The sequence below is a fragment of the Lampris incognitus genome, chromosome 5 (assembly GCF_029633865.1).
Source record: "Lampris incognitus isolate fLamInc1 chromosome 5, fLamInc1.hap2, whole genome shotgun sequence".
Classification (NCBI taxonomy): domain Eukaryota; kingdom Metazoa; phylum Chordata; class Actinopteri; order Lampriformes; family Lampridae; genus Lampris; species Lampris incognitus.
Window position 1 is genome coordinate 28,003,686 of NC_079215.1, and position 121,896 is coordinate 28,125,581.

General features: G+C 43.7%; 2 protein-coding genes across 2 annotated transcripts; one reads left to right on the top strand and one right to left on the bottom strand.

The window, feature by feature from the left end:
* Positions 1–55,192: 55,192 nt before the first annotated feature.
* ccdc85al (coiled-coil domain containing 85A, like) lies at positions 55,193–83,521 on the bottom strand. The gene is given in 5 exon segments (XM_056280667.1): positions 55,193–55,405; positions 57,464–57,521; positions 80,040–81,138; positions 82,802–82,866; positions 82,869–83,521. Coding segments are annotated over 5 exon segments (1,497 nt in total). The 5' UTR covers positions 83,125–83,521; the 3' UTR covers positions 55,193–55,386.
* Positions 83,522–88,120: 4,599 nt separating this feature from the next.
* sec23b (SEC23 homolog B, coat complex II component) lies at positions 88,121–106,338 on the top strand. Its single transcript, XM_056279842.1, has 19 exons — positions 88,121–88,256; positions 89,474–89,701; positions 90,134–90,191; positions 91,045–91,131; positions 92,106–92,342; positions 93,442–93,524; positions 93,664–93,808; positions 97,021–97,179; positions 97,500–97,615; positions 97,770–97,893; positions 98,130–98,210; positions 98,327–98,416; positions 98,850–98,956; positions 99,373–99,526; positions 99,751–99,828; positions 101,537–101,698; positions 101,805–101,891; positions 103,217–103,438; positions 105,681–106,338. Exons 2-19 carry the CDS (start codon positions 89,481–89,483, stop codon positions 105,768–105,770), a joined length of 2,301 nt encoding a protein of 766 aa, XP_056135817.1. The 5' UTR covers positions 88,121–88,256; positions 89,474–89,480; the 3' UTR covers positions 105,771–106,338.
* The last annotated feature ends 15,558 nt before the right edge of the window (positions 106,339–121,896 follow it).

The window sequence follows — 121,896 nt, forward strand, 5'->3', positions numbered from 1 at the left end:
GGAAGGTGAATATGGCGCGCTGTATAGCTAATAGGGAGCCATTTCGGACACAGCTAAGGTTGCCAGAGTCAGTTGTCACAGGCCTGATGGCAGGAGACAGGCTATCCAGATACACCTCAACCCAACCTCATTGCTGAGTGGCCGGGATTTGGCTGAAGAGCTGCTGGGATTTTTTTGCCGGCCTCCTCTAGCAGCCTCCTCTAGCTGTCACCAGGAGGGTATTATCCTCCTCAATAACCAAACATCCCAGAGGAGACACAGGGGAGAAGAGAGGAAGAGAAGAGAGCCAAGTTAGCAGGAGAGAGAGCGAGAGAAAGAAGAGTTGGAGGTGGTTAATAATGAAAGACAATAGCCTTACATAGTATCTTCAATGCTAACACAAAAGAGGAACAGCAACTGAGACGGCAAGAAAATGTTAGACGGGGGACAAAGAGAATTAAAGAGGACAGAGGCGAGAACAGAAACAACAGCACATTTGTGGAGTAACAGAACAAATCCTCAGAGAGGGACCAAGTAATGGGCTAGATAAATATTTTTCCCTTTTCTCATATATGTTGCCAATTTTCTTACAAATTAGGATTGTAATGTTAATTCAGAAAACAACGCAAAATTTTGAGCATCTTACTGCAGCATATATCTTTACATGCATTTACTCACAAACCTTCCTTCAACACAGATACTGCAGCTAAATGTGAGGTTAAAGCTGAAATCGCTCCCTACATATTGCACTACATATTCACCCTCCTCCAATTTGTTGGTCTGAATTCTAACTGTGAAACGTATTCAATATTCAGCACCCTCAAAAAATTCCCAAAATGTAACTGAAAATGACGAATCCAACACGCGTACGCTACTTTAGGCTAAAAACGCCACAATCTAATGATTCGTCACTCCTCCGCACTGCGCGTGCGGTCTTTTCACTGTCAAATATCTCATGACGGGACAAGAAGCCACAAAATGATCATTCTGCAGTGGTTGAAATCAACATGGTTGCATCCGAAATCACATACTTATTTCATATACAACATATGTGTACTATTAGTATTAGTATGTGACAATAATACATCCATGAGCGAGGACTAGGATTGTTGGAGCAGCGCCATGTTGCTCGCATTGTGATTTTGTACAAGAGAATAAATGAAACACGGAATTGTCCATCTCTACTTTCTTGCAGTTTCCACACTACTATAGAATAAAAAAAATTGAGAAACAGAAACCAAATGTACAGTTGCATTCAGCAACTATGTACACAGATAAATAGCTCTAACAAAGCAGAAGTTTCTGTAGTAATGGACTCGTTTGTGCAACTCTACTACTACTACTACTGCTGCTGCTACTACTACCACTACTGCTACTAACAAGAGGGACAAGAATAGTACAGTACCCAAGTACATTGGTGCCTACTAGACTACAGGATTTACACATCCATGGTATACGAGTACAAAGTATGAACAGCCATTCGGGCATAAAGCGACGTCACGTCCTTTTGCGAGCTAATGACAACACGCCATGGATGTAGAACTGGATGTAGAACTGGATACGGTGCCGCCGCTCAGCCTTGCAGCCATTTTTTCCAGTGGTCACTCGCGATATTGCAGCGAAAAATCCCCCTGCGGCCCAAAAAGCATAGACCACCGCTGTCTGTGAATATTCTCATTCATCCAGGTCATGATTGTCCAAAGGAATTGAATCAAGTGCGACTGGACTTGGTATATATCCGTGAAGACGTTTCGCCTCTTATCCAAGAGGCTTCATCAGTTCGTGCCTTTCTGACTAGACCAAGCTACATAGACCACCGTTGTAAAAGGGACGCCGGTAAAACTGTTGACAGGACACCTGAAGCTATAATCATGGTCAATTATTACTCTTTGTATTGTATATTTTTAAGCCATTGCATTTTAATCTTTTCAAAAAATTTCCAAAGCCAGAAAAATCTTTTAATTTTTTTTCTTCTGCATGACATCACGGCTGTTTACTAGCATTCTCCATGTTGTGGTCTCGGGAACAAGGATCGCTGCTAGGTTAAACAAACGCTGTTCGGATGAACAGCCTTCAGGCTCTGGTTATCTCCCGGCTGGACTACGGCAACTCCTTCCTTGCTGGCACCCCGGCGTCGGCCATCAGACCTCTGGAGCTTGTTCAGAAAGCTGCAGCTTGTCTAGTGTTCAACCACCCTAAGTTCTCCCACAAAACTCCCCTTCTCATGTCCCTACACTGGCTCCCAGTAGCTGCTCGCTTCCGGTTTAAGACTCTGGTGCTAGCTTACAGGGCAGTGAAAGGAACAGCTCCTTCCTATCTCCAGGCCATGGTCAAGCCTTACACCCCCGCCCGACCACTTCGCTCTGCTGCCTCGGGACGCCTGGCTGCCCCGTCGCTCAGAGGCCCCTGCTACCGATCGACCCGGTCACAGCTCTTTTCTGTCCTGGCCCCACAGTGGTGGAATGAACTCCCCACTAATGTCAGTCGCTGCCCATCTTTCGGCGCAGGCTGAAAACTCACCTCTTCAATAACTACTACCCTGTTACTTGTTCTTAGCACTTATTGTATTCACTCATTAAAAAAAAAATTCTTTCTTGCACTTTTACTTTAGCACTGGTTTTGCTCTTAGATGCTCGTTTAGATGCACTTATGACCTCTGATGACTAGTAGTTCTCCTGATTGCCTACGTTAAATGCACTTATTGTAAGTCGCTTTGGATAAAAGCGTTGGCTAAATTAATGTAATGTAATGTAATGAACAAAAATCAAAGGCAAAGGTGAATAAATGACACAAAGCTGAGCTTTCTCTTTCACACATCAAGATATTTTGAGTTTATGGTTTTGCTTCGCATTTATTGGTCACTAGCATAGCATTCATGAACGCGCAGCGCTGGATCGTGAACGCGGTTTGCTCGTTCTCATAGCCTAGCGGCAGTGTTGGGAAGTAACGGAATACATATAACGGCGTTACCTATTTAGAATACACAATATGAGTAACTGTATTCAAATACAGTTACAATTTAAATTTATGGTATTCAGAATACAGTTACATTCTTAAAATTATTGTATTACTTAATTCTTTTTTCTTTGGTGCCATTCTTATTTTAAGAGGATTACGACACAAAATGCAGTGAAAGTGATACCTAAATGTTAGTTCAACAGTAAATTCAATAAAACAGTATGCTATATTTTCATCTTTATTTGAAGTTTTTCATTCTAACAGCTATGGAAATAAAGAAAAGGATATGGAAAAGTTCTCTTCTTTCTTTTTCTTTTTTTTTACCAGATAAAAAAATAATAGATCTTTTGTTTACATACTCTTCTAGCCTTTGTTAATATATATTTAAGGTGACTCAAATGCATTCAGCCAGTTGATACAATACAAGAAACAGAATAGTTTACTCAAGTAAGTAGTATTGTGTGAATGCTACATATAGTGTTACACAAAATGTAAGAAAATATTAAAAGTAATCCAAAGTATTTAGAATACGTTACTCACATTTAGTAATCTAACGGAATACGTTACAAATTACATTTCATGACATGTATTCTGTAATCTGTAGTGGAATACATTTTAAAAGTAACCCTCCAACACTGCCTAGAGGCATGATGGGAGAAACACTACTGTGCATATTCAGTGGGCCCCATGTACCCGGAAGTAACCCTGAAGCCAGAAACTTTTCGGCGTCTGCGGGTTGTGGCTAAATGGGGTACAGCCACGGACGGAAGTGACGCAAAATCTCGCCGGGCGTATTTTGTTGCTGTGGCGCTAGCTAGCCTAGCTAACCTCCATGGCGACAGGGTGTATTTCGCTGTTATGGCGCTAGCTACCCTAGCTAACTTCCTGAGAAACATGGCGGCAACGAAATACTCCCGGCGAGATTTTGCGTCACTTCCGTCCATGGCTGTATCCCATCTAGCAGCAACCGGCGTATGCACCAGGCGAGCAATTGTCATATGAATGAACAGGCGCCATTTTTAGATCCGGTATCCAGTTCTACTATAATACATCCATGCAACACACGCAAACTTCTACCGGCTTGGTGGCTCACATCTTTTCTTTTTTTTTAACGTAAAAATAAACAAGGTTTCTGCTTAGTTTCTTTACTTTACTTTACTTTGCTTTCTTTACTTTACTACCATTACTTTCTGCTTAGCATGTGAAAAGTTCGTAACACTTAAACTTGAACCGTTCGGCCGTTGAGCCGGTTGGATCGCCACTGGTTGCGTTAGCGTGTGAATGAGTCAGAAGCCACATTCATAAACAACGGATGTAAAAAGGGCTAAGTATTTACCTAGTGAGTAGTAATTTGGCCTATCTTTAAAATGTGAGTGGGCAGAGACAGCCAAAAACAAGTGTTTACTCACTGATACAGCTGTTACACAATTGTTGTTTATTTATATAATTTTCCATACACTTTATACTAAAAGTCACCCACATTTCGACAATGATGAAAAAGAAGGGGTGTAGATAAAGAGGACAGCGGTGGTGTGTGTGTGTGTGTGTGTGTGTGTGTGTGTGTGTGTGTATATATACCAGGTCCCCATTAGATAGGAAACCATTAGAATAGAAAACCCAAACCTTGTGCAAATTTGTGATATTGGGCTACCGCTATACAAACGTGACTTGTGGGGACATTTTATGGGTCCACATGAGGAAAAGGGTCTATTTTAGGGTTAGGGCTTGGTTTTAAGGTTAAGGGTAGAATTAAGATTAGGTTAAGATTAGGGTAAGAGTTAAGGTTACACATGTTGTTATGATGGTTAAGGTTAGGGTTAAGGGCTGGGAATGAATGTAGTCAGTCCCCACAAGTATAGGGTATAGGGTGACATTGTGTGTGTGTGTGTGTGTGTGTGTGTGTGTGTGTGTGTGTGTGTGTGTGTGTGTGTGTGTGTGTGTGTGTGTGTGTGTGTGTGTGTGTGTGTGAAGGTGGTAGTGCTGTACCAGAACAACACGCCCCACCTTCTCACATGTATACCAAGACAGTTTAGTTGGCTGATGCCAGCGTGTCGCCTTTCTACTCTGAGTCATATTTTATTGATTATATTTTATAGATCTGTGAGCATATCCATGTTCACATTCTTCTAAAAATGTGTCAAATAAAATCAACCCCCCCCCTCCCCTCACAAAATCGCATCTGACAGTTCCATTTCATTTGGATTTACAACGAATCGCACAGGTTTGCGATGCTCCAAATGTCCCTTTATGGGAGACTGTGACAGGGTTTTGGGGGGCCGAGCTGTATACCTGTCAAATAATCGTGCTCCAAATGTCACTTCATATCATTTAAATATCATTTAAATCGTATATCAATATAAAATTATTTTTCTTCAGACTATTCTTAGCTGGTCTCCTCACTCCAGGACTTGTCCTTGAAACTTAAAGTCCCCGTCAGCCAGTCAGCTGTACCACCATAAACCAGCCCTTATGAATGCAGCCATAAAACCTAAGGTTATATGTAAATGATGACATTATAAGTGGGGCGCCCATAGGTTTTGGCTGTGGACGAGAAACCCCAATAATTGTTTTTTTCCGGTGGGAATATCTAGCAGCACTGTAATTTTTTAGGACAAAGTTTGGTTTACAAGTAATGTTTATAAATTGTATTTATTTGATATAAAAAACATATGTTACCGAATGCAGATTAACATAAAATGTATAAATATTGATTAAAATCCATGCATATATTGTTCAGATTATTCATCATTTCCGTGCGCTGTAAATTTATGAAACTCAAATTTTGGACTGAGCTGTAAGATGTTTCTCCAATAATACCTTTGTAGCTGTTCTCTCGACTGCCAACGTCCTCTCATTTTGAAATGCGATGAAATTCACTCTCAAATTCATGACAAGCGCAGACCCAGACTGCATATCATTTCAATAAATCTATCTGAGGAGGGTGAATCCGCAGCTCTGTGTCATGGCTTTGATGGATGAAAAAAGAAAAAGAAAAAGGGGGGGCAGTCAGAGGCCTGTCTGGAAACCCTGTAACTCATAGTTAAAGTATGGCACATATACAGACAAGTGAATAAACTTAAACACAAAGTATTTTTTTCACTTAGACATTCATGTATACACACACACACACACACACACACACACACAATGTCACCTTTTGCTTGTGGGGTCCCCTCAGACAACATTCGTTCCCTAGCCCCTTAACTCTAACCATCATCACTACATGTCTAACCTTAACCCTTACCCTAATCTTAATTCTAAACTTAACCCTAAAACCAAGTCCTAACCCTAAAATGGTCCCTTTCCCTCATTGGCACCCATAAAATGTCCCCACAAGGTAGGTGGTTTCTGGTCTTCTATCCTATTGGGACATTTGGTCCCCATTAGGATAGAAAAACCTGGTACACACACACACACACACACACACACACACACACACACACACACACACACACACACACACACACACACATGCGCACACACAGTAACAGAGCAAGCTTGGAGGCCGGGGTTTGATTGCAGCTGTTTGGATGACAAGGCGATTTGATCTGTGGGCGATCCCTCACTGCTGTCATCAGCTCAGGACAAGGGTGTGTGTGGGGGCAGGGAAGCTGACCGGGGTGGAGATGGCGGTCGTGTGTGAGTGAGAGTGTGCATTTTGGTGCAGGGCCATGCATATGATTCTTAAGTGTTAAGAAGTTTGCATCTGCTTAAGTGTGTCTTGTGTGTGTGTGTGTGTGTGTGTGTGTGTGTGTGTGTGTGTGTGTGTGTGTGTGTGTGTGTGTGTGTGGTGACAGCTGGGCATTGTGCCAGTGTGGAAGAGGAGCGCAACTGTTTTTAAGACATCAAAGACTGCAGCGATTCGTGTATTTTTTTTATATTGATCACAACAGTACACCTTGATATATCCCTCATCTTGCGACACAAGCCATTTCAACCATGTCAGCCATCGTCACTAATAAATGATTCACCAATAAGTACTTCCTGTTTGGACCCAGCTTTAGGGGCAAAGATATACCGAGAAAATTAAACCGAGTCCCGAAGGCATCTTTGCAAATGATAGGGTAATGGAAATCAATCACGGGCCTCTCATTAGAGCAATCATCAACTATGTCGGCCACCGTTACATTGATCAGAAATCAGTTTGATTGACAGTTTTGGAAAGCTCAGGGTCGGTCAGTGTGGAGTCATGGTGCGTGAAACTGTGGACGCTCCCTCAGTGTCACTTGTCATATTCTGCTTCCTCATTTTGATCCAGCGCGACACTGTGGGTCAAGGGTCATGACACTGTCTGTATGATCCACGAGATGATGACTAGACAGACGTACTCCTGCGTCACACTGTCCACTGTAAAATGGCGGAGGTCTGCAAATATTAAGAAAGTAAACTTTCTTAATGTGTAGACAAAGACTGTTTTAGAGGGTCACATCATGCCACTGTGCCTACAACTGCTGCTAGAAGGGAAACAACTGTTCCATTATGAAGCCAGGCCTGAAAAATGGTAATCATGGAGTTTTGCAAAGCAGCAGCAAATTGTCTGTGTAAAAAAAAAAAAAAAAAAGAGAGACTAATACAATATTGGAAATTGTTGGCAAAGAAGACAAGGTGCAGCAGATGGAGAAAAAAAGGACGCTATCGGAGGGAGAGGTGAATGATGCCAGACATGTCTGTCTCCAGCTTTGACTTATCTAACCCTATCTGGTATTGTGATACTGGCTCTGACGCTCATTTAACAGATGGTATCTCACAGCCATTTTTTCCCCCACCTTTTTCTCCCCAATTGTAACTGGCCAATTACCCCACTCTTCCGAGCCGTCCCGGTCGCTGCACCACCCCCTCTGCCAATCCGGGGAGGGCTGCAGACTACCACATGCCTCCTCCGATACATGTGGAGTCGCCAGCCACTTCTTTTCACCTGACAGTGAGGAATTTCGTCAGGAGGATGTAGCACGTGGGAGGATCACGCTATTCCCCCCCCTGTTCCCCCTCTCCCCCCTGAGCAGGCACCCCAACTGACCAGAGGAGGCGCTAGTGCAGCGACCAGGACACATACTCACATCCGGCTCCCCACCCGCAGACACGGCCAATTGTGTCTGTAGGGACGCCCGACCAAACCGGGGATTCGAACTGGTGAGCCGCATGTTGGTAGGCAACGGAATAGAACGCGACACTACCCGGACACCCCACATCCAATTTTTAATATAATTCAATTAATGGTTGAGACTGTCTATGCTTGAAACCTGTTATGGTAAAGCTGTCTGGGAGGACCTTTCAAAGAGGAGTGGAAGTTAACACATTTCACCGACAAAAATGGACTACTGTCACTCCACAACAAATACACTATGTGAACGCCTATGTGTTTTTGTCCTACAAAATGTTACACCCACGGCTATATCACTTTAATGCAAAGCTTATTCAATACTGGGTGCTTTGAAATTTGACGTAAATACAAGAATGTGTGTGTGTGCGGGCACATGCTGCATGACTGTGCAGGATCCTTGCATAGTTTATTGCCTATGTACTGCTACAATACACCTAAACAACAACGCGTTTGCTTCTGTTTCTCCCTGTTTTGTTTCTTTGCCTCTCCCTCCATCTGTCCAAGGCCTGAAAGACACGGTTGTTTTGAGGTTTTGCTCAGACAGTTGCTTCCAACCGCACAGAGAAAGTCCCTCTCTGGAAGTAAATTATTACACACTATTACCTCAAGTCATGACAATACTGGCTGATTGTTTGTGTGTATACGAGTCTAATTGCAAGTGCTAGTGCTTGTGTTTATGTGCGTGGGCATGTGCATGCGTGAGTTTTTATTTCACCATAAAAGCAAATAGCAAATGATGAAAATGTTTTACTTTTTTATGTGTGTGTGTGTGTGTGTGTGTGTGTGTGTGTGTGTGTGTGTGTGTGTGTGTGTGTGTGTGTGTGTGTTTTAGTGTGCTTGTTTGTTTGTGTCATTTTCCCTGTGGCCAGCTTCAGTGTCCCGTGGGCAAAGATGAAAAATGACGGGTTGAGATTGGAGGAGCAAAGGGAGATGAAAGCACAAACAGTGACTCAGGTGAGGTGCAGACATTGCAGGGAAGTAATCCAGACAAATGGCTTTCCACCGAATAACAGGGGAAATGCACGTGCCTAAAACTTAAAGTACCTGTGTCTAAAACATAAAGTACCTGCATGCACGATAATTACACTAATGATCAATTTCATTGATATTTCAAAAGTAAATTGGAAAAAAATCAAAGGATCCAGAGACAGAACCCTGTCTACAGTTGTTAAGTGCAGTTAATCTTCCTAATAAATACTTTTGTCTGACCAAATGTACACACACACACACACACACACACACACACACACCACTTAACATGTCTCCCTGCATATGCCAAGCTTGTCTTTGTAGTAAAACTCAGATTGGCAAAGGGAAGAGGTGCAACTTCCTGTTTCATCAGGCCCTAATTGGAAACAACTGAACAAGATATTGTGCTGTGCTAGCTTGTAGGCTTTGCTAGAGAACAGCCTAGCTCTCCACCCAGCCAAGTGAAACTGGGCTGCAGTCGTCTATTGATTTCTGATCTTGCGATGTGATTAACAACTCAGGGGCTGGTGTTATTGCAGTGTGAAAGTGTAAAGTAGGAGGGAAACTGTTTCCTTTTGAGTTGACAAACAAAGTACAGATTTTTTGTCCTTGACAGGATTTTAGCTGTATTCTGTCATCCTCTAACACTATTAGCTGGGGTTATTTATTGTGAAATATTTGGTGCAATGAATAATGCCCAAACAAATACATTTCCTTTTATGCTGATGAAGAATGATACTGCTCTGTCAGAACAAATGTATTTTCTGCTGCTTAAAATAATTGCAGTAGTGCATTTGTGTATGTGTGTGTGTGTGTGTTTGTGTGTGTGTGTGTGTGTGTTCATGTCTGGCTGTGAGGCATTCAGGTTTTTCCTTTAATTTGTCAGTTGTGTGTGTGTGTGTGTGTGTTTGTTTGCATTTGTGTGTGTGTGTGTGTGTGTGTGTGTGTGTTTGCATTAATATACACTAAGTATGTCTGCAGATGTGATTGCTAATCTTTGTGTCAGTGGATTTATGTGTGTCTTCTGCATCATAGCCAGTGAGCCATTATCCCAGGGGCCGAGTGTCGGCGCTCTGTGTCTGTCCTTACAGTTGCCTGTTTGAATATTCTCATTAAAAGGCTCTGTTGTGAATTCCCCAGGTCCCCGTGCAGGGGCAAGGCTTAGCAGGTTCTCAGCCAGACGGTTTTCCTTTGAGCTAGGTAGGGGGCTGGTTTGACAGATACTGTAGGGGGTAAGACAGTCAGCAGACTTGATTGCTAAGCCGTCGGCCACCCAGAAAGTCTGCAAGCAGGGGAGCTAGGCAGTCACGCGACGAAGAGGAAATTTAACTGAAATGAAAAAACCCTACAGTAGACAGCCAGACAGCATAACTATCCAGCCATCCAGGCAAATTAGGGGCTTAATCGTTAGCAAGCCGACTATCCAAGCTACCAAGGAAGCCAGGCAGAGAACCAAATCAAAAACGTGTGGAGGTAGATGGGGAGGAGCAGAAGGAGGGATATTAAGGCTAGACAGTGCCGTGTGTGTGTGTGTGTGTGTGTGTGTGTGTGTGTGTGTGTGTGTGTGTGTGTGTGTGTGTGTGTGTGTGTGTGTGTGTGTTGTTTTGCACAGGGTGATGTGATGCATCTGGTGCAGGAAAGATGCATGCTTGCTTACTGCCTGCTTTTCTAACCTCTCGCTTACAGCTTGCTGCCACTGGCTAGCCCTTTTGGGGAACAAGGAAGCAGCCCAGTGCGGAAGCATTCCCCTGCCAGTACATAGCCTCTCCTTCGCCAAGACCCCTGCCAGGCCTCCTCGTGGCTGTGCGGCCTGCTAACTCGACTGCCGAGTCGGCTATGTTGCTGTTGAGCCAAGTCTCCATAAACATCAGCAGACAGCAGTTTTCCAGTCTTTTCTGAGCGGGTAGCCTGAGTCTTATCTCGTGCATTTTGTTAGCTAATGATCGGACATTAGCCATGAAGATGCCGGGAAGGGAAACTTTGATAGGAGCGCTACTTAGCTTAGCATGTAGCCCACCTCGTTTCCCCCTCTTCTGTTTACGTTGCCGACGGGGGCAGCGTTTCCACTGTGAGACCAGTGAGCGGATCTATGGGGAAACTGTCCGTGATGGTGGAGGAAAGTGAGTAATCCGCTCTGAGGTTTAAAAGCTCCTGATGGCTGTAGAAGAGCGCATGACCTACACTTGTAAATAAACTTAAAACTAAATAACAAAGAACAAGAACTAAACAGCATTGAACAGGGAGCCGCAGTAGCCACTGCGTCCAGCACGCCGCCATCTTGATTAAACGCACACAGGTGGGATAGGAATGGCATATGGAGTGAAGTACTGGGTAGGCATGAGTTTGGTCAGGTTAATGCAAATGGTCCGAGGCTGCTAATACTCTGTGCAGAGCATGACCTCACCATTACGAACACACTGTTTCAGCAGATGGCCAAATACAAAACATCCTGGATGCACCCACAATATGAACACACTGGTACCTGATTGATTATATCATAACAAGATGTATTGACACCAGTGATGTCTTGCTGACCTGGGCCATTAGAGGTGCAGAATGCTGGGCGGATCAATGCCTGATCATGACCGAGCTCCACATCAAAGTGCGCCCCCCACAGTGTCTCAAGAAACCCATAAAAAACAACGGAACTGTGCTAAATTGAAGTCAGCCCCAGCACGGAATGAGTTCGGTCACTCTGTAGGCACGATGGCACTAGAGTTTGAGGCCATTCAGAGTTCTGACAATTCCGTGGGATCAGAAATGGACCTCCCTAACCTCACTGTTACATCAAGCTGCAATAGACTATAGGCTACAGAGCCAGAAAACATCAGGACTGGTTCGATGAGAACTCTGACACCATCACATCCCTGTTGGAAACCATGCGTAGGGCACACAGGGCTACTCTACAGCACGTAAGGAGGTACAAACAACCTTGCACACACTGCAAAATACATGGTGGATGAACAAAGCTCACAAGATTCAACCATATGCTGACAGAAATGATATGCACAACTTCGACAATTCTATAAAGACTATATATGGCCCTAGGAACTGTTCTATCACACCCTTAAAGTCAGCAGACAGACTGACAAACCCTGGAAGACCAAAAGCGGATCCTGGCAAGGTGGTTTGAACATTTTGAAGCCCTACTTAACCAGCACTCACCAACCAACCAATCCATCCTGGAAGAGCTGCAAAATCGTCCGCCCATCCCAGATCTTGACCACCCACCAACTTTTCAATAAGTACTCCCTCAAGAGCAATAAGTTCCCTGGCAATGATGGTATCTCAGCAGAACTTCTAAAACAAGGAGGATATCTGTGCACCAGAATGATATATCAGTACATCCTGCAGGTCTTGGACCAGGAGAGTTTCCTTCAACAATGGAGGGATGCTAACATTGTCACCCTGTAGAAAAACAGGGGTGACAAGTCCATCTGCGGCAACAGTCGTGGCATATCCCTACTAGCTGTTGCAGGCAAGGTCCTAGCAAAGGTCATGCTATGCAGGATGGTGAGGCACTTGACAGAATATCTGCTGCCAGAGTCACAGTTCAGTTTCAGGAAGAGCAGGAGGACTGTGGATATGATTTTCACAGTAAGACAGCTACAAGAAAAGTGCCACGAACAACATCAGGACCTTTTCATGGCTTTTATTGACATCTCCAAAGCTTTTGACATTGTGAATCGAGAACTACTTTGGAAAAGCTTGAGAAAGTTTGGCTGTCCAAGCAAATTTGTGAGCATCCTATCACAGTTCCATGATAGGATGGTGACACAGTTGGCCATAGGAGGACAGGACTCGGTGCCCTTTAACATGTGCACTGGTGTGAGGCAGGGGTGTGTGCTGGCACTGGTACTCTTCAACATTTTCCTCCTATGTGTCACAAAACTTTTTCACAAAGATCTGGAAGACAATAGCGGGATCACAATAGACTTTAGGCTAGATGGAAACCTCTTCAACATCCGAAGATTCCAGGCAACCACCAAGTTATCTGCAGTGCAGGTCCTTGAGCTGCAGTATGCTGATGACTGCGCTCTTGTAGCTCACACACCAGAAGAGCCGTAAACCATCCTTGCCGCAGTTGTGAATGCTTACAGCAGGCTGGGTCTATCAGTCAACACCACCAAGACTGAGGTGTTATGCCAATGAGGTCCAGCCCCCCATCTACTATGCCTGTCTTCACAATAGAACACCAGCCACTCTCCGTTGCCCCATCTTTCAAATACTTGGGCAGCATCCTTTCTGAGGGCTGCAACATTGATCATGCAATTCATAATAGAATCAAACAAGCCTCTGTAGCCTTCAGCAAATTCTGACATAAGGTCTTCCAAAACAAACATCTCCACCTGCACACCAAAATTGCCATTTACAAAGCCGTCTGTATCACAACTCTTCTATAGAGCTGTGAAGCCTGAGTCACATACAACTGCCACGTAAGGTTGCTGGAGCTGTTCCACATAAGTTGTCTGCAGCGAATCATAGAGATCACATGGCGTGACTGTTCCTCATACTGAGATTCTTGCTCGGACAAGCTGCAAGAACATAAAAGCCATGGTCACTGAACACCAACTGCGCTAGCTTGGGCATGTTATCAGGACGCCTCAAGAATGCCTGCCATGTCAAGTCCTGCCTGGACAGCTCCATCTGGGCCGCCGGTCCGCAGGTGGTCAAAAGAAGCGATACAAAGACCAGCTAAAAACATCACTGAAGAAGTTTTGTATCAATCCCTTGAAATTGGAGCAAGCTGCCATCAACCATTCAAACTGGCATCTGCCACAGAGGTATAGAACAGCTGGAATTGGAGAGAAGTGTGAAAAAAAAAAACAACAGAAAAGACTAAGGAGACACACAACCATGCCTGCCCCCACTAACTCAGACTTCATATGCCCAACCTGCAATAAAACTTGTGGCTCAAGAATTGGACTCTACAGTCATCAAAGAACACATTGTTAACGAGGAGGGATTTCATCATGGGACTCGATGGACTAACAGCAAGCAAGTTTGTGTGTTAGAATGTTGGAGATGTGCGTATGGTGTGTGTCAGCTCTGAATCTCGAAGATGACCACAAAGGGCTGGATCATGTTGTCTTACTATACATTGTATGTGTGCATGCAGTGCTATGTGGATGCAACAGTGTTTAGGGATGTGTCTGTGTGTGTTTGTATGTATGCATGTGTATATATGTGACTGTGTGTTTTTGCATGTGTGTGGGGTAGGGTGGATATGGTGGTGATTAACATGCAAGCACATGGTGGCATATTGACAGGCTTAGAGCATGGTTTAAAATAATCTTTGCATTCCGTGTGTTTGTGCCCATGCAAGTGTGTGAGTTCAGAGCAACTTGTTCAACGCAGATCAGGAGTTGAATGATTTGTTTTCTTTTTGTTTGTCTGTCTGTGGTCTGCTAATACCTTCCAATCTAAATCTCTCTTCTCACACATAAACATTTAAACAGACACAAATGCACACACACACACACACACCAGCATACATGCACACAGACACTCAAAGTTAAACAGACTATAGGCTTAAAACTTGCATTCTTATTCTATTTGTTGCCATATAGATATGCGGTGACACGGTGTAGTAATTCTCATCTCCATTTTTTTGTGAGACAAGCCTGTATTCCCAGAGGTCTTTATATAAATAAACTATCAGTCCATCAGTCTAATCTACCAAATTTAACCACCACGATTACCACCCTTGCAACCATCACTCCAATTCCATGAAGTCGGTCGAACCTCTCCCTTCTCCCTCAAAGCAATGCATCTATGATGATTACAATTACAATCAACTTAATGAGAATAAATGCACGGTAACCCTGTTTTGCTTACTTCCAGAGTAGATTGATATGAGGATTGACCTTTGAAAATAATTTGACTGTTATGGTACACTTGATGCCATCCATTATCCAAGGTGCTTATCCCAACTGGGGTCGCGGGATGCTCGAACCTATCCCAGCAGTCATTTGGCGGCAGGTGGGGAGACACCCTAGACAGGCCACCAGGCCATCACAGGGCGCACACACACACACACACACACACACACACACACACACACACACACACACACACACACACACACACACACACACACACACACACACACACACACACACCCCTAGGGAAGATTTAGTATGGCCGATTCACCTGACCTATATGTCTTTGGACTGTGGAAGGAAACCGGAGCCCCCGGAGGAAACCCAAGCAGACACGGAGAGAACATGCAAACTCCACACAGAGGACGACCTGGGATGACCCCCAAGGTTGCACAACTCTGGGATTTGAACCCCTGACCTTCTTGCTGTGAGGCGACCGTGCTAACCACTGTGCCACCGTGCTGCCCCACTGGATGCCAGATCTCTCTAAAATTCATGGGTACATTGCTTTTTCGAAGACTCGGCCTACAGTATTTCAGCTCTTCCCATACTTCTTGCTGTCACTACCTGATGAATAGCAGTGACAGTCTGCAAGTAGGTATGTCGGATCATTTTCTCTACCAATATTTGTATTTTTTTATTAATTTATTACTGTGATTAGCGTCATTGCAGAACACCTTAAAATGAGTGTTCCTACATGCCATCCTGTGTGAAATGTAACTGTTAGCCAGCTAACCAGGTCATTGTGTCTCATGACAGACAATAAACTGTTGCAAACTCACTGAGCATCAGAATGATTGTAAGTTATTATCAGTGCCTTATATGTTCAGCAGAATGAACATAGGAAATAGAAAATATCAGGACATTAACCATCGTCAGTGCATCGGTCTGATCACATTTTTATTTGTTTTATTATCTTTTTCATTGCTCTTACTTTGTCAAATATTGTTTTCATGTTTTCATCTAGCTGTCATCAAGTGACGTACAAGAGTGGAGGAAAGTGCATACAGGTGGACTACATATCTTACGGAGAAGGTGCGATCTGAAAGGGATTGGAGACTGCAAGGTGGTAACAGGGGAGAACGTAGCTAAGCAGCATTGGCTGGTGGTCTGTAGGATGACTTGGAGACCAAGAAGAGGAAGCAAGTGAAGGCAGAGCAGAAGATCAAATGGTGGAGGTTGAAGAAGGAAGACTGTTGTGTGGAGTTCAGGCAGGAGTTAAGACAGGCACTGGGTGGTATTGAAGAGTTGCCGGATGGCTTGGCAACCACTGCAGAAATAGTGAGGGAGACAGCTAGGATGTAGTTGGTGTGTCATCGGGACAGAGGAAGGAAGACAAGGAGACTTGGTGGTGGAATGAGGAAGTACATCAAAGTATACAGAGGGAGAGGTTAGCAAAAAAGAAGTGGGATAGTCAGAGAGATGAAGAAAGTAGACAGGAGTACAAGGAGATGCAGCGTAAAGTGAAGAGAGAGGTGGCAAAGGCAAAAGAAAGGGCATATGGTGAGTTGTATGACAGGTTAGACACTAAAGAAGGAGAAAAGGACTTGTACCGATTGGCTAGACAGAGGGGCCGAGCTGGGAAGGCTGTGCAGCAGGTTAGGGCGATCAAGGATAGAGATGGAAATGTGCTGACAAGTGAGGAGAGTGTGCTGAGAATGAGGCAGGAGTACTTTGAGGGGCTGATGAATGAAGAAAATGAGAGAGAGATAAGGTCGGATGATGTGGGGATAGTGAATCAGGAAGTGTAGTGGATTAGCAAGGAGGAAGTGAGGGCAGCTATGCAGAGGATGAAGAGTGGAAAGGCAGTTGGTCCTGATGACATACCTGTGGAGGAGGCATGGAGATGTTTAGGAGAGATTGCAGTGGGGTTTTTAACTAGATTGTTTAACACAGTCTTGGAAAGTGAGAGGATGCCTGAGGAGTGGAGAAGAAGCATACTGGTACAGAGGTATAAAGTTGATCGGCCACAGCATGAAGATATGGGAAAGAGTAATTGAAGCTAGGTTAAGAGGACAGGGGACGATTAGCAAGTAGCAATATGGTTTCGTGCCACGAAAGAGCACCACAGATGCAATGTTTAGTATAGAGAAGGCCAGAAGGAGTTACATTGTGTCTTTGTGGATTTAGAGAAAGCATGTGACAGGGTGCTGAGAGAGGAGGTGTAGTATTGTATGAGGAAGTCGGGAGTTGCAGAGAAGTATGTAGGAGTGATGCAGGATATGTATGAGGGAAGTGTGACAATGGTGAGGTGTGTGGTTGGAATGACAGTTGGGTTCAAGGTGGAGGTGGGATTACATCAAGTATCGGCTCCGAGCCCTTTCTTGTTTGCAATGGTGATGGACAGGTTGACGGACGGGATCAGGCAGGAGTCTCCGTGGACTATGATATTTGCGGATGACATTGTGATCTGTAGCGAGAGTAGGGTGCAGGTTGAGGAGAGCCTGTAGAGGTGGAGGTATGCACTGGAGAGAAGAGGAATGAAAGTCAGTAGGAGCAAGATGGAATACCTATGCATGAATGAGAGGGAGGACAATGGAATGGTGAGGATGCAAGGAGTAGAGTTGACGAAGGCGTATGAGTTTAAATACTTGGGGTTAACTGTCCAAAGTAATGGGAAGTGCAGAAAAGAGGTGAAGAAGAGAGTGCAGGCAGGGTGCAGTGGGCGGAGAAGAGTGTCAGGAGTGATTTGTGACAGAAGGGTACCAGCAAGAGTTAAAGGGAAGGTTTACAGCATGGTTGTGAGACCAGCTATGTTATATGGTTTGGAGACAGTGGCACTGACGAAAAGACAGGAGGTGGAGCTGGAGGTGGCAGAGTTGAAGATGCTAAGATTTTCATTGGGCGTGATGAAAAAGGACAGGATAAGGAACAGTTATATTAGAGGGACTGCTCAGGTTGGACGGTTTGTACACAAAGCAAGAGAGGCAAGATTGAGATGGCTTGGACATGTATGGAGGAGATATGCTGGGTATATTGGGAGAAGGATGCTGAATATGGAGCTGCCAGGGAAGAGGGAAAGGGGAAGGCATTGATACAGCCTCAATAGCGGCTGTATCAAATGGCCTCTGCAGTAGTCAGTAGTTAGCATCAATCCCTGCACTGTTACTGGATACCTGCTGCTGCCACAGCCCACTCTGTGACTGTCTGTGTGTGCATGCATTTGTGCATACATGTGTGCACACGTGTGTATTGATGTATGCTAGTAAGAATCTACACTCACCGGCCACTTTATTAGACACACCTGTCCAACTGCTCGTTAACGCAAATTTCTAATCAGCCAATCACATGGCAGTACCTCAATGCATTTAGGCATGTAGACATGGCCAAGACGATCTGCTGCAGTTCAAACCGAGCATCAGAATGGGGAAGAACGGTGATTTAAGTGACTTTGAACATGGCATGGTTGTTGGTGCCGGACGGGCTGGTCTGAGTATTTCAGAAACTGCTGATCTACTGGGATTTTCACGCACAACCATCTCTAGGGTTTACAGAGAATGGTCCGAAAAAGAGAAAATATCCAGTGAGCGGCAGTTCTGTGGGCGAAAATGCCTTGTTGATGCCAGAGGTCAGAGGAGAATGGCCAGACTGGTTCGAGCTGATAGAAAGGCAACAGTAACTCAAATAACCACTCATTACAACCGAGGTATGCAGAAGAGCATCTCTGAACGCACAACACGTCGAACCTTGAGGCAGATGGGCTACAGCAGCAGAAAACCACACCGGGTGCCACTCCTGTCAGCTAAGAACAGGAAACTGAGGCTACAATTCGCACAGGCTCACCAAAATTGGACAATAGAAGATTGGAAAAATGTTGCCTGGTCTGATGAGTCTCGATTTCTGCTGCGACATTCGGATGGTAGGGTCAGAATTTGGCGTCAACAACATGAAAGCATGGATCCATCCTGTATTGTATCAACGGTTCAGGCTGGTGGTGGTGGTGTAATGGTGTGGGGGATATTTTCTTGGCACACTTTGGGCCCCTTAGTACCAGTTGAGCATCGTGTCAATGCCACACCCTCCCTGAGTATTGTTGCTGACCATGTCCATCCCTTTATGACCACAGTGTTCCCATCTTCTGATGGCTACTTCCAGCAGGATAACGTGCCATGTCATAAAGCTCGAATTATCTCAGACTGGTTTCTTGAACATGACAATGAGTTCACTGTACTCAAATGGCCTCCACAGTCACCAGATCTCAATCCAATAGAGCACCTTTGGGATGTGGTGGACCGGGAGATTCGCATCATGGATGTGCAGCTGACAAATCTGCAGAAACTGCGTGATGCTATCATGTCAATATGGACCAAACTCTCTGAGGAATGTTTCCAGTACCTTGTTGAATCTATGCCACGAAGGATTAAGGCAGTTCTGAAGGCAAAAGGGGGTCCAACCCGGTACTAGCAAGGTGTACCTAATAAAGTGGCCAGTGAGTGTACATCAGGTGCCTTAACATTGTACTGTAGTGCACTGGGTCTACCTGTTCACATGTTTTGTGTATTTACATGCACACGTTTACACGTTTCATTTTCTGTCACTGCTGCAGCATGTTTTCTGATGTACACATATCCCTCCGGAGGAGCATCCTTCTCCAAATGGTACCAAACATCCGGTGTAAATGCTCTTTTCATGCTATTACATGAGTCCCTTTTAGGTTTATGAACTTTATTCCCCTTTTGTTTGAGAGAGATAATACCTAACAGAACTATATCAACTCTCAACCAAGCCTCTTATAGCTTCTCCTCTGGGAAATATCTATAAGAGGTTAACAAAAGTCACCTCTTAGAAGACTCACACACTATTAATCATGTTAAGATGATTATGTAAGGGGAATTATCCATTTTAATGGGTCCAGACAGGTCACCAGTGTAAATTGGGCCTCCTGCATCTCTTGGCGTGATAACTTGAATGTAGTCATCTTTTCATGAACACCGAGCAAATACCACTACTTAACTGTTGGGGTCGTATTTTTTTCCTGTTATATTTGCGACAATCACAGGGGCGAGCACACCTAACTGAATACCTTGTGTCCAACCTACAGAGCAGCACAGATAGCACCATCATGAATGCACACAACCTGGGGTCGATTTGTGGAGGAATTCAACGGGATGCCATCCCCCCCTTAAACAAATTGACAAAAACGATCCCTTTGTAAAAGGGCCATTCCCCCTTTCCATCCCCTGTGGGTTAATGGGTCTATATGTGATATATCTTCTAGGAAATCAAGCAACGTTAGTATCTATAAAGAAATCTGTTATCAATATGTCATTTCTATCCATGTTAGAGATTTGCACAGCAGAGACATATTCTTTTCTGAGCACCCTCATATTTTCTAAACACACATGGTTTAAGAAAATATTTCATGGTTAAATTATTGTTTTTTTCCCCCTTCCAAAACTGGAACCTCTGGCCACTAGTCCCCACCATCCCTTATTTTTTGCAGCAGAACCACTGCAAATTACACAAATAAATATTAAACTGACAAAATTAAGGTATAGATTAAGAATTTTAGTAGGTTAAAGCTCTCGAGGTGTGTGAACAATGACACGTAACAACATCTATCATTGGATCTTGCACATTATGGCTCCCACTCTAACTATTCCCTTAGGAGACTGAGAGAAGATGATGGAGTAAAGCGAGGTTTCAAACTAAGTGGCACATTTCACAGCACCACCAGCCAGCCCAAGTCTTTACCTGCCTCCGTTTCTCACGTGTCCATGTTGTGCGCGGGCATTTGCCTGCATGTATATCATGTGTCTGAGTGTTTCCCTGCCCTCTACACCAGCAGCCACCTCATGCCCGCATGGTGAGAGTTGGCAGGGTGTTCCCGCTGACTCTCTGATGTCACCACCGTCCCCCCACAGAGCCACCTGCATGCATCATCTGCAGGGCATTGATTGTCACGGTGTCCCCCCCCCCACCTTTTTCCTCTGCCCACCCCCCTCTGCTTACTCTTTCTGCCCTTCTCTCCCACATTTCCCCTTTTCTTTCACTCCCCTAAGGGATTGTTCTGGTTGACATTTTCCTGCATGCCTGAGGATTTGTCATCACGAAGCTGTGTGTTGATTTTCTTCCTGCTGGAGTAAATAAACAAAACGCGAAACCGTCTAGACCCACAGCACACCTGTGCTGCGCATGTAGGTGGCGCACGTCTTACTAAACGTCCCTCTCGTTTCGTGCATGGGTGAGTGTGTGAGCAAATGACCACAATTTGCGACGCGTGGCCCATGGGGGCAGTTGCGCACGCACCGTATGAAAAAGGGTGCATACCGTACACGAAGCTACAATGCAAATAAGCCCCTAAATAGACGACTCCTATCAAGAAAGGTAAATAATCGAATATACTGTGGCATATTTTGTAGTGTTTGGCTAGTAAGCTACAAACTGTTTGCTGTCCCTGTTTGTCTGATATCCAGACAACTGGGGAGAGTAGATAGGAAATATTACCACCCAGTTCTGCGCTGATATGGATCAAGCAATTAAATAGCTGTGTTAAATTGAGAAGAAAATATTCTAAGCTGTTATTTGGCAGTAGGCACCAGCAACATTTTCAAAGCACACGGATTTTGCAGAAGGGTTTTAAAAAGGAAGGAAATGCTGTAAACCATTATATAACAACAAAACACTAACATGTGAAAGAGATATTAGATAATGCCAGTGGAAATATTAAGACATTTCAGTAGAAAAATATCTGTGACTTCTCTTGTTGTTTTGGCTTTACAGCTATTACTTGGTTCTCTTTGATATATCACAGCTTTCCAGCCAAATAGCATGCAGTTTCTAGTCCGCACGTAGCAGGATAGGTGGTTTGGATAATGGATGGATGGCCGGATGTACACGGTTTTGTTTTTGTTTTTTGTTTTAATAGTTTTTTTCTTTGCGTTTTGGCCTTTCGTCCACACGCAAAACTGGGTTCTAGGTCACTGAAATTTGACCTTTTGGTTAACTTCCAGGATGAATGGTTTTCAGGAACTCCGTTTTCGGTGTTGACGTGTAGACAGGGAAAACGAGGTTTTTGGCTCATTGTTGGCTTTTTTTCAGGCTTCTGATTGGCCAACACGGCTTTAAGGTTAGGGTTATATCGCCACCTGTTGGTCTGGCATGCTCTTGATAGTGCATTCATTGTGTTAAGTAGCATGTGTTTTTAATTTGGACCGAGTTTTTTTTTTTTTAGCAGCTCTTGTGTGGACGTGCTTTTTTAAGAACGAAGAAGGAAAAATGCCGTTTTCAAAAATACCCGTGTACGTGTGGACGAGGCTGTTTCACCGAGTTGCTCAGTTTGAGCTTAAACGAAAACAGTGTATAAAACCTCGGGCTGCATTCGGGATGTCATTTGTAAAAATTGCCATTTTAAGGGGTGGAACTGGTAGGTGGCCGAGGGGGGAAATTGCCCCCCCAATCCTCAGCGGGTTAACTGCTCCTCCTCTGTCCTGTCCCTTCTATTCTTCCTCTCCCTCCCGCTTACCTTCTCATCTTTCACTCTCCATGGGTTGTTTGTTTGACTGATGCAAAATGCATATTTAAGTCTCACTAAAACAAGGCGTTCAAGACCACATTAATGGCTACCAAATTTGAATTTGCCATGAATTATCTCCCCGGGCCTCTCATTACAGATTCTGGCCACACTCTGGGGCTGCTGCGAGCCTTGTGTCCAACAGGATGCTGGCAGGTCTGCTCCCACTAATAAGGGGAAATGTGCAAAGTCATAGAGAAGGAGAGCAAGAAGGGAGTAGAATTATCTATCACACCAGTTCCTCTTCCTCTCTCTCTTTTCCTTATTCTTGTCTGTCAAGGTGTTTCATTGCAGTAAACGGCTGCCTGTTTATGAACTGTCTCTTAGCAGTAGCAGCTAATCTAAAATAATTACAGCAATAGCACTGATATAACCAAAGTTACAATCTCTTCCCTTGACTTTTCCTATAAATACTGAAAGAAATGTGAGACAATATATTAAGAAGTAACACAGTCAGATGACTCATTAAGATGGATATTTTCAGATTTTATTACCTCCGCGCGCTCTTGACACTGACAGTAAATTTCACTCTGCAGCAGCAGCAAGATGGATTGGGAGAAGTCATACTGTACTTGATGGGTGGGGCGCGGATGATTCACCGTCATTCTGATTGGAATTGAGGGAGCAGATTTATTGGATACGTCAGCTGTCACTTCCTCTGTGGACTGTCACCAACTGCCGGAAGCCTGATAGGGCCGGGCAGCACATCTTGGACCTCAGGCGAAGGGATTCGTCGGAATGGACGGGGAATGCTCGTCTTGATAGCTGCAGGGTGTGGAGAGCTTCCCAGAATGCAGATCAGAGTCGCCTCTTTTGTCTGTGTCAGTGAGAATGTGTGTGTGTGTGTGCATGTGTGTGAGTGAGTGACAAAGCAAAAGCAAAGGAAAAGAAGTGCATACTTACACTCTCATACACACATACCAACACTCTTGTGCCCTCACACACACATTCACACCTAACCACATTCACATTGTCAAAACCAATCAAGAGGATCCCATACGTTGCAAGTGTGTGTGTGTGTGTGTGTGTTCGCGTGTGTGTGATATGCACCATTGTGTCAAGGCCCCCCCCCTTTTTTTCTTTTTTTTTTCTTTTTACTTTTCCACAAGTACTTCTATTTAAAGGCCTATCAGGTGCCAGTGCTGGAGAGCCCCCCCCCCCTCCTGTCTTTCATTCTGTTCCAGCTACACGGCAATCATTACATCCTTGAGCAAAAGTCCTCAAGGATATCATGTGAGTTAAAGTGAGAATGACACGCTTCTACCTCACTTTTACAGAATATCAGCAACGCTACAAAATGCTGCAGCAACGGCCTCGTTTACCAAAGTCTAACCCCGGTGTCACGGACACTGAAAGGGACATGTGGACAAATCAAAGCAGACAGCTTAGTCTGGTCCTTGGACCTGCGGCTTTGGTATTTCGATATGCTCTTTTGATATGTTCTTTGGGGGCAGCCTGTCTGTTGTATTTTGGTTAAGAAAGAAAAGAGCAGTTTGATTCATTTGGTGGTTTGGCCCCTCAGACCCAAAGCCTTTTTTTTTCCCCCAGATTAAGTTTTCCGCATTGTTTTTGCCCACAGGTCAGCTCGTAGCCAACCTATGCGTATTTATGCAAATCAGATACTAACTATAACTGACGTTGCACGATTAGCCTCCTGTCCAACAAGACATCTGTATCGATGCATAAAACGGGCTAATAAATTTCCTTGTAAATCCACAACACCATGTCTGAGCAGGGCAGGGCTGTAGCAGCATTAAAGTGTGCCATGATGAATGCTGTGCCCCCCGGAATGAGACAGTAGTTTATGTATGGAGGAAGGGTGGCAAATGATCTTTTTTTACTAGTGTGCAGGTGGTGTGATAAATCTTCCACCCCAGTGGCGATTTTAAGAGCAGCTTGGCCTCTTTCATGGGGCCATCCAGACTTAACAGTCTGAGGCGCGAATGGCGGGCACCATAGGAGTGTTACGCTGTACACCCGGTTTGATCTTTTTCATTTCCATGTCCGAGTCTGCATGGCTTCACATCACAAAATACTCATGTTACAGTTCAAGGCTATATGCTTTAACCACAGATTAACACGCTATTAGAGTGTCCGGGTGGTGTGGCGGTCTGTTCCGTTGGCTACCAACATGGGGATCACCGGTTCGACTCTCTTCTAGCACTCGTGTGCTATAGATCCACTCCATGCAACAGCACAGGTGCTAGCCCTGCAGAACTCTTAATGAGCCGGAAGATCCAAAATACCCTGCCTACCCTTGACAGCAACCTGCTACCCAAGGGACCGAGTAGGTAGCACACCCGTCACGTTCCAAATAGACCCTGAGGCCGATGTGTCTGTCGTGAGCGAGGGGACCTGCAAAACACTAAAACCAGAGAGAAAGTTACGTCAGGCTAAGACTGTATTGTGTGGCCCAGGCGGCCAGTTGAATTGTGTAGGCCAATTCACAGCACACACGGTGCACAAGGACAACAACTATACGTTTGAGGCGTATGTTGTCAGAGAAGAGAGCGTGAGCAATTTACTCAGCCGATCAGTAACACAGGAAACGGGCCTAGTGACAATTGGCCGTGTCTGCGGGTGGTAAGCCGGATGTGTGTATGTGTCCTGGTCGCTGCACTAGTGCCTCCTCTGGCCGGTTGAGGCACCTGTTCGGAAGGGTAGGGAGAACTGGGGGGGGGGGGGGGGGTAGCATGATCTTTCCACGCGCTATATCCCCCTGGCGAAACTCCTCACTGTCAGGTGAAAAGAAGCAGCTGGCGACTCCACATGTATTGGAAGAGGCATGTGGTAGTCTGCCGCCCTCCCAGGATCGGCAGAAGGGGGTGGAGCAGCGACCAGGAAGAGTGGGGTCATTGGCCAAGTACAATTGGGAGAAAAAAAAGGGGGGGGGACTTGCTATTAGATATGCTGCGTGTATGACCGGGTGGCACTGTGTTCCAGTGGTTAGCACTGTTGCCTCACAGCAAGATGGTCCTGGATTCGAAGCCAAGGCCCGTTCTGTGTCGAGTTTGCATGTTCTCCATGTGTCTGCGTGGGCTTTCTGCGGGTGCTCCGGTTTCCTCCCACCATCAAAAAGACACGCAAGTTAGGGTTACTACTCCTGTCTGTGCCCCTGAGCAAGGCAATGGAAAGAAGATGGAGTTGGTCCCCGGGTGCTGCAGCTGCCCACCGCTCCTCTACAAAAGGATGGGTTAAATGCAGAGGATGAATTCCCCCGTGGTGATTAATGAAAAGTATGAAAAAAAACATGTGTGTTTATGTTTCGCTGTTAAATTATTCATGACTAGAAATGTCCCGAGTGATGTTAGTCTGGGAGTATGTCATTATGTTATAATAATGAAACATTAATCAGCTGTGACGCCTCACCCCGGTGACTTTAAACAGCAGCAAGCGGGCCATTGGACTAGCTGAGTCACCCTTCCCCATCACATTTTACTACACCTCCAGGCAAACACATGTTCAGCATGATCTACTTGCTTAGCGCCATGTTGCCAGTAAACTGTTACACAGATGCCCTGATAAAACAGTTGTAGTTTAAAACAATGGTGTCAACCGCATGAATTGTAGCTCAGCCCTTTATTTCCAGGTGAAAGAACAATGTGCCCTGCTGGCAGACATTGATTTACAAGGTGGCCCCATAGACATAGGAGTGCAGGCATGCCTGCTCCCTTGTTTTGCTCCTTAGGCTGGGCTCAGGCAGAGAATCAATATCGCTCTCAGACAGGTCAGTAAACAAGCCTCTCTCCACTATGGACTGGTGTTCAAGTTCGGCAGCCTTCCTTCCGCTACCACTTCCATCTACCTAGCCAGTCTTTTGTTTCCTTCCCCACACAGTCACTCTATCACCGGGCTTTTGACATTTTCCCTTCAGCCCCCTGCCGCTAAAGTACTGCCGATCAGGGTGGCAGGCTCTCTAATCGATGCGGAGCCAAATGGGTCCTGGAAAGGGCCATTTAGCTTGGGTTGTTTACACGGTTGCTTAGACCAATGATAAAGCTTCCTGTCATAGATAAGGGAGGGCAGGGATGCTAGCTGAGATGAGACCAAGCACAGACATCAAGCTATAGGAGACCGGATAGGGAATCTAGGCCAGGGCATAGTGTGCACAATCTGCATGTCTTTTTGTGATGTGTGTGTGTGAGCATGTGTGTGTGTGTGAGAGCATGTGTGTGTGTGCGCGCATGTGTGTGAACGTGTGTGTATGTGAGCATGTATGTGTGTGTGCATGCATGTGTGTGCATGCATGTGTGTGTGCATGTGCGTGTGTGTGAGCGTGTGTGTGTGTGTGTGTGTGTGTGTGTGTGTGTTACAGATGGAAAGATATTTGTGACAAAGCTTAGACACTTTTTTGGAAGGTCATACAAAGAAAAGTGTTCCAGTACACCATATGTGGTTTATTGTGTGCCCAACCATAAAATATGCCCTGCATTTAGTCATTGGGGGTATAACGCAACACTAATATCTGTATCTTTTTTAGAGCTCAACATATCTGAATTGTATTTGCATCTAGAATTGAACTGGATGTGGTTGAAATACTTGTTTTTTGGCATTTTCTATGGATTATATTTAAAATGTAAGTGCGGCAAAGCTGTGCGGTCATCTGGCACAGAGACATGAGAAATTATAGTAGTTGAGGGCTCAAGGGTTCATTTATTAAAAACAAAGACATCAAGAAGATCAGTTAAAATCAATTCAAACAACAAGATGTCTGTAGCTGGATTAGTGTGTCGGTGGTCCCGACCTCGGGTGTGTCTTCCTGGGGGAGTAGCCATGATTTTAACCTATCTTGAGACAATTAGGTCACATCCCACTCCGCTGCAGTAAGATTTTGAATTAATTATCACTCGAGGAATCACAACAACAACAACAACCAAAAAACATAATAAATTTACGATATACATAACAACTCGATTCGTTAATAAATCATGAACTACTAGCATTTGAACCCCACCACCACCACCCCTCATATACTGAACTCCAAAATTAGGGATGTAGCTGAAAATTAAAGTACATTTTATTTCCATTGGATTAGTTTTAATAATACATCACACAGAAAATATACCAAAAATTGGTCTTTTTTTTTTGCACAACAAATCTGGACAAAATAGCATGGTTTCCCCCCTAAAAAATGCACTAATCCAACATTGGCTATGTGAGGCTAGGGTGGCAGACTTGCTTTTAACCAGGAAAGGAAAATTGCATTGTTGTCAATAAATCTATGAATAAAATCGTAATGATAAAAATAAGTTACCACTTTGCAATAAGACATACTTCATAAAGGGTGTGTGGTTGCTAATTATTGTATCGATGGTTAACGTCGCATTCATTAATGTGTTATAAATCGGTGATAAGATGCTATAACATGTTAACAAAAAGACTTTTTGGGTTGCCAGGTTTGGGGCCCACGTTTTGTCAACGTGAGAGTCCCTGCAGACTTTCTCTCAGAAATGATTCACATTCTCAGCAAGAAGCGTACAAATAACTTGACTTGAAAATGTTGTGTAATGCATAAGCAAAAGCCAATTTCCCCCCACTAGCGACCGCAGTAGCAGTGGTTAAGTTTAGGATTGAGGTTTGGTGGTTAGAGCCGCTATGAGGAGTTTTACACTGATAACTCATCAGTCCCGGTTTAATTTTGAAGCCTCTATATCAGAGCCGGCCCAAGGCATAAGCGAACTAAGCGGTCGCTCAGGGTCCCCGCGCCAGCAGGGGGCCCCCAAGAGCGCTTGAAATGTCAAACACGACAGGTTGATAAATACATATATTTTTGTGTGTGTGATATATCATATCGGTAGTAATCACTAAGAAACAAAAGCTACATATTTTGATATCATGTTGTTAACAGACTGACAAATTAATGCTACTGGTTTAATCATTTCCGCTGCCTATGTCAGAGCTGGGGTCACGTTCATGCGCATTATAACTGTAAGCAAGTACATCGCAACAGTATGTCAACTAAGAGGGTTTATCCGTCTGGCGCAGAGAAGCGAAAGAGGAGGAAAGCAGCATGGGGGGGTGGGGTGAGGCGGGGGGGGGGGTCAAATTCTGCTTCGGGCCCCATAAAGCCTTGGGCCGGTTCTGCTCTATATGACCGACATAAGCAAATGAGACCATCAGTGACAAGATTAGATATTGCTATATGGGTTAGCTATACTATTCCAAATGCTTGTCTCCGGGTCGGATCCCTCGTGATGAAATTTTCTGAAACGTTTTAAGGCAAACAGACGGGATACATAGCAATGGCAACAGGCATGGGCGCAGGTCCATGAATAGCTACTGGAATGGCATCCGGCACTTTACCTGTGCCCCTGTCCATAGGGTTAGTGGTTGTGTCAGGAACGGCATCCGATGTAAAAAAGAAAAGAAAAAAATGGCTAAATCTTTATGCAGATTGACAAGACCATACTTGATCGGTCGAGGCCCGGGTCAGTAACAGCCGCCATTGGTGCTGTGCCCTCAAAGGGTACCGGTGGAAAATCTGCTGTGGCGACCCCTAGGAAACAGGGAGCAAAGAAGAAGAAGACAGGATACCGCTAGTGATGCGCGGGTCGACCGGCAGGCAGGTCGGGTGGGTTTGGGTAAGCTTACTAGAAAATATCACGGATTCGGGCAGGCGAGTCAAAAAGTGTCAAAGCAGCACCCCGAGGAAGTTTTAAATGACTTGCAGAAACTTTGCGTGCAGTAGATTACTGGTCCACCTTCATTCCCCCCCCCCCCCTCTCTCTCTGTCACTCTCTGTCTCTGTCTCTGTGTGTCTCTGTCTCTGTCTGTCTGTCTGTCTGTCTGTCTGTCTCTCTCTCTCTCTCTCTCTAACACACTGACATGCAAACAGCTTCTCCATCACTTTGTGATTGTGGTTTTGGTCAGTGTGTGTGTTTTAGTGTTGAGGCTTTACCTACAAATTTTTTCACTAAGTGTTTTTTCCACACCGCCAAAACTCTTCTTTTTTTTTGGTCAGAAAGAAGAGGCTTGTGTGTGTGCGTGTGTGGGGGGGGGGGGTGAGTGAGAGACAGGCAGACAGAGTTCATGTCTTCAATGGCAGGCTACTTGTTTTGCTGTTATTCAACAATAAAGAACACGGTTTGGAACAATTAGTCCGTTAATTTAGTAGTCTCGCCCCGGATGCTGTTAGGTTGAGATACAATAGGCTACGCCTTGCAATCAATTTATTATGCTGGGCAAACAGCCCAAAAACGAAAGAGTACAACACTGCTCACTTTGCTGTAGCCCGGGCTAAATTTAGAGGTTTGTGGGTCAGGTTCGGATGGTTAATTAACGTATATTTTAGCGGGTCGGGTGGGTACGGGTGTTAAAAAAAAAAACCCTGACCCGCGCGTCACTAATAGCCAGAGATGCATTACCTCATTGCTGTATTATAGCTTGCAGAAAGGTGCCTTTCCAAAACACCACTTCATCTCTGACTCTTCTTTTCAAAACAAATACGCAAGCTAACGGGAGGTGAACATAGATCATTGCGACAAGGAAGTTCTGCTAATGCTTTTCTCCGCAGGGATACATCCAAAACTCCCAGCAGCAGGTTAATGTGTAGGGTTAGGTTTAAGTCGTAGTTAGTGAGCTCACCATACAATAGCTTGGCTATCTCCGTGTAATCACGCGGTATCTGAGCGACTGTCTGTGGAGACTCTCCCCACATAGACTCGCAACCTGGCAACCCGAAAATTATATCTATTAATGTGTTATGACATCCTATTACTACTACTACTACTACAACTACATTCGGCTGCTCCCGTTAGGGGTCGCCACAGCGGATCATCCGTTTCCATCTCTTCCTGTCCTCTGCATCTTCCTCTGTCAAACCAGCCACCTGCATGTCTTCCCTCACCACATCCATAAACAACCTCTTTGGCCTTCCTCGTTTCCTCTTCCCTGACAGCTCCATATTTAGCATCCTTCTCCCAATATACCCAGCATCTCTCCTCCACACATCCAAGCCATCTCAATCTTGCCTCTCTTGCTTTGTCTCCAAACCTGAGCGGTTCCTCTAATATACTCATTCCTAATCCTGTCCTTCTTCGTCACTCCCAATGAAAATCTTGGCATCTTCAACTCTGCCACCTCCAGCCCCGCCTCCTGTCTTTTCATCAGTGCCACTGTCTCCAAATCATATAACATAGCTGGTCTCACAACCATCTTGTAAACCTTCCTTTTAACTCTTGCTGGTACCCTTCTGTCGCAAATCACTCCTGACACTCTTCTCCACCCACTCCACCCTGCGTGCACTCTCTTCTTCTCCTCTCTTCTGCACTCCAAATATTTCCAAAATATTGAAACTAATTCCAAATATTTAAACTCATCCACCTTCGTCACCTCAGCTTCTTGCATCCTCACCATTCCACTGTCCTCCCTCTCATTCCCACATACAAGTATTCCACCTTGCTCCTACTGCCTTTTATTCCTCTTCTCTTCAGTGCATACCTCCACCTCTCCAGGCTCTCCTCAACCTCCACCCTACTCTCGCTACAGATCACAATGTCATCCGCAAACATAATAGTCCACGGAGATTCCTGCCTGGTCTCGTCCGTCAACCTGTCCATCACCATTGCAGACAAGAAAGGGCTCAGAGCCAATCCTTGACGTCCTATTACTGAATTATAATGCATTACTAAAGAGTTATTAACCATTAATAAAGCCATTGGTAACCCTTTATAAGTCATGCCTTATTTCCAAGTGCTAACAATACTACTACTACTATTAATAATAATAAGGACAATAATAATAACAACAATATGTTTTTGATCCTGATATGGATGTTCAGCCTGTACAGATTTTGTGTTTTGTGCAGGGCCACTCCAGCCAAGGCCCAGCTCGAGATCATTGGGTTGTGCTGATTCAACACATCACGTTCTGCTGCTAAAATAGGAATTCATTCTGGGTTTCTGATGTGAAGCAGACATGTCCCTGTAAAGTTGGAACTTGCTTTGTAACACGTTACATGTATGCATTTCGTCAATACTGAAAATTGTTAACAAGTAATCAACGTTTACCATGACGATGTCTACACCAGTCCCTCCATGAGCACGTGAGAAAACACAGATATTTTTAAAAAAAAGTATAGTTAAAAAAAAATGACGTACTACAAGCGTTCATTGTATTGCCCTGAACATGACAGTGAATGGCGAGCTGTGAGTTAGGGCAATCCATAATCAGACATTGTAGAAAAGCATGACGTTTAGAGACATTAAACGCTGTAACCCAATTCCCTTTGACATATTAGAAAACATCCGTAGAATAATGACTTACCACCTAATTGAATAACTGTGGATTCATTTGTGGATATCACGTGGCAATCAATGTCAGTCCTCTTGAAATGACTTGATTTTAGCTACCAACAACTCATGTTTGAAGTCAAAGGCTTTTGCAGCAAATTAAATATACTGCTTGAGCTTGCAACTGGTCCTGATTGGTGCAACAAGAGATCCTATTCATGGGGAGCTGGGTACATTCTAATTCAGGCAAAGTCAAAGGGTGTGTGTGTGTGTGTGTGTGTGTGTATTTTGAATATGACTATTCTGGCTTTACGTTGTGTGTGTGTGTGTGTGTGTGTTTGTGTGTTTCTGCAAGCACACATTAAGGCACCCATGAGTGTTTTTGGGGGCCTTGAGTGGAGAGCGCACGGCATGTGCTTATGAGTCACATGATGTGTCATGTGTAACTATATATCTGTCCTAATTTATCATAAGGGGAATATATCACGAGAGCAAGAGAATGAATACAAAGAAGGAAGGCTAAAGAAAAACAGCACACTGGGAGATAAAAGTCTATGTTGGAGGGAGTTTTAATGTCAGGAGGGAGCATCTGCTGCTGCCCATTGCACCATTGCCCTCCCAGCTAGTGCAAACACACACACACACACACACACACACACAAACACACACACACACTCAGATATAAACTGCTGCTGATTCTAATGAGGCCGAGGCCTGCTGGGCAGCAGTATGGCTTTTCCAGGCTGTCTCTGTCTCTTATTCCTGTCCCAAAGCTCCTCACTCGTCATCCACTGTTTCACACCATCCACAGTTTTCACACTCTGCACTTGTTCTCTACCAGCATTGGCTGTACAGCATAAGTTTATGTTAGTGCATAGAATAGAATAGAATAGAATAGAATAGAATAGAAGTCCGTTAGTGTTATGTTTTTATTTGTTATTTACTTTGTACTCTTATCTATATTGTTATTATTGAAGGAAAAGAACAGATTGCATAATGTTTATGAAAATTAAATATTTTTAGAGCCCTTCTATTAACAGCATGACAAACATTCTGCATCTCAACCTGCTTATTTGCGTTGCCGTCTTGATATCGGGAAGATTGATAACTCGGAAGCTGCCAGTCTCATTCAGTTCATCAGCCACAATGATGGATGGAGAGGTTTCTCCCGCCACCCCCTTATCCTTCCCTCCCTCCCTCCCTCCCTCTATGTAGCTTCATATCTGCAGAACCGGTGGATGTGTTATGACATTTGCCTCGCAAGACATTGCCTCTTCCCTCACTCAGACTCTGCCTCTATCCTTCCATCTCTTGCTCCCCCTCACCCCCACTCATTTGCCTCCTCTATCTCAGAGTCTGCCTCCCTCTCTCATGAGGAGGGATAAGCACAAACAAATCTGCCTAAAGCCCTCGCTCGCTGCACTGTCTCGGGACGATGCCTATTCCCTCTCGTTTCAGATGACACTAATGGCATATTGAAGTGCACAGAGATTAACAGATTACTGTGTTTGTGTTTATGTATGCCTTGTGTGTGTGTGTGTGTGTGTGTGTGTGTGTGTGTGTGTGTGTGTGTGTGTGTGTGTGTGTGTGTGTGTGTGTCCGTCTGAAATATTTGAGTTCATCCAACTCCGGCATTCGATAGTCTCGGTTATTTCATACATTCTAGAAGGGAGCTTGCTGCCTTTTTTCCCAGATGAATTTAAAGTCGTATTTTGAAAATAACGACCACACATGTTTGAAAAAAGCAAGTCCTAAACAAATCCCTCTTCAACAGATCTCCCAATTACTGCTAATTGAATCGGGCTCAAAACAGAAGCGTCCCCGTTTATTATAGCTCCAAACATCACGGTTGCAGAGATGACAATTTCAATAACACAATGCTTTGACGGCATAACCCCCCTGACCCCCCCCCCCCCACGCACACACACTGAGTCAGTCTTTTGCTCATTTTCCATTTGCAAACACAATGATTGTCCGACAAGGTATTTCCTCTATATGTGGACACTCCAGTGAACAACCACTCCATTTGGCTCGAAATGTCTAATTTCCTGCATGGCCAGCGCAAAAACAGGAAGGGGCAATGCCGTCAAAAAGATCCCAAAATGAGTCATACCATTCTTTGTTTCAAGCCCAGTAGTTAAACTAATATAATAAAATGATCCAAGGTGGGCCTTTATTTTTGGTCCTCATCTTCATTCACTCTCTTTGTGTTTGTTTGTGTGTGTGTGTGTGTGTGTGTGTGTGTGTGTGTGTGTGTGTGTGTGTGTGTGTGTGTGTGTGTGTGTGTGTGTGTGTGTGTGTGTGTGTGTGTGTGTGTGCGTCCATGCATGCGTGCATGCTTGTGTGTTACTTTGAACTGTATGTGCAGCCTTGCCCAATCAATGTGGGAAGGGGCAGGAAAAACGCTCCTTTTTGGTTTGAGTCCTCCACAGTATCCCCAGATTAAATTCAAAGTTTTATACAGTGTGTCGATATAGAGGAGGCAGTATCATGGAAGACGAAGAAACTCCATGGGATGTACCATCGACAGATAGAAGACGTGACTGATATGGACAAATCCTACCAGTGGCTTGAAAAGGCTGGACTGAAGGACAGCACAGAGGCTCTGATCATAGCAGCACAAGAACAGGCACTCAGGACCAGATCGGTTGAGGCAGAGGTCTACCACATCAGACAAGACCACGATGCAGGCCGTGCAAAGATGCCCGCGAGACAGTCCAGCACTTAGTAGCAGGGTGTAAAATGCTAGCTGGGAAAGCATACATTGAAAGGCATAACCAAGTGGCTGAAATAGTGTACAGGAATATCTGTACTGAATACAGACTGGAAGTCCCCAAGTCCAAATGGGAGACACCACCAAAGGGGGTTGAGAATGGCAGAGCTAATGTGGCGAGCCACATGGGACCACAGAATACTATTCTGTGCATGGGACTGACTTGCTTGTAGAGGGTTGAATTGCCTCTGGTGATGGGTGGGCACTTCATTGGCCGATCACTGACTGCCTATTGGAAGGGGAGGAACGTAGGTAGAGGGCGGGACTCAGGCACGCGGGAAGGGGGGGTGCTGAAGGTGTTGCAGCACCCTTGAGTGGAGATGGGAATAGCCTACCATCTTAGACGCAGCAGTAGCCTAGCCTGCAATATGCCGAAATAAATTTATAAAAACATCAGTTTAAGGCTAGCAATGGCCGTGACACTGACGACAGGTTAAAAATAATATTTTTGATTATTTATTGAAGAAATTATTGTGGAAACGTATTCATTCATCTTTTTGCATCTTTTTGTAAAATATGGTAAATTGAGTTTATATATATATGATGTGACGTCACGCTTTTACATTCGGTTGGCAGTACCCCCTACTTAGAACATCTTCCCGCACCCCTGGCGAGACTTCTGTGACTACGATGAGAAGAAGAACATGGCAGCTAACAAAGGTAGAGAGTGAACGTTTGAGTGTGGAGGAGAAGTAGATGTTTGCTTGTGATAACATAACCAGAAGGTTTAGTAACTGCAAAATGGAGTTGTGCGAGTTCGGGTAGGCTGTCGAGACACAAGGAAATGGACCATGGCTGCCGTGTTTGAGGTGAACAGACCATGCTGCAGTAGGAGCGGCATTATCAGCCAACCTGTTCGGCAAGTTTGGATGTTCCTCCCTTTTCTCCCACCTCCCTCCTGTGAGTATTCCCTGCCACTTGACTTCGTCCACTTCAGTATTGGGTTTAAAAAGGAATTCGTCTTTAAAACAAGGTTTTCGGCTATTGTTTGGCGTGCGGCGAAGCGTTGAGCGTTCTTCATCCAGCAGAACGGACACTGTTGGCGGCCATTGAGTAAATTTCCACTCATTAGTCAATGAATGGAAATTTACGAACTTTATATGAACTATGCAACGGAATGTATGATGACTGTGCAATACCATGGTGAAGTATATTTTGTGAAATGTTTGTTTTAATGCTGGAAGAGCAGATTGAGTGAGGTTGCGGTCCGGGTTTGTTGTGACATTCGAAGTCTGGTTTTCAGGGGTAATCAGGGCATTAGGGTTACATTGTGGAAGCGCAGCCATGAGCTGCATTCACCTTCGTTTTTTCCCCCTCAATAGCAGAATAAAACAGTTTAGGAAGGAATTTCATACTGGAAATATGAATAAGGTTATGCTATTGTCCAGGGACACTGAAAAAGAAACTCCACCAATGTGAGAAGAGTGCATTTATTGATTTGAGTTTATACTGTATCAAGGTGTTTAGAGACACAGTGAAGGTTTATTTTTCGGTTTTTTTTTTCCTGGAAACTAACTGTTGGGTGAACTTTAAATAAATGTGTTATTGTTCCAGTTCACCAGCCACTGAGGATGCACAAGCCAGTGCATTCTTAATGCCAGTCCCAAGCCAGGATAAATGGGGAGGGTTGGATCAGGAAGGGCGTCTGGCATAAACTCTTTGCCAAATCAAATATGTGAATCATAAATAAGATTTCCAGTCGAGGCCCGGGTTACCAACGACCGCCACCAGTACTGTTAACCAGCAGGGTGCCGGTGGAAACTGCTACTTTTGGGCAAAAGAGAAGGAGAGGGGGAAGGCATGTCCAGAGGCAGTGAGAGGGGAGGAAGGGTAGGAGTGTGGAGGTGAGAGTCGGAACTTTGAATGTTGGCACTATGACTGGTAAAGGGAGAGAGCTGGCTGATATGATGAAAAGAAGGACGGTAGGTATACTGTGTGTGCAAGAGACCAGGTGGAAGGGAAGTAAGGCCAGGAGCATTGGAGGTGGGTTCAAACTCTTCTACCATGGTGCGAATGGGAGGAGAAATGGGGTAGGGGTAATTCTGAAGGAAGAGTATGTCAAGAGTGTGCTGGAGGTGAAGAGAGTGTCAGACAGAGTGACGAGTATGAAGCTGGAAATTGAAGGTGTATTAATTAATGTTATCAGCACATATGCCCCGCAAGTTGGGTGTGAGATGGAAGAGAAAGAAGAATTCTGGATTGAAGTGGTGGAGAGTGTACCCAAGGAGGAGAGAGTGGTGATTGGAGCGGACTTCAGTGGGCATGTTGGTGAAGGGAACAGAGGTGATGAGGAGGTGATGGGTAGGTATGGTGTCAAGGAGAGAAATGTGGAAGGACAGATGGTAGTGGATTTTGCGAAAAGGATGGAAAAGGCTGTGGTGAATACATATTTCAAGAAGAGGGAGGAACACGGGGTGTTGTACAAGAGTGGAGGAAAGTGCACAGGTGGACTATATCTTATGTAGAAGGTGTGATCTGAAAGGGAAGAACGTAGCTAGGCAGTATCAGATGGTGGTCTGTAACATGACTTTGGAGACCAAGAAGAGGAAGCGAGTGAAGGCAGAGCCAAAGATCAAATGGTGGAAGTTGAAGAAGGAAGAGTGTTGTGTGGAGTTCAGGGAGGAGTTAAGACAGGCACTGGGTGGTAGTGAAGAGTTGCCAGATAGCTGGGTAAGCACTGCCGAAATAGTGAGGGAGACAGCTAGGAAGGTAGTTGGTATGTCATCGCGACAGAGGAAGGAAGACAAGGAGACTTGGTGGTGGAATGATGAAATACAGCAAAGTATACAGGAAGAAAATGAGAGAGAAGGTTGGATGATGTGGGGATAGTGAATCAGGAAGTGCAGTGGATTAGTAAGGAGGAAGTGAGGGCAGCTATGAAGAGGATGAAGAGTGGAAAGGCAGTTGGTCCTGATGATATACCTGTGGAGGCATGGAGATGTTTAGGAGAGATGGCGTGGAGTTTTTAACTAGATTGTTTAACACAATCCTGGAAAGTGAGAGGATGCTTGAGGAGTGGAGAAGAAACATACTAGTACTGATTTTCAAGAACAAGGGCAATGTGCATAACTGTAGCAACTACAGAGGTATAAAGTTGATCAGCCACAGCATGAAGATATGGGAAAGAGTAATTGAAGCTAGGTTAAGAGGAGAGGTGACGATTAGCAAGCAGCAGTATGGTTTCATGCCACGAAAGGGCACTACAGATGTGATGTTTGCTTTAAGAATGTTGATTGAGAAGTATAGAGACGGCCAGAAGGAGTTACATTGTGTCTTTGTAGACTTAGAGAAAGCATATGACAGGATGCTGAGAGAGGAGGTGGGGTATTGTATGAGGAAGTCGGGAATTGCAGAGAAGTATGTAGGAGTGATGCAGGATATGACAATGGTGAGGTGTGCGGTTGGAATGACAGATGGGTTTAAGGTGGAGGTGGGATTACATCAAGGATCGGCTCTGAGCCCTTTCTTGTTTGCAATGGTGATGGACAGTTGACGGATGAGACCAGGCAGGAGTCTCCATGGACTATGATGTTTGTGGATGACATTGTGATCTGCAGCGAGAGTAGGGTGCATGTTGAGTAGAGCCTGTAGAGGTGGAGGTATGCACTGGAGAGAAGAGGAATGAAAGTCAATAGGAGCAAGGTAGAATACTTGTATGTGTGAATGAGAGGGAGGACAGTGGAATGGTGAGGATGCAAGGAGTACAGTTGATGAAGGCGTATGAGTTTAAATACTTGCGGTCAACTGTCCAAAGTAACAGGAAGTGCAGAAGAGAGGTGAAGAAGAGAGTGCAGGCAGGGTGGAGAAGAGTGTCAGGAGTAATTTGCGACAGAAGGGTACCAGCAAGAATTAAAGGGAAGGTTTACAAGATGGTTCTGAGACCAGCTATGTTATATGGTTTGGAGACAGTGGCACTGACGAAAAGACAGGAGGCGGAGGTGACAGAGATGAAGATGCCAAGATTTTCATTGGGAGTGACAAAGGACAAGATTAGGAACGATTATATGAGAGGGACAGCTCAGGTTAGACGGTTTGGCGACAAAGCAAAAGAGGCAAGATTGAGATGGCTTGGACATGTATGGAGGAGAGGTGCTGGGTATATTGAGAGAAGGATGCTGAATATGGAGCTGCCAGGGAAGAGGGAAAGAGGAAGGCCAAAGAGAAGGTTTATGGATGTGGTGAGGGAGGACATGCAGTTGGCTGGTGTGACAGGAAGATGCAGAAGACAGGAAGAAATGGAAACAGATGATCCGCTGTGGTGATGTAACACAATGGGTTTGGACCCAATTGCGGAGAAGAGGCAGATGGTAAGTATTAAGTCGCTTTACTGGACCTCAACAAACACACAATAACAACAAAAAAAATACTGCCAAACAGGGCAGGCAAAAATGCAAACCAGAATAAACATAAAACACTAAACAAGGAAACACTCTCTCACACAGAGGCAGACGGGGTTCAGGAGACACAGGCTTCTGCAGACCGACACGACGCCTCTCCAAGACTCAACGGCATATGTCTGCAAAGCACCCAGTCAAATAGTCCCCAGCACAGGTGCACCTAATCATAGGCTAGCCAGTGTGCAGGTGACACTCATACTGGCTGATTGCAGGCCGATAGGAAAATGTAACCTTTTGGCTGCTGATTCTCTGGCCAGTGTTTGTGTCAGGTGACCCCTAACAGGAGCAGCTGAAAATAGTAGTAGTAATAGTAGTAATGTTATTGTTCCAGTTCACCATTCTACCAATTCTGTCTGCTAGCTAGAGGGAAAGGGGTGAGAAGCTGTGAGGTGGGTACACATTCACTTAAACCTATAACAGCACACAAAATGCAACACCCCAACCCCAATACATGAGCACAATTTACCCATTACACTAAGATCCTGTTGGACTTCAAGTTCCAGACTGACAAGCAGGTGCTGGTTAACCAACCAGACATTGTGGTTGTCGACAAGGAGCAGAAGACAGCGGTAGTGATTGATTTAGCAATCCCCAGCGACGGCAACATCAGGAAGAAAGAGCATGAGAAGTTAGAGAAAAACCAACGGCTGAAGGAAGAACTAGATCGGATGTGGAAGGTTAACTCCACGGTAGTCCCAGTGGTAATAGGAGCACTAGGGGCTGTGACCCCCAAAATGGGAGAGTGGCTCCAGCAGATTCCAGGAACAACATCTGAGGTCTATGTGCAGAAGAGTGGAGGTGCTAGGAACAGCTAGAATACTGTGCAGAAACCTCGAAGACACACACCACCCGATATTTACATATATGCATACACACACACACACGTACGTACATATATATATATATATATATATATATATATATCATTATTTGCTGAGGAAGGACATACCACCTACTGCATCATCATGTACATCACATGCACATTGTCCAATGGGGAAGATAGATGTGCAATGCACAAACATTTCAAAAACACGTGATCGCTAAGTTTTATATATATATATATATATTGTAGCGAATTCAGGGGGGCAGTCTGGGAGACCGTCGCCACAGCCGGGATGCGAACCCGTGTCTTTCACTCCGCAAGCGACAACGTTAACCAGTCGACTAAAGGGTCCGACCCTTAACCAAGGGCCAACGTGTTTACTTATCCATGCGCGTTACACTACCCCCCTCCTTCGGGAAGCGCGCTTCAGCATATCAACTCCCTCACTTCTCTGGGCACATATGCTTCCGATGGCGTTACGGTCTCAACATCCCACTTCTGACACCAATGTAGCGAATTCAGGGGGGGAGTCTGGGAGACCGTCGCCACAGCTTGGACGCGAACCCGTGTCACCCACTCCGCAAGCGATAACATTAACCAGTCGACTAAAAGGTCCGACCCTTTAAACAAGGGCCAACGTGTCTACTTATCCATGCATGTTACAATATATACTTAGAACAAAAAGTAAGGAAATTTGTGTTTGATAGATTATTTCTTTGTTGTAGCAATGCTTCTTGGCAATAAATCTTATACCGTTGGAAAGCCTGTTTATTTCCCTTTTAAATGGTGCCACATTTGTAAGGAACATGCATTTGTGGGATGAGCAGCAGAGCTGAGTGTGTGGGTTGCGCCCATGAAAAAATTGCCAAATCTTCTCTGCCAGTGCCAAACAGCTTATTTTGCTGTTGCTATTGACTCTTGTTTTGAGCTTCTGGTACCCCAGGTGCTGACAATCAGGTGCCTGATATAAGATTTATTGCCAAGAAGCATTGTTACAACAAAGAAATAATCTGCCAAACACAAATTTCCTTACTTTTTGTACTAAGTTTATATATATCACATATAGCACACATCTGCTATCACAGACGTGTGCTATCACACATATCTGCTCTTTATTTTGGTATATCTGTACATTCCATGGTCATTCGACATATGTTTTTACACATTATTTAAGCATTGTAAGTGCTTTGTATTGCATCTTTATGTGGACAATGTGATATTCTAAAGACATGTAAGCAGTCAGTTTATTTATTGACTTGTTTAAACTGAAATATTTGTGTCTCTGAATCCAAGTGTGTGTGTGTGTGTGTGTGTGTGTGTGTGTGTGTGTGTGTGTGTGTGTGTGTGTGTGTGTGTGTGTGTGTGTGTGTGTGTGTGTGTGTGATAGACCATTTCATAAGCTCAACTATACTAAGCATCTGTCAGCTTTCTTTGAACTCAGTGAAAGGTTGGATCATGTCCTACTGCCGCTTGGCCTGCCAGTGTTGCTGTTGTGGTCAGACAATAATTACATTCTACAGGAAGGCCTGGTTGGACACAAGGAACACAAAAAGCCAGCATCTTGTTCCCAGTGTATATATGGCATATATTGCAGATGCATGGGAGCCTGCTTAACAGATGGTCATATCAACTTGCTTATTGCTGGGCTCATTGCTCTGATTGAGGCTCCTTTTCTATTAATTTGATTTTTCAGAGTGATAGAGAGCAATATTGCCAGACATTATAAAATCATAGCCTCTATCCTCACCTTTGGATAAGACTGTGAAGTACTAATATCTTTGAGATCAGTGGTCTACTAGATGGCAAGTCATTAGCCAAAGAGGCATTTTTCCCATCACTAAACTTTTATTGTACTAATAGTCACAGCCAATATAAGAAATGTCTTCCAGTGCAATTCTTCAACTCCATATATGGGCAGGTAGCACTTTACAATAAGCCATACTTTATAAGTGGTTTATTAATGGCTGCTAATTACTTTATTCATGGTTAGCAACTAATTTATAAACCAATAATAACATGTTATAACACATTAATAAATACATTTTTTGAGTTATGCTACCTCATGAAAATCAAAGTATGCGTATATGTTGCATGACGTTTTCAAATCGTCTTGTTTGTGCACCGCTTGCAGGGAATGTTAATTAGCAGTTCTCGCTGGTCACATGGTTTCCAAGAGAATGTCTATGGACACTCCTATTGTGAAAATGTACTTGCCATGTCCCAACATGGCAAGCCAAAATGTATTTTATCTAATGCATTATAACATCTTTTTACCCATTTACAACATGTTACTAAATTACATCTTAAACATATAAAAGTAAATAATAGCCACTTTAAAACCATTTACAAAGTACGCTAATGCTCATATATTTTGTTGAGACTCTCTCTGTTCACTCTATGCTGGTTTGCATCTGAGTAAAGCTTTTGAGGCCTGCAAACAGGATTTGCGTCATTACAAGTCCACGTGTAAAGCTAGTCATCACTTTCTACTTGCCTGGCTAAGTGACTGCAGCAGGGCGTCATAGTAAAAGCAGAGACATCGCTTCAACTTGTTGAAATTGAAAGGAACTCACTCGTTCACTCATTCACATACTCATGGTTTGTTAGTTCAGGGGAGAGAGAGTGCAAAGTAATAAAACTCGGGTAGCAGGGCTCGAAAGGTAAAAAAAATGTCTCGCGAGACTTGAAAATGAAACAAAAACACAGAAATTATAATAAACATTTTAAAATGTCAAGTACAATATAAATATGGTGCCCCCTCAGATGGATTAATGTTCTTCCTATGAGCTGCTTGGACTTCCTCAGCAAAATACGCCCTGATAATCCTCATGCCTCCTGATCACATACTGAATAAGTCCCTTTGTGTCAACCAAAGATCCCTGTCATAGCAACAGTGCTAGTGCTGCAGGTATGCGTTTGGTGTAGCGCTATGAGAGAAGGAGGTGCCGAGCGTCAGTAGCAGATGCTCAGTTGCAACACAATGAGATAATTTTTACGACACAATATCAACCATGCTTTCTCTTTCTTCCTCCTTCGTTTTTAGCAGTAGCTGCATCTACTCACGCGTGGGCTCTAAAAAGAGGTCAGGTCCCTGTGTTGGGTTGTGCACACTCAAAGCATGACATCTTCTGTTTTTCTCCCCAGTTGTATCTGGCCAATTATCCCACTCTTCTGAGCCGTCTCGATCTCTGCTCCACCCCCTCTGATGCTCGGGGGAGGGCTACAGACTACCACATGCCTCCTCCGATACATGTGGAGTCACCAGCCACTTCTTTTCACCTGACAGTGAGGAGTTTCACCAGGGGGATGTAGCACGTGGGAGGATCACGCTATTCCCCCCAGCCCCCCCCCCCTCCAAACGGGCGCCCCGGCCGACCAGAGGAGGCGCTAGTGCAGCAACCAGAACACATAACCACATCCGGCTTCCCACCCGCAGACACAGCCAACTGTGTCTGTAGGGACGCCCAACCAAGCTGGAGGTAACACAGAGATTTGAACTGGCAATCTCTGTGTTCATAGGCAAAGAAATAGACCACCACGCCACCCAGACACCCCCAGCATGACATTTTCTATTGAAAACAAAACAAGAATGAATTAAGCAGTTTTCTTGGGTCTGCTGTGAACACACTGCCCAAGTTGACTGAATGCAAATTCACCAAGTCCTTACTTGCTTGGACTCAGTAAGAGTAGTGCTTCACATCTATGACACTGTCCTTGTTCTGTAGTTGATCCTATGTTCTAGTCTGAAATATTAATTTTGTGTTTAAAATTAAGCTGTGGAGAAAACAAATGACTGAGGAAAAGGTTAGGCATAGGCTTGTTGTAAGGGGCTATCTTGTCTCTCTTGTCTATGAGTAAGTTGTTGGTCTCTCTCCCAGCTTGGCTCCTGCACCTGCCTCCCTACTCCGCTGTCACCACATATATGTTAGTGTTAATGCCAAAATGTCTCTCTGCCGCTTCTCCATGACTCAGCATGTCCACACAGTAGAAAGAAAGAAACAAAGAAAGAAAGAGGCAATTTCGTGAAGTTCTACTGTCAGTTAGTATAGCAGTCACAAAGGCTATTACCTCACGAGATACTTGGCAAATTTTAATGATGTCAAACTATATGAGGGCACATGAGACACCAATAAAAACATTGCAAGTGTTCCCACGACGAAGCACGCAAGCCATCTTTGTTAAATGAGTCCTCCTCTCTGGCCAAGATATGAGAAATTCCTTTAATGAAAGATTTGTTATCTCGGTCGGCCATTAGTCATAGTGTGTGAAGTCATTAGAAAATCTAATTAACTCCCATTGTACTAGAGAAGGGTAGTCAGTGAATAAGCTCGAGAAGCATGTAGCATCAAAGTGTTCTACCTCTTAGCGATGCTGACCTGGGATGAAAAGGTATTTCGGCCGTGAAAGACATCGTAATATAACTGTTTATGGGGAAGTGTTTGTGGAATTAATGTCCTGTTAGAAACCCCTAACACTGATCAGAGATGGAATATGTATTGATGCTCTTTGAATGAGCTGAAATGAAACGAAAAGCCTGCGTCGCTTTTATGAATGGTGAAGGATTTCTAATGTGATGCATGTAATAACGCCATTTCTTCCTCTGTCTTCTGTCTGAACCTGCTGTCATCTGATGTTCAGTGTGCTGGGAGGGAAAGAGAGGAGTGGAAAGCAGAGATGTGACATAAACCAGAATAGCGCTGCCCTCTAGCAACGTGCTCATGCTTTGCTTATCATTATTCTTGTTCTTTTTTTTTTTTTTTTATCCCCCCCCCCCACCCCCACCTCTTTTTCTCCCCTGTTGTATCCAGCCAGTTACCCCACTGTTCCAAGCCATGCTGGTCACTACTCCACCCTCTCTGCCGATCTGGGAATTGGAGTCACTAGCCACTTCTTTTCACCTGACAGTGAGGAGTTTCGCCAGGGGGACGTAGTGCATGTGGGAGGATCATGCTATTCCCCCCAGTTCCCCCCCCCGAACAGGTGCCCCGACCAACCAGAGAAGGCACTAGTGTAGCAACCAGGACACATACCCACATCCGGCTTCCCACTTGCAGACACGGCCAATTGTGTCTTTAGGGACGTCCAACCAAGCCGGAGGTAACACGGGGATTCGAACCGGCGATCCCTGTGTTGGTAGGCAATGGAATAGACTGCTACCGGGACGCCCCCTGTCCTTGTTCATTTTGGTGAACTCGACCAAATGAGTAATATTTTTGATATTTTTGCCAATGCAAACATTTTTCATGGACTCAAGGGAGGGATTCTTGTATAACTGTGATTGATGTCTTGAATATTTCATGTCATTGAGCACACTAAGATTAATTCCTAACAACTGTAAAGTTGTGTTGTTTTGTTTTTTGTCTCGTGTAGAAGAGGTGATGCATGAGAGAATATCATGAAGATGCAAAATTATTTGAAGACTGGAGTTTAAGCCCCCTCATTTATCCAGTTTCGATGATCTTAGTCAGGCAAACAGTTAGGTAAAGAAGCTTTGCTTTTCTAATATTCTTAAATGAGGGAGCTTTGATTCCAGCATACGGGTAATTTCTTATCTTCATTTGTTTATTCGTTCATTCGTTCATTCAAGCTGTATTTTCAGTCCTTCGTTTATTCATAGATACTTGGACCATAACAAAAAGGAAGGGTGTCGTCTGTATTTTTGCCCTTTTTCTAGCCTTATTGGGGGGATTTTAACATTCAGACTGGGAGACAAATGCGAAAAGCACTGACAAGCACATGAAGCAGATGCTTAAGATGGAGGGAATTTTCATTTCCATTAAGTTTGGATCCTAGATGGCTATACTTATTCCTCTCATATTCCTCTCAGTTATAGGTGAATTGTTTATTTATTTACTGTATCTGGACAGCACCAACAGTATACAATCTGCATTAATACCTTTTTAGGGTCTCACCTTATAATGTCTATTTGTATGATTGTGTGAGGATTCGTGTACCATAGGCACAGATTCCGGTGGGGATGTGTCCCTTCCAGCTATTGGGGATGGGACACGCTCTAGTAACATCTCTATCTTGGCGGTTCTCAAGTATCCAATTGAAGCCAGCCTAAGTCGCGATGAGATGTGAGTTTGGAAAGCATGCACTGAGATACAGTTGTGTTTGGCAGCTGGAAGCAGGACCAATCAACAAACTATGTATGAGGAGCGAGTTAGGTGATGCTGACAATGAGCATTGCCATTTTTCCCCCTTTTTCTCCCCAGTTGTATCCAGCAAATTACCCCACTCTTCCGAGCCATCCCGGTCGCTGCTCCACCCCCTTTGCCAATCCGGGGAGGGCTGCAGACTACCACATGTCTCCTCCGATACTTGTGGAGTCGCCAGCCGCTTCTTTTCACCTGGCGGTGAGGAATTTCGCCAGGGGGATGTAGTGTGTGGGAGGATCACGCTATTCCCCCCAGTCCCCACTGAACAGGCCCCCCGACCAACCAGAAGAGGCACTAGTGCAGCGACCAGGGCACATACCCACATCTGGCTTCTCATCCACAGACACGGCCAATTGTGTCTGTAGAGACACCCGACCAAGCCAGAGGTAACACGGGGATTTGAATTGGCAATCCCCATGTTGTTTGGCAATGGAATAGACCGCCACACCACCTGGATGCCCGCAATGTCATATTTTTGAAAAATGATAACAACAGCTCTCTCTCTCTCTCTCCTAATATGACAATATCTGAGAAAATCTTGAGGGAAGTAATTGTCTACATTTGTCTCTACCCCATTCTCTTGCCCATCTGAGAGTGGCAGTGTTTTTTCTTCGTTTTGTGCCTGTGTGTGTCACACACAACCTCATACAGCGATTGTGTGAATATGTTGTTGGTTGTGGGCATTTGTGAGTTTTTTGAGGCATTTTTAAGTCAGCGGTTTCTCTGATTTTTGTTTTTTGTTTTTTTTGTTTATGTGATGTTTCATTTCAGGGCGGCCTGGTGGTGCAGTGGTTAGCACGGTCGCCTCACAGCAAGAAGGTCCTGGGTTCAAGCCCCGGGGTAGTCCAACCTTGGGGGTCATCCCGGGTCATCCTCTGTGTGGAGTTTGCATGTTCTGCCTGTGTCTGCATGGGTTACCTCCGGGGGCTCCAGTTTCCTCCCACAATCCAAAGGCATGTAGATCAGGTGAATTGGCCGTACTGAATTGTCCCTAGGTGTGAATGTGTGTGTGTGTGCATGTGTGTGTATGCGTGCGTGTGTGTGTGTGGGCCCTGTGATGGACTGGCGGCCTGTCCAGGGTGTCTCCCCACCTGTCGTCCAATGACTGCTGGGACAGGCTCCAGCATCCCCACGACCCTGAGAGCAGGATAAGTGTTTTGGATAATGGAATGGATAACAATGGCAGCACTAGGAGAGGTCTGCGCCGATGCTGCTAAAGAATTAGTGTTATCACAGACATTTAAAGACAGAAAGAATCGAGTGAGTACATAATAACAAGCTACATGGACTTGATCTGCTAGCAGTAGTAGTGGTTGCTACTAGCAGACCAGCGTGTGCTGAAATGGCACACTATATCATTGGTTTTGATTTATTCAAGGCTGAGCCAATGGCCCGCAAAGTAATTTTGTTCTACATAAATTGATGCCCCTAACACAAACAAATGTCTATGGAGCCTTGCCAGACCACAATTAGATAAGCAAAACTTGTTGGCTGGTATCACAAGGCTAGTTTTCAACAACACATTCACAAACTGGAGAAGGGGCGGTGGGTGTCACCTGTAGGAGTGACGATACAATCAGAAGGTGCCAAAAGTTAGGCACCTTACGATTGGATGTTCTCAACTATGTCCTCATTTATCAAGAGGTGTGACTTCTGCCGGGGTTTCCCGCCTGTCCTGAGAATGGAAGAAGCCATTCGGATGAACAGTGAAATGTCATCATATTTATAATTACTGTCCGTTTGAATGCTTCAAAATCCTTTTTCTTTGATAGTCATTTAATAGGTCTTCAATGTCAACATTTTTTTCAGTTGATGATCTCGACACAGGAATTATATCACATGGCCAAGATGCCTTATCAGGTTTTGTCTTCCTCACACCATCGACGATTTTAATATGGGTTCAGCAAAGTATTTAAAAACTAGTTCAAGGCAAAGAATAACATGAATCAGCTCATCTGGTTCTTTGAGAGGACTTAATATACTGGAGATTTTTGGTGGTCTGGGTGGCATAGTAGTCTATTCCGGTTCGAATCCCCGTCTTACCTCTGGCTTGGTCAGGCATCCCTACAAACACAATAAGCCTCTGGTCGGTCAGGGCGCCTGTTGGGGGGTGGAGGGGGAACTGGGGGGAATTGCATTGTCCTCCCCCTGGTGAAACTCCTCACTGTCAGGTGAAAAGAAGCAGCTGGCGACTCCACATGTATCGGAGGAGACATGTGGTAGTCTGCAGCCCTCCCCAGATTGGCAGAGGGGGATGGAGCAGCGACCAGAACGGCTCAGAAGAGTGGGGTAATTGGCCGGGTACAACTGATTTTTGATTTTTTTTGATACACTTTATTGATCCCCGTAGGGAAATTACGCTCTGCATTTAACCCATCCTAGCTGTGTAGCTGGGAGCAGTGAGCAGCCGCCGTGCAGGGCCTGGGGACCATCTCCAGTTCTTCTTTCCATTGCCTTGGTCAGGGGCACAGACAGGAGTATTAACCCTAACATGCATGTCTTTTTTTTTGATTGGGGAGAAAAATTGGGGGGGGGGGAATACTGAAGATGTTGTGCAATTAATTGCATATTGCATTACTGACAACAACAAAAAAAAGTCAGAAAGAAAGGAGCCGTGCTGATACTATGGTGAACTAGCCATGAAAAAAGGAGTGAATCTGTGTGCTTGTATGTGCATGTGCATACATGTATGAGCTTATGCACATACAATGTGACCATGTGATGTTGAACTATTGGAAAAAGGAAGTCCGTAGCTGTCTATACCCATGTCCTGTGCACATATCCACACATACACACATCAATACAGACCAGGTCTGAATCTAACAGAACAATGAGCATCCCACAGACAAGCCGAGTTGAGTAGCTGACAAGCCACCACTTGTCAAAGACATTCCTGGGGCCACAATGGGAAAGGCGCATGCTCAGTAGGCAAAGCAATCAGGTGTCACAAAGTGCATTGCCCGAGGTACTACTCGGGTCAGCTGTTAGATGAATGCCCAAGTGCTGTGATTTGATGTTTTTGGAAATGCATTGTTTGTATATGATGCACTTTTGGGCCTACCTCTTGTCTCGCACTCCTTGTTCAATGACACCAAGAGGAGGCTATATTTTTGTGTACTCCTGAATGCAAAAGCAACCATATTTTATATGCAAAACCACATGTCTCAGGGATTCCTGTTTCTGCAGGGTTTCATGCAATTGTCACATAATGTGAATGATGTGGCTGATGGCTGATGTTGTCATTGTTTTGTTAAGATAATAACTCCACTGTGTGAGCCAATATCAGACTGACATGTCTAGGTCGTCAAACATACAGTACCTAGGTCGCCTAGGTGGCGTATTTCATTGTCTACCAACACGGGGATTGGCAGTTTGAATCCCCATGTTACCTCCGGCTTGGTCGGGTGTCCTACAAGCACAATTGGCCTTGTCTGCGGCTAGGGACACCGGATGTGAGTATGTGTCCTGGTCGCTGCACTAGCCTCTGGTTGGTCGGGGCGCCTGTTCGGGGGGGGGGTGGAACTGGGGGGAATAGCATGTTCCTCCCATGTGCTACGTCCCCTTGGCGAAACTCCTCACTGTTAGGTGAAAAGAAGCGGCTGGCGACTCCACATTTATCGGAGGAGGCATGTGGTAGTCTTCAGCCCTCCCCGGATCCAGCCGGAGTGGAGCAGCGACCGGGATGGCTTGGAAGAGTGAGATAATTGGACAGATACTTCTGGGGACAAAAAAGGGGGGAAATACATACAGTATATATCCATGTTATGGTTGCTGTGATGAATATGTATTATCTTTTTATGGGCTGTGCATGAATGGTTTTCTGCAGCAAGTAGCAGCACTTTGCTGAAATTCTTAAAGCCAATTCATAACATCCGACTGTTTTCACCTTATTTCTCAAGAACCAACCGTTAATTTTTTTTTCTAATTTCTTCACTTACCTTGTCCTCCCATGTGAGATGCAAGATGCATGTCTGTGTAACTGAGGTAAGTATTATGTTTTCCTTGAGAAAATAAAGGAAAATACTGCGGAGCAGAGCGTCCCCGAAGCATTTTATAGTTGCAAGTTGCTCTCGAGCTTTTTGTTCTTATGTAATTACTTCGCTGTCCAGCTGCAGTTGAAATATTTTACGTGTTCAACCACAGAGCAACATTTTTACTGTTTGTTAGACTCTGCCCTTGAACATTGATTTGCGAGAAAAACGCAGAGTCAATGAGGGAGGGAGGGATGTGTGTGTGTGTGTGTGTGTGTGTATTTGTAAGTGTGCATCTGTTTAGAGTCTATGTTTATATGTATCAGTGCCAAGAAAGTTCTCTAAATGCTAAGTAATTACACCCTTTTCCTCCATAATGTGGACTCGGTCAATCTTATTTGGACCAAAAAGGTCCTAGGTTATGATTAAATTATTTTCTCTGAGCAGGGACCAAAACAGCCACAGCCACAGATGCCTGTTGATGACTCCCACACAGCCAAGCATAAAAGTCCTCTGCTCCCTTGCATGGCCAATAAAAGTCCAGCAGCCTAACAGCATCGATGGTCTTCACAGTGCTAGATCTGAGTACGGACAGTATGTACCATGGTGTGTGCATGAGTGTGCGCATGTTTTCTGTGTGTGTGTGTGTGGGGGGGGGGTATCTGCTGATCTGGCAATTTCAGTTATTGATCCGTTGACTGATTTTGCTAGTTGATCATCACCTGTAAAGATCGTGTGTCTGATCTATGTGTTGATAGGTAATTCTGGCTGGCTGAGTACAGTTCTCTCTGTCTATAGTTCCTGCCCGTTTCTTTTTAATCTGACAGCCAACAGAATTGCCATGGTGTTAATAGATTTAGCTTACAGCAGCTGGATATGCAGATGAGAAGGACTGACCTGCTTTGACCTTGGAGGAGTGCCCTGGTGGAGGATGACAAGGACCTCAGTATAGGCAGGACGTACTGCAATGCAGCAGAGTGGATTGGTGGCACATTTCTCTGCTCACACTGATGTGTGCTCTCCCTCTCTCTCTGTATCTCACACACACACATATACACACACACACACATACACACACACACACACACACTTGTTCATAAAAAAGCCATTCACATACACACAAATGCATTAAAACTGAACAACAACAAAAAAGTAAAACTCCACTCACCAAATTGGTCAATTTTCTTCTGCAAATCTGCAGGCGGAGATGTATGTTAATCAAACTGCTGCTGTCTGGACAAAAAACCCACCACACCATCTACGACACCCATGCACACCTCCCATATGATTCTGCATATTCAACAGCCCCCCCACACACACACACACACACATTCTGATCTTCTTTGTGAGGACCCCTCATTGACTACCTTCATTGCCTAGCCCTTAACCTGGACCTTGACCATCAGAATGTCATGCCTAACCTTAACCCTTGCCCTAATCTTAATCTAATCCTAATTCTGATTTTAACCCTAAACCCAAATCCTAACCCTAAAATAGATCCTTAGAGAAGAGAAGTCCGACCAAATTGTCCTTGCTTTGCAAAAATGTCCTCACTCTGATGGTTAAAAACACAAACTGGTCCAAACAAAGATAAGACATACAAAAACACACACACATTCAAAAACACGTGCACCATTTGGGACTGCAGAAAAGTCCCACCAACAAGCTTCAAATGTTGCAAACTGCAGTAAAACGCTCTTAAATTAAAAATTAAAATAAAGAGAAATAGAGAACAATACATTCTTCTGCACATAACATTAACATGCAGAATCCATCTGCTTTCTCCTGTGACCCAACATTCATTTTAAACCACAACACCAACAATAATTATTTTCCCTCTTTTGTATCTTTGCATCAATGCAATTGGTGGCTAATCACACATATCCCCAGACACTGGATGATTTGGGGGTTTTTTGTCCTGCATTACTGACCCTCACTGATTGGGAGATTGCGCAACTCCATCAACTACAGGATTCCCCATAAACCTTTCATGGAGCACCTTAACAGATGACACTATACCATAACCCTGCCAAGACTCTGCCTTTAAATTTAAGCCTGCCACTGGTTCTCATTAAAGGGATTTATTTAGCCAAATAAAGACACCCTAATCACTTCAAGCAATCAGATCAAGCAAGATCAGCTTCAAACTGATCTCACCATCACTATACTAAAACAACATGTTCGCCAACCCAACTTGCAACTATGTGTTGGGAGCAGGGAGGCAGCAATCCACCCACATCATCCAAAACTAGGGTAGCAGATGCTGTAGCGAAACTGTACAGAGCCTGGCGGTCAGTATGTGGGGGCAGGTGATGGGGTCAGAGGAAAAGCTATCTGGCATCATCTCAAGCGATCTAACGAGAGTTTCTACCCAATGTATCTTTCACATAACCAGATGTTTTCTGAGTCTAAAGTCATTACCACAGGCATCCCTCAAGGATGTGTGAGTTATCCTGTTCTGTTCACATTATACACAAATGATTGTACATGCAGTCATCCCAGCACTTTTGTTGTCAAGTTTTCTGATGACACTGCCATCTTGGGGCTTATGGATACAGACACTGGTAATTCTGGCTTTATTTTAGAGGTTAAAAAGTTTATACAATGGTGTGATGACCATCATCTCAGTGTAAACACAAAGAAAACAGAGGAAATTATTTTTGATTCAGGACATCTGGGGGATCCTTGCTCCCTCTGGGTTAGGGAGGATTTGTTGCCTCAAGTGATGGAGTTCAAGTATCTTAGGGTCTTGTTCACAAGTGAGGGTAGGATGGAGCGGGAGATTGACAGGTGGATTGGTGCAGCATCAGCAGTCATGCGGACATTGTACCGGACCGTTGTGGTGAAGAGGGAGCTGAGGTGGAAGGCAAAGCTCTCAATTTACCAGTCAATCTTTGTTCCAACCCTCACCTATGGTCATGAGCTTTAGGTAGTGACCGAAAGGGTGAGATCGCGGATACAAGCAGCTGAAATGAGTTTCCTCAGTAGGGTGTCTGGGCTCAGCCTGAGAGATAGGGTGAGCAGCTCGGTCATCCAGAGGGAGCTCGGAGTAGAGCCGCTCCTCCTTCGTGTCGAAAGGAGCCAGTTGAGTTGATTCAGGTATCTGGTCGCCTTCCTTTGGAGGTTTTCCAGGCAAGTCCAACTGGGAGGAAACCCTGGGGTAGACCCAGAACTTGCTGGAGGGACTACATGTCCTGTTTGGCCTGGGGAAGCCTTGGGATCCCCCAGGAGGAGCTGGAGGGTGTTGCTGGGGAGAGGGACATCTGGAGTGCCCTACTTAGCTTGCTGCCAGAGACCTGACCCTGGAGAAGCAGCTGATGATGAGATGAGATGAGATGAGACATTTGGGGGATCCTTCTCCACTGCTGAGCCATAATATTTGATCGGGTTCATTCTTACAAATACTTGGGTGTACATATTGACTGTAATCTGTCTTGGGACATCCATGTGAATTCTGTATATACCAGGACCCAACAGAGACTCTACTTTTTGGTGTTTGTGGTTGGACTGAGGGTAACGATATTTTATCATGCTTTGATAGAGAGTATATTATGTAACAAGAGTGTCAGCTTGGTTTGGTAACATATCAGTTAAGTTTAACTCACAAATAAACAGACTAGTCCACACAGCAATGAAAGTGATGGGGGTGAGCGAGCATGCCCCCCCGCCCCCCAAATGCTCTCTGACAAGACAATAACTAAACAGGCTAGGAAAATGATTGCTGACCCCTCTCATGTCCTGTATTCACAATATGAACTGCTCTCATCAGGTAGACACTACAGGGTTCAAATTAAATACATGATATGATACCTGAACAGGTATAAAAACTCTTTCATGCCTCTATCAGTGAATCTCCTAAACTCAGGACATGAGGGTGTGAAATGAGGGGCTGTGCTGCACATATTTAAATGCACTTTATGTCTGCACTTGTCTGTGCTATGCACTTTGTCTGTCTCTGCATTATAATGTATGCATTTTTATGTGGCAGCCTTTATGTCCAAGACAAATTTCCCTTGGGACAAAAAAAAAAGTAATCTTGAATCTTAAATCATTTCCTTCTGCAATGCCTTTCAGTCCTGCAGAGGCTGACTTTGAGTGATGCAGCTTGAAAAGCTGAGATTGTCAATAATACTAGTTGCTGGAATTACAGTTTTGACAAAATGGGCTTATTTTCCATGCAAACATAAACAAAGGATTTCAGTGCAACATCTGTGAAACAAATGGCCATAATTCTACAATCTGCTCTACGGTAGTGGCAAATGGGTCGGTGGAAATGGGGCCAAATGTGGCAGTGGTAGGTTGATGACGACACTTTGACTGAACAGGTGAATGTCATTAGAATAGTTTCTTACAGTCACCGCCGACTCAGTTCATGAGATAAATATCAATTGCATAAAACAAACCTTCAAAAATTATGTACTTTTACATAAAGAATTCCATTTATTATTTGATATATATATATATATATGTATATTATATGCATCTTCATATAATTGTTCTAATACCAGTAAGTCAAAAATAATAATCATATCACATTTATATATATAGTATATTTATATATATATTTATAAAACTAATCCAATAATCTACTATATACTTTTGACTTTACTTCCTTGTAAAAAAAAACAACAACATGGAGAAATGTATAATCTTCTCCCCAGCTTCAATATAGGCGCTTGGAAGGAGCAAAGAAGATAATACAAAAAAGAAAATAACACCTGAACATTGCATCTTATAGAACTAGAACATTGTTCAGCAGCTAACATCGGCCATCTTGGTTTAAGACACAGGAAGTGGTTATCTTCTTTGCTAGAATATCATTGTCAAACAAATTATTATCTTTTTTAAGTGTGTAATGTGTTTTCTGTTTTGAAGCTCTGCTGACATTATTCGAGAGGATTTCCTAACTGATCACAAGGGTGGAAGAGGAGACAATGACAGTAATGTGATTGGCTGGATTTGTGTTTGGAGACCTCAAGACAGAATATTAGATTACACCAGTCTCATTACACACTCCGAATATGATACATATATGACGAGGGGCAGAAGGGAAGGGCGATAGAGGGTGAAAAACAGCAATCAAAGAACCTCAGAAGAGTTGGGGATGAGTATAAAAGGAGAGAGAAACAGATTTGAGAAGAAAGGCAAAAGCAGCAGGTCATAGAAAGTCTGGTAAAATGTGCTTCCCAACCGATGAACTACATGTGTAAACAGAGGAGAACACCATAAACAGTCCTCTTCTTCTCTTTTACCCCTGTCCCCCCCCCCCTTCCCTCTTTGCTCTCCGGGAGGTAGGCCATGTCACAGTTGGCAGGGAGAGATATCGGCTCTCAGTCTCATCCGTTTAGCTGCAGCAGTCTTCGGGAGCTTTACCAACCATACTAATAGCGTTCCCCCAAAACTCCCACCCACCCACCCATAAAATTCTTGATATGTTGAAGTGAAAACATGGAGGCAGGCTGTTTCAGGGCAATGGGAATGGGTAGTGATGGGACAGACCGCCCAGAGACGATAAGGGTATCAAAGGGCCTTTTTGTCCATCATCGTCAAGAGATGCAGGAGGGCCAGACCGCTGTAAAGCCAACCCCCGATTAAGGAGCCTGGCTGGCCAAGCTAGGACACAGTGGGGTCAAGAGGAGGCATCAAAGCTGTAGAAAAAGAAGAAAGTGAATGTAAATGACTGATTGCCTGACTGGATGAACTTAACATTTAAATAAGTGGCAGACAGACAGAAAGACCCTGTATGCATAGATAGCTAGATAGATAGATAGATGGATAGATACATACATACATAAATAGATATTGCAGGTGCATAGATGAGTATGTGCAAATAGGAAAGGCAAAACGGCTATATCTCGACAGAGATAGATTCTGTACATGTAGATAGATCCATGTAGATAGAGACACACACACACACACACACACACACACACACACACACACACACACACACACACACACACACACACACACACAGATAGATACTGCAGGTGCACAGATGAGCATGTTCAAATAGGATAGAGGAAAGGCCAAACAGCTATAGCTAGACAAAAAGAATAAGAATAAATGCTTGTGAAGATATGGAGAAAGAAACAAATGAATGAAACCAAGAGTAAGGCGTTCGTCACTGTACGCTATTGTGTTGCTTATCAGTGACATCCTGCGGCCCGCTTCTGTCTCGGCCACAGGGGAGAAACCAGTGACAGCCACGGGGCCTCACCTCTGTCTGCACTGTAAGCAAAACCTTGTTTTTTTGGGGGGGAGAAGCTCACAAATCATCTACTGACATGAAGCACACATTCTTTGACTTTACCCGAGTCATGGCTAATTTTTTATCAGACAATGGGAGCGAGTAACAATGGAGATTGAGAGGGAGGCATGTACAAGAGTCACAATGGAATACAACCCCACTGGATATGTATGGACGTGCTGATTCTTCATTGTGTGTGTGTGTGTGTGTGTGTGTGTGTGTGTGTGTGTGTGTGTGTGTGTGTGTGTGTGTGTGTGTGTGTGTGTGTGTGTGTGTGTGTGTGTGTGTGTGTGTGTGTGTTAATCTGTGACAGGAGTGGCTAAGGTGACTCAGTTATCCTCAAGGGGGAGGTATGTTTGGTATTCCTATATTACAGTTATTTAATATTAACAGAGTCATCACCCTCTCTCAGTGTGCTAGGATTGAAGATGGAGGCTGGCAGCCAGGGATAGCCCTGGGTCACCTCTAACTCTGGAGTCACTCCGTGCACCCACTGTGATTACACCTACGCCGGACAGCCCATGCAAACACATTACTCATATGGAGCACGCATAGCCTGACCCTACACCAAACTCTTCTAACACACATTAGAAAGTTATCGGGGTTTGTTTGTGATAGCCTGAGCCTTGAAAGAATTGCAGGACGAAGCTTAAGTTTATCTCCTGATAATGAACGGGGGAATATAGTGAAAATATGTATGTAAATAATACACTTGAACAGTCGGATGCCAGGCCCGGTATGGCTCTACCTAAAGGTAGTATAACAGGAAAGAATATCCAGTCACCCTCTACACAACAGGTTCCAGCTAAGCTATCGGGGCAAAGGAAGGATTCTGCAAAGGGAAACAAGAACAGCCAGGTTTAGCAAGTCTTCTGTTCCTTCAGCAATTAGACTGTTGAATGAAAGGGACAGTACAGAAATATAGGATTTGATGGTATTTTGGCCAGGGCTATGTGCAATGGTACTCCATATGTAATGCTAGTATGGTGTAATATTTTTATTAGTAGATTATAATGTTGATGTAGAGTTCGTTTCTCCAGCATCATGTAGCCCACTGCGTACTGAAGTATTTATTTGTCTTTCTATATTAGTGTGTGTGTGGTGTATGCTAGAGCGAGGGTGCTTGGAAATACTCCCTCTGTGTGCATACATGGGCGTGTGTGTGTGTGTGTGTGTGTGTGTGTGTGTGTTGGGGGATGGAGGGGATGGGGCTGCATGCTGTATATTTGTATTTGTATTTATGTCTGTTTTTGTGGCTGTTTTATGTACTTCTGCACCTTGACCACCTGGATTTCCCTATCTGGGATAGTAAAATTTTCCTTGACCTTGACCTGAAGGGTTTAGGAGCTATTGTTGGAAAATATACAAAAACCTTTTTGTTGGCTATCTTTCCTTCAAAGGATTCAATTAACAAAAGAGAGGCTTAAGAAAATGGAATGATGTGAGATCTTCTTACCTGTCCCAGAGCTTGACATTTCTGCAGTTGTTGGTGCAGCAGCCAGCTGATATCAAAGCTAAACCCAAGAGGGGGGGGAGAAAGGGAGCATGGAGGGAAAGGCAGCGAGAGAGAGAGAGAGAGATCAGTTTCATACTTCTTATTCAGAGTTTATGAAGGGGAGTCTCCTGCGAATTGACTTTTGCTCCCCGAAACCCGCGAGTGAGGTCAAATCTCCTGCACCTGCAGGATATGGCCCGAGGTCGCGTGATTACGCTCGAGGGCATACGGGCAGACGCAAGCAAATTAAACAAAGTATACCTCAGTTAAAGTGATACCCGTCGGACATGCACTTCACCATGAGGGTGAGGGTACACAGCAATGCATGCTGTATCAGTGATGGGCAGGCTCAGTCTGGGCGGATTTTATACGTAGCACCTCTTTCATTAATTCTCTGTGTCAAAAGTTTGGGATGACAGGTGCCACATATGGAAAGCCCATTTCTGCCAAATAAAACGTGCTTCACCTCTGAATACGCTAATGCATGCACATGCCTACTAGCAGTGAAAACTAATGACACTGCTGCACGTTGCACCGTTTGCAACAGCGAGTTTTCTATTGCTCAACGGTGGTTTAAATGATCGCAAAAGACGTGTTTGAGGTGAGTTAGCATGTGTCATCCGTCCACAAGCATTGTTGAATGCCAACTGTTTCTTTTTCCTTGACGAGACCGAGCTCCCTGTAGACTTGTTTTAAAAACAATCACTTCGTATGACTCTAGCCTATTTGTTCCAGTTCACAGCACAACTGTATCACATTCCCTATTACATACTGTACTCTTCTCTCACAACCTATTTACCCATCACACACCGCCGCACAAGCTCCTCATAAATCGGCTGTAGACCAGGCTAGGCTACTATTACTAATGCATTTAACAGGTGATGTTGTAGACTCAATAAATATGTACGTGTTGTCTTTACTGAACAAATTACCGTAATAAATTAATGCAAATCGTTTTCTTTAGTTGATAAGCAAGAGTAGCATAATAAAATGATAATAATAATTATATTTTAAATCATCATATTTTCTGAAATTTACTGATAAAATCACAGAAAATTAAAATGTAATATATATATATATATATAAAATAAGAATTCTTCAGCTTCCTTGGTCTGGTTGGGTTGTGTCCAACCAGGGCAGGTCCCAATGTGTGTGTGTGTGGGGGGGGGGGGGTATTGAAGGATGAAATAATTTTTTCTAGGGTGGGATGTCTGCGTGTGTTTCCTGAAACCTCTAAAACAAATAAAAATGAATCATCAATAAAACACAACACTACATTGCATCACTTTTCGTTATAAAGAAAAAATCCTTTCTCACATATACTTGGAATAGCTGTAAGGTGGAGGATGGGAGGATGGGAGGATGGGAATGTGTTTTTTGCTTCAGCATAAAACTGACAGACAGATCCATCTCAAGATGTAAAGCCAACTCCTAAGATCCCACCAAGTACGTTTGATATTACTGTATACGTAGTTTAGGGGCAACTAATGGATGCTCTCCATCCATTAAAGACAGCTAAAATATTTAGCGGTCTTACCAGGCCCATGGTAATGTGGAAGAGTTGATTGCTTTTGATTACTCTATTGATTCCTTATTGATGCTCTTTGTTCCTGTTTAGTCTCTTGTTATCATTTGTTTCCCCCATTGTAAATTATGATTTACTGTTTTTCTGTCTCCTCATCCTGTCTCCTCGATTACATACCCTTTTAACTTGTGTCTAACCACTCATGCTCACCCCTGCATATCCGTGTATAAAAGACCCTCTTTCCTCCTTTCTTCAGTTCGGCCTATTCCAGGAGACCTGTGCCCCGTCTGTATATGCCCACTCTTACACATATGCATACATAATAAAACTTCTGCCCTGATGAACAGCAAAGACTGAAGCTCTACTGAAATCAACAGTGACCTATAAGGGATTATGTCTAGTGATACTTTGTGTTGCGTTACAGAGTGGGTTTGCAATTGAACAGCATTTCCTCATCTGTTTTAATCTCTGCTGCAGTGGTGCAGATGACAGCTACAAGAGCTTCAACAACCTTCACAGTGAAGCCAAATGTGGCTCTGCCAAGGCGCACATACACATACATACATATATATATATATATATATATATATATATATATATATATATATATATATATATATATATATATATATATGCACGCACACACACACACACACATACACCTACTTAATCTCAACCCAAATGTGAAGTCTATGAAACTGAGAAATGAAGATGATAAGGGAGAAAGAAGCACTAGGACATAGGATAACCTCTAGACAAGACACAGTAAGGTAGAGCGATGTAGATGAGTCATTTAGCTTTAAGGGTGACATTAAACAGTGTAGTCCACAGTTGGAGATAAAAACTCACACTCATGCTGACAAGTGTAAGACATCCCATGTAGCACTGTGCGTTAACACAAAAGACAGGCTTTTATCTCGATTTCAATCTTGAATGTCTCATTGAGAGACCTATAATCAATACCCAATTTGGGTTGAATGTGTTTTAAAAGCAAACTAGGGATAATGCAGGGTTCTCTATATACCATGTGGCCATTGTGCTGCACTGGGCCTCCACTAAGAAACAGAGTAACTCTCACTCATCTCGCAACGTGTCATTGAATATGTGAGCAGGTCATCACCAGTTTGGTTAAGCTTTGGCCTCAGGAGTACTGCTGCAGAAAACGCTACCCCTCTTTACCTCCTTTACCCTTCAAAATAGCCCATGTCTTCCTGTCTCTCTCTCTCTCTCTCTCTCTCTCTCTCTCTCTCTCTCTCTCTCTCTCTCTCTCTCTCTCGCCACCAACTGTTTCCTCCCCATGAGTCCATAATCACATTTTCAGCACATTTCCTCTCCTTGGCGCACTAACATCTTACATGAAAGATTCATAACGCCCTCGTGACCACCGAGTTCTGCAAAATATTCCACCAACCACCTTTCACTACAATCCCCACCCCTTTCCTTGCTCTGCATGAGGAAAGACTGCAAAAAGTGATGTGGGGGGAAAAAACAACTTATAAAGAGCACAAAGAGGGGGAGGGAGTTTCGTTTGGAGGTCAATGTGTATGGAATAAAATTGATTTCACGGCTAAAGGAGGGCTCATGACAGAGGAGCACAGGGAGGTAAACACATAATCACACGGTGCAGCTCTCCAAACACAGACATGAATGTGCACAGGATGCCTCGATACGCTCATAACTATCTGGATGGTAATTGTGACATTTGAAAGGGGAACATTGGGCAAACATGCTCTGATGGCCTGATACCGCCAAAGCTGGCTCTCGAGCGCGGGAGAGAAGGGACAATTAGCTTAACTGGATTTGCCGTCTCAAGGTCAGCAATCACGTGCGCAGTTCACAAGCTCTTAAACAGCTGCTTTTCGACGGGGAGGGCTGACTGACATGTACTAGTCACAGTGTCAACACGCACAGAATCTCTTTAAACATAATGCGATGAATGAACGGCCAATGAAACGTCCTCTTTCGGAACTCTAACCAGCATCCACAGCATCTTTGTGGAAAGTCGAGTTAAGGTGAGGGACTACAATTGCAGACCGTTTGGTTATTAAGTTATGGGCTGGGTGATAAAAGTAGAATAGGATTTCAGGGGATGTGGGAGATGTGGAGAGGGTGAGATTGGGCAGGAGAAAGAGAAATATATGAATAATGTGATTACTGAAGTATAATTTGAGGCTTAACGCTCTGAAAGTTTCACCTCGGTGCAGCAGGGCTGGGGAACGGGGCTTTTAATTTCCCCACAAAGAAATATCTGAGACTGTCCAGGGAGGAAAGCTACTCCCACACTATATAAATCACTGTCCTGGGTCTACAACCTTTCTCCTCTGCAGCCTGAGACCAAAATAACCCCAAACCATAAAGCGACCATAAAAGAATTGTAAACTTATAAAACAAACAATAACTGAACTGAATAAAATCTGATCTCCTTCTCAAAGTGAAAGTAATTGAAATCATCTCAAAAAGGATTCAGAGGACTGGAGGCTGCCAGAGTCTATGATGTCTTTGAAATTCTGTTTATGTATAATTGGTGTATCTACTATACAGTTTGTCAAAGGGAGTGATTACACTGTTATTGATGTATGAATCAAGCCAGTGAATCAAGCATCAACTCTGAGCTCTACATCTCTTGATCTGCCAATAATTTCCCTCTAACTTTCACCTGACAGGATCCAAGGACAAATTCATGCAGCTTGTCCATAAGATCTTCCAAAAATCTGCTGTGTAAATTATTCAGGATGGATTGTTAGGAGAGTCCGTGGCAAGACATGGTACTGTTGTTACTGTCAGTCAGATAGTTAGTCAGTCGAACAGGCTGCCTGGCAGGCTAGTTGCTTGGTGGAAAATCCCAGAGACTCCGAGTAAAACACTGATGTTGGCTATTGGTGCTATTTGTGCCCAGAACCAAGTAAGAGCCAGCTGTATGATGTCGCTCTGGTGGTGTGATTAGATCACCGCCAAATCAACATTATTAGACTTGTCCCTTCAGTACATCTGTACACTATGCTTTTTCTTCCTTTTTTCACAAATTTGTTACAGTGAGAAGCTCCCCATACATGGCTGAGAGGAAAATCAGCACTACTTCAGGTAAAGAGAATGCAGCATTTTAGACAGAGCTATGAAAAGATAATAAACTTGCTGTGAAAAGATGATTCTCTATTTAATCTCCCTTTCCTCCCTCTCTCCACAGCTATCAGTAGCTTTGCTTTGTTTCTGGTTGTAGTGCACAATACTTTGACAACAAAGACGCAAAACCATCAGTGAAGTTTTTGTAGAGGTCACAATAAGAATATTGCACAATGTCTTGATGCATGCTCAATAATCCAGGTAAAAAAAAATCAAAGAATGCTGAATTACTTCATCTGGATACAACATTTATTGACAGATACGTTTCATCACTCAACGAAGTGACCTCTTCAGTCTAAACTAACTGCAGGTATCCCCACCCTTATAAACAATACGACCGAAGGCAATGACCAGTTTCATATGCAAATATGGGTGTGACCATTAACCAGAGTTTCAATGGCCATGTGTACTCTTCACAGCAGTGGCAGCGGGGGGGGTCTAATTTAGGGGGGCAATTTAGGGGTGCAGCACACCTGACAACTGCTTTAATGTCCACACAGTCACAGCTATTAAGAAGGACATGCTTTGAGTGGCTGTTGCAGCTAGAAAAGCGCTATATAAAATACAACTTGATTGACTGATTGAATGTAGCCTATAAATTTTATCAGGGTTCGTAGATGGTGGGTGACTGACAGTCGAGACATGGCGTTGTGGTGGGTGTGAATATGATTGATATTAGATCAAAAAACATAAAAAACAATACCAATTCACTGCCAATAAAAGTGGGAGTGTCTGGGGCGCACAGAACTGCGCCCCATGGAAAATCTGAAGAAACCAATTAGACAGCAGCCTCAGGTCACTGGCTCGCCAAAGGTTTGAGGGCTTACATAAGGTATCGTTTGGCTGGCGCCCCTCACCCAGGAAGTATACGTATTCAGACAGAAATCAACCAAATACCATTTGGAACCAATATTTAATGGCTGCTGACAGGCGCTCACAGACTGAAAAACACGTTTATTTCATAATTATTTGCATTATACAACTAAATTATATTTAATATGTTTAAGTAGATTTTCATCTCTTGATATTTGAAGGGGACAGTTCCCCAGCACCCTGTACTGGCCAGCCACCACTGATTCACAGAGGATTAGGGAACGTTTGCAATCACAGCATTGTGCATGTCTATGTACACACACATAGACAAAAAAAACCACCCACATACATGCAAACAAAGACACACATTGCATTCCTTCGGGTCCTTTTTTGCTTTTATAAAGTACGCAAGAATAAAGGTAAGAGCGGGGCTAATATATCCAGCTGCAGTCATTTCCATGTAATGAAGTATCATCTCGTCATCCCATCTAATCTAATATATCTGAACTGACAAATGACTTTTAAGCAAGCGCGGAGACGGCAGCAGATGATAAGAGTGAATAACTTGAGGCTGTGGTGTCTGCAGACTGGCTTATTGTGAGACTGTGGGGAAGGCAGTGCATGCAGCCTCGTGGAGAAGAGCTCGCTAATTGGAGCCCTATAGGCTGATCACACCTTAGGGGCTCTGCAGCTTTGTATACATGTGTGTTCGTGTACACTCAAGCGTGTACATTATGCATGTATGTGTGTGCGTGTGTGTATGTGAAATTCAAAGTAAGTATTCAGACTGATACAGAGAGTAAACAAGCGTAAGTGAACTGATGTCTCCATCAGACAGTATCCAAAGTAAGCAATGGTATCAAAACGTCAGTGCAATCTTTCTCATGCGTGTTGCCTCTGTCTTGTTTTTTCAAGGCCCACGTCATCCTTCACACTTGTAGCAGCCAATAATGTAATACTACTGTAATGTAATAACTGCCAATAACATAATAATTTTCATTCTTAATGTAGTAAAAAATGATATTGTAATAACTGGCCAATAATGTAATACGTTTTCTGACCCAATAACATAACGTTTTGCGCATAATGTAATAAACTGGGTTACAACAAAATCATAAAAAATGTAATAACTGGAGCTGATCATGTAATAATATACTTATTTCACTTTATTTTAGTTTTAATTATTGGCCATGAAGTGTCACACTTTCATGACACTTACCCTTACTGTTGCCTCTTTCAAATAGCTGCTCAAAAACTTGACCACACACACACACACACACACACACACCTACTTGATGGTTAGACTTCTATACATACACCCTGCCTTCTACTCCTTAACCATCTGAGTACCAAATGAAGTGTACACGTTTGTAAACACAATTACTCTTATATCATATAATATGAAATCTGTACCTCTTTGAAGATGCTTTGTCCTCGAATACAAAGACCACCATTTATTTTCATGAAAAATTTAATCTTTAATTAAACGTATTTAAATCACTTTTTCAAGCAAACTGTTTCAACCCCACTGGTATTTAGTACTCTCTCTCGCTATGTATATATACCAAACCTGACTCCTGAAAGGTTACATAAAAATATACTACCAAATCAGAATCCTTGCCCTATTTACATCCCTGGCTATTTGTATACAGTCATGACGAGCTCGACAAAGAGTCTAAAACCGAAGCAAAGTGTGTATAATTCTTTCTCGACGACGGTCTTTTCTTTGGCAGTTCCCATAATTCACCACTAGATGGCCGTTGATTGACGCGTTACCCCGACTCCGACGCTAGGCTTTCTTCCTTTGTCTGCAAACTTCCGTCTTCTTTTTCACGCATGTTGAAAGATAATTAGTGATTAAATTTGTTAAATACAGTTTATTTAGTTGATTTTGATTCACATAGATTAACATTTCTCATGACAGGCTCCAGCATCCCCGCGACCCTGAGAGCAGGATAAGTGGAATGGAATATATTTAGTGAAAGAGGATATACGAGTTTGTGAGCTCATTCTAAAGTTAACTGACAGGATGTTGTGTTGCTGTAAAGCCCTTTGAGGCTAATTTGTAATTTGTGATATTGGGCTATAAAAATAAAATTGACTTGACTTGACTATAGCTAACTAGCTATCTATGATAATAATTTGAGGAAACCAGTGACATCATGTAAAATGCAGACCTCAACCCTGGTCCTTCAGAGCTTGTGTGGGAAGACTTAGTTCTCGCTTACCATTCCATTATCCAAGCCGCTTATCCCAATTGGGGTCGCAGGGATGCTGGAGCCTATCCCAGCAGTCACTGGGCGGCAGGCGGGGAGACACCCGATTAATGAAAATCCCAATTAATGCAGTCATGTGTTTTGTAAACCACTGCATAAGAGCCAAGTTTTGGAAATATTGTTGTCTATTTTTATATGTAATTTCTACCTATAAATAACATTATGGGGAATTGCTACATGGAGAGATTGATAATATGTTTATGTAAAATACCGTACGGTAGGTCACGTAACGTCCTCAGTTTAGAGTTCAAAGAAGAGAATAACATATTTCATGGGGTTGTAGAATGCCTGCTGCCACTTTTCAGTTTTTGAGTAAAACTGAATCAACACACATCAACTCCATACCAACTTGAATGTCTCTTATAGTACTCACGTCTGATCAGACTAAGGGCCTGCACCTGCACCTTTGTAGCTTTTCAGCACCAAGGTTTGACACTACAGCATCGCAGTAATGATAAAAAATATGAAGCTTACCATTTAACACCATTTCATGTATTTGACAGATCTGGTACAATGAGAATACTGCAAGCAATCTTTCTCCTGTCCTGTATTATTTGGGTATATACAGGACATGGACAGAGAGCAATGTCAGATGAGACCTATGATGTGATACTCGAGGGAGAATTTATTGTCCCTGTAGCACAGAGATCAAGGACCCAGTTGCTGCTCTTGCTCGAATGTGGCAGAATGGGCAACTTTATGCCCTCAGTGAGGATGGCCAGGCAATTGGAAAACTGGCAGTGAAGAAGTCAACTATCCCTGCATTTGGGAAAAGTGTTCTTGATAAAGAATACTTTTCCTAAGTGCAAAGAAAGGTTTTGGTGCAAGAAAGGCGAACATACACTTTAGAGAAGAATAATCTAGCATCAGTCGAGCTAGTGTGCAAGACACATTGGACAGCTCAAGACGCTACCATCTGCATAAGATGACCTTTGGAAACAAACGCATTCCAAAATCCATTAAAGCCAGACCAGATTGACCTTGATATGGGAAAATGGAGAGTTAAGCATGGCCGAGCCACGCATAGGTAAGTAGGACCATAGTAGATGTATTAAGCAGATACATATATATAGCTGACCATTAAAGAATAAATGCAGCATTGAGCTTGCCAAACATCTTGAGGACATTTACTCCAGGCATGGTCCACCAAAGGTTATAGCACGACCAAGGAAAGGATTCAAAGGTACAGTACTAAAACTCCTGGAATCCATTCAGGTGAAAATAATTCAGAGCTGGCCATATCATCCCCAGAGCCAGGGTAAAGTGGAGAGGAACCACCGTGTACTGAGGAAAAAGATGATGTATGACCTAGTTAACTATCAACAAGGAGTCAACTGGGTCAAGCACTTGTCAATTTATGCCAGGCTAATGAATGAAGACCCAAAGGAGGTTTTGAGTTGGATGTCTCCTCTTCAGGTGTACTATGGAAGAAAAAGTCATAGACTGTTCAATCAGTTAACCTGTTCCCCAGGTCACATTCACGAAGAACACTAACACACAAAAGACTGCCCACACAAAAGCATAGGCTTTTGTTTGAGGATAACCGAATGGACATTAGGAGAAGGGCACGAAAGGCAACACAACGCTGCACAAGTGTACAAAGTTGAAGTCCCCCTCTAGTCAGGCTTTAAGACATATAAAATGCTCTGCTTGATATAATCAATTGTCTAATTTGTTTTAAAAAATCCAGAATCTATCAATATACAAATTATCCCCACCCTCAATTCAAATCTCCCCCACCTCTGCATCCCCCCACCCCTTCGCAAGCTTGCCTGCAGTGCATATATCTGCTCACTGTCAACTCTGCTCATCAAACACTAACTTCTTGTTTTCTGTTTTGACTGACGGCCTGTCCAGGGTGTCTCCCTGCCTGCTGCCCAATGACTGCTGGGATAGACTCCAGCATCCCTGCGACCCTGAGAGCAGGATAAGCGGTTTGGATAATGGATGGATGTACGCTACAATGGCAAGTGGTAATATAGGAGTAATTCAGCCATACATGTTTGAACCGGAAACCCATTCTGAAGAAGAAGAGCAAATTGTTAGCACCAGTGGGGAGGAGGAGGCGAGTTGGTGTGATTGTGGAGCATTTATCCTCCCCGCTGAGCCATCGGTTTGCCTTCTTGGGCCAGCATGGCAAGCAGAGCCTACACTGGGCAGAGGCCAATGTACCAGACAACCGAGACGGACAAGACAGACGAGAGGGACAGCAGGCTAGCATCTACGGAGAGAGAGATGGAGGAAGATCAAGGAAGATGCCGCAAGAGCAACAGACAGCCACTCGGCACCAGCCGGGGCCACCGCCAGGTGGCTGTCACCGCAACTAAGCGGAGCCAGGGAAGGGGATAGGGGCACGAGGTACGGCGGGGAAAGACCAGGAAAGTTCTCCATGCTGGCCAGATCTGTGGCCGGCTATGTCCACTCTTCGTGTCTGTCTGCATGTGTCATAATAAATATATCTGTGACTGATGATATTCGCCTCCGTCCTTCTGTCCAAACCCCCTCATGGCAACAGACTTGCCACAGTCGCATACAAGTGGACATTATCAGAATCAGCTAATAATGTGTTGCTAATGCTAGATAAACCTTGGTCCCGCTCACCAGCTCTGACAAATTATCTACCTTCAAGGCTCAGCGTTTTCGGTTTTTATTTTTTAAAGCCATCCAGCATACCGAGTTTCACCACAAGAGGACACTGTTACATAACCTCACACGAAAAGGAACACCTTTTGGATCCGTGGAAACAAAATCCGGGTGAAAATCAGTTTAAAAATCTGTGTATTTTTTGGTGAAAATCGGTAAAAACCGAAAACGCTGAGCCTTGTCTACCTTGTAAAGACAAACACTCAGATGAGCCATTAGGTAGAAACGCTTTGAACACTATAGAAGGTCTCTGGCGAAAGAGAATGAAAAATAAAACTTACCGGTTGACCAACAGGATAAATGGATAAATGGATGGCACAGCATCAGGCTTCAATATAAGTTTTGTGGCAAATCCCATCTGTTTTTGTGATACATTTTCACAATTTGAAAATGGCTGCTGCAAAGCCGTGTTTTCGTTGGCAGTTTGGCATGGAGATTACAATTTTACCAAATAAACTGCTCCCGTTTCTCTCGGATTTTCGCATCATTTGGTAATAAATGAAGGCTCACTGTTTCTTTTGTAAATTTGCAGCTGAAAACAAAACTTATAGCTGGCAAAATTACGATGAGTAGCTACGCCGCTTCTCCTCTGGCTCGCGTCGCCGAACAGGGTGCACATGTAAAACACCACCCCGTCCATTAACGGGACTGGTTCCTCAGGTTTGTGACGTATGAAATCCTGGCTGGCTGTTTTTTTGTTTTTGTTTTTGTTTTTTGAGTCTGTCCTTAGTACACAGCAGTTTCAAATATGCTCAGCCATGGTGTTGAATGCTTATTTTGCTTCTGATATGTCTTGTAACATTACCCTAACACCACATGGACATGTTAACAAGGTTAAAAACTTGATTTTCTCAGAGGGAGTCTTTAAGGACATCTACATGAAGAATTAATGACCTTTTTTGTTGGTGCTTTGTTTTGTTTGTTTTTTTTTCGGTCAGCAGATAATTTAATTTTGATTCTCTCGAGTTCTTTTTTACATTTGTAAATGAGTGGAAGTTACTTTTCATTTAAGACTTCAGCACCTTACCTCCATTATGTCAAATGTACAGTACAGTATCAAGAGAATGAAAGATGCGTTACCGAAGTTATCTTTGTAGGTCATGCTATATAGTATATTTTACAGTTTATAATTTTGCATTAAGAGGTTGAAAGTTTAATCCAACAACGTAATTACATTATGTGCAAAAAATATCACATTATTGGTTCCGAAATTTTCTTTAATTATTGGTAAATTATTACATTATCAATTTTATTACATTAACAATGGGAAAATTATTACATTATAGGCAGTTATGACATTAACGGTCGTTATTACTGTAGCAAATTCGGGGGCGGGGGGTGCAACCACAGGAACTGCCGCAGCCGGGACGCGAACCCGTTTCGCCCGCACCGCGGGAGACATCGCTAACTGTCCGACTAAGCGGTGTCTCCCGCGGTACGGGAGCCACTGGTTCGCGTCCCGGCTGCGGCAGTTCCTGTGGTTGCCCCCCGAATTCGCTACATTACGTTATTGGCTGCTACAGCACTTCAGAGTGGCCCATTCATTCTCATTTGTATTGTGTTGTCCATATTCTTCTATGAATCTCGACATTAGATTAAATATTTAAGTCCATATTTGCAAGACAAACTACTGTTGCCCTATTTATGTGGCAAATGTGTCAATACAACGCCCTCCACACTGCAAATAAATAATAATAAAAAAGGTGTGGCATTGCCAGCGGGGTGGTGGGAAAAGGGGAGCAACACAATGTGTCTACAGTGAATGATGTTGTCCTTCATCTACACCAGAATTTCTCACCTTGCACCAAGGGTCAGCACTTAATGAGTGCTTTCTTTACTAGTCCCCGATGCCTTTTGGACCTTGCTGACCTGCATCCTCAGGTTATAAATGGTTTACAGTTTCTTACAACATTTTGTCTCACTCCTCCCTCACAGAAATGAGGGCAATCTGTTTGAACTTGCATCTTGTTATAAAATCTCATATCGCGGTCTATTCCGTTGCCTGCCAACATGGGGAACGCCGGTTCGAATCCCCATGTTACCTCCAGCTTGGTCGGGTGTCGCTACAGACACAATTGGCCGTGTCTGTGGGTGGGAAGACGGATGTGGGTATGTGTCCTGGTCGCTGCACTAGCGCCTTCTCTGATCGGTCGGGGGGCGCCTGTTCGGGGGGGAGGGGGAACTGGGGGGGGGGGGGTAGCGTGATCCTCCCACGTGCTACGTCCCCCTGGCGAAACTCCTCACTGTCAGGTGAATAAGCGGTTGGCGACTCCATATGTATTGGAGGAGACATGTGGTAGTCTGCTGCCCTCCCCTAATCGGCAGAGGGGGTGGAGCAGAGATCGCGACGGCTTAGAAGAGTGGGGGTAATTGGCCAAGTACAATTGGGGAGAAAAAGATCCAAAAAAAATCTAATAACATTTGGATGGAAATGAGGGCGAATACAGCGTCCTGCCTTAGATTTGAATGACAGTTGAGTCTAGATGTGCGTGTCATGGTCAACCCTTGTGATCTGCATTTTCAGGGTATGCAATTTATATTCCAGCATCTTTCTAAGGTGTGCTTTATTGTACATCTTTCAAAGGCTCTTCTTAAACCAGGTACTGGGAACGACGCGTAAACATACCTATTTTTTTACCATAAAGGAGAATAAAAGGACAGAAATTCAAGCAATAATTGTCAGAAATGCTGCCATGAAACTGAAGTATCTTTTCAAATCGTGACAAAAGAATCCATAACGTCATTATTAGGACATGCACAGTACCTCAAGCCTGTATTGAGAGACATTTCAAAAAGCAATAAATCCAAAAACAGTAAGTCATGACCTTCTATTTCAGCTCACAGCAAGGAGAGAATTTTCTCGGTTGCCTGTTTCACCTGAAGCCAAAGCCTTCATAAAGTCGGACCAGAAAAGTAATCAAATGTTCTTTTTGCTGAAATGGGACAGAAAATGAACTAGTCATTCAGTCCCAAGCAACGGGGGTTAATGAAATTGGTTTCAATATCTCCAAGCAGTGCTATGATGGTGTTTTTCATCTAGGACAACGACAACCCCTTTGCAGACTAGAAGACACAAATACAGCCTGTGATAGAGAGCGATATCAAATTGACTGCTGGTCATTTCATGTCATCACTTCAGTGAGTTACAGGTAACAGCAACTGCATGCATACCTTGCCCATCAAGTGAAGCCATGTCATTAAAGAAGGCAAAAAAACACCCTGATGTACACAGTTTCTTAATGAAGGCTCAAGGTAAATGCGTGACTCAGGATACTGAAGAGCTCCATGTTTTTAAGGAGAAGGATGACAATGCAGTTGAGCAATTACTTTCACTTACAACATCTTGTAAAACTGGGCGCAAATGCAAGTGTGACGTGCTAGCGCACGTGGGTGTGTACAATATACCTTTGGTAATCTGGTGACCAGTGACACAAAGGTTACTGTGGTGCGGTTGGTAAAAAGGGTTGGATTAGGATTAACACATAAAAGGTGGACTTGGGGCGGGCTTCGATTTGCCCAATCAAATCAACTCCTCTCCCACCCTGTGCCGCCACCCTCTTCCAATTGTATAGATTAATCCATTTGTATAGATTGTGACAAAATATACTAATTTTAATATGTGAAGCCTGCAAACACTGACAATGGACACATAAATATAGAGTCTAACACGGGAGTGGATTTTCACATGCAGATCCCGTGACTCAGCGGAAAGCAATTCTCCCGTCCAGTTCTGCTCACGGCATTGATAGTGAAAGTTCAGCGGAAGCCCCATCCAGATGTAAGGACACATTATAGTCAGTTTGCACTAGTGGACACATCCTATTGGAACAGACAGACACTCAGTTTGCTACGTTAGGTTGAATTTTCTGTTTGTCATGATGATCGCCAACTACCTGTGATTCACATCAAACTCAAAAGCCACATATGGATATTTCTTAATTTATTTAGAACGTTGCATTCAGTTAGTGTTTACTATTGGTATAGTGATTTATTTTAGTGGGGTGAAACGCTTAGGCTTAGATCCATTAAAACACATTGAGATAGATGTTTCCCGTGCTTCCTGGCCCAACAAAAATCGCTTATTGCACCTGTGTCTGCATTTAGATGTGGCATGAGGCTGGGGTCATTGTAAACTCAATTGCAAGCCAAAATGGAAACCGGAATTGTAATGCCCCGATGGATTTGTATGAACAGCGTCTTTCTTTTCCCCCAATGCAGTTAATCCGAAACCACGCTGTTCGTATGCCTCTGAGCCACCCCGTCTGTCTTGTGCCTTAGGAAGCTGCCCAGTGCCAGTGTTGTGGGTGGGCCTTGGGGGGTCCAGGCTCACCCAACAAGGTCACTGTGCCCCCTCAGCTGAATTCATTCCCTGACAAAAAAATGACACTGAAATACTTTTACAGTTATAAGTAAAATTAAGTCATACAATTTCGTAATGAAGACTTCACACTGTAATACAAAATAAAGCACAAAACAGTGCACTTAGAAAACAATTTCTTACTAAATAACCCCCTGCCTAGCCAATTAAAAACTACCATAGAGACGATAGGTGGGCGGCACTAATGTGGTAATTTTCTTGGCAGTAAACAAAGACTTAGCAGTGTGCAACTTAGCCATCATTCAATTAACATGGACATAAGAAGGTGGTTTGGAACAGCACCCACATCGGCAATAAGTTGTGGCAGTGACAGCCAGGCTCAAGCTAATGATTCGGCTGATGTTAGCTCAGTTCTGTACTCAAAGTTGGCAACTCCAGCTGTTCTAGTGGTGAGTTCATAAATCCCCTTATGCACCTTGGGAAAATGTCCCCCTGCTTTGTATGCTGTACTATTTAAGAGCGGTACTGTTTGCACTTTTGTAATTGTGGCTATGTTTCTGGATGAGCGCGCATATGGCTGTATGATTATGCATACCGGTTCTTGATGTGGCCTAACAGATGTTGTTTAAAGGGGTGGCCCAATGTATAGGTTTATTTGTTATGTAGAATTGCCTATTGCAATACTGTATTAAATGCAAAATATTTAACGGATTTCTCCCTGTGCATCTTAGTTTATAATGTCTTGTTTTGTGCCTGTGCGCATAAGTGACAGTATGTACGACTCTCTGTCATAGTTTATTTCATAACATAACAATGTTAATTATACACTTAATAAGTGAAGTGAACAAAATGCCCCCGTTAAAGTTGATTGCCCATCCGTTCGTTACGCTCTGGTGCCAACACTGAAGCTGACAATCAACCGGATGCCCTACACCAGCACAAAAACACAGCCTTATTACCTTATCTTTATATATATATATATATATATATATATATATATATATATATATATATATATATATATATATATGTGTGTGTGTGTGTGTGTGTGTGTGTGTGTGTGTGTGTATATATATATATATAACACACTTCCCTTCCCTGTTTTGTCCATTGGTGAAGTGTCTCTTGCTCTCTGCCTTAAGAGCCAACTCAAAGTGATCATGGCAATTAAGGAGCTCTGAGAGGTGCATTTAGCCACTTTGCAGTGATAAAACTGGTTCATTAGGAAGTCATCAAAGTAGCAGAGCATTTCTGTTAAAACAACCATAAAACATTCATATTATTTTCCATTCCTGTGTGAAAATTGCTTGAAACCATCATGCAAATAAATCATATAACAGTAAATTACTGTATTGAAGGTCATCATATGGTATGGCAAAGATTGTTCTATTGTGTTATGCGATTCCTATTTCATGAAAAAGATTAGCCTTTTATGCAAAGCTACAACATTTAACTTAAAACAAACCAGACCTGCATAAGCCTAGTCACAGCGACGTCTGTTCAGCTTTTCTACTGTCATTTGTGACACTAATAAGCACACCTCTCCTAACCTCCAAAGCCTTGCTGACATCTTTCGCCGAAGCACGTTAAACAATAGAGAAATTGTAACAAAGCTAAATAAGGTTGCTGGTGGTGACTTTTGGGACTGACAGCACAACCCTCAGGCCAACCCCTGCATTCCTCCATGGTGGCCACTCAGCTTCCGGTTAATTACCTAATCTCGCTTCCTCTCAGCTCACTGGGCCGTGGTACACCACATCAGGACAAAGACTATTCTCCATGCCAGTGGGTTTGCGTGTCTACCGGATGACTGGGGCCGCTCCAGAACATTTGTCACATATCTCTGGGGCTTGGACAGGAGCCATGCTACCATAAACCACACAGCTTCCTACACAACTCATTCATTTATAGCAGGGGTAAACAGTAACGCTATATTTTTAATAGGTGAAAATCACATTGTCTGGATAGATCAGACAGAATCTTTTGATTGAAACTGTTTTTTTTTCCCCAGATGCATTTCATCACATGACATTTACATATAAGAGTGCCAATAATAGACACACTTAGCCTCAAAATAACTGGAGTTGTTAATCCGGAATAGGCAGAAAGAGCAAGGACATAGCTAACTAATTGTGCCACATTTTCTTTTTCACCTTTTGCACAGAGATTTCACGCTCAATTTCCCATCAATCGCCACATTGTCATGAGTTTGTATTCAACTTAGGTAATTACCAATGAGGCCAAAACCTAGTCTGCACTGACTCAGTATTTCACACAGAGGAGGTAATTATGTGGCTGTTTGCAGTCACTAGGGGGATAAAACATTAATGCGATGCAGCTGACAGCACCTTGATTAAGAATGACAATAATATGCACCAGAGGCTGATAAACAAAATACCCCATCACACCCTGCCTGGCTAATGGCTGCTCTGATGGCCTGGAGACATGGGATGGGACGCTTGATTGGTCTCAGGTGTTATCAAACAAAATGCATGATTGCATCTATAAATAATATCACAGGTTCCCAGAAATGTCATAGTAGGCTGAGATATTGACTACGGCAATCACTCGCCTCTCCTGTGAGTTTCTGTACATTGGATAATTTCTGCACCTCTTATTCCTTTTATCTCTTTCAGTAAAATTGTTTTTTTTGGGGGGGGGGTTCCCCCTTTTTCTCCCAATTGTACTTGGCCAATTACCCCACTCTTCCGAGCCGGCCCAGTCATTGCTCCACCCCCTCTGCCGATCCGGGGAGGGCTGCAGACTACCACATGCCTCCTCCGATACATGTGGAGTCACACGCCGCTTCTTTTCACCTGACAGTGAGGAGTTTCACCAGGGGGACGTACCATGTGGGAGGATCACACTAGTCCCCCCTGTTCCTCCCCCTGACTAGAGGAGGCACTAGTGCAGCGACCAGGGCACATACCCACATCTGGCTTCCCACCTGCAGACACGGCCAATTTGTCTCTGTAGGCACACCCGACCAAGCCGGAGGTAACACAGGGATTCGAACCGGGGATCCGTGTTGATAGGCGACGGAATAGACCGCCACACCACCTGGACATCCCCAGTAAAACGTTTTTGAGTCAAGTCGACTACCTAAAATCTGCCACATTTGTTTGCAAAGAACTATGCTGGCATATTTCTCTCAGAAAATATAATTACAGGATGTAACATCGACCTCAAACTATCAACTACACTAACTTCGCAGTATTATGCAACTTTAACAAGTTTAGGAAGTTATGAAAGGTAAAGCTGGGAAATCTGGGATAGCTGATGCTATTTTGTTAAAATGATAATCCACTGAAGTAACAGCAGCCTAATGCTCCCCCAAATCCTTTCATGCCAAGCAGCTGTGACAAACATTTGAGTTTCCACATGCAGCTTAGTCTGTTAGGACTTGACATTTTGTCTGGAGCTGTGGAGGCTTGCCATTCATCATCTTGGCAGATGTATGAGGAAGAGGAGGATAAAGAGAAGTGTGAGGGGAAGAAGGACAGAGAATGTGTGTGTGTGTGTGTGTGTGTGTGTGTGTGTGTGTGTGTGTGTGTGTGTGTGTGTGTGTGTATAAGTGTAAGAGAGTGAGGGGGAGAGAAAGGGGAAGCTAGAGAAACAGGGAAAGAGTTAGAACAACACCCCAGTAATCCACTCAAAGACTTCCTCACTCCACTTCCCTCCGCTCTGCCGAGCCATAGTACATCCCATCTCCTCCAGAAACAAGGCCTTGTAGTCAGAGTTTTCTCTGTTGGCCTGACAGCTGGTTGTTCACACTGTACCCAATTAGCAGAGAGAGAACGAGAGAAAGAAAAAACGCCCGACCTTTCTCGCTGGCATTTAGAGAGGGAGTGAGTTGCTGTGTCTCCAGCTCACACTACTGCAATCGTTTTCTCTTGCACCGTCACTGCAGCAGCACGCCTTCACAGCAGTTGGTGAAGCTGTTTAAATGTGTGATGATGTCAATGTGTGATGATGCTACAATCATAAAGACCAATGTAGTCAAGGAGAGGCTAATAATAAATGCTGACACTCTATTTTGATATATGTAAGAATGCACACTAACTTCAAGGCAGAAAATCTGACTTTGATGCTTGCTGTCAGTGTTTGACAGCTCCCATAAAATAACTGAATCTCAACCTCGCAAATTGAAATAACTAAAAATAATCAGAGAGCATTATAAGTGGTACAAAGCTGGCATTACAATGCAGAGATTCAATTTCACTTGTGTGTGCGTATGTGTGTGTGTGCAGTCAGTTCTACATTTAGAAGCGAAGGGAGCTCTATGGGAAGTAATTCCCAAGGTCAAACCTATACACAGGCATACAGATATGGACTACTGGTCATGTGAGGATGAGAGGAGCTTGATATAGGGGAATTAGACAGGAATGAGTGGCAATACAGAAATCAATGAAGGCAGAAAGGAGTCAAGGATGGGACCAGAGATAGCAGAGTGATGTGTTAAATGATAAATGCAAGAGGCGACACCGTGAGGGTCAGAAATCTAAAATACGTACCTTTGAACTATTTAGTATTCTCGAAAAAAACATTAGGAAATGTGCGTGTATGTGCCTATGCAAGAATGCATGCATATGTGTGTGTGATTTTCATCAGAAGGGCATAGGCTCACACATGCTGTACCATCTTTTTCCCTTGCGGCGTTTTTTTTTTTTTCTCGATCATCCAAGCAGCTTAAGCTAATAAGCAGAACATGTGATTGCTAAAGCAGAAAACATGATTAAGGCTCTCCTCTCCCTGAAAAGACCCACTGCTGTGTAGCAACCCTTTCTGTTTTGTGAACAGTTGCCCATCCAGTCTGGGTCAGGGGACTGAGCAGTTGCATGGCTGACTGTCTATCAGGTACCAGGAATCTATCATTTGACCAAGACAGATGTGCTGCCTCTGAGCTACAGCTGAAATGAAAAATGACATCCATTGCATAACCTCACTGGATGCATAGTCATAATGACATTAAGGTTTTCTTCTGTGATCCAGCCTTTGTGACATAAGAGTTGATACATGTGAGATTTGCACTATTTAGGATAAAGGATGACAGACAGCTTGATTCGAAGACGCAAGTTTTTGCACAGTACTGAAATATCTCGCTCTATACACCAGATTTAGATGCACACAAATGACACTTTTTTTCTCTGGTAGATTAAAGACAATAGATGATCCACAAATATCCAAATTGTAAATGATTTTAGACTATATTTTGCTCATTTTAATGGTTACCATCAGCTAAGGGCTTTCCCTGAAAAATGATACCGGACAGAGTATTTCCTTTTGATTTACAAGGGTTATGATATAAAGCTCATAATGTAAAAGAAGCAACAGATGACAGGATTAAGGGGTAGAAGAGGTCAGAGACCTGTTTTGTTTTCATTTGGATTTTGCCAGGAATTTAAACAGATTAAACTTTTTTTCTTTTTTTTGCTGTTGTGAGACATGGGTAACCTGAAACTTCATTTATCAGAATTGTGTTTACAAAAGCTCGAAGCCAAAGTGATCCAGGGTGGGGGACATAGCCGCTCACGAAACAGACACACACACACAGGTGAATACACACACTCACTCACACACACACACACACACACACACACACACACACACACACACACACACACACAAAATACTGTGCGCAGGGCTTATAGGATAATCTATCAGACTGGAGTATACGACATCATCGCAGGAATTAAATTCCCTCTGAGTCCAAAAAAAGACAGGGCTTGTTTCTGCTTTTTCCCCCCCAATGGCAGCAGAGCAGAGGTGGGGTAGCAGCTGACATACACAGGTCAAGCATATCAGAGCTGAGATACTGCTCTTTTTTTGCTCTCCCCTTACACGGGTCTCTTTACATTATCTACTTCAAGGACCTTTTCTAACCTCCACTTCATCACACTGTGCAGGCTCAAAAAAAAAGAAAGTGTTCTGGTCCATTTCAGTGTTAGATGCTGCTGCAATAATTGTGACATGCAGATTTTTTTGGCGTGTTAATACCGTGACTGGCTGAATCAAACATTCACTCCATCCACTCAACTCTCAAAGCCGAACGTATGAAATCATGTGACTACGCAATCCGCCTTGGCGTCTCTGTTCATTTGTTAGTTCAGTGTTATGACACTATAGAAGTGAGTGTCCTTGTCAGGTCAGTGGAAGCATGGTGGCCCTGTGGGAGAGACCTGGGGAGGCACTGTTGACAATGATAAACGAGCAGTCTTGACAGTCGGCTGGCCATGATATTTAGTAACCACATCCAGTAAGAGAGCCATCTTACTTCTCACTGGTCCCTATAGAAACACGCCTAATAGATCTCTCACTGATGTTGAACAAGGCTTTTATGAACCTGGTATAAAAGGTGCAGTAGAACATGTCTTTCAGCGCAAGCAAAGTTCATAATGATCATTCCACAGCTGGCAAAACTCCAGATTCAAGAGCCATTGAGTACACTGTACATTCATTTTACAACCAAGAACGGAGGCATTTATGTGGAAGGGCCTTTTACGGCATCATATGGGTCTCAGGTTGCTATAAGTCTGAAAGCTTTTATATAGCTGCAGAATGCATGACAACTCTGAGCGAAAAAAGAGGCAAAGTTATGATCCAAATCGATGTTGTGCTTGTACAGTAATCCAGCGCAATCCGTAGAGATTGCAGAATCACTAGAGAGAACATGTTTCCTCTAAATACATTGCCCTGTCTGGTGCTACAGTGATGCAAGCACTTTAGTTCTTGCCCAAAGCCTTGTAATAAAACAATAATATGAAACTGCATACTGTCAACAAAACTTTTTCACTAATACATTTCTTATCATATAATATTATCTCCCCAAATCAGTCGTATTGTCTGATTACAGATGGGTGGAGTCCTCTCTATCAAGTGTTCTTTCCTGTGTCAGTTGTTTTTGTGTCTCCTGTGTTTTCGGGCCCACATTGCTAATTCAGGCAGATATTTCACCTTGAGGCATAGTAGGTCCTTTGGCCTCTGCCAGCCCCATACCACTCAGCACTTTTTTTTCTGGATTCCAGAAATCATTATCAGTCACTGTGGGGCATTTAAACAGTAGCCAAGACACTACTTTGATATTCGTCCTTTTCTCTGACGTTCCACTGACCTCACTCTGATGGACAGGGGGGAGCAAAGATTTGGGGGTAATTTCACATCTGGGGAAAAAAGAGTGTGTGTGTGTGTGTGTGTGTGTGTGTGTGTGTGTGTGTGTGTGTGTGTGTGTGTGTGTGTGTGTGTGTGTGTGTGTAGCAAGCAGCTGTTTATACATTACATTCACTAGGTAAAATTGAAAGAACTGTTGACAGTCGAACCAGCATCAATAGAAAGCATGTATTACACTTGAGGAAGACGGAGAAAATCATTTTGATTGTTTTCAGTCTTCCTCAAGTGCAATGCATCTCTCCTGAAACAGGGTTTTTTAAAAATTCCCTGCAACGCATCTTTGCAAGTTGTCCAACAGTCAGAATGTGTTCAAGATTTTTTTACATAATTGGATTCTAATTATGTACCCATATAAGAAATTCCTCTACCCTAAATCTTGTTTTTTCATATTGTTCTCTCACAACTCAGTTTCTTTCTTTCTTTCTGTGGAGAGAAAAAAAACATAAATGAGCGCGAAAGCAACAAACCTCAGACAAGTCAGAGGTTAGGTTAATGGCTGAGGATTCAGCATATCTCCCATTAGCTGCGTTGGGATTTTCCAAGGTTAATTGGCAGGTCAAAACTAGGGAGTCTAATTGCGTGTGCATCTACGTGTGCACGCGCGCGCGCGCACACACACACACACACACACACACACACACACACACACACTCACACGGACCTACATGCACTTACCATTCATGCCATTGTAAATACTTCTATGGTGCGGTGATAGTTCATCTCCAGCCGGCCTCCTCTGTCCTTCTCTACCAGGGCTGCTGAATTTCATGTGGTCAGGACTCATACTGTATTGGTGCCTGTGAGTTTCTGGGCTGCCTCCTTGAATCATGCAACTCTTGTCATGGTGTTCAGGGGTCCCTAAGTGTGCTTGTCGGGGCTCAGGGCTTCCACAGCCAATGCTGCTGATGCTGCCCCTTTGGTGCCTCTGATAAAGCTCCCCGCTGCCTCCCTGGCCCAGATAGTGCTGCTTCTGGCCCAGCAGCAGATCAGAGCTGTGGTGCTTGGGGTGCTGCTCAGGACTCCGTCGGCCAACGTTTCTTCCATATTTCTCTGGGCTCAGGCCCCGCATGACGCGGCTGTGGTCAGGTACAGAGATGGAACCGCAGCGAGGCCGGCAGGGTTGGGGCAGAGCATAGGGGTACTCCAGGCTGGTGCTCCGGTGACGCCCAGCCGGATGCTCAGGGCTGGACACCTCCCGGTCTTCTCCAGTTCCTCCTCCTCCTATTCCACTGATGCTGCTACACCTGGGCTTATGGAGGAGTTCTGGACTCCGTTTCTCCCCACCACCACCAACTCCACCGATTCCCCCGGCTAGGTGGGGCTGCTTATGGTGGGGATGATCGGAGCTATCTGCGCTTCCAGCACTGGAGGTGCTGCTCCCATCGCCCATGTCCCTCATCAGAAGCCCTGTGCCAGGCACCAGCAGTAAACTATTCTGGCTGTCTATCGAGCTCCGGCAACCTCCCACCCCTACGCCTACAATACCTCCCCCTCCTCCCACACCACCTACTCCTGCCAGACCTTTCTCCTCATCCAAGAGTAGGCAGAGCTCCTTCAGCTCCAGGTTCTCCCGGACGACCTCCTCCTGCCGCAGCTCCAGCTCCTTCAGCTTCTGCAAGTAGAGTGTCACCTCTTTGCGCATGATGCTGGTGCTGTAGCGGCCCAGGCGCTGCCACTCCCTGGATACACGCTTTCCCTTCTGACGATCGTCATCCAAAAAGCAGCACAGGTCGCGCAGCTCGCGGTTGTCTTCCTGCAGCTTCTGGTTAATTTCCTGGAGACAAGAGAGAGAGAGAGAGAGAGAGAGAGAGAGAGAGAGAGAGAGAGAGAGAGAGAGAGAGAGAGAGAGAGAGAGAGAGAGAGAGAGAGAGAGAGAGAGAGAGAGAGAGAGAGAGAGAGAGAGAGAGAGAGAGAGAGAGCGAGAGAGAGAGAGAGAGGAAGAAACAAGTGAGTGGGAGAGAGAAAGAGAACGGAGGAGACAGGTTGATGGGCACTGGGCAAAAATTGTAATAGAGAAGGAGTAATAGTTAAATGATGATTAGGATGATCCATGCTGGAAGAATGCCAATTTGCCTTTTGATTTTCACACTGACAATTCTTCTTGTAAACATTTTACTACCAATTAATTACCATCCAATTTCAACCTAAGCCAAAACCCTGCTCTTTTAAATGTCAGTCAACCCTCCTCACTTAAATATTGACTGCAGAGCTGTTGTCTACCCATTTAAAGGGCTGGGTCTTTTTTTTCCCAAAAAAGTGGACCTTTGTATTCAGAGCACATGCAAGCAAACCATTTACTACTATGGCTATGAATACACGATGGTTTACAGTATGCCAAATTCTGTAATTTAGTGGAAGGGCCATCAAATAATGGATAGTTCATGTTTAAAAACAACATGGGGTGTTGCTTTTCTTCCTAAGGTAATGGCTACTTGATTTCATTGACTACACTTTAGTTAGAATTTATGGACCTTTTGGCTTTGGTTTTGGTAGGGTGAATGAGCTATCCCATCCCGCTTTGGCTATACCCACAGACTGATATTTTGTCATTTGGAGTTCAGTGCAGAACATACTATTTTGCAGTAGACAGAAAGTCCACATGCCAAACGAACCATGGGTCAAGCTGAATCTTAGGCCGGCCAAATCACATGTCCAGAGCACTGCTCTCATTTGCTGCCTCTTTCTCCTTTTCTCTCTGATAGTCCTTTATCACTACCCAGGGGGTTGCCTCTTTCCATTTTCCCTGTTTTCTTCTCTTCTCCACTTTCTGAGCTCCTAGCCTCCTTCCTGTCTAATTATACAGCATGGATGGGTGGAGATGAGCAGATTACAAGGAATCCAAAATGATCTCTATGCACTTTAAGTGACACTACCTATAGTCTTGGCCTCAGCTTTGAATACAACCTGAGCCATACTAAAAGCATACCTCCTGGCAGCATACAGATTATAGATAGAGGTTGAACTTATTTTATGGTAAATTGTCTCTCTGTTTCGATGTATGTGTCAAGCACTGCATGGTAACTGGCAGGTCGATGTTTGCAAAAGAAGACCATTTTATTCTATGTGTGTGTTTGTGATTGAGAGAGCTGGAGAGAAAGCAAGAGAAAAGGAGAACGAGAGATCCCTATTTCAGATACAGTATGAGGAATTGCACATGATACACACACAAGCGCGAGCACACACATACTATACATGTTAACACACACACACACACACACACACACACACACACACACACACACACACACACACACACACACACACACACACACACACACACACACACACACACACACACACACACACACACACAACGGCGGTACAGTAAACATCGACAATGAAATATCACTTGCAGTTTGTTGCCCCCTAAAGAGCGCGTTCTCAGGTGCGCTCAAAACCAATGATCTCATCCTTTTCCAAATGCCGCCCCCCCTCACCTTCAGTCCCCTGATCTCGTTTAAGTGCAGCTGGAGGCTGCGATTGACCTCCCGAATGAGATCCCGTGGTCGAGAATAACGCTCATTTTGTCCGCCTCGGACCGCCTCAGCCGCCGCACCAGATCCTCTTTAGTCCACTTTAGCAGCTCTTCGTCGGTCAGGTTTGAGATGTCCTCCGCCGGACTTTCAGTCTTTGTTATCGACAACTGGAGCTGGGGCTGGGGCTGGGGCTGAGGCGGCGGAGTAGCTTTCTCCATTGGCACGGTTCCTCCGACAACGAGCTTAAAATAATAATAAGGCTCGTTGATAGCCTCTGCTCGCATCCGCGAAGGATCGAAATCGTTACTGCTTGAAAAGCTCTCGCATCTTTCAATTTTTTTCTTCTTTTTTTTTGGCTCCCGACTCCTTATCCTCTCACCAAAAGCAACAGCTGAAGATGCCGGCTCGATAAAGAGAGAGACAGACTGGCAAGAAGCTCTGTCTACCACTGCATCACCCTATTAACACTGTTATCGTGAAACGATTTCTCGGTTCAGTATCCAAAATAAGTCCAAATTTCAAGTAAAAGTGGGGAAGGATACGGCGGGCACCGGGCGGTTCATGCTCATACCTGCCGCCTCTAGGCTCGGCACACTCCAAGGCATCGAGGAGGTGCGGCTTCATCGCTAGCAAGTGACTGAATGTAAGGGAAAAGAGAGTGTTTCTCCTGCAAATACCCCACTGCGCGCGCTCTCTCTCTCTCTCTCTCTCTCTCTCTCTCTCTCTCTCTCTCTCTCTCTCTCTCTCTCTCTCTCTCTCTCTCTCTCTCTCTCTCTCTCTCTCTCTCTCTCTCTCTCTCTCTCTCTCTCTCTCTCTCTCTCTCTCCTCTCTCTCTCTCTCTCTCTCTCTCTCTCTCTCTCTCTCTCTCTCTCTCTCTCTCTCTCTCTCTCTCTCTCTCTCTCTCTCTCTCTCTCTCTCTCTCTCTCTCTCGCTCTCTCTCTCTCTCTCCCTCCCCCTTCCCAACTCCCTCGCTTTTTCTTCCCTGTGGTGTTTCGCCGCACGATATGCCTTTGTATAGCTACATTGCCATCTAGCGACCAATGAAGCATTATAACATGCCTTTTATTCAAAAGTGCAGACGTCCTCAAACACCGCAGCACCATGGACAGTTCATTCTGCCAATCGTCGGATTTAAATGGTTAACAGCTGTTTAGTAGGTTATTCACGCCCTAATGTTCGTTTGGCTTTATTTTCCCTCGGCAAGCAGGTATGTGTATAAGAATAGATCTCAAATTTATGTTGTGGCCTCCAGCTCCGGAAACTGATCACGCATAAGTCCGTAAAACCATCCGTTTACATAACATAACACAACATAACATAACATAACATAACATAACGTCATTTATCATTGGCATAACAGCATAACAAAGTAATGTAACATGACGTTACATGACATGATGTGACAAGACGTGACATCAGTAAACGACACAGCGCAACGCCTTCTAACAACGCAGCACTATACTACAAAGCACAATATAGTCTAACATAATGTGACGTTTTAGGGAACTGTGGGCTATATTTGCTTTTTGTTGTCTACTTATTTAGGCTATGAATTCTGTCCATTTTGATGTGCCACATGATTGTGATTTGAAGTTGTGTATTTGTATTATTTTTAAAGCGCAACCCAGCCACTGAGGATGCACAAGCCAGGGCATCCTTAGTGCCGGTCCCAAGCCCGGACAAATGGGGAGGTTGCGTCAGGGAGGCATCCGGCGTAAAATCTTTGCCAAATCAAATATGCGGATCATAAATAAGACTTACATACCGGATCGGTCGAGGCCCGGGTTACCAACGACCGCCACCGGGTACTGTTAACCAGCAGGTTGTCGGTGGAAACTATGCTACTGTTGGGCGAAGGAGAAGGAGAGGGGGAAAGCATGTCCAGAGGCAGCTAGAGAGGAGGAAGGGTAGGCATGTGGAGGTGAGAGTTGGAACTTTGAATGTTGGCACTATGACTGGTAAAGGGAGAGAGCTGGCTGACATGATGAAAGAAGAAAGGTAGGCATACTGTGTGTGCAAGAGACCAGGTGGAAGGGGAGTAAGGCCAGGAGTATCGGAGGTGGGTTCAAACTCTTCTACCATGGTGTGAATGAGAGAGTAATGGGGTAGGGGTAATTCTGAAGGAAGAGTATGTCAAGAGCGTGCTGGAGGTGAAGAGAGTGTCAGACAGAGTGATGAGTATGAAGCTGGAAATTGAAGGTTTATTGCTGAATGTTATCAGCGCATATGCCCCGCAAGTTGGGTGTGAGATGGATGAAAAAGAAGAATTCTGGAATGAGTTGGACGACATGGTGGAGAGGGTACCCAAGGAGGAGAAAGTGGTGATTGGAGCGGACTTCAATGGACATGTTGGTGAAGGGAACAGAGGTGATGAGGAGGTGATGGGAAGGTATGGGGTCAAGAAGAGAAATGTGGAAGGACAGATGGTGGTCGATTTTGCGAAAAGGATGGAAATGGCTGTGGTGAATACATATTTCAAGAAGAGGGAGGAACACAGGGTGACGTACAAGAGTGGAGGAAAGTGCACACAGGTGGACTATATCTTATGTAGAAGGCGCCATCTAAAAGGGATTGGAGACTGCAAGGTGGTGACAGGGGAGAGCGTAGCTAGGCAGCATCGGATGGTGGTCTGTAGGATGACTTTGGAGACCAAGAAGAGGAAGCGAGTGAAGACACAGCCGAAGATCAAATGGTGGAAGTTGAAGAAGGAAGACTGTTGTGTGGAGTTCAGGCAGGAGTTAAGACAGGCACTGGGTGGTAGTGAAGAGTTGCCAGATGGCTGGAAAACCACTGCAGAAATAGTTAGGGAGACAGCTAGGAAGGTACTTGGTGTGTCATCAGGACAGAGGAAGGAAGACAAGGAGACTTGGTGGTGGAATGAGGAAGTACAGCAAATTATACAGAGGAAAAGGTTGGCAAAGAAGAAGTGGGATAGTCAGAGAGATGAAGAAAGTAGACAGGAGTACAAGGAGATGCAGCGTAAAGCAAAGAGAGAGGTGGCAAAGGCAAAGGAAAAGGCATATGATGAGTTGTATGACAGATTAGACACTAAGTGTGGAGAAAAGGACTTGTACCGATTGGCTAGACAGAGGGACCAAGCTGCAAAGGATGTGCAGCTAGTTAGGGCGATCAAGGATAGAGATGGAAATGTGCTGACAAGTGAGGAGAGTGTGCTAAGAAGGTGGAAGGAATACTTTGAGGGGCTGATGAATGAAGAAAATGAGAGAGAGAGAAGGTTGGATGATGTAGGGATAGTGAATCAGGAAGTTCAGCGGATTAGCAAGGAGGAAGTGAGGGCAGCTATGAAGAGGATGAAGAATGGAAAGGCAGTTGGTCCTGATGACATACCTGTGGAGGCATGGAGATGTTTAGGAGAGATGGCAGTGGAGTTTTTAACTAGATTGTTTAACACAATCCTGGAAAGTGAGAGGATGCCTGAGGAGTGGAGAAGAAGCATACTGGTACCGATTTTCAAGAACAAGGGCGATGTGCAGAACTGTAACAACTACAGAGGTATAAAGTTGATCAGCCACAGCATGAAGATTTGGGAAAGAGTAATAGAAGCTAGGTTAAGAGGAGAGGTGACGATCAGCGAGCAGCAGTATGGTTTCATGCCACGAAAGAGCACCACAGATGCGATGTTTGCTTTGAGAATGTTGATTGAGAAGTATAGAGAAGGCCAGAAAGAGTTGCATTGTGTCTTCGTAGATTTAGAGAAAGCTTATGACAGAGTGCCGAGAGAGGAGGTGTGGTATTGTATGAGGAAGTCAGGAGTTGCAGAGAAGTATGTAGGAGTGGTGCAGGATACGTATGAGGGAAGTGTGACAATGGTGAGGTGTGCGGTTGGAATGACAGATGGGTTCAAGGTGGAGGTGGAATTACATCAAGGATCGGCTCTTAGCCCTTTCTTGTTTGCAATGGTGATGGACAGGTTGACGGACAAGATCAGGCAGGAGTCTCCATGGACGATGATGTTCGCGGATGACATTGTGATCTGTAGCGAGAGTAGGGTGCAGGTTGAGGAGAGCCTGGAGAGGTGGAGGTATGCACTGGAGAGAAGAGGAATGAAAGTCAGTAGGAGCAAGACGGAATACCTATGCGTGAATGAGAGAGAGGACAGTGGAATGGTCAGGATGCAAGGAGTGGAGGTGACAAAGGCATTTGAGTTTAAATACTTGGGGTCAACTGTCCAAAGTAACGGGGAGTGCAGTAGAGAGGTGAAAAAGAGAGTGCAGGCAGGTTGGAGTGGGTGGAGAAGTGTGTCAGGAGTGATTTGCGACAGAAGGGTATCAGCAAGAGTTAAAGGGAAAGTTTACAAGATGGTTGTGAGACCAGCTATGTTATATGGTTTGGAGACAGTGGCGCTGACGAAAAGACAGGAGGCGGAGCTGGAGGTGGCAGAGTTGAAGATGCTAAGATTTTCACTGGGAGTAACGAAGAAGGACAGGATTAGGAGCGATTATATTAGAGGGACCGCTCAGGTTGGACGGTTTGGGGACAAAGCAAGAGAGGCAAGATTGAGATGGCTTGGACATGTGTGGAGGAGAGATGCCGAGTATATTGGGAGAAGGATGCTGAATATGGAGCTGCCAGGGAAGAGGAGAAGAGGAAGGCCAAAGAGGAGGTTTATGGATGTGGTGAGGGAGGACATGCAGGTGGCTGGTGTGACAGAGGAAGACGCAGAAGACAGGAAGAAATGGAAACGGATGATCCGCTGTGGCGACCCCTAACGGGAGCAGCCGAAAGTAGTAGTAGTAGTGGCTGTTGCAGCTAGAAAAGCGCTATATAAAATGCAACTTGATTGATGTACGATCATGAGCCAGAAAGACGACAAAGACCCCTCGGGTGTTATTTATTCATTTATTTAGAAAAATGTTTGTATGGTAGAAAAAAGGAATATATAAAACTGTGTGTGCATTTGAAGACGTGAAATGAAGTCTACACGTTTATTTTCAAAGACAATTTAAACAGTGTTAATAATGTGCATTTGCAAATTATTTCCAAAGCCCAAACTTAAAAAGTATGGCTTTTAAGTTGTTGAACTAGCTGATTGCAGTACTACATTGCCCATTTCTGACTTTTCTTCTGCGAATTAAAAATGATTGAAGTCCAAAAAGAAAAATCTTTTGTTTTATTTTTTAAGTTGTCGCTGTGAACTCAATTTCCCATGAGAAAGCCTCATCCTGTGCGTCTGCTGACGCCATGACGTCACGACATTAGTAACCAATCGCAAACTGTTGAATTTATAGTAACACGTCATTTTAGTGAAGTACAGGAACCGGTAGAGGGTGATCCACCGTAGCGCCTGTTAGGTGTTTTGTATGCCCTTGTCTTTTACTTTTAAATGTTGATGTAATCTATTTTACACGTTTCAGTACAGACTCTATCTTGATCTGCGGCTAATCTGATATAAAAGGTAAGAGCTGGAATTCATCCCTCGCCATAGTTCTCTAAAATAGGCCACCCGTTTTCGCTTCCTTCTGTTGACGAGCAGGGCTAGCTAAACGCGATCTGCCCTCACGAGTGGATTGGAGTATTTCGCTAGTCAAGCTTGACGACGACCACGTAGCTTAGCTTGATCTTTTTTTTTTTTTGTCTGACACCATTGATTTAGGCAAAAACCGGGGAGAGAGAGGGTTTCGCAACTATTTCATAACTAACGCCACCGAACACTGTCGGCTCGATGAATATTTTACCTTCATTAAATCATCATTTACACAGAAGTAACACAACTAGCTTGTATCCTTAGTTCATAAGCACAAAACAAAGTGGTTGCTGAGCGACACACATTGACAAAACTATCAATTTTAGAATAAATATGCCTACAACGTGTTGACAGTTGAACCCGTTTTTTTAGCTTACTTTTAATATTTTAATTTATTAATGTTTCTTAATATTTTCCCTTGTGGCCTTATCCAAGCAAATCATGGGCCCTTTTTCTAGCTTTAAAAGTTGAGAATGTGTTCTATACTTAATATCGTCGTTTGACATATTACTAAATATTTGTTAATCTGTCATTTCGAGATTTACTGTTGTCAATGTGAGTGTAAATTTGGAACCAAAAACCTCTTTGCCTTTTTTTTTATTGTACTCTGTGTTCGTAGTTTGATAATAGTTGAAATGCAGATGAAGTAGGATCCACCAAGAATGTTTCTCAAAGCCTAGGCTCCAAAAGTCTGCTTACTTTGCAAAAGCATGTTTGAATAGAGGCTGAGATGACACACAATGATGATATTCATTGGTCGAATATATCCTTGGGGTTTCTCTGTACTCATCAAAACTTGTTGATCAGCTTTCTGATGACGCATGCAATCATTCTTGTACCTGTATTTAATTTTACCTGTGTACGTAGGCCAAAATAACCTATTTTAAGACCGGATGTTAACTGCATCTTATTATAAGTTGCTGTCTTACTGTGAAAGAGCAGTTGGACTGAAGAAGAAGGGGGCACAGACAAGAAAGAAAGGCTTTATTATTGTGGTTTGATAATTATGGTTAGTGAATGTAGGTTCACAGAAAAATAGACCGACAGCCTTACCTTTCACTTAATCTAGTTTATTTTTGCAAAATTCTCATCGACTGCATCAGACTAACGCCTTCCCTCTTTTTCATCGGTCTGCCACACTACCGAAGCTCAGTGATGGCGACATACCAGGAGTTCATCCAACAGAATGAAGACAGGGACGGCGTGAGGTTCAGCTGGAACCTCTGGCCCTCAAGTCGTTTGGAAGCCACAAGGATGGTGGTACCACTCTCCTGTCTCTTCACTCCCCTCAAAGAGAGGCCGGACCTGCCCCCAGTCCAGTACGAACCAGTGCTGTGCAGCCGAGCCAACTGTAAGGCTGTGCTCAACCCGCTGTGGTGAGTTGAATTTTGAATGGTATTTGTACCCATGCTTACATATGAAATCACTTTAAAATGCATATTGCTGACATTTCTTATAGAGTGATTTCATTTCAACAATGGCATGGAGTCTCAGCGGTCTAGGCAACTGCCTAGTGGCTACTATGTTTTTCATGAAAGCTTTTTGGTCTTAAAACACTTGGAGCAATGATGTAATAGAACGAAATTGGAAAAAAATTGATTATATGTGCCTGTGGGTCCACAGTCAAAAAGTGTTAGCTTAGGTGTAACAAGCACACCTAGGTGTGGTTCAGTAGAAGTGCAAACACACCTACAGATTCCAATGAGCAGTCTAGCATACGTCTTAAATACGGTATGTTTTAACATCACACTTTGCTTCATGAACTGCAGCCACATATCGACCTTAACTGGTTTTATTCTCCCTAACAGTCAAGTGGACTTCAGAGCCAAAATATGGGCCTGCAACTTCTGCTTCCAAAGAAACCCAGTAAGTCATACATGGTATATTGATATTATGGCAGCTTGAGTTGGCCACTACAATGTGCAAGATCAAGCCAGAGTTTAAAGACCAGTTTAACTTAAATTTTCCTCAAGGGATTGTGGTGTTCTGAGTATTCAGTGGTGTTCTCAGTATTCAAAATGTTAATTGATTGATTAATAGAATGAACCAATTTAGAAAGCAGTTGAATTAATTTTTGAGTAAGGAAATGAATAGTTTATTCTACAGATCATGAACGTTCAAAGCAAATTATTTGATCAGTAATTCCATGTCATAATTCTGTCTTAAATAAAGACAAATTACTGAATTCATAAATCAATCAGCCAGTAATTTTGTAATAAAAAGTTTACATTTGACTTTCTTTATGCCAGTAACTGATATGTATTTGGGTTTACTTGCCACCTCACAATTATTTTGTTACTGCTCTAATGAACAACACTATGTCAGGACTATGCTTAATCACACAATGACTCTTTTGTTAATTGATTTAGATGTCATATGCACAGCATGGTCTGCTAATAATGATAAAGAGAACAAGCCACAGGAGCTCTGATTGGTCACAAAATACATCTGTGGACTCGCACCCAAAAATCTATCCTGTAATTAATTTATGTCTGGATCTCTAGCTAATGTAATCAGGCTAGTGTCACTCACTTGAGTTTCACATGGTACCAAATCACTACATGGGGTACATGGGCTGCTACAAAGTTCCAGTGTTAGACTTGCAGCCTTTCTTTGGTTTTCATAATTGTCATGGTTTAGAATGTAATAACCAATTTAAAGTAATGTGGACTAGCTATATTTTATTATAAGATCTGACTAATCCATTTTCACTCCCCAGTTCCCACCCTCTTATGCAGGCATATCTGAAGTGAACCAGCCAGCTGAGCTCATGCCGCAATTCTCCACGATTGAGTACATAGTACAGGTGTGTAGTTTCTGCAAGACTGCACTCTGACCTTGGTTATATGCATGGAGACACTTTGGCAATAGGTAGTCATGGTCAACCAGGATATCCTTTGCAGTGATGGTATTTTTATACAATGCTTTTTGTGAATGACGCTATGGCTAATTAGTCAGTTATTTTCAAATAATTTGATTTTTATTATAATACTGCGGAAGTCACCTGAAGAACTTCCATATTACTACAGTTTTTTTTTTTTATCAAAAAAAAAACATAAAAATAAACGGTCTTGGCAAAAAATAGCCAAGGCTGAACTGTTCTACCTTGACAACACTCTATGCTCATGCATTCTAGACATTATGTCCTTGGCGGCAGATGTGATTTAAATTGGTATTGTATATCGACTTGTGACATCATCAGTCCTTTCTATTCAAGGAGATTCCAAACATTTTGCCATTCTGTTATATTGGGAAATCTTTTGCAAATAAAGGTAAATATCTAAAAAAAAAAAACTATACAGAATTGCAGCACCAAAATCTAATCCATTGTCTCCTCTTGCTCACGAAACCTCATGAGAATTTATCCATCCATTTTTGACATGTATTGCTGATAGGCAGACAAAAAGAGAAGCAAGAGCAAAAACATAAGTTCCTTAGTGGAGGTAATTCAAGATTCATTAAACATTATCATCCCTGAAATTCTCTGATTCTCTGATAAGGCATCATCTAGAGACAATGCTCAGGTCTCGAGGCATGCTGCCTTCATGCATGCAACTCCCACAGTGTATGCAATGATGGTCATGACCTTTTTGATAATATTCAAAACAAAGAACATCAAGATATAATGGTATTTAGCACCTGCTTTTAAGAGTAAAATGTTAGAGGCCAAATTTTCCTAGGTTAGCTTTGTATTGTGTGATGGCTTTAAAGGTGACTCAGGTTTGCAAATACAAAGGATTCAAATTTTTCAGCCACTCTACTTCTGACCTCTTTCTCCAGCGTGGGTCAGTAGCCCCTCTGATCTTCCTGTATGTGGTGGATACATGTTTGGAAGAGGAGGACCTCCAGGCCCTCAGGGAGTCTCTGCAAATGTCCCTCAGCCTGCTGCCACCCAATGCCCTGGTGGGCCTCATCACCTTTGGCCGTATGGTCCAGGTCCATGAGCTCAGCTGTGAGGGCATTGCCAAGAGCTATGTCTTCAGGGGCACCAAGGATCTCTCCTCTAAACAGATTCAGGTTGGTGCAACAGTAAGGAGGAGAGAGTGGGTAAAGGGAGAGACAGTCTGCATGACTGATCTTAGCCTCTGGTTATATCTTGCATACCTTACATGCTGTTAATTACTAGCTTGTTTATGGTGATATGCAAGAGAAAAATGAGCATACTTAACTACGCAGAAAGCTGCAATGCTGTTTTTTGTACATTATATGGTACTGACCTCATGCATTAGAGTTGATGTCCAAAGGGGGAGGGGGGGCGCAGTGACTGAAAGCATGTCACAGCATCTCCGCATTTGGAAGAGGAGAAGGAACAGGCAATTAAGGCTCAGCCTTTCTTGACTTTGGGAATTAGAACGGAGAAGTAACTCCTGGGTGTGATCCAGGTCATCGTACTGAGAAACAATGGGGTAAAGTGACTTGCCACGCATATCACAGGAGTTAAATTTCCCTGCAGATACAATGTGCTTAGAGCATGAAAGGTACAATAGAATGCAGTTAATAGATGTGATATCCCAGGCCAACTGGTATGGCGCACTGAAGACTGTGTAGGGATATGAAGATAATATTGAGGTCAAATGACTCATAAGTGGTGGCTCACATTAGGATAATGGCTAAAATTATTCAGGTTAGAAAAGGGATTTAGATCCCCGCCCCACCCGCCCGCCAGTGCATGCTGGAAAATGACCTACATCTTTAACACACAACACTGACAATATTCTGTTTAAAATTTGAAAGACAACACTGGTAGGCTCAAACTAATATATTTTCATAATACTCAGAGAAATTCTATTACGACCTAATACTACTTTTGGCTGCTCCCGTTAGGGGTCGCCACAATGGATCATCCGTTTCCATTTCTTCCTGTCCTCTGCATCTTCCTCTGTCACACCAGCCACCTGCATGTCCTCCCTCACCACATCCATAAACCTCCTCTTTGTCCTTCCTCTTTTCCTCTTCCCTGGCAGCGCCATATTCAGCATCCTTCTCCCAATATACCCAGCATCTCTCCTCCACACATGTCCAAGCCATCTCAATCTTGCCTCTCTTGCTTTGTTATGACTTTATTATAACCAAAGTGACAAATATATTTGTGTGTGTGTGTGTGTGTCTGTCTCAGGAGATGCTGGGTTTAATGAAGCCAACGGCATCAGGACAGCAAGGTCGTCCGCTTCCACCTCAAGATGGCACAGCTACTTGCAGGTTAGGAGGAATAGTAGCACTTAGGCCCTGGTGGAAAAGTTTTCAAAAATATTCATGGCTTCCGTTCATCCTACTGCCAATGCATCATTTAGTTTGCTTTTTGTGTCCAGTGTATTGATGTACATGCATGTATCTACAGGTTCCTGCAGCCTGTCCACCGGGTTGATATGAACCTGACTGACTTGTTGGGAGAGCTCCAGAGGGACCCCTGGCCAGTCCCCCAGGGTAAAAGGCCCCTCCGCTCCACTGGTGTGGCACTATCTGTGGCTGTCGGTCTACTTGAGGTACTATCCATACACATGTACAGTCACACACAGGTACATTTTTGGAGCAAATGGAGTACATGTACATTATTGTCTAGTATGCCCATGCTGTTCTATGCATGTAAATGCATGTCTAAAAACAAAAAACGATGTGAAAAATCCAAACTCGCCACCACATACACTACCGTTCAAAAGTTTGGGATCACCCAAACAATTTTGTGTTTTCCATGAAAAGTCACACTTATTCACCACCATATGTTGTGAAATGAATAGAAAATAGAGTCAAGACATTGACAAGGTTAGAAATAATGATTTGTATTTGAAATAAGATTTTTTTTACATCAAACTTTGCTTTCGTCAAAGAATCCTCCATTTGCAGCAATTACAGCATTGCAGACCTTTGGCATTCTAGCTGTTAATTTGTTGAGGTAATCTGGAGAAATTGCACCCCACGCTTCCAGAAGCAGCTCCCACAAGTTGGATTGGTTGGATGGGCACTTCTTTGAGCAGATTGAGTTTCTGGAGCATCACATTTGTGGGGTCAATTAAACGCTCAAAATGGCCAGAAAAAGAGAACTTTCATCTGAAACTCGACAGTCTATTCTTGTTCTTAGAAATGAAGGCTATTCCATGCGAGAAATTGCTAAGAAATTGAAGATTTCCTACACCGGTGTGTACTACTCCCTTCAGAGGACAGCACAAACAGGCTCTAACCAGAGTAGAAAAAGAAGTGGGAGGCCGCGTTGCACAACTGAGCAAGAAGATAAGTACATTAGAGTCTCTAGTTTGAGAAACAGACGCCTCACAGGTCCCCAACTGGCATCTTCATTAAATAGTACCTGTTAGAGCCTGTTTGTGCTGTCCTCTGAAGGGAGTAGTACACACCGGTGTAGGAAATCTTCAATTTCTTAGCAATTTCTCGCATGGAATAGCCTTCATTTCTAAGAACAAGAATAGACTGTCGAGTTTCAGATGAAAGTTCTCTTTTTCTGGCCATTTTGAGCGTTTAATTGACCCCACAAATGTGATGCTCCAGAAACTCAATCTGCTCAAAGAAGTGCCCATCCAACCAATCCAACTTGTGGGAGCTGCTTCTGGAAGCGTGGGGTGCAATTTCTCCAGATTACCTCAACAAATTAACAGCTAGAATGCCAAAGGTCTGCAATGCTGTAATTGCTGCAAATGGAGGATTCTTTAACGAAAGCAAAGTTTGATGTAAAAAAAATCTTATTTCAAATAAAAATCATTATTTCTAACCTTGTCAATGTCTTGACTCTATTTTCTATTCATTTCACAACATATGGTGGTGAATAAGTGTGACTTTTCATGGAAAACACAAAATTGTTTGGGTGATCCCAAACTTTTGAACGGTAGTGTACATGACACATAGGTTTTGCTTTCAGGCTTTTCCACTTCTCCAGCCCCTCTTGCCCTCCGTCCATAATCTAATCTGTGTTGTTACATAAGTGTCAGCTCAACAGGTCATTCATTGCTGCTATCATTCAAGAGATAGATGATAAGGCTTGGTTTGGCTTTTCCATCTTGTGACTACTGCAGATTTACTGATTTGTCATTGAGCGACGTTCTAGTTTAAACAAGAACTTTTACGAAGTTGTGCTTTCCCCGTCTTTGTATATGATCATGTATGGATTGAATGCAAATGAGCTTTTGATGAGCAGATTTTGATCCATTCAAATGAAAGACGGTTTACTGAATCTGATGGGACTTTATTGTTTACCCCTGAGCATGATTACAAAATATTAATAATCCCCTCATGTGACGTCACCTCTTAATGGCTCCATTCCATTGGAATGGATTTCCCCAAGCTCTTGGTCCACTGGACTTCATCTCATGCTCTCACTGAAAGTCATCTTGTGGTGAAGTTAAGTCCATGAGGACTCGCATATAGATTTATTAAGTTATTGATTTAGTTAACTTGTATTTTTGATAAATCTATCAGGGGATTACCCATAGTTCAAAAGGAAAGCGCAATCCTTAGATAAGAAATTAATCCAAATGAATATTTCAGATGAAGATTAAAGTCTCACTGATGCCGGTTCTTTTGACATCATAAACCCTGTTTTTTCTTTAAGAGAAAAAAACCCCATTAACTTTAAAGTCCTCTTGAGGTAGAACTTGCTCAAACCTTTCAATAACTCCTTTCTTGAATATGAATATTTTAGAACTCCAGATTTTTCAAATCCACTTCAAGCCCCAGACGCACAACATTTACACCATGACCTAACAGTACACGTTGCATCGGATGTTCTCTGTCCACACTGAAACCATCATGTAAACAAACCATGTGACATCTGGGTGGTGTGGCAGTCTATTCCGTTGCCTACCAACACGAGGATCACCAATTAGAATCCCTGTGTTGCCTCCGGCTTGGTCAGGCATCCCTACAGATACAATTGGCTGCATTTGCAGGTGGGAAGCCGGATGTGGGTATGTGTCCTGGTCGCTGCACTAGCCCCTCCTCTGGTCGTTCAGGGTGCCTGTTCGGGGGGAGGGGGAACTGGGGGGAATAGCATGATCCTCCCACGCGCTACGTCCCCCTTGCAAAACTCCTCACTGTCAGGTGAAAAGAATTGGCTGGTAACTCTACATGTGTCGGAGCAGGCAGGTGGTAGTCTGCAGCCCTCCCTGGATCGGCAGAGGGAATGGAACAACGACCAGGACAGCTTGGAAGAGTGGGGTAATTGGCCAAATACAATTGGGGGGCAAAAAAAGGGGGGGAATTTTTTTAAAGAATAATAATAAACCACGCACCTATCAGCTGTGCACTTGAGATTATACTGGAGTTGTTCCTCATCCATGACATAGCACTTTTCAGTGCAAGCAACAGGAAGTAAATAGAAACAGAGCATCTGACAAAAGTTCAGCTCAGAACAGTGCACCACGTCGCGCTGTGTAGCGCTATGTTGCTCACAGCCAGTTAGGACATTTCAATGGGCAATAAAGCTTGTCGTTAACGCTCGATCGCGTCGTATTCACTTAGGACACAGTGTTAGAGTCAGCACAGTATATGAATTGCAGCACATAATGTGGTTAGCAGGAAATTAGTGAGGGTTTTTTTTCTTCCCTTTTTGCCTCACCATTGATGTGCTTATGATGCATCATTATAAATGCACCAGTTGTTGGCAAAGTCGAGCTCCAAACAGAAAGTCATCTTTAGCTGGTTAAAAAAATTACCATCACTGAAGCTCCCCCATTTTCTTTTCCATCCTCAGGGTACATTCCCCAACACAGGGGCCCGTGTGATGCTGTTTACAGGTGGCCCCCCTACCCAGGGCCCAGGAATGGTGGTTGGGGATGAGCTGAAGACCCCCATCCGCTCATGGCATGACATCCAGAAAGACAATGCTCGTCACCTGAAGAAAGCTACCAAGGTGATTAACTAAGTCACCCACCCTGAATACATTTTGAAAGCATGTAGTTGATATTGTTAATGCAGTTAGAAGCTGAAGATGGTGTTGTAGAGGTTTGATTCAACACAGGAGAACCTTTGCTGATCTTCTTTACTGTCTGGTAGACCTCATTTGCCTTTCTTTTGATTTACATACATTTTTTTGAATTGTTTTGATTTTTTTTTTTTTTTTTTTTTTTTTTTTGGGATGAAAATATTATTTTGTTACCTCTTTTTCTTAATATTGATATTGGGATGTATTTCCTACATGATTGAACACAGAGTATGTCATATGTGTTGCAGTATTACGAAGCCCTTGCAAACCGCTCAGCAGCCAACGGCCACAGTATTGATATCTACGCATGTGCTCTGGACCAGACTGGACTGCTGGAGATGAAGTGTTTATCAAACCTCACTGGGTAAGTCAGTCCACTGCCGTTATGATAACAATGACTATCTGTATTTTAAGAGTAATTGCTGATGTTTTCTTTTTCAGGAATAAGTGCTGAAAGGGCTGAATATCCTTTTATCCTAATGCTTTAATAATGCTTCTTTGTTGTTCTGTCCCATCAGGGGCCACATAGTGATGGGCGATTCCTTCAACACATCCCTGTTCAAGCAAACCTTCCAGAGGGTCTTCAGTAAAGACTACAATGGAGAGTTCCGCATGGCCTTTGGGGGCACTCTGGAGGTTAAAGTAAGGGGAAGGTTTTTTTGTCTTTTGGTCTTTGGGTTGTCTTTTGAAATGCTTGTTTGCTAGGCGTGTTGTTGAAGTGCCATAGCTGAATTGAAGCACTGATTAAAGATCAGTTAATAAGTTTTCTACAGCTGTCTGATTTAGTGTGGTGTTCTTTCTCTTTATGAAAACCACTGAGAGCTAGTCTCATAGGTTAATCTTTGTTTGTGTTTGCATGTGCATCCATGTACATCCAGACTTCAAGGGAGCTGAAAGTGAGTGGTGCCATTGGACCATGTGTGTCACTCAACTCCAAGGGTCCCAGTGTTTCAGAGAATGTGAGTCACTGCTTGTGAGCAAATCGCTGATGTTCAAGTTCCATCCTTTTCACTCCAAGTAAATCAAGCAATTACATTCCTCTCTAATAAGTGTTCTCTCTTTTTCTTTTATGTAGGAGATGGGTATTGGTGGTACAAACCAGTGGAAAGTGTGCAGTCTCAGCCCCTCCACTACTCTGGCTTTGTATTTTGAAATAGTGAATCAGGTAAAACACACCCCCACACATAAACCTTATTTTGCATGTCCCCTGAATAATTTTCATCCTTTACAAAAGTCACAGCTTTTCCTCTTTGATTATTGAAAATAAACAATTTACCTGTCAGGATTTGGTTGATGAATGTGCCACCGTACTTTTAATAATATGATAGTTATGTATTTTTGTCATGCATAATTGAATGCCAAATAGTCAAGTAATGGCATAGTTGGAGGCAATAATTTATACCCCAATACATTTTTCCATTGTGTTGAAATATAGATGGATCCAGAATCCCATATGTAGAGATCAAAATGACAACACACTTTAGAGAGAGGAGAGGGAGAATAGAGAAACACTTTATCTGTGGAATACGTCAAGTGGCTTTTGTGACAAAGGATTGTCAGCATCATCCATACTGTCTTCATTGTTGTGTGTTATACAGCACAATGCACCCATCCCTCAGGGAGGCAGAGGGGTGGTCCAGTTTGTCACCCAGTACCAGCACTCCAACACTCAGAGGAGGATACGAGTCACCACTATTGCCAGGAAGTAAGATTCAAATTCTATGGGGGTTCTGTTGACAGCAGGCCATAATGAGTGGTTTTATGGCAAATAAGATTATGTTTGACCATTTGCTTTAACAGACTCACGTGTCATTAAGACTTTGTACTTTATTATTGATATGATTGTTTCTTTAAATCGCTGAAAAGACTGCTAAAAGTGAATTTAAGTTGGGGAATTGATGTAATGTTGTTAGTTTTTTAGCAGGTAAGCTCTTCTGGTGCTCTTAGCCAGTGATTAACAGAGTCAATATTGGCCTTGCTAAAGAGGATGTTTACACTCCTGCCATCTGGAACAAAAACTTCAGAGACCTGTATGTGTGTGTCACTCAAACCCCTCCCACGTTCACTTATCCTCTGGATTTCTCTCTCCCTTAATATCCTTTCCTTCCTTCCTCCCTGCAGCTGGGCAGATGCCCAGTCCCAGATCCAGCACATTGAGTCGTCATTTGACCAAGAAGCATCCGCCGTGCTCATGGCTCGCCTGGGTGTCTTCAGGGCAGAGTCAGAGGAGGGGCCTGATGTCCTGCGTTGGCTCGATAGACAGCTCATCCGCCTGGTATGTTCTGAAGTTTCAAACCAATAACAAATTATTTGCTTAAACCAGCACAGTACTCTGCTTTATGATAAATAGACCAGTGCCAAGTGGGAGTGGTCTGGGACATACCAAATGGAAAAATGCAAAACCTAATTTTGTGGTTCTTCAGTTATCTTTCTAATCTTGCACGACATACTATAACATGCTCAGTGTTTTAAGGTATGCTTTATTTCCCATTGTTACAGTGTCAGAAGTTTGGCCAGTTCAATAAAGATGATCCCACCTCTTTTAAACTGTCAGAGGCTCTGTCCCTCTACCCACAGGTAAGGCTGACACCTAGTGGAACTTTATGGAAGTGAACGCCATCACTAAACAACATAGACAATAGGAAAACAATTGAAACGCACAATCTCACTTTGGAATTTGTATTCAATTAGATGCATACTACTCAGTGTATAGCACTGTTTCCTCACAGCAAGAAGGCCCTGGGTTCGAACCCCTGGCCCTCCAGGTCCTTTCTGTGTCGAGTTTGCATTGTTTTCCCCTTGTCTGCGTGGGTTTTCTCGGGTGCTCTGGTTTCTTTCCACCATTAAAAAGACATGCATGTTAAGGTTAATGACCTGAGTTGGTCCCTGGGCGTTGCAGCTGCCCATTGCTCTTGCAATACAATAGGATGTGTTAAATGCAGAGAACAAATTCATTGTAAGAATATAATTCACTGTAAGAATACAATGTTGAATAAAGTGGCTTTCTTTCATTAAGCTGTACAATATCTTAAAATCTGCTTACAATGTCTGTTGTAAGACAACTATACACTCACCGGCCACTTTATTAGGCACACCTGTCCAACTGCTTGTTAACGCAAATTTCTAATCAGCCAATCACATGGCAGCAACTCAATGCATTTAGGCATGTACACATGGTCAAGACGATCTGCTGCAGTTCAAACCGAGCATCAGAATGCGGAAGAAAGGTGATTTAAGTGACTTTGAACGTGGCATGGTTGTTGGTGCCAGACGGGCTGGTCTGAGTATTTCAGAAACTGCTGATCTACTGGGATTTTCACGCACAACCATCTCTAGGGTTTACAGAGAATGGGCTGAAAAAGAGAAAATATCCAGTGAGCGGCAGTTCTGTGGGCGAAAATGCCTTGTTGATGCCAGAGGTCAGAGGAGAATGGCCAGACTGGTTCGAGCTGATAGAAAGGCAACAGTAACTCAAATAACCACTCATTACAACCGAGGTATGCAGAAGAGCATCTCTGAACGCACAACACGTCGAACCTTGAGGCAGATGGGCTACAGCAGCAGAAGACCACACCGGGTGCCACTCCTGACAGCTAAGAACAGGAAACTGAGGCTACAATTCGCACAGGCTCACCAAAATTGGACAATAGAAGATTGGAAAAACGTTGCCTGGTCTGATGAGTCTCGATTTCTGCTGCGACATTCGGATGGTAGGGTCAGAATTTGGCGTCAACAACATGAAAGCATGGATCCATCCTGCCTTGTATCAACGGTTCAGGCCCCTTAGTACCAATTGAGCATCGTGTCAACGCCACAGCCTACCTGAGTATTGTTACTGACCATGTCCATCCCTTTATGACCACAGTGATCCCATCTTCTGATGGCTACTTCCAGCAGGATAACGCGCCATGTTATAAAGCTCGAATCATCTCAGACTGGTTTCTTGAACATGACAATGAGTTCACTGTACTCAAATGGCCTCCACAGTCACCGGATCTCAATCCAATAGAGCACCTTTGGGATGTGGTGGACCGGGAGATTCGCATCATGGATGTGCAGCCGAGAAATCTGCAGCAACTGCGTGATGCTATCATGTCAATATGGACCAAACTCTCTGAGGAATGTTTCCAGTACCTTGTTGAATCTATGCCACGAATGATTAAGGCAGTTCTGAAGGCAAAAGGGGGTCCAACCCGGTACTAGCAAGGTGTACCTAATAAAGTGGCCAGTGAGTGTATATTTACCCATAACTGTTTTTTTTTTACCTCTCCTCCTTCTCCTGTAGTTCATGTTCCACTTGCGTAGGTCGCCCTTCCTGCAGGTGTTCAATAACAGTCCAGATGAGTCCTCCTACTACAGGCACCACTTTGTTCGTCAAGACCTGACCCAGTCCCTGATTATGATCCAGCCCATTCTCTACTCCTACTCCTTTTACGGGCCTCCAGAGGTCAGCCTCACAATAAGATTTGGTGCCTGACCTTTTCAAACGGTTGGAGATTCTTTGCTGGATGTGAGAGTTGACTTGACATGTGCCCATGTCCATTTTTTTGCAGCCTGTGCTGCTGGACAGCAGCAGTATCCTACCAGATCGAATCCTCCTCATGGACACTTTCTTCCAGTTGGTCATCTTCCATGGAGAGGTAAGATAGACTTTTGACTGTTATACTGAGTGGGGGTGGATTAATTTAGAGCAGTGGTTCCCAATCCAGTCGTTAGGTACCACCAGTACTGCTGGTTTTCCATTCTGCCACGTAGTTAATTACAGTCACCTGGTGTGTCAGGCATTCCAGCCACGTTTCTCACTATACAGTGAATGGGACTTTAGGCACTGATAAGGTTACTGATTCAGTAAACATTGAGACACCCTGATGACTCATTGGCGATTACAAAGCAGCACGTTGTAATTATGTGAAGTGAATGTTAGGTCTGTTGTCAATCCAGATACAAACATTTGGTAACATTAGCTGTAGCTACCTACAGACTACACAAGCTATTCTAATTAAAACCTGTTTTTAGTGAAAAATACTGAAGTTGGTTGGCTATGTATGTAAAGTGTGTTGAAAATAAAGAATAAACTATATAAACTTAAAAGTATGTAGCTGCAACAACACTTGCATTTATATATAGGGTTTGATCTCATCTTTCTATCTTGCCTCAACTCAGAAAGAGTAATTATAGCTGAAAAGGAGTAAAGTTACTTACGGTTAGTGAGGGTATTGAGCAAAGATGCTCTCTGGTTGTTATAGTTTATTCTGGGACTTTTCTGGGGAGCAGAACTTCAGTACACTGGAATAAACTTGAAATTGAGACACCCTAGAAAATGTCTTGACTCCCTTGATAGTTCACGACCTACTGAACTTAGAAGTGGTTTGAGACACAACTATCTTTTTGTTTTTTGTAGACCTGACAGAACAGGTGACTGTAATTGACAATTGGGAAGAATGGAAAACCAGCAGTACTGGTGTCACCCAATGACTTGAATTGGGAACTCGTAGTAGTAGAAATAGTAATAGCAGCAGTAATGGCATGTTCCGCAGTTCTTTTTGGTAGAGTTTGGCTCAAAGACAGAAGAATTTTAGCGTTTCAAAATGTCAGTTTCAATATCCTATACATCCACTATTTGGTCAAAAAATTAGTATGGTATCTGAAGGAATCTGAAGAAAATAATAGCAGTTCCAGTCTCTAAAAATGTTTGTCATGTCTTGTCATCTCATCTTTCATTATTATTATTATTATTATTTTATTATTTATTTTCAAAGGCTAATATATTTGTAAAAAAGATTATACTATCAATAACTCTGTAAGGGTCAGTCCTACTTTTCAACAAAGTTGCACATTTCTCTGTTGAGGCTAAACACATTGTAGTCTTGCTGAGCTATGCCTTTTAGGCCTAGTGAAGGAAGGGTTTTAAATTATTCTCTCTCTCCCCCTCCCGCTCCCTCACGTCTCCTGTCTTTGTTTTTAGACCATAGCCCAGTGGCGTAAAGCAGGCTACCAGGAGATGGCAGAATACGAGAACTTCAAACAGCTGCTGCAGGCTCCACTGGATGATGCCCAGGAGATCCTGCAGACCCGCTTCCCCATGCCGCGCTATATTGATACAGAGCACGGCGGCTCCCAGGCACGATTCCTGCTGTCCAAGGTCAACCCCTCGCAGACCCACAACAACATCTACAACTGGGGACAGGTACGATGCAGTTTCTGATATCCATTTTAAAATTAACAATAGACTGAAGGAAAAAATAACAATGAAACTGATGGGCTGTGTACTTCAGAAAAGAAGTTGAATTAACTGAAAATTGTTGAAATTGATTCTGTTTGGAAAAGAGATGGAGCACTCATGGCACAAGATGCTAAATGCCGGTCAGATCCCTGCCTTGGGTGTAGACTGCTCAAATTGCCACCTTTTCATAGCAACCGATACAGAAGTACAGCCTCTGCTTTTTACACAGGTGGACACTTAATCTAAAAGGCCAAAAATGGATGGATTTTATTCCTTCTCTAATTTCACTCATGTAATACACCTGGATTATATGTGATGACCTTTATCTTAATTTTGTATTCGCAACTAAAATAAACAGTAAAACAGCAATGCATGTAAATCCTAAAAAGTTGAACTAAGGCCCTGTGAGAAAAATGCAAATTAGTTCTTGCCCATGTTCCGAGTCAAATATAAAGGGCTTATTCAAGATTTTGAAAATCCATGATTTACTTTATCATTTGGAATAAAGACAGTCTAAACTGAAAATGGTAGATTTAAGGTTAACTTGTCACTAAACACGTCTTGGATTAGCTGGCCTCGATTCTAAATAAGGAAGATTGAACATTTAAATAGCATTAATCTGTCATTATCTCCCAGTGAGGGGAGAATTGAACCATATTCCGCCATATACACCACTGTACAAAACCACCATGACTAATGGCAGCTTAGGAACAGTGTTGTCACATCACGTCTCTGTGGCAAGGTTGCTGCCACTACCTGGGTTCCCTGGCACAGAGACACGAACACAGATGGTCAATGAGGGAACAATAGCCCATTTATTAGAACAACATTTAATAACACCAGAGATTAAAAAAAACAAACATGAAAAACACTAAAAACAAACACAGAAAGTTGAATCAGTTCATCTGGACATAACGTTTATTGAAACGTTTCATCACTCATCTAAGTGACTTCTTCAGTCCCAACTGACTGCAGATATCCCCACGCTTATAAACAATACAGTGGCATAACGTCCGAAAACAACGATCAGTTTTATATGCAAATTGCAGTGACTATTAATTTGCATATATGAAACCAATCATTGGTTCGGTCATTGTGCCACTGTATTGTTTATAAGGGTGGGGATACCTGCGGTCAGTTGGGACTGAAGAGGTCACTTAGATGAGTGATGAAACGTTTCTCTCAATAAATGTTGTGTCCAGATGAACTGATTCAACTGTCTGTGATTTTCTTACCTGGGTTATTGAGGATGCATAAAGACACTAAAAACAAACATTCATTTAAAGTCCTTTCAGCAGAGAGAGAGGTCTCTCTCTGGCTCTGGCCTCTTCATTTGGGGTGTGGAACCAATTTATCTGTGCTGAGTTAATTAGACCAACTCAGCACAGCTGTTCCACACCCCGCTCTGCCACAACCTCACATTAGCTGATTTTTGCAATAATTGGATGAGACTGAAAATCAAAAAATTGATTTTGTTCATCTGGAAGATTGTGGCTCGTGTTCAGTGAGCCTCGATCAAGCAGACGTTTTAATCTATCAGGGTTTACTTGTATGTATAGTTTTTTTTTAGAATGGAAGCGCTGTTTAAGGCTCTCTGAGTTTACCTCTCTGAGGTAATCTGCTCACAGGTCAAAATTCTGTGATAAGGGCACGAAATAATCCTATGATTGGTAGAATTGGAGGAAACTGTATGACTATTTCTAAGTGAATACATTGGTTAAAAAAAAAAACGCCCCGGGAGAATCTGAATATTGTGAGCACATACATTTTTTCTGTTTATTTCTGTGAACCAGTTTTTATTCCCACAAATGTGCGATAGTTTTCCACAATAGGGTCTTAAATTGACCAATATTTGCAGACCTATATAGCCTACTATTTGATAACAATTGTCAGATGGCTTGAGCCTGTGGTGCAGTTAATTTCCCTTTTCACCGTGTTGGGTTGAGATGGTGCTCGCTGATGATCAAGATTTGTTTTCAGCGGATGGAAACCAAAACAAGGATGAAATGGATGTTTATTGAGTCACCTGACCTCTTTGTGTTGCCTCTGTGGGCCACAGTTTATGAAAGGATTGCCTCGGCTCCTGGCTGTTTTTACCTGCAGATCAAAGCACAATCATTTCTTTCTTTTAAAAGCGTCGTGAATTATTCTGACTAAGTATTTTGTCACACTTAGTCTCACTTTCCCCATTTCATTCTCTTCTTAGGAGGCGGGAGCCCCTATCCTGACTGATGACGTCAGCCTCCAGGTATTCATGGACCACTTAAAGAAGCTGGCAGTCTCCAGTTCTGCATAGACATCCTTATTCAGACCAAATTAAGGGATACAAGAGAGAAAATGATGAAGGCAGTCATTCCTATATTAACACTTGGACCCTCTAACATCTCTGTTGTAAAGTGATGGACTCAAGCTGGGAGAGTTGATAATGATGTACTATGTGCTGTAATATTGTATAAATATATTATGTTATGACTTTATCTGTAGATAAAGATGCCGTGCCCAGAATTTTCTCGTTGATTAAATTGTTGCTAAATTGATTGTGATGGCACATGCTAATGTTAAGAAAGTCTGGTGATCAAAAAGTTCCCTAGGTTGTTTATTGCAGTGCCAGTCTGTGAATCACAATTTATTTGATATAAATAGATTCGGAGAATAAATCTACACAGATTACCTTTACATTTTTTTCAAGAAAATTTCCTTTTGAATGTTAATGAAATATGTTCTGAGGAGTGCAAGTCTATTACAGTGCTACTGTTAGTTGTTGACAGAGGCAGACTTGAATTTCAATGATGAACTGTGACATGATAGTTGATGATTTACCCTTTACGATGTTTTTGTCCTGACAGACTAAATTTACTGTTTCTAACATAGACTTTACAACTATATGGTTAGTCTAATCCACTGATACTCATCTTGTCTCATTTGCCATCTGGTATTTTGTACCTGGTGACTGCCGAAGTCTGTTTAGTCCATTTTTAATTAAACCTTAATATACTGTACTACTGTATAAAATGGACCGTTTACTGACTGAGATCCTGGCTGGGTTCTATCTTAATATAGGTCTGTCAACAGAAACCGTAATAATTCAGCCTGTTTGGGCTGCCTTCACAGTAGTGTGAAGAGAGATCTCATCCCTGTGAGGTTTGTAGCAATTTGATTTTCATTCTGTTGATCTGAAATCTATCTTGACAAACCAAAGTCAACAAGTATAACACGTTTTTTGGGTTCTCCACTGAGAGAAAGAGGATAAGTTTTGATAGGTCAGAGTGTGTTCAATTTACATGGGGGGGGGGGGGGGGTTAAGAAGAAATCTAACTTCTGTGCCCAGCTGGTGCCATGTTAAGTGGTAAGGAGGAGGGATTTGGGATGGAAAAAGGAAGGTTTGGATTATTACCATGGCACTCGCAGAGAAGCTGGGTTCACACACCAGGCATCTGGCTGGCTCTTGTAGAACATTATATGTTGCAGGAGGAAAGGTCCTGCCATGTAGTATAACAAGATTGGGTGTGGCTGTGTGTGTGTACAGGGATATAACGTGTTGCCACGCTAGCAGTTGACAGATCCTGTCTGCACCAATTGGAAACCAAACTATCCTTAAACAATTGTCTTTTTCTCGTTCATTGTTACTGTACATGTAGGGCCTGCACGCAATTGCAATCATAAAACCACTCATATTATCTACTGTCACATCCGCACAACTGTAAGCTGATTCCAGAGCACCCAGACAGTATGATTTCGAGGATCAGTGCACAACAGATTACGAAGACTAATCCTTACCGGCCATCTATTTAGAGACAAATTCTACTCTTAGCAGCGTTAAGCGGAAGTTGCCAGCGAAATACAAATGAAGTCCGTGCGTATCTATCAACGGCTTAGTTCTTACAATGCTGCACTCTAAAAAGTCACATATGTTTCCAAGGCATTTAAGGCCAAATAAACTGCTGTGCCATGCCATTTAATCTCTTGTGACATGGTCTCTTGCACCATACCAAAAGCTTCTCTTCATTTGTTTGTCATCCATGAATGAAATAGGTGAAATATTAGCCTTGCTTTGCAAATGTTTATCCTTGCATGGATCAAGACCTCTTGAAAAGGAAACATAACCATCCTGTTACTTTCTGATCTGCTTTGTCTCAGTATACTTGCACATTTTGGTACATGTGAAGGCTTCCGCTTTAGCATGTGCAAAGATGAACATTCCGAAGGACAATAGCATATTTCCTGTCAGCCAACTTGCACAAAGTGGTTATTTATTTATTTTTTCTGAAGAGATCATTCATGATGCTCTTGACCATGTGAATCCTAGGCTTAGGCAAAGCCGTAAGGAAATGTGTTGTCTTCTATCAAATCCGATCAGTTTTAGTCCATCAGCTGCAGAAATTCATTCTGGCTAAAGGCCTACATTACTTATATAAGAATTCCATATATGTCACACCATGGTTATGTAAGTATTATGGACATAATACAGTAGTGAGATTAAATCCATATTTTAGATGGTGGGGTGTTAGATTGAAAAAGGGACCAAAATGAAAATGAAATTTGGATGTGTGATGCAGGTTAAGGTTTTGCATTTTTATTTTCTCTTGAGTCTGAGATATGCTCACTATCGGAAGGGTTCAGAGTGTAGAGTCATATCTATGGGCTCCACTAAAAGTGGTGGGGATGCTACCACCCTTGCTTTCAAGGGGCCTGTGCAAAGATGAAAATCCTCTAGTGAGGTGGTTAATGCCTACCTGGCACACTTAATAGATGACTTCTTGTTTTGGCAAACTCAGGAGAAAGCTTATTACCATCTGCTTGCATATCATCAACAGTGTTTAGCAGATATCAATGGAATGATGGCTTTCTGGTGCTATGGTGTTATTCACTCACAGCCTCGTGCTGGAATCGGCATGATTCATTGGGTGATTCGAGGACATTCAGCTCTTTTTAAAGCTTAGAGATTATTTATAAAGGGTAGCTCAAAAGCCTCCAGCAGTGAATGATTTATTGTTTTTACAAATCAAGCCACTCTGCTGATGCTAACAGAAGCTAATAATTTCTCAACCAGTTGCCTTGGTTAATTTTTGTCTTGCATTCTGTCAAGCACAGATCCCACAAGTTTATGCAGAGTTTGAGAATCTAAATTATTCCAGTGCTCTATGAGAACAGCCCAGAGGTCGTGCAGTGATGTTGCAGTATTTTTCGCCTTTTCCCTTTTCAAATGTTTCCGTGCGTGCTCAGTGGGATTGAGGTCTGGTGACTGCGGGGGGAAGCCACCCAAGTCTACACTGCCTGCTCTTCCTGGGACTTCAAATAGTCCTGGTGAAGCTTTGATGTTTGTTTCAGATCGCTGTCCTGCTGGAAAATGAATCCTCTTCCTCATAATCTGAAGACAGAAGGGATGGCATGCCTCTGTATGGCACTTCTTCCTAATCAGTGTGTGGTTGATCCTGTGTAAGTCTCTGACTCCAGAACAGGAGAAACAGCCCCAAACTTTCATGTTGCCACCACCAATCATGTCTGATGCACCGCTGCATTGACCGTTCATGAGGCCCTCTCCTCACATTACATTTATAATCAAAGTCCTGAAATTAGGATTCAGCTGTGAACAAGACTTTCCTCCTGTCTTCAACGGTAACATTTTGGTATCTTTTAGTTCATGCCAACAGTTCTGACTTTTTTTTTTTAGGGTGAAGAAGCAGTTTGGAGACTGCTGCTTTTCTGTTAAGGCCGGCATCTGCTTGTTGTCTTTTGACTAGAGTTTTACTAACTGGGGTAGGGCGCATGTTTTTCAGCTGACTTTGAATCCGGATGCTGTTTTGTCCTGTAAAGCATGTTAGCTTGATACATTGGTCTTCAGATGGGGTGGATGCTTTCGGTCTCTGCAGTCGTACTTTGGATGTAAGTGACCTGGTTTCTGAAAATCCCTGTATTATAGGATGTGTTGCCCTTTAGACACGTTCAGTTTAGTTGCATTTCAGCACTGGAACAAAACAATTTGACCTCTAACTACTCCACTAAGTTCTGCACACACAATTACCGACAACTGTTTTAGCATTGGAAATGTCCTTCAAAATTAAAGCACCTGCAGTAGCAAATGCAGGAATATATTAATTTCGTCAATATCCGATATTAATTGTTACAAGACCAAAATAAGTCACACTGTGTATTAGGAGTGCCCATATCCGTATTAAAACTTCAATGAAGAATATGGCTTTAAAGAAATGAAAAGAAACGACGTGCAAACAAAACATGTAGCGATTTCAATATTATACTATCCGTTATATATTATACAATATTATAGCGAATTCGGGGTGTAATGTTTGCTAGTAATATTTGATTTGCTAATGTCCCTTACGGCTTTCCGTAGCGCCACAACAAAGTCACGTGATGTACGTAACAACGTCAGTCGGAATCCGGTCGGTGAATAAACACCCAGCACGAGAGAAGTCGTCCTTGCTTTATTAATGTTATAACTTAACATAGCCAGAGGGCACAGATCATTACACGGGGGACAACGCAACCACAGGAACTGCCGCGGCCGGGAAACGAACCTGTATCGCCCGCACCGCAGGAGACATCGCTAACCGCTCCTCGACTGAAGGGTCAGACCCGCCAGCCAGCGGCCAGCGTGTCTTCTTATCCATGCACGTTAAAATATTATACTGTCGTTTCTCAAAAAAAAGAAAAAAAAGCTTTTTTTCCGGGGGAATTGTATGACTTTTTTGTGCGTGTGCTTTCCCCCCTCTTTTTCTCCCCAGTTGTACTTGACCAATTACCTTATTTTCCACGCCGGTTGCTGCTCCACCCCCTCTGCCAATGCGGGGAGGACTTCAGACTACCACATGCCTTCTCCGTTACAAGTGGACTCGCCAGCCGCTTCTTTTCAGCTGACAGTGAGGCGTTTCACTAGGGGGAACGTTGTGCGTGGGAGGATCAAGCTATTCCCCCCAGTCCCCCCCCCAATCAGACGCCCCGGCCGACTAGAGGAGGCGCTAGACGCCCGACCAATCCGGAGGTAACACGGGGATTCGAACTGGAAATCCCTGTGTTGGTATAGGCAACGGAATAGACCGCGACGCTGTCCAGACGCCCTTTATGACATAAATTCTTGAATAAGAAATAGACCATCCGCATGAGAAAAAAAATCGGAGACTGTAGCGGACAATTCACCATCGTTGGTAGACACGGGCCCTTTAAGAAAGGGTTTCCGGGATGAGAGGGCGGAGCGAGGACTAGGACGATTGGAGTAGCGCCATGTTGCTCAGATGGTGATTTTGTACGGAAGAATACATGATACATGTGTTTGTGTAGTCAGTGAGAGAAATTGTCCGTCTTTACTTTCCTGCAATTTCCACATAGGTGACCCCGACGTTTGTCAATCCGGAGCTCCTCGCTCTCTCCCTCGCCGTTCGACACTTCCGTTCCCTGCTGGGGGCCCGCCAGTTCACGGCGTTTGTGGACCACAAACCACTGATGTTCACCATGGCCAAGGTGGCTGAGCCGTGGTCCACCCGCCAGCAATGACAGCTCACCACGGACGTACAGCATGTTGCTGGCAAAACCAACCTTGTCGCCGACTGCCTCTCCCAGGCCATTACGGGGGCTGTCCACTTGGGTCTTGACTATGCCTGCATGGCAGCTGACCAGGCCGCCGACCCGGACGCGATATTATGAACCCTACATAGGCCTCGCCAAAATCCCGTTTCTGGCTTTGTCACGTGTGCGCCACCGTAGCAACGCGAAAATATGTTGTTATGGGGTTAGCGCTCATCAAGGAAACGCTGTACACCCACAATTTAACCTGTCTAAGTTATCCACAATCAACATTAACGTTTTTAACTCAATCTTTGCTTGCTCCACGTTTGAGCATAGGATACTTCACCCCTTATCATGACTACAAACAAAACGAGCTCCTATATTGTAGTAATATGACTTTTACATTTATACACAGGTAACAACTTACTGATCAGCTTTCTTAAATGTGAGAAAGTCTATTTATTTGATATATGTTCATTTTCAGACAACTAACGTTACTTACCTCCGTTCTGTTGTTGACAGCCAGCAGTCCAAAATTACAAAAGCAGCCAGCTGTCCAAAATTGCGAAAAATACAAAATTACAAAATTGAAGGTAGCTAACGTTAGCTTTGCTTCGCACCGAGTTGATAGTTGATTGTTTCCTTAGCAACGCAGCGGAAATCCGGCGTCCGTTCGCGAGATTTGGGACAGGGTACGGGATTTTGGCGAGGGCTATGTAGGGTTCATAATATCGCGACCCGGACGTTCAGGCTTTCAGGACAGCTGTCAAAGGGCTGCAGTTAGAGGACGTGGCTTTCGACGATGCTGGCACCACGCTCCTGTGCGATGTCTCCATGGGCCGGCCCCAGCCCATCATTCCCACTGGCTGGAGGCGGCATGTTTTCGACGCTGTCCATGGCCTCTCCCACCCTGGTAAAAAGCTGTCTCAAAGACTAGTGGCAGCCAAGTTTATCTGGCACGGCCTCAAAAAAGACGTGAGAGACTGGGCTGACACCTGCGTCGAGTGTCAGCGCTCTAAAGTGCACCTCCACACCAGAGCCCCCCTGGCACAGTTCCCGGTGCCTAAAAGAAGGTTCGATCACATAAATGTGGACCTAGTTGTCCCCCTGCCCCCCTCCCACAGTTTTACTTACCTCGTCACCATGGTGGACAGGACCGCTCAATGGCCAGAAGCCGTCCCACTGTCATCGATGACATCCACCAACGTAGCCCGGGCATTCATCAGGACCTGGGTCACCCGGTTCGGCACCCCATCTGACTTCTCCTCGGACCAGGGCTCCCAGTTTGTGTCTGAGCTCTGGAACGCAGTCGCAGAGAGCATAGGGATGAAGCTCCACCGCACCCCTGCGTACCATCTGCAGGCCAATGGGTTGTGCGAGCAGTTTCAGCACTCTACGAAGGCCGCTCTTCGGGCCAGCCTCAAGGATAGCTGGATCGACAGACTCCCATGGGTCATGCTGGGCCTCAGGATTGCCCCTAAGGAGGACCTCCAGTCCTTGTCCGCTGAACTGGTTTATGGACAGCCACTGCGGGTCTGAGGGGATTTCGTCCCCAACGCCACAGCCCCCTGTTCTGCAGCCCATCAATGGCTCACGCTCCTGGATAACGCCAGAGCTTTCGCACCGGTCCCCACTTTGCAACACAGCCTCCCACAGTCTCGCATCCCCACAAGTCTGCAGTTGGCAGAATATGTTTTTCATCTACAATGAAGCCCACTGTGGACCCCTGCAGCCTCCCTACGATGGGCTGTTCCGCGTCCTAGAGACTGGAAACAAGCACTTTGTCATGGAAGTCGGCAACAAACCAGAGCGCATTTCAGTAGATCGCCTCAAACCGGCTCACCTGGACTTGGACCGACCTGTTGGACTTGCCCAGCCCCCATGGCGGGGGCGCCCTCCTACCCTGCCACCCCCCAGTAAGGCCCCTAAGGTTCCTCCACCACCCGCCCTACCCCCAAGCCACTGCAGGGTCCTTAAGGACCCTCCTGTAGGCACCCCGGTCTCCGCACCTGTTCGGTGAAACCGTTGCGGCCGGGCCATCTGCCCCCCTCCACGTTGACTTTTTTTACTATGGTAAATTCATGTAGCAGACTATATATGGGCACAATTCATCATAACTGGTAGACACGGGCCCTTTAAGAAAGGATTTCCGGGTTGAGAAGGCGGAGCAAGGACTAGGATGGTTGGAGCAGCGCCATGTTGTTCAAATTGTGATTTTGTATGGAAGAATGAATGACACACGCGTTCGAGTAGTCAATGAGAGAAATTGTCCGTTTCTACTTTCCTGCAATTTCCTCAAGATGGTATTTGATGAATGAGGAAAACATGTCAGTGGTGAACTCAAACCTTTAGAGCCCAGACTGTGGGCAAACAGAGAATTTAAGCACGTTTATTGATGCGTCTTACTTACTTTTTTGTTGGTGACCTCTAAATCTGGCGGCATGGTGGCGCAGTGGTTAGCATGGTTGCCTCACAGCGAGAAGGTTCAGGGTTCGAACCCCGGGGTAGTCCAACCTTGGGGGTCATCCCGGGTCATCCTCTGTGTGGAGTTTGCATGTTCTCTCCATGTCTGCATGGGTTTCCTCCGGGTGCTCCGGTTTCCTCCCACAGCCCAAAGACATGTAGGTCAGGTGGATTGGCCATACTAAATTGCCCCTAGGTATGAATGTGTGTGTGTGTGTGTGTGTGGGCCCTGTGTGATGGCCTGGCGGCCTGTCCAGGGCGTCTCCCCGCCTGCCGCCCAATGACTGCTAGGATAGGCTCCAGTATCCCCATGACCATGAGAGCAGGATAAGCAATTCGGATAATGGATGGATGGATGGATGGACCTCTAAATCCCTTATGTGCACAAAATCGACCATGCCAAGGTGGTAATTAGTTGTTGTGGAGAGCGCTGGCCTCATTTGTCAGTTTTCCAGCCTCATGTTGAAACATGGCTGAGTCTCTGGGGGTGTAAATAAAGTCCTGTCAGCTGAGCCAACAGAGGTGCTACTGGCCCCATTTACTCTGACCATGTAAGCATCTGTTTACTGTGGCTGGGTGCAATTTCTAATTTTTACATATTATAAAATAATAAAAATCATATGTTAAAGGGAAATACCACTAAATTCATGTAATCACTGTGCTCAAAGCCAACCCTGGGTAGATTCTCTGAAGTTTGCCCGTTTTCCTTTTAGTCATCAATGGCACAGTTACATTAGGAATTGAAAAAAGTTGACTGCACTGAAGAGAGACTAACTGATAAATTGGTGCTTGGAATTTAATGAGGAAGGTACCTAAGCTGTTTACTACTACTACCACTACTTTTGGCTGCACAGTGGATAATCCGTTTCTATTTCTTCCTGTCCTCTGCATCTTCCTCTGTCACACCAGCCACCTGCATGTCCTCTCTCACCACATCCGTAAACCTCCTCTTTGGCCTTCCTCTTTTTCTCTACCCTGGAAGCTCCATATTCAAGGTACGTACCTAAGCTCTTTATTCTTTTTTATTTTGTTGATAGTACTAAAACTAGGCTACCAGCCAACGTCTTGCAAGTGATGCTATCATAGATGCTAAAGGTGTTCTGGTTTCCACTGGGTCCCACTTTGACTGTGGTTTCTGCTCACCTGAAGTCTATGTATGGTAGGCTGCTCAAATTCTAGCTATTTCTTATAAAATTAGTACTTGCATATCAACTATACAGTTTATATATATATATATCACATCCCTGGTTGGGAGTCAGTTCTGTGGGAAAATAGTTCAATGACGTCCCTGCAGCTCTCTGCTGTAATAGATTTCATTGATTACTAGTAGATAAATGACTGAAAATATGGTTTTACCGAGGCAAACTATTTTCAATTGCTAACTAGAAATAATACTCATTTAGAAGCATCATTTCTATCATTATCACCTGTACTACTACTACTACTACTACTACTACTTTCGGCTGCTCCCATTTTGGGTCGCCACAGCGGATCATCTATCCATCTCTTCCTGTCCTCTGCATCTTCCTCTGTCACACCAGCCACCTACATGTCCTCCCTCACCACAACCATAAACCTCCTCTTTGGCCTTCCTGTTTTCCTTTTGTCTGGGAGCTCCATATTCAGCATCTTTTTTTCCAATATACCTAGCATCTCTCCTCCACACATGTCCAAACCATCTCAATCTTGCCTCTCTTTTTTTTTTAATCATTTACCTTGTCTAGTGCTGTTTGTCTGACAGTCACCAAATGTAATTTCGTTGTGTACACATGATGACAATAAAGTATCTTATCTGATCTGATCTTATCTTTTGCTTTGTCTCCAAACCATCCAACCTGAGCTGTCCCTCTAATATAGTCATTCCTAATCCTGCCCTTCGTCACTCCCAATGAAAATCTAAACATCTTCAACTCTGACACCTCCAGCTCCACCTCCTGTCTTTTCGTCAGTGCCACTGTCTCCAAACCATATAACATAGCTGGTCTCACAACCATCTTGTAAACCTTCCCTTTAACTCTTGCTGGTACCCTTCTGTCGCAAATCACTCCTGACGGTCTTCTCCACCGACTCCACCCTGCCTGCACTCTCTTCTTCACCTCTCTTCCATAGTCTTCTACTCCTTGCATCCTCACCATTCCGCTGTCCCCCCTCTCATTCACGCATATGTATTCCATTTTGCTTCTATACTTTCATTCCTCTTCTCTACAGTGCATACCTCCACCTCTCCAGGCTCTCCTCAACCTGCATCCTACTCTCGCTACAGATCACCATGTCATCACTGTTGTGGTATGAGTTAAACAGGATTAGTTTTATTATTCTTTCATGGGGTCCCCGGACCATTTTAGGATGTCACACAGTAAGGAAATTAGTTGTGTCCGTCACTCTGTATGTGCCATGTTAGTGCTCGTGGACGGTTAGTCCACTGCAATTCGGCTATGTATTGGTCCTATTCCGTTAAGTAAAGCTTTTATTATAAAGTATGCGTGTCATTCAAGTTACTATCACAATGTCATTACTGTACTAAGAAATTTAGAAACTATCAAATTTCATGTTTTATTTATTGGTCGGTGTCTCAACAGACACAATTGACCGTGTCTGTGGGTGGGAAGCCGGATGTGGGTATGTGTCCTGGTTGCTGCACTAGCGCCTCCTCTGTTTGGGGTGGGGGAGAGGGAACTGGGGGAGTAGTGCCTCCTCTGGTCCATCGAGGCGCCTGTTCGGGGGGAGGGGGAACTGAGGGGAATAGCATGATCCTCCCACGCACTACATCCCCCTGGCAAAACTCTTCACTGTGAGGTGAAAAAGAAGTGGCCTGCAACTCCACATGTATTGGAGGAGGCCACGTGGTAGATTGCAGCCCTACCTGGCTTAGCAGAGGGGGTGGAGCAGCGACCAGGACAGCTCGGACGAGTGGCGTAATTGGCCAGTTATAATTGGGAAGAAAAAAAGGGGAAAAATCCCCCCCCAAAAATAGTTCTGACTTCACCCTTCTCTCCCACTGCCTCTGGATGTGCCTTACCCCCCCCCCCCTCCTTCTCCTTCGTCCAAAAGTAGCATAGTTTCCACCGGCACCCTGCTGGTTAACAGTACCAGTGAAGGTCATTGGTAACCCGAGCCTCGGCCGATCTGGTATGGAAATCTGATTTATGATCCACATATTTGATTTGGAAAAGGTTTTACACCAGATGCCCTTCCTGATGCAACCCTCCCCATTTAATCTGGGCTTGGGACTGGCACTAAGAATGCACTGACTTGTGCATCCTCAGTGGCTAGGTTTGCCAGCCCATACTAAGGTGTTTCAATTCATCTGAAATTCCACTATCTTCAAGCCAAAAGATTTGATCAATATATTAACAGTGCAAACGTGACTATGAAGATTTTATCCAGTATATTAGAACATTTAAATGAAACAGATGTCCATATTAGTTACCAACAGTGGTCAACATCATGTGTCAGGATGGCTGACAATTCTGTATAGGCTAAATAAAGTTTCGCTTGAGGGATCCTGATCCTGAGCCAATAAAAGAATGACATTTTAATAAGTGTGTGTGTGTGTGTGTGTGTGTGTGTGTGTGTGTGTGTGTGTGTGTGTGTGTATGTATGTATATATATAATGCAGTGATTCAAATAATTCATTAATTAGACAGTACAAGCCTGTTTCATGCCATAAGCAATCATCAGCTGTCATATATACAGTGCTGCTTGAAAGTATGTGAACCCCTTGAGCAGTTTAGATGTTTCTGTTGTTTTACCATGATTTTCTTATTTTATCATCACCAGTTTTTATATATGAAATGTCAGATATATGTTTATCAATTGCATCTACTTGTTTAGTGGGACTTGTTTAAGTAGCCATAAAACTACATGAAACATGGAATTAGGGTATGTGCAAAAGTAAGTGAACCCCCAGCCGCATTGGTTAAGTCAAGCAGGTAACAGACTTAGGTGAAACACATTTGGGTGCTTAATTAATCATTTAAGCAGACCAATGAAATGAGACATCCTTGGGAAAGGGTTTGGCCTGCACGAATTCAAAGAGAGAGGAAACCAACCAAACCACTGTGGTCCCATACAAATCAACAATGCCGAGAGCAAAGGTGATATCCGAGGACATGAAGAAGAGGGTAGTGACAGCCCATCAGTCTGGGGAGGGCTATAAGACCATCTCCAAAAGATTCCAGCTCCATCCATCCACTGTAAGACATATAATTTACAAATGGACGGCTGTCAACATGACAGCAACTCTGCCTAGAAGTGGACACCCATCAAAACTATCACCCAGAAGCACCAGAAAAATAATACATCAGGTAAAGGCCAACCCACACATCACCTCTAGAGAGTTGCAGACCTCTCTGATAGCATCTGGGACAAATGTGCATGCGTCTACAATCAGACGAAAATTGAATAGCCATGACATTCATGGGAGGGTTGCTAGAAGGAAGCCTCTGCTCTCAAAAAAGAACAAAGCTGCCCATTTCAACTTTGCCAGAGAGCACTTGGACAAACCAGAGACCTTCTGGAAGTCCATTCTCTGGACAGACGAGTCCAAAATAGAATTATTTGGTCACAATCAAAACCAACTTGTTTGGAGAAAAGCCAACACTGCATATGAAGAAAAGAACCTCCTCCCAACAGTGAAGCATGGTGGTGGAAATGTGAAGGTCTGGGGCTGCTTTTCTGCTTCTGGACCTGGATGACTCCATATTATCCAAGGAACCATGAATTCTCCGGCATATCAACAAATTCTTGACCAGAATCTCCTGCCATCAGTCAGGGAGTTGAAGCTGGGACGAAAATGGATTGTGCAACAAGACAATGACCCAAAGCATTCCAGCAAAACTACAAAGGCGTGGCTTCAGAGAAAGAGGATTCGTACTCTGGATTGGCCCAGTCAAAGTCCGGACCTTAATCCAATTGAAATGTTGTGGCAAGACCTGAAGAAGTTGGCACATACCAGATGTCCCTCCAACCTCTCTCAACTGGCTGAGTTCTGCAAGGAGGAGTGGGCAAAAATCCCCATAAGCAGATGTGAGAGACTGGTTAGTGGTTACAGAAGACGTTTGGTTGAAGTAATGGCTGCAAAAGGAGGAGCCACAAGCTACTAATACAAGGGTTCACATACTTTTGCACATGTTAAATTTTCAGTTTTTGTGAAATAAACCACCTTTGTTGAATTAAATAATGAAAATATATCTCTTTTTGTGTGTGTGTCCATTATTTGGAAGGTGTGCTTTACAAATTGGGATTTGGATGTATGTGTAATAAGCTTATTTTAATGTTTTTTACAAAAACAGTGACCCTGTGTGGAGGGTTCATAAACTTTCAAGCAGCACTGTGTATATATATATATATATATATATATATATATATATATATATATATATATATATATATCACTTTGTTTAAAGAAATGCTAAACAGTAGGGAAAGTGCTCAACAAATGAGCAAAATAATTCAGTGAGTCAAGTAAATTCTTTATGAGACAGTAAAATATATATATCTAATATATTTCTAGAAGTTTAATTTCTGTCTGAGTTCCTAAATGTTTTAACATTATATAACAGATTTGGTCTTTCCCTAGAGATGTCAGACAGTTTTTGCTATAGCTCTCCTCATTTCCTGTAAAGCAAAAGGTGCATCCAATGCACAACTTGTGCTCTCCCGACCTTGCAAAACATCTGAGTATGCTTCTCTAGTTGCTTCCCTCCCTTGTTTCCCCTCCTCTGTTAGATTGTTAGAACTATGGATTTGGGTGAATGTCTTAGCTAATATTTCTGCTTTATCTTCTTTTGACACAGCTGTTTCATCTCCCTCTGTTAGTACTGGGTCCTGCCACTCTCTTCTGATTCCCCCCATCTTTACACCACCTATAGGTGTTGATCTGCCTATCTTGTTATAGAAATCCCTCCAACTTTGTTTCGTTGCTTCCTTCAGTTTCCCTCGCTTGCACCTGTGCCCTTTTATATTCAGTTAGTTTTTGGAAATTATGGATACTTTTTAATATTTCAAAAGCTCTGTTCCTTGCTTTAATGGCTTTACTCTATTCCTCAGTCCACCACGGGACTGCCTTCCTCCCCATTTTCCATTTGCGTCTGGGAATTGATAGATTTGCTGCTTTTAATACACTTTCCCTAAACTTTCCATCAACTTGTTCTTTGTCCTGCCTCAGGCCTATTTCATTACATTCCCTCTCACATAAATATTCAAAGTGATCCCACTTTGCTTAACTAAATATCCACCTTGACTCTCTTTTCTCTCGTCTTATTTCCTGGTCTATCTGTATTTTACTAAATACTGGCTAGTGGTCACTACCGACTGTTAAGTCTTCCCATAATTCCCACTCACATATCTCTGCCACCTCTCGTGATACCTGTGTCAAGTCTAGTTCTGAGCTGTTATCTGTGTGTACATCTATCCTTGTCCCTCTCCCATCATTAATACACACCAAGTTATTATCCTCCAACAGTTGCCCAATTAATTCCCCATTTATATCTGTCTTTTTCCCTCCCCATAACGTGCTATGTGAATTAAAATCCCCAACCCAAAAAATATGATTTGTGGCCTGTCCTTGGATCTGCTTTAACTTGTTTATATCTAGTTTACTGCAAGAGTTTTAGTAATTTATGATGATGAATTGACATTCATTTGTCCATATTTCTACTACTATATACTCCACCTCTGTCCCTTTTCTAACAACCCAAAATGGTACATTTTCCTTAATAACTGTTGCACACCCTCCAGCTGTCCCCTCTTCCCTATCACACTTCACTGCAATATAGCGGAAAATTCTAAAATCAAGATTTGATTTTGACCATGTCTATTTTACACAAACAACTTCCTGAGTCCTTGGTAATTGGTCAATAAAGTTTTTTAATTCTTGTCCACTTGCCACCAAGCTTCTTGTATTCCACTGTAATAAAAGAATCATACTTGTTTTAACCAACCCATGCTGACTCTTGGCTTGCCTGATGAGCACTGAGGTCATTTCTCACCTCCTCCCATGTCAGTTCGCTAATATTCAGATGGTTTGCTGCAGCTTTTACTATTATTTGTATTCTTTCTGTTTTTGATTTGTTTCCACTGTAGCATTTATCACTCCTGCAATGAAAATGACTAATTTCTTTAGATCAACCCACACTTTACCCTCGTTTGCCTCTTCCTGCGGTTTGTTATATTGGCTACCATTTGTGTCTCCTGTCTCCCTCCCTCTCCTCTGGTTCACCGCTTCTGTATATGTGGTCTTGTTTTGCACTCTGACCTGTTGAATCTCTAGCTTTTTTTTCCCCATGACTTCACATCCTCCATATGCCACACTATGATTGCCTCTGCAATTACAACATTTTGGTGGTTTTCCTTTCCCACACTGTCCATACTCATGATCCTCGCCACATGCAGCACACCTTCTTCTTCCTTTACTTGTCATAGCAGTATGTCCAAATCTCTGACAATTAAAACATCTTAAAGGTTTTGGCACATACTCCCTGACAGAGTAGGCCATGTATCCTAGCATCACTTTCTGTGGGGGAGAATTTCCTCATCAAACTCCAACAGTACGCTTCCGCTATATGTCCTCACCCCTTCCCTGAACACATGCAACCTCTGTTTCCTTCAACCTCCCACCTTTCAAATTTGCTTTTATTTTGTCCATGGTGACTTCAACTGGTATTCCCCATATCACTCCCTTATTCCACCTGTTTCCCTTCTCAATGCAGCTAGCACATCACTTTACACTTTCCAACCTCTTTCATCCTATAAGCCCTTTCTCTCTGCTCTACACTTCTACACACAATCAACAGATTCCCGCCTCTCAACACTTTAACCTCACCAACCTGATTTTTTAGTATTGTAGTTAACTTCACTGGGCTCATAGATTGAACACCATTCCCTTTGCTGAACCTGAATGTCACCTTGATTTCATTTCCCCCATCCCCCGTTTCACCACTACTTCCCTCAGCGCTAGTCGTCACATTCCTAAGTTTCCTCGCACCAACTTTGCCAGAGTTATTTCCTCGCTTTTTCCTTGATCTCTCAGATTCCAGGCTAACTTCTATACTGTCCCCACTCTTAACTCCCTCTGAATCTCCCCACTCTGGCCCATTCACAGCATAGCTGTGCCTACCCGCCACAATGATGGCAGCATGGTGGCGCACTGGTTAGCGCAGTCGCCTCACAGCAAGAAGGTCCTGGGCTCGAGCCCCGGGGTAGTCCAACCTTGGGGGTCATCCCAGGTTGTCCTCTGTGGGGAGTTTGCATGTTCTCCCCATGTCTGCGTAGGTTTCCTCTGGGTGCTCCGGTTTCCTCCCACAGTCCAAAGACATGTAGGTCAGGTGAATCGGCCATACTAAATTGTTCCTAGGTCTGTGTGTGTGTGTGTGTGTGTGTGTGTGTGTGTGTGTGTGTGTGTGTGTGTGTATGAGATGGCCTGGCGGCCTGTCCAG

Excerpts from the sequence above, each read along its gene's own strand:
- sec23b (XM_056279842.1), top strand. The coding sequence starts at position 89,481 with ATGGCGACATACCAGGAGTTCATCCAACAGAATGAAGACAGGGACGGC. Across the intron at positions 99,829-101,536 it reads CTCTGTCCCTCTACCCACAG|TTCATGTTCCACTTGCGTAG; the intron begins GTAAGGCTGACA and ends CTTCTCCTGTAG. Across the intron at positions 101,892-103,216 it reads TGGTCATCTTCCATGGAGAG|ACCATAGCCCAGTGGCGTAA; the intron begins GTAAGATAGACT and ends CTTTGTTTTTAG.